The sequence below is a fragment of the Chelmon rostratus genome, chromosome 2 (assembly GCF_017976325.1).
Source record: "Chelmon rostratus isolate fCheRos1 chromosome 2, fCheRos1.pri, whole genome shotgun sequence".
NCBI classification, from domain to species: Eukaryota; Metazoa; Chordata; class Actinopteri; order Chaetodontiformes; family Chaetodontidae; genus Chelmon; species Chelmon rostratus.
Genome location: NC_055659.1, coordinates 28,700,642 through 28,822,537, shown reverse-complemented (window position 1 = coordinate 28,822,537; position 121,896 = coordinate 28,700,642). Strand labels below are relative to the sequence as shown.

Below are 121,896 nucleotides of genomic sequence, written 5' to 3'. Positions count from 1 at the left end.
ACCTCTATTGGATTTACCTTAATTTGAGGACCTGACACAAGAATCCAGTTAAATGTTGTGGCTGCTGAATGTGTCAGTAAACTACTCTTTGATGACTCTCTCATGAAAATGAAGTTATGTTCGAGCTCTGTCATGCATCCAGTGACTATCAGTTGTAGGTCTTTGGACCCATAGTGGCATGACAAGAGATTTAACTGAAGAATAGACCCAAACAATCAGACCAGGAAAAAACTGTTTATTTCTTTTGTTGAAACACAAAATCTTGTGCAATAAATCTGAGATGAACTTGTTTGTTTTGTCAGTTATGCTCACTTATGCAATCTGTAACTATAAAATTAGAAAATGAAAACAAAACAAACTTGAATATTGTGACACAGTAATAAATCAGCTTGCAACTTGACCAAATGAGCTGTTGCACATTTTTGTATCCTTGCCTTTCCTCCGTGTCACAGCACTACAGACTCATCCAGCATGTCAACCCACACAGGCCTGAACAGATGCATCGGAGCTGCAGCTCCATAAAGCGTTTTATGACCATTAATGGGCTGAGAATTGATAAGCAAGTCAGCATGAGCTGTAATTGTGGATTTATCTACAGAAATGTTCACATACACCCATTTCCTGTTCCCGTGAGTTCCTGTGCCTTTTCATAGCTGCTGACTCATCACAAAACCAGACTTAGAAAAGGGTCATGCCCCTCCAGCCAATGCCTGCTTCACCAGGGTGGCTTGATTGGCAGCAGGGATCAACTTAATGAGTATTTGGCAGCATGTGTGCATGATTCACACACACACACCCACACACACACACACAGAGAGAGACACAGGTGTTGTCTGGGAAGGTTACAGTGCAATTTATGAGTGAGAGAGTGTAGGAAGGTAGACATAGATTATGGTGAATTATGTGTGTAAGCACGTGTAAGCATAACGGAAGTCAGACGGCATTACCTTGGGGCAGAAGTAATCTCACTGGTTGGGTTGAATAGCAGAAGGAGCCCCAGTGTTTGTGTCAGAGATAGTCTCTAGGACGTTACCCACAGGTTTCTGGAGAGCCATTGTGCAGCTCAGTGTCAGTGGCTGTGGTTGTCGCCATCTTGGCAGTGCCTGAGTCCACCAAATTGGCTAATACAAAAATGTGCAAAGAGTTAGAGCGTGGGTGGTTTGACGGCAGGTCGAATGAAGCCTGGTTGCTGAAATCGAGTCGCTAGCTGTCACTCATATGCGTGTGCCATGCCCATATGCATGTGTTTTAAGTGAGTTCTAGAAAAAAAACCCTACAGTTGTCATGAACGGGGAAATTAGCTACAGAGATCAAAACGTTTGTTTTTTGCACCATTCTGTAAACACGTTTAGTTCTGCTAAACTGAGGGTTTATGGGGATTGACTGACTTTTGGAGCCAGTTTCAAGTGCTCATTCGAGGAATTGCAGTTTTTGGCACTTCAGTGTTGGCTTCATTTTTCAGGCCCAGAGGTTGCCGTTTGGTTTCTGTCAACACCCATGAAACCAAGACAAAAAAAGACATGAGGTAAACCCAGACCAACAGACATCGAGGACAGCTAGCTGGATTAAACTAGCCAATAGCTCCCTGGATAGTTCACTGACCTAACCTGCTAACCTTCACTATCGACAGTCAGGTTCATAAATAAACAAAACATGTCATTGCCATTTTTCTGTTCTAATCACATTCAGACTTCCCAGCAGGTCTGGAACTTGTTGTGAGCGTTGCAGACTTACAGGCGTGTGTCATGCTGCATTCACACCATATGCACAGGATGGGAGTGATGGGAGAAGCTCCAGTTTTTCCACCTTGAGAGTGCTCACGCATTAATCCCCAATGATTAACTCAGCTAATTTACATCAGTTTTCGTCAACATCAGAAGCCAGATACAAAGTGTGCTGCTCCTTTTTGATTACCATAATCCACTGCATTAGTGTTATTGGATTTTATCTGGCTGTAACTGCCTGCGATGGTGTCTTTGCAGCTGTTTTGCGACTGGTTTGTTCTTTTCTGTAATTCTTTTTACCGTGTGTGAGATACCTGAGCTGAAATTCAACAGTCAGATTTAGAATTACAAGTAGGGGGGTTACATGAGCATTTTTTCCAACTTGGCTACTTGTTAGTACAGTCTGCTCAGTATGACATGAACGCAGCATTGCTGTAGCTCACACTTGACCTACACAATTCTTGCAAAGTTGCCCATTGACCTTTAATGTAATGTTTGTAATGAAAAATATAAAATGTCACTGACAGCTCATTTTTTATTCATATTTTGACTTATTTTGAGTTTACACACATGGTTCTTTGTCTCTGCCCACTAATTTAACTCAGCCATTGGTATTATTTCTGCCTCCAGAGCAATTTTATCTGTGAAAAATATACAGTATATCTACAGCAGGTAAAACTCCAAATAGCACATGTTAACGTTCACCTAAAGCTCGATGATGAGCTTTCCTTCATCGTCACTACTGCTGGTGTCTTCTGTGTAGTCGTGGCAGCTTTGCACAGGCCTGACTCCACTGGCCAGACACTCGGCGGGCTGGTAGCCATGGAGCTGGCCAGCAAAGAAGAAAGACTGGTATTTGTTGGTAATGTCAGGTCTCCCAGTGTTACCGCTCTGGTCACCTGGGGCCTTATCCTTGGTGTCTTGATAATCATCAAGTTGTGGATATGTAAAAGGCTTCGACGGCAGCACAGTATCATGATGTAGCACGTTGGTGTTTGACACTTGGGGGTCCCCTGTCAACCCAGCAGCAGCTCTGCTGACTTGACCAGAATAAGAAACTTGGCTGGGGTGTGTGGAGGATGATGTTTTCACATCAGGCAAAAGACCTTTGTGACTTCCTGTTGTTGGCTTGGTGCAGCAGCTTACTGCTGTGATGTGGTGTCCCGCGATAGTATTTCCTTGTTGAACAGACAGCGAGATGCTGGTCTGCTTTTGGTCCTGGTGTGAAAATGTCGGAGTTGGCTGAGGCCTGGACTCAGTCCGTGAGAAGACGTTTAGCGTTTCTGTCGACTGGGCCTGTGCTCGGATAAGATGACTTGAATTTGATTCACGTGAGATCTGTGTGTCTTGCTTGTGGATGATGCTGCTTTCCCAGTGTTGTTGTGAGAAAGAGAAGTTGGTCATTTCCAGTGGGGGCTGTGGAGAATTGAAAAGGCTAGCCTGGCCGCTGCTGGCAGGTAAATTAAGTTGATGTGACATGCTTGGAGCTTGCTGCAGGCTCTGTTGAGTGCATTCAGACATTCCTGAGTGTGGCGGGGAAAGATGCTGTGAATGCTGCTCCAATAGGCAAGAGTTTTTGAAGGAATCCACTTTAGCCTTTCTGTCTTCTCCCTGTTAAAAGAAGAATATGAGGAGGAATATTACCATCATGCCATCACAATAATACAGTCACTTCCCTCCCTCCACTGGCGCTGAAGCCCTGACGTTTGAAATCATATTCAGTTCTGCCGTAAAACAGAATGATGCCAATGAAACTGCTGTGAGCTGCCTACTTCTGGTATTGTTATAATGGGTTGCTGATGTTTTGGCAGCTTTGGCAAAAGGCTCATAAACTTCATAATTTATACCTTATTTGCCACCGTGTGTGGCTCACTATTTGTTTTTAGCATATTTGTTAGGCTGTGAAAATCTGTTTTTTTAAACCACATTCTTCTCTGTTCACACATCTTGGGGATCACGTATTTATTGCTCTGCAAATATTTCAAGAGAAAACCACAAATTCTGGTTTGGGTGTCTCTCGTTGCTCAGTAAATGTTTCTACGAAATGAAAAACAAATCTGTGATGTAACAACCCATTATGCCTGAAACCTGCTTCCACATGATCCCCAGATCAGGACAGTCTCAATATAGGATCTGGTGGTGAGGGATTGCGAGCGCTAATTTAGAAAGAACATGTGCATTTTTAGCCTGTTTTGTGACATTTCTGTCTATTGACAGATTCTGTCTTTTCTCTATTGCCTGTGTGTAGCTTGGTGATGGTTTATGCATAACACGTACATGAGAAGAAACAGTTAGAAAGTTACTGGCTTTTAGGATGTTAGGCTGTACAGTGAATTGTATAGTAAACATACATCCAGTGAGCAGTTAATTCAGACCCACCTCTGGCTTTGTCATATCTTGGAAACACGTGTATCTGCAGTTAGACTCAGCTTTGTCCCGCTGTCCTGTCTCTTCGTCTGTCTCGACCCCTGTGTTCTTGCCCTCTTCCGCCACCCCTCCACCACCCTGCCTGCCGATGCACTTGCGGTTTGCCCCTCCAGCCTCCTGGCTGTCCGAGCTGCCTAGCTGAGCAGAGATCCCTCCATGTCCCCGTGTCTGTGGCTTCTTCTGGGCTGCGCATCCCACAAGGGAGTCTCCCTCTGTGAGTCCTGGGGGACGAAAAAAAGTTTTCTATAAGACAGTGAATCCACAATGTTCAAGCTTGTCAGTCAGTTTTTACTTGCCTGGAAACTAAGCTTATACATCTCGTGTAAAAACCTGAATGCTGAAACTACAGCTGGTGGTTACATTACCTTTGGATAAAAGCCCAACAAACTATGATCACAAAAAAGAATCAAACAATATCTATGTCAAAATAATGGCCCTTTACCAGCAGTCAAATTAAAGGAAATAATGTGGTCAGTTTTTCTGGTGGGATACATATTGTTGTGATATATATATATATATATATATATATATATATATATATATATATATATATATGCACCAATGTGGTCAGGTATAATATGCAGTGTAGAGTACATGCAGTTTTCTTGATGGAAAACAAATGGGCTTGCTTGACTTTCTAGAATTAGCATGTCTTTACTCTGGCAAACTCTTTCTGCTATAAGAACGCTCTCATGGACCAGTGCCACCCCTCCTCCTCGCCTGTCCTATTCCCTTAAAGTTTTCCCTTCAATGATCTCCATAATGTTACTAAAAACTAGTGGAGGGTGACCCTTACCCCTCAGCTGGGGTGGATAAAAAAATATTCTGCAGGGAAATTCGATGTAAAGCGAATGCATTTTCAGGAATGCCATGCGACTGAGCTGTCATGTGACTGAACTCTTTGCGGGACAACTAGAAACTTGGGATTTTCTCTCAGTTTAGCAGTGGATGAGTGCCAGCCCTTTAGTTTACCCTGTGCTCCCTGAAATGACCTCTCAGCTTTTGTTACTGACTGCAGGCCTCAGATCCTTGAATTCAAAGAGTAGGTAAACTGGCGCTGTGTGCTGTGATGGATCAGTCGAGGGTTTTTGGTGATTCTGCAGAACACAAAACCAGGTTCGGACAAGACTCCACATACATGCTGTGATATTGTTTATCACATACTGCCACCTTGTGGTGAAAACTGGTTTCTATCTTGAAATATGCTCAGATTAAACCTTCATTAAAACACAGTGTAGTATGCCCATAAGTATTAGAGCAGACACATTTTTTGTTGTGTTGTTTCTGCACTCCAGGACATTGGACTGGAATCGAACCTGTGATGTTAACATCCTCACTATGTATTCATATTAATCTTACTTCTTCTTTTTTTTTTTTTTAATCTTTGAGGGGATTTACAATTTCTTGGGGCCATGGGGCCAAAATTAAGTGTGGGCCCTGTTGACAGTGCTGCCTTTTCTCTGTACATTGTGTCCTCTCACTCTCAAGTAAACATTTCTATAGGAACGCACCAGCTCAGCACAATATAAAATTAATGAAGATATTAAAACTAATTTTTACACAGGGTAAGACAGGGCCTCAAGATTGCCACAATGGAGGACCTGTTTAAAGGTCCAAATTAACTCAAACTGTACACAGTGAACCTGGGGCTGTAGGGGCCCTTTTTGGCCTGGGGACGTGGCAAAACAGCCTTTCTGCCTTCGCTCTGCTCTTCAGCAGTGAAATACAAATCAGGTTTCTGACTTTTCACTGACTGGCCTTAAACCTGGTTGCCCTGTACCGTATGTTCAGGGTCATTGCGGTTGTCACAAAATTTGGGGGCTATAAAAACATGACCTGAAGTGTTCACCATCCCTTACAGTCAGGTATTTACCCTCACAGTTCATTTTAAATCCAATGTGCTGGAGTACAGAGACAAGTCAATGAAGACTTCACACACAGCACTGTATATTTCTCTGATCCTGTACAATATGAATACTCATATGATTAGAATAGTCTTAAATACCTGCAGCAGGGCTCTGCACACTTGTAAGCACAGCTGGGATTTCTCTGAGTCTTTCCACCTGGATGTTAGAAGACACTGAAGTAAACTGATCCAGTTGTTTTTCTGAGTGGGCTGAGCTGATTACGTCCTGTGATTCACTTAGAAGAGTCATCTCCTTTGAAGACGCAGAGTTGTCCATAAGGCTCACCATGCTGCCGCCCATGTTTGCATGTTTAGATGAATTCAGAGCCTCTGATGATGTAGATTCCACTAGATTACAGTAGATGGATGGTTGTGGGGTCAGCTGTCTTGGAGCTTTGCATTTATTGATGGAAAATAAGGAAACTGAGCCAGAGAGTTCAGAAGTATGTGCAGCACCAGAGGTCTGACCGAGCCCAACCTGCAGAGGGGGGTGGGTGTCTCCACTTTCTAACTTGTTGCTTTTGTATGTGGAGGCTTCACCCTTGTCTTTTGTTGTGCCTACATCACATGTGGTTCCTTGACTCTTCTGTTTGTGTTGGCTTTCATGTTCCAGTATTTCTCTTCTTGTGCTATTCTGATTTACTGTGCTTGGAGAAAGAGAGGTCACGCTGAGCTTGTGTTGGCCAGAGAGTGTATGAGAGACCAGTCCACCTTGGCTGACCCTCCTGTCTGACAAAAGCTGCTCCTCAGCAAAACGGTTAAGAGAAAGGGCATGTTCCTCCTCTGAAGTTTGACTCCTTCCTGATTTTGCACCTTTGAATGAAGCAGCAGTTGACATAACATCGGCCGTATCGCTCTGAGTCTCTGTGACCGTGTTTACACGACCATATTTGTGTGGGCGTTGCGACGAACCTAGTGCTTCATGAGGCTTAGATCCAGCAGACACTGTAGCCTGAGCGGACTTACTGCTTTCAGTCAGATAGAGATTTGGCTCTGCCTTCCCACATTGTACAGACAGTGGAGGATTTATTGTCTCCATGTTAAGTCTCGGCGTGGACTCACTTTTGTCCAACTCCTTTTGATGTCCCAGCTGCTGATGCTCCAGTCCATCACTGCTACTCCCTGTGGTGTCAGAGCTTTCAGCTTTATTCTGGATCACGTCTGAGGCCACTGCTTGCATATCACGTCTCTGTGAGACGGTGCTACCTGCTTGCCTCTCAATCTGGGGTTCAATGAGAGCCAGCTGCTCATCAGATATGATCTGGAGGCAGATCTGAAGGTCTGCTGTGTGAACATGAAACACGTTCTGAGCAGCTGGCTGCACCTGGTCAAATGGTATGATGTGACAAGGTACAATTGGGGTGTTTGAACTGGCATATGCTCTGCTTACAGGGCCCAACTGGTCTGCTGGTGAGAGTTGTGTGTGTGACAGAGGATGATTAGGGTTAGGTTGCTCTTGTGAGAAAGCTGTGATGGCTGCAGCAGATGTCTGATATCCGTTTGTTGTAGTAATGGTAGGTGTAGCAGTCAAATTCGCAACCACGGATCCAACAGGTCTGGGTAACTGCTTTGGTGCTGAGCACACTGCAGATTTTGAATGCTGTATTGAGGTGGTGCATAATCCTGCTTCATTATCTTGTAGGCAGGTTGTGGTTATTGTGGTTGCTGCAAATTGTCTGTGCACAACAGCTAGACTAGATGTTGCATTTTTATTGAGACCTGATATTTGGGTTGTGGCTGCACAAGTCGAGAGGAGCTGGCCTTGTGAGGAGCTGAAAGCATTCGTCTCCTTGATATCATAACTCTGCATCAACGGTGAGCTGACAGGATCACTACATATCTTTTCAGGAGTTGTGACTGGGGTTTGCTCAGTGTGAGGAGAGGACAGAGCAGAGGTGAAACTGCGGCTATCAGTTGTTGTCAGTTTATCCACAGCATGCGGAGAGGGATTTGAGTCCGTTTCAGCAGCATTAGGCAACTTGAGCTGATACTTGGGCAGGAAGGTGGTCTTGGCAGTGGAGGTGGTGGAAGTGGCTGCCGAGCTGCTAACAGGCGGTGTATTTGCATTGATCAAGCATGGTGGGAAGAGAGCTCCTTTAAGCTGAGTATGTTTTAGATTTTTTTGTAGGTTGATGTAAGTGAGATTTGTATCCTGCTGAGGTGCACTGCCAGTGACAGATGGACAGGGATGAGTCAGTGCGTTTGGGTCGGTCTCCATCTCAAAAGGGCAAATCGTTTTGTCGTCAGTTTTCTGCTTTTTCCGGTCCGAGGGAATATGGGCTCCACAGAGCTGCGAGCTGGAGTCAGTATGTTTTCCTTCATTAATCAATCTCCCATCCTCTGCTCTGCTCATGCTTTCTGTTTTGTGGCTAACCAGTGATCCAATTAAAGGTAATGGCAGTACTGACAGAGACAAATTTCTCCGGAGTGGAGTCTTGAGAGAGCTGCATGATGTATGAAGCTGGCTAGTTTTTAAATTCAAATCCACAGCAGAGACGAGGGATAGTTTGGCAGGAGAGCAGTCTGGATGACACACTGTTGCACTGCTGCTCGTGAAGTTCACTGTTGAGCCTGCTGTTGCCACTGTCTCCTTCTGAACTGCTGACAGCCTTTTTTGTAAGCCCTGAACGACCTCGTGCTCTGGGTTCGTCGAACATTTCCTGCCTTTGATAACACTGTCATCGCCGCCTTTCTCAGCACTGTAGAGCTTCTTAAATGTCCCCCCACCGTACATGTACCACTTGTTGTAGGCAAACTTCTGCGCTTTCTTCCTCCGGAACTTTCTGTTGCTTGGCTCTACACAAATGTCACCGCCATCCCCATCGCAGCTGAGACTACCGGTGCACGCCTCCTCCACAGATGAATTCATGAAGAGACCGTCTGTTGCGTGGTTGCAGTCTACGGCTGTCTGCCGGACCAGTGGGCGGTGGGTGGATGACTGCTGGTTCACAGGCTTGATCGCGAAACCTGTTGGATTGATCTGGCCAGAGCTTCCCCTCCGGACAAGTGTTACATAATCACTCTGATAGGAGGATTTTGGGCTGCTGCTCTCAGGCTGCAGGAGGGTAACGCTGAAAGGGAGGGAGTTGCTGCGGGTCAAGGGGGCATGCTCCATGGTGGTGGAGTGCTGAGTGGGCACAGAGCTGTAGAAGCCAGGCCTCCTGTTTCTTTGTAGCCCAACACTTGGAGTCTTACTGATCCTCATGTCAAAGTGAAAGGAATCCTTGTACGTGTACGGCATGGGGAGGTCGATACTACCCTGTTTTGACAGAACTGTCTTCCGTGGCCGTACGTTCTCCAGATGTTTGTCCTCCACAACAGCTGTATTCTCCGAAATCAGCTTAGATATACGCTCCTCCAGTATCTTGTGCTCCTGCTCCCTTGCCATGTCTTTGGGTTCATATCCAACTTGGCCTGGTTCTGACTGTGTTTGGGCACTGGTGGGTTCTTCAAGATGCTCTTTGGTGGATTCAGTGAGGGAATCCATACTGTGATCAGGTAAAATGCTGCCGGGGCTCGGGTAGTGGTCGCTGCTCTCACTGAAGCCTGAGTCAGTGCTCTCGTGACTCTGTGATTTTCCTCTGGCTACAGAGCTCTCCCACTGCTTGGAGAACAGAGTGGCTTCTTGTCTCTGAAGGGGAAGATGTCGACTAGCAGTCAGCGGAGATTTTTCATTTTCTGTCCTCTGTTTTTCCCCTTCTGTTGTTGTCCTTCCAGTCTCATTTGGGTCTTTGGTCTTATGATCCGCAGAGGTCAAATCATTCTGTTCACTGACAGATCCATGCGTCTTTGCCGAGTAGACCTTTGCAGCACTGGCTGGAGAGATGGCGATCTCAGCAGTAGACAATGTGGCGTCCTTTTCCACGCTGCCCGATGCCTCGCTGCGCTCATCCAGAGACAAACTGGAGGCATGAGTCTCTCTGGAGCTGGACATGCTGTCTAGGCTGCCCAGGCTGCTCTGCTCTGACTCGGACGAGAGGCGGGCATGAGCCTGAGTACGCTTATGTTTGTAGAGGTTGCTCTGAGTCTTGAAAGAAATTCCACAAGTAGTGCAGGGGTAAGGCCGCTCCCCGGTGTGGCAGCGGAGGTGTTTCTCCAGCACACTGGGCTTCATACAGTCCCGTCCACAGTGAGGACACACGTGCTTTCCTGACGACTTGGGTCTAGCTGCAGGAGAAGCAGCTGCCAGACTCAATCCCGGCTGAGACTGCAGCCCACCAGCAATATGGAGTGTCAGAAAGGGAAGCGTCTCCTTGGAGTAAAGCGGCGGCATAGCCAGATGGAGTGTGGCTGGCTCCCGGGCAGCTGCAGGAGGCTGGGAGTAAGGCTGCGCTGGTAGAGCAGGCACTGCGTGGATGTAAACAGCCGTCAGCGGGGCCTGGATGTCCATCCTTTTCTCTGTCTGTGCTGCAACGGAGTTGATGTGCACTGGAGCACTCGCCAATCCTGGCTTGCCAGTCTCCATGGTAACACTGCTGCTGTCGTGATGTACTAGTGCCAGGTCTCTAATTACCTGTAAGATAAGAACAGTTTGCATTAGACCTCTGCTTTGCCTCAGATCAAGTGGGGCAGATCTGTCTGTTTGAACAGTGATGCTTTTAGGTTTTAAAAATAAGACTTCATTCCTGGGCAATATTTTGCTATTGTACCAGTGGAACAGAGAAAATCAGCAGCAATGAATAAACATAATAAGCAGTTAATGATGACAGATATGCAGTACCCTTTAGGACAGATGGCTAATAAAGGAATTAATCCAGTTTGGATTTTGCATGGCTGTAAAATCCAGGGAGATGTGTTTTGCTGTGGTATCTCCTCTATATCTAGCTCAGTGATATCATTTTTATGATAAGCAATAATATCCATGGTTACAGAGCAAAGAGAAAGAAGAGGCATTTAAATTTCTCTGCTGCTAATTTCAAGAGCAGGTGGTGCAGGAATATAACTGTCAAGGAATGTTTTGTAGGCAGGCAGTGGACATATATGAGATGAGATGGAGAGAAAGGAATCTGCACAGCAGAGAGAAGCAGAGGCTGATGTAGCCGAGTGACTCACATCAGGGGAGGGATGAGGGAGTGAGATCAGATACTCATACAGTACAGCAGAGGCTTTTATCTCCCCAAATGAAATGTGTCCGCTGACATTAGCTTTTGCCTCTGTCACCAGTCTGCACCAATTAAACGGCATACTCTTGATGTTCGCAGAAGCATGTGGCAGCTTTGTCTCCCGACAGACTGTCATATTTGTGCAGTAATCTAATCAAAGTGTAAAGCCACCGAGATGAAAAGATAAACGGCCTCATATCAGGTCAACCAAATGTAATTTCCCATTGCTGTGATGCTGCTTTTACATGAATTGTGATTTTGCATAATTCACCCACAGAGTTGCGGTTGGCATGGATCACACTCTTTGTTGGTTGTACAGCATGAGCACGCCCACGTTAGATACTTTTTGTGGTGCTGTGAATTTACGAAAGTTTGTTTCTGTTCATTTTCGAGTGAGTTCTCCATTAAAAGGAGAAACCCTGCGCGACTGCATTTTAATTTTCAAACATTGTTGTCTCGGGATCCGCCCTCTTACTGTAATGTGCTTTCTCTTCCTTACAGCTATGTAAATAAGGCATATTGTTACACGTGCTGCAACTCCATGAAGTATATAATTATAGTGTGGACTTCCGAGGCATTAAGAAGGATTCTTTTCTGCAAGAACTTGTAGTCAGTTTTAAAATTGTGTACAAGTGTGTCCTGGGTGGAATGGGTTCAAAAACAGACCAAACTGTCCTGAAAAACAGCTTCTGCTTATAGTACGAGCAAGCATCCGCAAAAATGGATAGCATCAAAAAGCAAATGAAACGGAAGATTTTCCTGATTTCTTCTGTCATTACGAGAGAATGTTGACTCTTGTTTCATCTGGGATATTCTCGATTAATTTCATTTCCAATTCCATTGTTCTGACTTTGTGAAAGGAATGTTTGAAAAGAGGAAATATCTGATGGGCTTGCCATTATACCGTGTAGGTAAGAATAACACCACAAGAAACCAGAACGTGCCATGACTAGGCCAAAACCCAGGCGTAACAGTTAAGAAGAGAGAAGAAAACAGAAGAAGTCACTTACCTTCTTGCTTTGCACTTCAATCAGCAACAATTATCCATCTCAGAAAGTCCTCTATGCTGAACAGCCTCATCCTCAGTATACCTCCTCATTTCAGTCTGTTTTGGCATCCAGGCCGTTTGCTCCTCTCCAATCTGATTTTCTCGCACAGCTCTTTGACATGAACTGTTTCTTGTCATGAGGAAGCGGAACAAATGCAAATGAGAGAGAAGATGCACTATGAAAGTGGTGAGGCAGAGAGGAGGGGAGTGAGGGAAGGAGAAGGGCTGGCTGGGTGGGTGTGTGGCTGTCAAACAAAGACTTCCGGAGGCCAAGTTGAAAACATAGATTACACAGAGTGATCAGCAGGAGTGAGAGAGCGGAGAGGCCCTGAGTGTAGAAGGAAGGATTTAAAGCTAATACAAAGTGTTGTGCAGAAGTGAAAGCGACTGCTTGGCAGAGGAAGTGCGGTAGCAGAGGCGAGCTTACCTTCAACAGTCACGTTGGCAGACTTACTGACTTTACCATCAACAGTTTGAGGCAGTATCTGACTTCTGCCTCACTTATATACTCGTTCCCCCACCTACCTACTTCCTCCTACACGCTATATTTCATACACCCACGTAGACAAGGGTGCAGCAAAGCTAATGTTGATGTGGCCGCTCGGCTGCACGTGCACTGCTCTCACTCGCTCAGGCAGAGAACAAACTGGTGAGTTGTAAGTGGCTGCAGTGAATTTCCCACCTCCGACCATAGCTCCCACCACAATTTATTTCACTTTGCACAGGTGCACCAGTTCACGCTGCACATGCTTATACAGTCACACTGTGGCTGGTTTTAACCAGCAAAATTGTAGATTTAAGAAACAGAATACAGATTATTATGCTGTTTCAAAATCCTGAGTAATGACGTTTTCTTCAACTTGTCAAGGAGTAAACTTGTCAACAAAATGCATCACAAAGCACATCAAATGTTCTGTCATTGTACCATTTCCACTGAGTAACACCTACAGGTGAAATTTGGCCCTACAGTTATACAGCTATACATGACCAGCTTATTTGTTTGACCCAGTTATGAATGAACAGAACGTCGCTATTTTTTAAACGTCATGATGGCATAAATAGACAAATGCAACACAAACTTTTTCACAGTGACCCTTGCTGTTCCCATGGCCATTCCACCTAATGACCAACGTCAGTGCCAGAAACACAGTCACTATGTAGGCCTACCTTTCTAGACAGCATGAAGGAAGAGGAATATCCTGGATGGGATCTTTGGCTGAGTGCTGCCTTACACGTTGCAAGCAGCCTTGTGTGGAGTTAGTAAAACCATGCTGTTGGCATAAGTACACCAAAACTGAATTGGATTACATTTTTAAAACCTCAGTAACATTTGCATTCATTTGAAACAGTGAGTCTGGCCAGCTGACAGTGTATGAGCAAGCATTCACTCTCCTTTCAGCTCTCTTTTGGTCCCACCAAGCAGTGAAACTGAACCAAAACAGGCTGTAAAACCAAAACAATCAGCTAAAAGAAGTTAAAATGCTCCACAGAGTTGTGGGGAAATGCAGTCATGTTCTAATTCTCTGTACGTTTGTCAATACAAACGACCACTTACTTAATACATTAATGACTGATAACAGCCACAAAATGATTGATAACAGCCACCTCAGCTTTGTTCGGTTGTCTTAAATGTGAAAACTTATGTGGGACAAATGACAAAAATTTAATGAAAATAGTATTCCTGGTCTCAATAGCTCTGGTGGATGATGTTTTCAAAGCTCTGCTTTTTTTGAACGGTATGTCATCGTGTGGGATCGACCATGCAATTACCAGATGACATCTGCTGAAGGAAAACAAATAGTTTTATATCATTTCACTGCTTCAGACTCTAGCTGGTCTCCAAGGCAACTGCAGGCTGGTCCACTGAGTACATGCTTTGAGTTGACATGGTAACAAGACACCACCTACCACGGATGTTTTCTCCTGTCCTCATACAGCTCACAGTCCTGCAGGGTGGAAGCATAGTTTCAGGCATGTTTGCATGTTCTGAAGGACTGAGTCAGCTTTTTAAATCACACTGTGTGTATGGTCTACATGGATGTGTACAGATGTCTTCTCTAAAATAGTCAGCAGGCGCTTTATTTTGTTGATAGATGATATTTTGGCCATGTTACTCAGGTTACTAGGATACAGGACTTGAGTCAAGTTTTACAGCTGATGGTCAGCAGTAACCAGAGACCAATAAAATGTGCTGTGTTACTCATCCTGCTCTCCCAGTTGCTGAACCTCTGCATTGTTTTGTTGCAGTTATGTAGACATTTATCCATGTGGATACAGCTATTCATGTATTTTTAGCCATTGAATGGAATTATCACACATGTAGAGTAGAGCTAATGCTCACCTGATCCCAGTGGTTATAAACACAATGCTCAAAAAGCTAATGCCATCATGCAAGACCTACAGTTTGAGTACTTTTTCAGTCACTTGAGACAAATAGTTCCTCTCCTCCTCCCTAATTCTGTGAGCACTATTGAAGTGTGCAGGCGCCTCTGCACATTGAAATATACAAGTTCTTTCAAGTTATGGCCCCCGATTGAAGGTACCCAAAGGAAATATCCGGCTTGCTTCACTGGTGTTTGTGTAGACCCCTTTTCTGCTCTTTTGCACATTAATGACAAATGACAAACTGATGTATGTTTTGAACAGGCTAAGCCTCCATCTGCATGTATTACACTACATGTCTTTTTGGCCAGCATTTGAACTGATGAGCCACATTGCAGGAGGTGGCAACAGAGAGACTGTGTGTGGGTGGGTGCTGAATTGCTGGAGGCCTATATCCACTTACATGTTCACTTATGCCTTTTCAGTAGCTAAAGAATAGCAGTCTAATCCCCCACTTATGTTTCCACCACAACTACCAGCTCTCAAACACAGCATGTATATCATATACCAGTGTTAAACTGTAAACCTCCATTATCATCTCTGTTTTACTGGATCGCAGTCTCTGCCTGCTCTGTTCTGCATGTAGCTCAGCAAAATCTTTTTTCAAGCTTGCAACTGCAAAGCCAAGACTGTGATAATAGCGAAGACTGAGATCAAAACCAGGGCAGAAGCATAAAGCTTTTCTTTCTGTATGTACTGTACTTGATGCTGTACTTGTGCTCCCTCTGCTGGGCTATGAGTGTAGGCCGACATCGTGTCTGTGGTAAAATGAGGTTTATGCACATATGAAAGAAAATGATTTAGGTGATAGAATTGGGGTTGACTAACTGTTATTTTATATTATCTATTAATCCAGTGATTGTTGTTTTTAATTGTTTAGTCTGTAAAATGTTAGACACAGAACCCCAGGTGACTTATTCATATTGTTTTTTATTGACTGACCAACACTCCAAATCTAAAAGAAATTCATTAACATATGACATCAAACAGAGGGAAGGAGCAAATCTTCACAATTTAGATGTTTAGTGATATTTCTGGAGAGTGAAATGTTTAATTGCAGTGTTATAAAGACTGTTTGTCTATATCAGACACACTCTCTTTGTTGGAGTTAAAATGGAAAGAAAATATTAAATTGATTTGATAACTGCTTGATTTGATAGTGATTTTACACAGAATTATACGGATGCTGCTAAGAAACCAGAAACAGGATTTGGAGCGGCAGAGACTCAGAAGAGACTGCAGATGCAGGTGAAGCAGCTGGAGCAGCAGCTGCAGGAGAGGGACGCCCAGATCCTGGTCCTCACAGAGGAGAAAGAGCATCTCTCTGAAATGCTCGCAGCGGCCACAGACGGCGCTGAAGTTCTCAAGACCAACTTCACGAAGGAGCTGGCCGAAAGGGAACAGAGCTGGGAGACCAGACTCAGACAGCTGGAGGCCAGAAACAAACAGCTGGCAGAGAGGGAACAGAGCTGGGAGACCAGACTCAAAGGGCTCGAGGACAGAAACAAACGGCTGGCTGGCACCGCACAGCGCTGGCAGACCATCGCCCAACAGGTGGTGCAACTGGACAACCTCTGCGAGAAAAGGAAGGAGACAGAGACAACAACAGAAAGTCTTAAGACTGGATAGGAAATGGAAGAGAAAGAGCAGATGAAGGAAAGGAAGAAGAAAGAAAAAGAGGAGAGGAAGGAAAGGAAAAAGAGAGATCAAAATCAAATTAAAATCAATCCATAAAAATTAACTACAACTCAAAGAGAATTAAGTTAAATTCAATCATTAAAAATCTAATAATCAATCAATTTGATTAAAGGGCACGTGTCTGCGTCTGTGAATAAAGATATACGATAGAAAAACAACTGTAAGACATTATGGTGGTTGTAAAGAAGAAATGCTGGCCTCTGTCATCAAATATTGTTGTTTGAGTTCCTGTTGACTGAAACAACACTAAAATCCTGTTTGAACACGATGAACTTCAGCTCATTAAATATGTTTCCAAACGCTCAGTAACAGCAGCTGCTTTTGTACTGGTCAGTGGTGGAATGTAACTAAGAGCATTTAGTCAACACCGCTGTGAAGTACAAGTTTGAGGTTCTGTAAAAAGTGTCACTGGGTTTAATTACAATTTAGTCAACAAATAAAGGTATGTTAACAAATACTGTTCCCTCTTTGTGGTCAGAAAGGAGAGACGATAAGATGTTCATGGAACAAATATAAAATGAAGGACTGACAAACTTCTCAGACGTGTTGTGATGACGCCCCCTCCTGCTGCAGGTATTTGAACGGCCTCTGGCAGCAGAAAGAAGTGAGCTCTGTGTTTATGTTCCTCAGAAATGAAAAATGAGGCGAGTGGGTGCAGAGAGCAGGGGCTGCCACTGGGGGGCGACACATACTGACAGGTTTCCACCCGAGAGGCGCTTTTACACCGACACACTTATTAATCACATTTAACTCAGTTTTGTCTCAGTTTTCAACACGCTTAGCTGCTTTTTCTGGGTAAGCTAATGCCATACTGCCACTCAATTTGACGGGACAAAATAAACAGGAGGGAAAAACGACCGTAATACGTAAACTTTAGAAATGTTTAACCTGTTGTCTGACTAGTCTGACTGTCACTGAGATGTTTAAATGCAGTTTTGTCCAACCTAAAATCACTGGTCATCACTTCTGGTTTGAAGCCCTAATGGCTAAATGAATTTAAAATTGAATAAAACGAGGTTAGTGGTGAATAGCGTCTGTATGATTTTAAATGAATGCATCGCGATCACGTTGGCAGAGAACCGCGCATGCGCAGGTAATTCACACAGTGGTCGGGTCGAAGAAGCCGGAGACGTCTCATCAAGCGGGTTCGCCCGTTGCTGCGATATGTCAACGTGTCCGCCATATTGGATGAGGCCGATCTGCCCCCGTAAACTAATGTTACTGTTAGTTAATGTGTTAGTCAATGTGATGTTTTTTAATGTTTACTCCTTATATGTTTAGGACATAGTTAAGCACCAAACCAACCAACATGAGATTTACTGCTACCAATGTAGGTAACACTGTTATTGTGATGATAATATACATGAAATATTTATATTAAACTGTGTTCAGCACAAACGTTTAAATTTAATTAATTTTCGTTAATTATTTTGATATTCAGTGACTGATGAATATATATACAGTACATGCATATATGAACATATATACATACATACATACATATATCTATATAGGGGTATTGATGAACATAAATACATCTATACAACTGCTGTGTGTGTGTGTGTGTGTGTGTGTGTGTGTATAAGCTAAAACTTTGGAAAAGAATGGTCTTGCACAGCTATCTCCGTGTGTTGCCACTCTCCGACCGTTCGCTTTTGCCACATCCAATATGGCGGCGACGTCGACGTATGATTCAGCGCTCGCTCGATTCGCTTACGTATGTACGTAAATACGTAACGTAACGCACGTTTGGGTCTCGGAGCGCCATTGGAAGTTTGAAGAGGGTTCGATATTTTTATGTTTTACAATGAATAGAGATCAGTAATATTACTATCTTGTCTTTAAACTGCACATAGTGTTTTTGTTGCATAGTTCAGACGTGCAGCCAGTTCGGGCTTTTATCCGCGCTTAACCGACTGTTGTTTTTGCTCTGTCTGAACTCTAACAACAACGCTAACGTAATTAGCAGCAGTGCTAGGCACAACTTCCATTCATTCGTTGTATCTGATCAAACAGGGTCGTTAATATAGCCTCAGGTAACCGTGAGTGTTTGAAACTTAGCGTCATAAGTGATGGTCACGTTAGCAAACTAGCTTGCTGTTTCGGACGATAACGTACTACATTAGATAACGCCTTGTTAAACGTATTTAACTTACTAGCAGCTAATGTAGTATTAAGATTCATTGTTGACATCGTGTCTTTTGTTACAGCTAGCTAAATTATCATTATTGACGGCCCGCTCCTGGTCAGTCTGACCCACCATGTATCGTCCCAAACCAACTCTAAAGGACCGACAGCACCTGTACAAGCTCATCATAAGCCAGCTGCTCTATGATGGATACACCAATATCGCCAACAGTCTCATTAACGAGGTGAAACCACAGAGTGTAGTGTCGCCCTCCGAGCAGCTGATGCAGCTGGCAAAGATAGGTAAGAACTGCTATCTCCATGACAGCATGTTTAAGCTATGTGTGAGGGTTCAGGAGGTACTAATTGTACAATTTGCAACCTTTTTCAGGGATGGAGAATGATGACAGTGCAGTTCAGTATGCCATTGGGCGCTCAGATACAGTGGCACCTGGTGTGGGTATTGATCTGGAATTTGATGCAGATGTCCAGACCATGTCTCCAGAGGCATCAGAGTATGAGACATGCTATGTAACATCCCATAAGGGTCCATGCCGTGTGGCTTCATACAGTCGTGATGGGCAGCTCATTGCCACTGGCTCTGCTGATGCTTCCATTAAGATCCTGGATACTGAACGCATGCTGGCCAAGAGTGCCATGCCTATTGAGGTGAGGCAGATTTGAGACCAGAGTACAGTACACATTTTTCATCAAGCGGGCTTATGTTTATTGTTTGTCTGCCTTTTTTTTTTTTTTCATTTATTCAGGTGATGATGAACGAGACAGCGCAGCAAAACATGGAGAATCACCCTGTGATTCGAACACTGTATGACCATGTCGACGAAGTCACCTGCCTCGCCTTCCATCCGACTGAACAGATTCTAGCTTCTGGATCACGAGATTACACCCTCAAACTCTTTGACTACTCAAAGCCCTCTGCAAAAAGAGCATTTAAATATATACAGGTAGGTTTGAAAAAGAAACCAATTATCCAGTTGATAGTGGAAATACCAAGTTACATAGAAATTAGGGATGTTCCTAATGACTAGTTTCCATGATGTTCAAACTTAGACATGGCAACTAGTCTAAAAGTAGGAAAACAGTCAGAAAACAGTCAAAACTGAGCACAGTTTAATCTATAAGGGTAAACACTGTCTGAAAAAATGTTGCGTATAACATCAGAGCCATTTGAAACCAGTTCATTTTTAAATAACCAAATTGTATTTTAAATGCCACTGAAATGTGTGGCATTTTGTGTCGTGCATCAGGGTTTCTGGTCCATGTGTCCTGGCAGATTTCAGCGTCCCAGACAAGTGGGAGAAATTCCAGTAAAATTTGGTCTTTGCTCATGGACCCTCTTTGTTTGTGTCCAAGTGACTTTCGTGAACAACAGTTTTTGAAGTTGGTCCACTATTAAGGGAGACTACTTGTTTTTGCCACTAACAGGCTCAGATTGTTATTCTAAGTGTCTGACAACATTATGGAAAGAATCCCTACAGAGACTGACCTTCTTATTAAACAGTAAGATCCTTTTTGTTTAACCAGAAACCCTTTACAGAAATGTATCGTTGTAAAACATGCTTCATTCAAACTTGACATAAACAAAAGAAAACTCACCAAAACCTTGTTGGTTTGTCTTTCCACTGGTTTTGCTGAATTAAACCTGCAATTCAACAAATTAGATGTGAAAATATAGGGAGTGGAGCGAAAGGGAGGGTGAACATCAGTGGAGCAGCGGGAAAAATGGCACGTAGAGCCAGAATATTTTCACGTCATGACATTATGATTATTAGAGAGAGATTTAAATATGTCAGACTGGAATAGATCAAACAGTAATGCAAAATAACAGAAAAACTGCTGTGCATTGTAAACACATTATTGTGTAGTTTACACATATCCATTGATAAAATAGAAATAAGTTGAACTGACTAGTATATTTGGTGCTGACAGGCGAAGGTAGCAGCGTTCAGTCGACTAATTCCACATATCCCCACTAGAAATTAACTAAGATCATGTAAATAAGGCTTTAAAAATTGCGACATTTAAATTTTGGAAAAGTTTGTTGGCTATTATTGCTCTGTTATGATCCAATCCTCTCTTCATCTGTTTCGCTACAGGAAGCAGAAATGCTGCGTTCGATCTCCTTCCACCCTTCTGGTGACTTCCTTCTGGTGGGGACACAGCACCCCACCCTCCGCCTCTACGACGTTAATACCTTCCAGTGCTTTGTGTCCTGCAACCCGCTGGACCAGCACACAGACACCATCAGCGGCGTCAGCTACAACCCCACCGCCAACAGCTACGTCACCTGCAGCAAAGACGGCAGCATCAAGCTCTGGGACGGCGTCTCCAACCGATGCGTGACCACTTTCGAGAAGGCCCACGACGGAGCCGAAGTCTGCTCGGCCATCTTCTCTAAGAACTCCAAATACATCCTGTCCAGTGGCAAAGACTCTGTGGTCAAACTGTGGGAGATCTCTACAGGCCGGACACTGGTCAAGTACACAGGTAAGAAGCATGTGCAGGTTCATACAGCAGGGTTAGGGAGAAGTGTCATATGTTGGAATAGATTTGAACAGATTATGCCCTATATTTAACGTGCTAGGGCAAATGGGGACGCAGTGCTCAAAGTGACAGACCTTACCGAGTTCGATCTATTCCTTTCATCTGATTCAAAAAGCGTCTTAGTATATGGTTTGTAATCCAATTCAGAACTGACACATATATTTTTAAAGGCTGCAATACAAAGCTGGTTTGATGTGATTCAATTTGGCTTCATTTCTGTTCAATTCAACTTCCATTCAAATTGTACGTCAATTAAAAACAGTGCATTTTGATTAAAATTTGACAAAGAATAACAAGAATAAACGAGCAGATACACGAGGTAACTTTTTGGGCAGTCCAAAAACACACCATATTATCACTAACATACAGTTTGGGTATTATTCACCTCAATTCATCCATGTAAATTAGGTGTTTTCAACATTGCCTCGAGTGGACTGCTGCTTTCTTTAACAGCAAAAAACATGTTTGATGTTTAAAACAGCATTTAAGATGAAATATGAAACCCACACCGGGAAATTGTCACAGCAGCAAAACGAGGTACAAAATGAATGCAAAGAGTAGAAAAGTCATCTTAAAACATTACACATTGTGAGCATCTGCCAACAGCGTTTCCCTGCATTCAACAGCAGCGCAGCGCCGCTGCTATATAACAATCCCCCACATACAACAGACATGCTGTCTCTACTTTAAGCAGCTGGGGTCAGGGACTAGCGTGGATTATAAATCAAACACCCCCAGACATTGCCACCGTTTAGAGGTCTGTTATTAGTTATTGGTCATTTGACAGTGCAACGCAGCAGTAACGAAGGCCCCACTGCCTACCTATAACGAAGTTCAGCGAAGACATAGAGATGGGGTGGCCACTCCTCTTTGTCTTCATGGAAAGTCACAGATGCATTTTTAAAGTTCATGCATAGAACGTCTTTCAGAAGAGTTTGGTAAAGTGGTTGGTCAGAAAAAGAGGGTGATGAATGAAGGTCATGATGAAGTTGAGGCTTGTTAGATTAAATGAAAGAGATGGGGAGGTGGGTATTCTGCCTCCTCACAAATGCACTTGATGGAATGTAATCCAGTAGAATGCAGAGAGCAGTGTTAGCAGCATGGAAAACAAAGCCTAATTTGACGTTTTGGCCTCAAACTGTTGTCCAATCCTCACTAAGTTGACAATGTTTTGAGGCATTCGAGGGTTGATGTCTGTTGTGTTCATTCGCCTGTGAAGACTATATTGAACAGCAGTGCCCCCTAGCCAAGTAGTTAAGAAGTGCTTTTATTTCAACTATTGACAGGTTTGAAATCGTGTCAGAAAGTCAGAAGTTGAGTCTGGTCACAAATGATAGCATTATAATAAGGACTAAAATAGAATGTATTGATATTCTAGGTAAATATTATTCAGTGCAATAGCTGGTTCATTGTCTTGCTGGTTCTACATTGATTTCAGTAACAGTCGACATACATCGTGTCACCACCAGCCTAAATAGGTATAAGATTTACGGAGCAGGAAAAGTGTCAATTCTCAAAAGGTTTCAGTTTTGGTAGAAGGTGTGAGTGCAGGTGTACGTCTTCTCTGTTTTTCCTCACATCTTCTAACGCAGTACAGAGTGAGCGTTTCATCACACTGACCACATTATCAGGAACACGCCGAGTGTTGCAGCTTCCTCTGTTGTTATTCTTCAAATAATTGTTGCAAGAAAGCGTGTCAAGTTCAGTGAAAGAGGATTTTCTTCAGTAACAATGCCATGACACCTTTCCTTCTCTGGGTGAATGAACACTGGATTTTTCTTCTTTAGAAAAGAAGACAGTGATGTCATCATGTGTTGAACTCATTAGGCTTTCTAAGAAAGGTGGCAGAAGCACGACACTCTGGACGTAATGGTGATGTGAGAGGAGTCATGGGAAATTTCATTGATTGTAGATGTTTTTTCTTTTTTTTTTTCAAGAACTCTGAGGTTTTGATCCCTCACTATGGAAACCTGATTTCATCATGTTGCATGAAACACTTTGTTGATCATAGTTGCTTATTGAACATTGTACAGCAACAGCTGACAAGTTTGTATTAGATTAGTGACACATTGTCGTGTTGTTCTGTACATCAGCATGTTGGCTTGTTGGGGTTAAAGCTTTAAACACATCAGATGAACAGTGTACAATTAGAGCCCTTTTAATACCTATAACCACAGTTAGCTAACAACCTGACTCCTAGGCCATGACAAATATGGGAATGGACACAACAGATGATGATAAATTAAAGGTATTGTTTGTGATAAAGTAAACAACTTAAGAAATAACTACAAATATGGAGTATGTCAGTAGTAACATCAGTGTTGAAACACTGACATCACACTTGATATTGTCCCTGGTGATGCTCTGACAAGCCTGGACAACAACTCTCTGCTACATTTTGGGGACCTCTTACCTAAAGTATGGTCTTTCAACAAACAATCTCTGTCCAGTTGAGAGTTTTAGCACCATTTCAGACTGTCAGACATTGCAAAGCTGTGTCATACAGGCACAACTGTGGTCATTTAATTTATCACACAGACTGATTTTTTTTTTTTTTTTTGTAGCATGTGTGACACATGACAGGCGTTAAATGACAGACAAGGCAGATGAGCACTTCCTCACCTGTGTTCCTGCCCAGCTGACATTTCTTCAACACTTGAGTCTGTTTCAGGGCTCCACATTATTCAAAGGTTTCAGGTTATGATCCAAAGTGAATCCAGTCCAGTACCCACTGTGTTGATGCTGGTCTTGGATGCTACATGAAGTGTAGGCTAACATTACTATCTCTGTCCTGCTCTTCATCAGATTTGTCTGTAGTTACATTTGTCCATTTTATACCTGTAGTGCCAGGATTTACTAGCCTTGTCTTATATGTGGACCACCAGCTGGTGAGGATGCTGACTTTTTGCCTGGGACTTGCAACTTTAGCCTTCCGCTTTTTGCATGCTATCATGTATGTAACCATCAAATGCACGTATAAAACATCTTAACAGGGTTTTAGTATTACTAAGTATTCCCATGGCAAATCTGCAAACATTTTGATTGTTAATGCGTAGAAAATTCTGAGAAAGTGCAGGTGTGCGAGAAAGATAAGTTTGACAGTTAATTATAGATGAATATTTTGGCTTTTGGCTCTGATTTGATTTAAATTGCGTGGTGTTAGCAGTGCAGTGACCCCTCCGGGTGACATGTTTCTCCTGCGTGTTGCAGGCGCGGGGCTGAGCGGCCGGCAGATGCATCGCACGCAGGGCGTGTTCAACCACACGGAGGACTACGTCCTGCTGCCGGACGAGCGCACCATCAGCCTGTGCTGCTGGGACTCGCGCACGGCCGAGAGGAAAAACCTGCTGTCTCTGGGACACAACAACATCGTCCGCTGCATCGTCCACTCGCCCACCAACCCCGGCTTTATGACCTGCAGCGACGACTTCAGAGCCCGCTTCTGGTACCGCCGCACCACCACAGACTGAGACGCATCTCTGCCTCGTCCCCTTTGCCGCCAAACAGGATGCTGACCTCAGCGAACGCACCACTGTCATCCGTCGTGTCTTTCATTTTTATTATTACTTTTGAAACTGTGCAGTGGAATGTGTGGGGCTCTGCTTAAGAAAAGAAAGTCATTGCACCATCTCTCTAAAGAGTGAGGGCACTATTTTTCTAGATGTCTCTGTTTGACGACAACACTTGTGAACTCGTGAACTGACCTTTAGAACTTCTTTCATTGCTAGGAAACCTCAGTTGTAACTCGTCTCACATTTCTCAGTTGTATGTGTTAAGTGGCAGCAGAGTTGGTTTGTCGGCTTTTCCACTTTTATATTTTGTCGATGTCCTTGTTGTAATTCAGATTTTTATTAAACCATTAATAAGAACAAGCCTCTTCTGTGAATTTGAAGATGAAAAATCCCCTTAGAACTCATAACCACAGCTATGGCAATATCCTGTAGATATTTTAAGACCACAGTAGCTGCTGCAGAAAGTGAGCAACCTGCAGAGAGCACAAATCTGCAGTGGTACCACAACACACACACACACACACACTGCCATAGTCGTCATAGATATGAATGTACTTATTGATTCTGACTGTGGCTACATTCATAAACCAGTTACAAGTCCAAACTTGAAATGTTGGATTAACTTTCTGTTGGTGAAAAGTTCTTTTCTTGAAATACTGTGTTGTGTTTAGTGACATCCTCAAAGAAAAGAGCGAGAGAGAACAGAAGAACTTATCGAAGCTGGTGTCCGTCTCCACTTTAGCCTGCATCCTCAGACTGGAAGGTCACCCTGCCCCATCACTCCTCTGCGCTCCCCAACCCCCAACCCAGCTCCCCCAGACGCTGCTGTGTGTGTTGTCCAGACAACAACGAGTAAAGCCACAAGAATTTTCTGCTTCAAACACCCCTTGTAAACCTGCCACATATGGGGGGGCTATGTCAATTCCACAAAGAAAGAGAAAGCAAAATAAATGAGCAGAACAAAAATTCCCTCATTTGGTTGGAAACATATTAGTGACAAACCAAGCCGTACTTCTGCTTTACCAGAAAGACAGAGGAGGGAGTGTAGAATGGCACGAGGAGGGGCAGCTGTAGAGGAGGGGTGTCTCTGGCCAATGGTGCTGCAAGACAGCAGCTAATGTCATGGAGCTGGGTTTCTCCGCCCAGGTTGTAAAACAGCCCGGCTCTCAGTGACAGCTCAGACAATATGCTTGTGAGACACACAGGAGGAGTAAACCCCAAAGAGTTTTCACACACATTCATTGTTGAGATGGTTCACTGAAAACTGGCCCTCTGTGGACGGACCTATTTCTCTGCGTGGACACTGAACACAACTGCTTAACAAACATGGTGAGTGCTGCAGAATTACACATGTCAAATAACTTTTGTTATAACTCAAAACTCCAATTTCTCTTGTGAATGATTTCTAATGTCAGTTTTGAATGAATACTGTGATGTCTTTTACATCTGCTCTGTTGTGTACTGCTGCTCATGCAGAGGAATGTCCCCGTGGACCACCTGCTTGGATTTCACTTTAACTTGCGGTGTCAGCTACCACCTATTTCTACACACGGCCCCGCTGACCTGCTCTACTGTAGGCTGTAACCTGAGAGGGCCGATCCCGACACAGAGCTGAGAGTGAAACTTTATGAGCCTCATTAACACACGAGCCTTTAGAAGTGAGATTATCAACTCGGGCTGCCCAGAAACACATAATTGGAACATTAGGCGGATGTTTGACTTCTTAAAAGTTGCACTTTGCACTTGGGAATCTGTGTTTTTGGTTTATTTCAATTTCATGTTTGGGGAATCTGCTGAGTGAACCACTTTTGTCTGGTTTGGTTAAACACACTCACCTCACCAGGCATTCTCAGTTCTGCTTGATTCCTCTGTAATCTCACAGCTGGCCTGTCACTGATTGGATGGATGTTGCAGAAGTTTGATTACTGATAGTTGAGGAAGTTGTTTTTCTAAATATATATGTGCAGCTTAACTAAGAAATGATCACTGGATGTATCTGAACCATCTTTGTGGAGAAGAACATGCTGAAGGCCTCGCCGAGTAACTAAATGGCACTGCAAGCTTGCCAACAGCAGCTGGAGAAATGATTCAAATTAGTGTACCTTGAGAATGTGTGACTCTTCTTCTGCACTTTCTCCTCACCTTTTTTTTAAGTTGTTGTCATTTGATGATTCAAAGTACAGAATATCTCAGCATGCATGGCACTTTGTTACACTTTTCTCTCAGATTGGTGCCTCGCAGCCCAGACATTGTTTGGTGTGGGGGTCTTTGAGTGGAAAACGTCTAAAAAGCCTCCACATGACGAGCATGAGCAGAGTCTTCCCTGGTCCTATCTGTGGCACACAGCAGAGGGAAAGGATATGCATCATCCTGACATTTTCCCATGCGAAGCAGCAAATGAGCTCATCTTATTCATCGCTTCTTGAGAAAATGGACCGATTTGGTTGATGACTAACTCAGTTTAAGCAATCTCATTTCCGTTCTGCGAGGTTGTTTTGTATTGGAATTTGCTTCTTTTTTAGTTCATTGAGGGCTATTTTGGGATGCCTCGTGCGCTGCGTTGCTGCCTGTTTTTATCATCTGCGAGCAGGAGTCAGTGGACAGTCATGAGAGCTTACACGGCAGGAGGCGGCCGTGGAGGAGTGGCAGCAAGGATGCTTCACAGCCCACTCAAAGAAGCTGAAATTAAATTTTGGTGAGGGGTCTTATTCACCATCTGTCCTTTGTGTTATCTGGCCATGTGTTTAACTGCTGAGGGTTGTCAATCTACCCCATCATTCATCCTGGCAGCCAAAGAGTTCGAGCATATATGCCGACTGACTCGGACGCTAACTGAAAGTTGTTTCTTGGCATTGCTGTTTGGCGCTGTAAAGCAATGGTTTGTGTTTTTAAAGATGCTCCAGTGATTCTCGCTGCATCGTGTGGATCCCTTTGATCCCTGGCTTTTTACATCCATGTTTGCTGGGGAGCGTTCTCCTCTTCTTCACTTGAGCGTGGCACTTCACTCTTGGCCTTGAAGACAGCAGTGTGACGAATATCTCACCCACCTATTAGCTTCTCTTCTTCTCATGGTCTTCATCAGAGTTTGCTCAGTTGTCATTATGTCGTCACTTGTCATCACTGCCTTTGCTGTACTTTGATCACTTTGCTATTATTTGCAGGGATCAACTAATCAAAACATTGGCCCATAGCACCAGTGGTGGTCAGAGACCCCACAGGGTCCCTTTAAGGGATCTGTCCTTCCCTTCCTTCCCCTCAACAACAGTCTACAGGCTCATAGGAAAAGCCAAAATTCCCCTATTTTTAACGTTATTGTAGTACTGTCTCCAAAAGAAAGCAGTCATTTCCAACAGTTTAATGTATCACCTTTAAACTTACAACAGGTAAGAATACTTTTTTCTGTTTCTGCAGGAAGAAAGACCCAACAATGATCTGTACTGACACAAACCCGAGTTTATTCTGACCACAACAGTGGTCCAAATTGTTTCATACAATCTCAACCACCACACATGCTCTTAAACACTGTAGCAGCTACAAGTAAAGTGACTGCATGGTGAACACGTTCACTGTGACAAAAGGCAGAAAATGAGACTGAGGAAGTGTGAGTATAAATAAAACCCGAGTGTGAGGGGTGAGATAAGTTCCTGCCATGGAGCGGCGAGCCTGCAATCCGCCTGTTATCTGCTGCTGCTCACATTGTCCAGTCTGTCATCCACCTCCGAAAACAAACTGTCCTGTAGGTGAGGGAAACTAAAGAGAGTCGACCTCTTCCTTTAACTCAAACCTGTAGTCTGGCAGCCATAATCGCACACACTGAAAAGCAGCTGAATCAGCTATTCCTCGGCCAACTTTCATACTTCTCTAAAAATCTTCAAATAGCTGCACCACCGCTCAAATCTGCTACTCTGTTCAAAGTCTGCTGCAAAGTGGTCACAATCACTACCAGTGACCTCTGGAGCCTAAACTTAACTGCATGAATCAGGAATGTGACGTTGTCTCGCTAAAGCTTGAATAGAAACCCAAAATTTCATTCAATAAATGACTTATTGTACTCGCACATCAACGGGATTTGTTCATATGTAAAACAAACCAAACCAAAAAGAAGACTTTTGAAGCTGGACTATGAGAGTGAGTAGAATGATTACACCATAACGTCAGCTAGACAAAGCAGACACAGTGAAGCAGAATAGCCACTGAGTGTGTTCATTGACAGATGGTGTGTTTCACCACTTATGAACTTGAACGAGAGAATTTAAGTTATTTGCTCTTCAAAACCTTCACGGTCTGACTTTGAAGCCCAAGAAAGTCCTCTAGACTAACACATTAAAAAACAGGTTTCTACCAGTTTCCCATAAAACTCCTCCTCTACCTCATCTCTTCTTGTTCAATAGTGTGCTGAGTTCCTCTCACTTATCTTCACATTAACGGTGCATAAACATCTGCATCCCAAAAAGCACAAAATAATCTACTGGAGGTTATATTAGTTCACCCGTTTTTAAGCATATTCAGAGTACAGTGGCTGTTATTTTAGTGTTGTTTTGTTAGAAGGTCAACTGTCTATGTGGAAGTTTTCATCAGTTGTGTGTGTTTTTGTATGAGATTTTGACATAGTTCTCACCAGTTCCCATACAGGAAATACCAGGGCAGCTGTAAGCGAGGCAGTGTCACTGCCACAAAGCCTGAATTAGTCTCCACAGCCTCCTCTTGGATTTGTTTGGGTTGGAGAGAGCGTTGGCAAAGGTGATTTTCCATGGATCGCATCTGAAGATCATTTAAGATGATAAAATTGATCGACCGGGAACGAATTCCCAACATGTCAGAAAATGATTTACTGGGACACCGAATCTCTCCTTCAGTGTTTTTCCCTCTGTTTGTCCTTCTGTCTCTGTCTCTCCTCCTTGTCTCTCCCTCTGCCCCCATCTCTGTATCTAAGATACTGTGGGAAAGTCTAATATGTCATATTTACAGGCTGACTTCCTGTCCAAATTCAAGAAAAGAAATTATCTTAACTATGCGCTGTGCCTCATCTTGAACACTCTGCTCCCGCCGCTCTGTCTGGGAAAATGAGCATTTTTCTACATTTTAGACAGCTTTTAGTCACGCGTGACAGATTTGTTCAGTGGCACCGTGGGTGTTGTGCTGGACCTGGCATGTGTCTGAATGTATAATGGTTGAGGTGCTGACCTGACCCCGGGGTCGTGCCCAGGCTGTCAAGAGGCAAGAGGTCAAAGCGAATCAAGAGGGAGTCGTTCCCACACTGGGAACCACTTCCTGGACTGGTTCCTGTTCCAGAGACTGTCTAGGACTGGACGCTCTAATTATGTTGACTCAATAGGTGCTCTCGATGAGAAAAAAGTTTTCAATTACCCAACAGCATTATTCTTTCAAAATGGGAATTTCCTGGCTTTAGCACTTTGATTAATGCACGTCAATGGCTGCAGCATAGTAGTGTATAGTGATTAAACACCAGCAGTGATTAGTCTGAATTTAAATGCACTGAGAATAAACCACTCAAGCCACTTAAAAATCACTGAACTCACTAATAATTTTGATGATCAATCGATTGATCGTAGTGTATCACTGTGTAGCATTCACAGAAAGCAATAGAAAGTAGAAATAACACATTCTTTCTTTTATAAATGCAAATAAGATTCATGAGCAATAAAGTACACTCTGGTACTGGTATGGCTCGGAGCTTATGTCATTAATCTTAGCTCTCTGTAGGTGCAAATACTGTATAACACATGTTACTGAGTCACCTCTGCCTATTCTCCAGTTGTGCTACTGTTTCAGTATATTTGAGCATTTAGCATTATCCCATTATATTAAGTAGCAAACATTACATAGTTCTGCTTTGAGTCATTTATCAAGCAAAAGATGGCAAACATTTGTTGGTTCCAGTTTTCCATATGTGCACTTTTTCTGCATAACGCCATAAATTGAATTATCTTGGGGCTTTTGACCATAGGTTGAACAAAAAAGACATCAGCTTAGAGGTCTGTGAAGTTGTGATTGGCATGTTGTCCTGTTTTTCATCCAGTCAGTTGAAGCAATAATATTAATGAATACTGGAAATAATCAGCAGTAACAAATCTACCTAAGTGTGTAAGGGCAATACTATGATGTCATCAACTATGAATCTTGCATCTAGAAAATTGTCATCTCTCTTACTTAAAGCAAACAGTGACATGAGAACGATAATTTACTCTTCATCCAGCCTTGTATTGATTTGAAATAGCTGAGATGAGCTGCAGTGGCTTAATTTGGCCTGATGTGGCTGAACAGAAGCTCCTATCTGGAACTTTTAAAAGCATTTCTTGCGCTGCGTCTGACAGGCCGATGTTAATTTGTGAACAGGATGGAGCAGAGAGACGGGAGAGGCAGAGACAGCTGTGCAGTTAAAGTGCTGAGGGCCAGCTGTCAGAGAGGCTGATCTGCACAAGCAGGCGTGTGCAGGAATCCAAAAGAGCCACAGCTGAATCAGACTTTGTTACTGTACTCAGTGATCAACATGCAGACACAGAATCAAAGACACCAGTAAACACAGCGTGATGCGGTCACTTCTGCTCTTTACAAGTGACCTGAATGTGTCAGTTTCATGTGTTGAGTTGTGGTTTGAAAACAGTGTGAATAGATTTCGATAAAAAGAATTGTCGAGAATAATGAGGTCACACAATAGGCTGTGGTTTAAATGGCATTTCACTACAGGCACAAAAACTCAGCAGGCTTTTAACACACACACGCACATCTTATCATGACCTGAATGGATAAAATACGGTGTAACACAAGCAGAGCTTGCTAATGTCAGTGGCTAATGTCATCGTGGGATAGTGTTCACTAAAGACCCATCCCAAGGACAAAACACAGCAACATAAATCTTGGTGGTTCGGCCACTGACTGTCATCTGACCTATGTGTTTCACTTGCATGTCTGTAGCATGACCCAGAGGATTAAGCAGGGAGTTTGCTGAGGTTTGGTGTGTGTGTGTGTGTGTGAGTGTGTGTGCTGGGGGGGGGGCGTAGTCTGCTGTGGTCAGTGTGCTCCACAGGCCTGCATCACAACAGGTGCTGAGCGTGTTGGGCTCCGATGGTGAATGGGCTCTTTGTTGCAGAGGATTCACCCTCAGAGAGAGGGCAGAGCCAGCAGAACCCCCCAGCGCACGCTTATCAGCTGAGGATAGTGTCTGTGTGAGGGTGTGTGTGGTGTGTTTGTTTTGTCGAGGCTCTGTCTATGCCATTACCCCTCTGCTGTCTTGCACTTGCATCTTGGACCTCTCTTGATATGTGTCAGTGGTCGAATATAACCAAGTATCTTTACTCTAGAAATTAAGTGCAATTTTGAGGTGTATACTTGTATTTCACTATGTTTAAGATGGAGATACTGTTATTTTTACATGTGTTTGATAGTTATTGTTACTGGTTGCATACTTTGTAGGCTAAGGTGTTATATCCATATGATTATCTTGTAAAATGTGAAGCATGTGATAGATGAATGATTAAACAACCAAACAGTATATAAAGCAGCTCAGATTAGCTACAATAACACAAAAATTCTGTTTATGTTAATGCATCATTGAGAATAATCAAATAATGTAACATATAACAAGAGGCCATTGAGCAAAGTGAGTACTTTTTCCATTGCTGATCGTACTTTTGAATGCAGCACTTTAACCGGTAATGGCGTATTTCTACTATCACTCATCTATCACTCATTCTGCCAATTTAACAAATTTAAGAGAAACTTCATTATCACTATTGCAGTCTTAGTGTGCTCTGTTAGCATAGCATATGCTAATTATTACTAAACACACCGCACAACTGATGCTGAAGTGAATTCCATTAGTTTTGCAGGTATTTGGTCATATACCAAAGTGTTGGAAATCAGAGAATAGCTTAAGTTATTATAATTTATCCTCTGGAAAACATGAATGTGTGTAAAGTCATTTAGTCATTAAGATTTATCATCTAGGAACAATTAATGTACAGAATTTTGTTGACCTAAATATTCAGATATCTCAGTGTGGGCCAAAAGTGGTGGACCCTCTGACCAACAGACCTACTGACATTGCAGCAGTTAGGAGGAGTTAATAGATATAGAATGATATAGGAATAAGATAATAAGAGAATATATGTAAATAGATATATTATAAATATAAAATGAAAAAGAATACTGTGGTAGACTGGTGTACCATAGTATTGCTTTCTACCACCAGCTATTCACATGTTTCTCAGGAAAATTATTTAAAAGATAAATTGATGAGATAAGTGTGAACATCCATTTTTTCTATTTAGCTGCACCAGTCAAACCACAACCTGCTGGCTGTGAGTTTAGCTCTGCCCACTGTTGTTTTTTAGAGGCAAGTTTCATTACTCAGGGCTTGTCTCAGTCTAAACAGCACAAGCATTTACAATAAAGTGGTTAAAACTGAAGGAAAGGAAATTCAGTTAGTGTTTGTGGTCATTTTATGTAGCTAAATTAGATTTGTTGCATGCAGAACAGAGCAGGGCAGTTTATGAGCTGCATAGTAGGGAAACATGCAGAGGCCATGCATGCACTCATAATGATCAGTGATTATTCTTCAGTTTTGATTCAGGATATGTGGGTCAAATGTGGTGTCATTCACTCGATTCAATGTATTTTTCTGGCATGATTCAATATGATGTTCATAAGCCTGCAAGAGGAAGTTTTGAAGAAACTTTTATCCCTCTTTGGGAAGCACAAATAGGAAGTGAAAATACAATGCAAAGAAAGATGTCATTCAAAACAAAAAGAGCTGTGCTTAAATGTTTGTTGTTTCACAGTCACTCTAACAATAATATTGCAACCACTAGTTCTGTTAACTATGATTTATAAGATGACTGCAATTTTTCGGTGAATTTGATGACAGCTCATGCAACTTACGGCAACATTTTGCAAGGGGAAATGTTGTCATAGGCCTACAGCAGTAAAAAAAAAAAAAGAAAAGCTGGCAAATTCTTAGAGACTGCCTCCATGTCACATATCTTACTTTTGTCACTGAAAATGTGCCTCACACTGCCTTCAGGTATGCTCTACCTCCTAATCTTTTTTCCCATTCTGTTCTCCGCTCTTTATTGTAGAACAAACTTGCAAAGGCTCTGTATGACAACACTGCAGAGCGTGCAGATGAGCTGGCCTTCAGAAAAGGGGACATCGTCACAGTGTTGGATCAAAACGTGGCCGGCACCAGCGGATGGTGGAAGTGTTCTCTTTATGGACGGCGTGGCCTCGCCCCTGCTAATAGACTGCAGCTCTTGCCGCAAACTGGCACCACTGCAGGCTCCTTAAGCCATGCCACAGAAAGCCCTCAATCGATTGATGCTGATGACAGTGCGCAAAATATCTACCAGATCCCAAGTGTACCCCGACCCTCCAGCAGCTTAGCTTATGAACGCATGGACATGATCTACAAGGTCCCATCCACTCCTTTATCAGCTTCAAAGAGTCCAGTCCCATCAGCACTTAAGCACAGTGCAGAAGGACCTGAGGTAAACAGGGCACAAATCGTTTTTTTCTACAAATATGATTGAATTTCTGTAGAGAAAAGCAAAAACAGACTAAGATCTACTAAATGTAGACGTTAGTCTGTTAGTCTGAGGTCAAAGTTGGTCCTTTTCCTTGGGAAGTGTTCACTCTCATGATTAGAGAGGTAAGACTGTTGCAGAAATGCAAAGCTGTGAAACCCCTGCTGGCAAAAGAGCTTACAGATGGGGACCAGGGGCCTCTCCATGGGGACAAGCATGCAGCACCGGGGTCTTTATGGGCCTGTAAAAGACAAACAGACACAGACTTCAGACAATTTTAACTGCAAACAGCAGCCTATGCCGCCAGGGACCCCAGAAAGACCGGAGTGTCTGTATGGGTGCCGTTGCAGCAGAAGGTGGGGAGAAATATACCCACATGTTCGCCATTTCCTCTCCTGCTCCAGGGGAGTCCAGTTCCCTTCTGCAGTAGCCACCTAATATTCAATGAGCAGCATGGTTTCTGTTATAGAGCTGCGTTAATTGGCAAAGTGCAAGCAAAATGGGGTTCTCCAGTACTCTAAACAGCCTTCAGAGCAAACACTGTCCCCATAAATGTGTTGATGTAGAGGTCAGTGGGGTATATGCAGCTTTGATCAAAGAAATGCAAGTGTTTCCAGTCAACCTCAATATTACATCCTGTCTGTTTTGTCTGCAGCCTTCTTTCAGCATGGTGTCCCATCCAAAGGAGGTTTACGATGTCCCAAGCCAAGCCAGAAGAACTTCTCTTTTCACTGTGAGTTCCAGGAAACATACACAAGAAAATGCATCAACAGTAGTGATATTCTGCCACTTCAGTGGGTACAGCTCTGATGTCTTTACAGTAACTGTGATGTTCTATTTTCAGGTATCAACAACTCCAAGACATATGCCACGAACACACTCACTGCTTCCAATTTCAGAGCTGGAGAAAAGATTTGACTCTCCGGAGACTTCAAGGTGTAGCAGTCCAGGAGACGCTTACGTAAGTTTGAGACATTTGGAGGGATTAACGAAGCAAGGAACGTATGATGTGCTCACTTTAAAATGCAGTCTTTCTTTTACATTTTTTAAATATTCTTCGCCTACGTTAAAGGTTAAGTATGCTTGAAATGAGCTAAATCATACAGTGTGATGTCCAACTACATTTAAAGGCAAAAGGGTTTACACCTGTTCCATGTGGTAAGACTGGCAGACAAAGCCTGCGGTCGTAGCCTCCTCCTGGCTGCATTGCACTACGCTTTTTGCTTTGTGGTCTTGACGCAGTGAATTATACAAATGGAAATTGTGGTGCATGCGACATTCATGGTGTTGTACTCAGTTGTAGGTATGAAAAGTAATTGTGTGAGAGCTTGAGAGAGACATTCAAACCAGGACCCCCAATTCTGGCATTGGGAAGGTGTGGGGCAGGGGGTTCAATACTTTGTTTGAAACATATTGAGGCACTTACTTTCCACTGAGAATGAGTGTCTGCTTCATTCCTGAAGCCCTTTCAATTTTGCATAACTGTGATATTGACAACTTTGTTCTTGTGTACAGGTGTATGCAGTTCCACCACCTTTACCTCAGGACCCCAACTATGACATCCCTGTTCCTTCAGTCACAGAAGCTCAACAGAAAATGGTCGGTGGATACAACACCCTTCCCAACCCCCGCAAGCCCGAATGGATTTATGATGTACCAGTGGGTCCTGAGAAACAAAGTCCACCCCAAGGCTCCTACGATACCATGCCCTCCAAGGCCATTTGCAGGCAGCTTTATGACACTCTTCCAGCACATGCTTGGCCCATTCAAAGAGGCAGTCCAACTGCTTCGCTTTATGATATACCAAAACCCAGTTCTCTTGACATCCCAAGTCCACCCAAAGTGCTGCCAAGGGTCCCGATATATGGCAAGCCCCCAGCACAGAGGCTCACAGAGGAATTAGTTTATGCGATTCCACCCCAGGAGGAACCCCTCACCCGAGTTCTCACTGATCCTCCCAGTGATCACATACCCCTAGAGTGCAGGGGCGACTCTAGTAATGCTCATGAACTCAAAAGGGTACGTCTTCAGCGAATGAGGAACTTCCTGGCTTGCACATCTTTCCGTGACCTTCCAGGAAGTGGGGAGTCACTGGCGCAGGAGGACGACGAGCGAGGTAGAACTTTACCTCTCTCTGCAGCAGGCAGTCAAAGAATCAGCACAGCCTCTAGCTCCTCCACCAGCTCCTGTGACTCTTTGGCTCTGAGCTCCTCCTCTCCTGAACCTCTGCGGGAGGTGACACTGTGCCAGGACGAGGCCTGCCGCAGACTTCTGGACCTGCAGGAGTCCATTTGCAGGGCTGTACCGCTTCTCATGGAATTTGTCAGCAGCCACTGGAGGAGCAGAGAACATCTGGAGAAACACCTGAAGGAGATCAAAGAAGCAGCAGAGGGGATTGCATGTTCTCTGACGTCTTTTCTGAACTTTGCCCTCGATGTTAAGGGCAATGCCCGCCGTTTGACCGATGCTAACCTTCAGACAAGGCTCTATAAACAGCTGTCCATTGTAGAAGACTCAGGTGTGATCCTACAACAAACAGTAAGTGCTCTGAACATGGCTGGCTGGCCCCTCAACACACTCTGTCAGGACCCTGGGCAGGTCCAGACACCTGACCAGCTTGAGCGCTTTGTGATGGTGGCGCGCACTGTTCCAGAGGACGTGAAGCGCCTGGTGTCGATCATCAATGCCAATGGCAAGCTTCTGTTCAGAGCCCCTCAGAAAGATCAAGAGCCTCTCAACACCATAGGTCAGCCAGATACAAAGAAAAGTCCTGATGGAAGTGAACAAGGAGGGGACTTGGTGGAGGACGACAATGACTATGTAGAGCTACAGGTGAAAGCTTCTAATCATCTATCAGAAATAATACGTTACTATGTTACTATGGTAACTGAATGATGAAGTTTTAACTTATTGACTTACTAATGTGATTTGTGACTTTTGATACTGACTTTTCCTCAGACTAAGAATGACTTTGAGAAGCAGCAGAAGGAAGTGCAGAAGGAACCAAACGAAAATGTCACAGCAGTTCACAAGGCACAGGTGAGTATCTCCCATTAAAACAAGGGATTAGTCACTACTTAATGAGCAGGATGACATAAAAAACTGAAAGCTGGATAATATATCCATCTACAATGTAGCTATCCAGACGTTCCTTGCAGTCAGAAAAACACAGGAAACACAGTCATGTGGAAGACATGATATGTAGCTATCGTCACCTTCTTTGTTCTATTTCTCCGCTGCTCAGGCTGATAACAAGCGCCACTCCTCTGAGTCCAGCAGTGGCACAGAAGAACATCGACTATCCTCCCTGTCGGAGCATTGCCGGCTTTACTTTGGCGCTCTCCAGAAGGCCATCGGGGGATTTGTCAGCAGTCTTCAAGATGGCCAGCCACCGGAAAAATTCATCTCACAAAGTAAGCTGGTGATCATGGTGGGGCAGAGACTGGTGGACACCCTGTGCAGGGAAGCTCAACGTGGAGGGTCCAGTCAGAGCCTTCTGTGTAAGAGCAACCACCTGTGTGCTCTCCTGAAGCAGCTGGCTGTGGCCACCAAGAAGGCAGCACTGCACTTCCCGGATAGACAAGCTCTGCACGAGGCTCAAGAGTTTGCAAAAGAACTGGCCCAAAGAGCACAGCACTTTCGGATATCGCTTGACCTCTGAGAGCACGCACATCAAGCATATTGATTTGTTCGTACAGCAAAAGACGTTGCTTTATTTATCAGTTTCCTTTTTCATTCATTTCATATTCAACTACATTCAAGCTTCTTATCCAAAAAGATTATTGCTTTTTGCTGAATGTTGTTATCATGATGAATGCAGTTCCTGTTTAAAATGTTAATGATGTTAGAAGAAGTTGGTGCGATGAGCATCTATTTTTATTTTATTTGTACTCAAATAAAAGACTTCAACACAGTGGAGTTCGGAAATAAATTGCACATTTAGGATATTGTACTCAAGCCAATTTTATAATGCAATTTTGAATATAAAGTATAAAATATAATTTGTTTTATAGAATTTACAACAATTTTATATTCTCTGAATATTGTTAATTATGTGGATGTTTTAGGTATTTTATTACTTTATTGTGTATTCTCCAGGGTAGTAATTAGAGTCTTCTTTTTGTGAATATCTATGTAAATATTCTAAAAATTGTGTTATGCATTCCCAAACTTTTCTTGATAAAAGACTGAGTACAACACATGTTGAATTTTTATTGCTATTAAAATTAGAAACTGAAAACTTTTTACTTTGTTTTGTTATTGTCTATCAGAAGCATACATAAAGTACCTAGCAGTAGAAACGATATTGATTTTGCTGTCTATGCAAGATAATGTAAAATTAAAAAGGTCAATTTAACAGGCACTGAAAATACAATTCATCTTGTGAAACAGTTTATCTGATTATGCCATCACGGTATCTCAGTTTGAGCTTGGAGTATACAAATACATCATATAAAGTTATAAGAGTCAGAGCACTACAAGTTGGAAAAATGCGTGTGTTTATTAGGCAGGGAGGGTCAAGATCTCATTTGTTGCATTATGGGAAATGTAGGATATGTTTTTTTTTGGAGTTTTACCCATACTTGGGGACAAAAGGTCAGGAGATCTTGTCTTGAAATCTGTTTCTTGTGAGATTCTCAACTTATCACCCACTTCTGCCATCAGGATGCCAGCACTATGTGGGCCTTTCACTTTGAGGCTATTAGTATTATGAAAAATTGCATGAATATGTACATGTATCAATAGATTACAAATTCTTTTAAAAAAGAAGAAATCATTAAAATAATCAGGGTACAATGACAGCTGTTACAATCAAACAGACCTAGTGGTGTGCTCAAACTTTTTCGACTGGGGTGGCCCAAGAAGGGCACTGACTTATGCAGGTGGCACGAAGTATGTGTGCGCACACACACACACACACACATACGTCAGGATACTGTACCATTTCTCATATCTACTTTAGTTACTAACATTACAGTATTTTACAGATTTTTACATTCCTTCATTTTTTTACATTACACTACTTTCATTTAGCTGATTTATCCAAAGAAACCTACAATAAGTGCATTTAAAAAACTGAAAAAATAACTAGTCCTACAAGTATAAATAGTACAACAGAGTGGTACAATGCAAGTATAATATAAAGCTTACATTCTTTATTCTTCCTTTATTCTTCCTCAAACAGAAAATGCAAAAGTAGGCGACATACAAGAGAAAACAATGCACATTCAAAAATACTCAGAGACCAGTTGGTTTGAACTAAGATCCCCCCTCTCACTCATCAGTACCCCTGAAATATTCTGGACACGCCCCTGAACAGACCAGATGGTTGGTCCCTCTGATGACAATCCTGGCCACACAAGTTTGACTAGAGTTTCACATACAGGAATAGTGTTAAATATCAAAACAACACATGTTCTGAAGCTTACAGTGCAGAAACGTAGAACAAGAAACAACAAATACAAATGCAGTACAATACAATTATACATGCATTTTGGTGGCAGGAATATATTTTGCAAAAAAAAAACTGCAAATGGTGGATTGGCCCAAGGCTGGATTACCAACAGAGCAAAATGGGCCACTGAAAGTCTCAGGCTCACTGCGTGGCAAACAATTTTATCCAAAGCACTTTATAGTGTGCCTCTCATTCACCCACACACACGCACTGATGGCAGCGAGCTGTCATGCACGCTGCTGGCCTCACCATCAGGAGCAATTTGAGGTTCATTGTCTTGCCCATAAAAGGACATTTTGACACGTTGACAGAAGGGGGAGGGAGTCAAATTGCAAACCCTGTCATTAGCGTACAACTAACACACAACATCAACTGACATAATAAGGTCAATAATTAAAAATAGTTCTATAATCATATTAAAAATAATTCAGGTTGGTCTTGCTTTACTGCCTGATCTTGGGGCTATGTCTTGAAGAGGGCCCTGTTTCAAAGCCTAGATTTAAAGGCTTCTTGATTTTATCAGATATTATTCCTATGAGGTGCATATTCATTATTTTGCATTTAATCAAATTACAACACAGCAGCTCATTTCGTCCCTGTGTCCCCCACCAGGTTAATCTGGCCATGAAAGGACCCTAATGCCTCATTCCTGAGATAGTAGTGCTGTAAAATAAATGATTGTTGGTGGATCTTTTATAATTTTATATGCATGTTTACATTGTGATATACAATGCACATAGAGAAATATACAGAGCAGAAGCCAGTCACTCTATTGTCAGCAGGGCTTCAGAGGGCATGCACTCACATGGCTCTGCTTCATATGTGGATATCCGGCCCCTATTTCAGTACCTCATTCTAAAAGTCACAGACATGTGATGATGCATTTTGAAGAGCAGGCCCGGAAAACAAGATGGCATGAGTCTGGGTTTTAAATTCAATTTCAATTACTAGCAAATGGTATGCAGCACACACACTTCAGCAGGTTGATGGTAGGTTCCTGCATCACTGCTAGATCACCTTACCGCCTAAAATGTTGAGAAAACAAAGTTTGCAAAACATAAAGGGGAAGTAAACTGCTGAGTGACTGCCGCACACACATAAGCAGTTCCTGATTGCATGCTGCCCTCTAGCAGTAGTGTTAGGACATGACTTTATCCACATGTTAGTGAGGCTCAAGGAAATTGAGGTGATCTACTCAGCACATATGACATTTACTTCATGACTGATTGCTCATTTAATGAAATATAAATGTATATATTTCTACATCATAGTCACATTATTGAACAGTATGAAATGTAGGGCGTCTACTTCCCTATATTTTATAAAATTGCAGTTAAAAAAAAACAAAACGAGGAGGAATTTGTTTGTTCAAGTCAAAAAACTGGTTCCTGGAGGCTTTAAAAATGTCAACAGGAAAGCCTGTTGCATAACTTCCATGTAATGCAACATTATGAGGTGACAGCAGACACATTACTTCACTTATGAGGAGCAGTCTGCGGAGGGGGGAAACATGGGCTAACTCTGAAAATCCGTTGAACCACATGAATGATATTTGTTGCAGTTTATTTTGTTGTTTTTAAGTCTGTCGTTCGATTACATTATGTTCGCTTTAAGCCTTTGCGACAGCAGATGGGAAAACCAGCGACTTGCTGATTGGCTGGATCGCAGCTAAAGTCTGGAGAAAACCCTCAAACACAAAGATTCAAACTTGTCAAAATTATTAACATCCAGTTTAGCAGTTTAGCAAACAAACTAACACGTCAGAGGGTTTTAGCCCCTGAATTGCTGCGAATTTATATATATAAAAAGGTTTGCATGATGTTGCACTTTTGACTGCGCTCAAAACTGTGATACTATGACAGGTGTTTTTCTTTAAACGGTAAAAACACCTCCTTTGACACTTGATATTTCTTATAAATAAAAATAAACGTATAAAATAATGTGATACGATATGTGGTAATGTTTAATCATAAACACTACAAGAAAAAAGAAACGCCCTGCCATCATAAGACTTAGCTAAAGTTGAAATACTTTGACAAATTCATGTCCACGGACCTTATTGAGATTTTCTCTTGTCGTTAGGAAATAAAATACTGTTTCTCAACCGACCAAGCGGTGTTTCAGCGAAGGTTTTGGTTGCGGTTGTGTGAAACGCAAAGCGAACAAACAGAGCAAACGCAGGCGGCGGTGAACGCTCTTGACTCGTCGTGAGTCTCTGTACGTGCCGATGCGTCGTGACGTCACGTGTCCCCTCGTTCTCCCTCTCACTCCGGCAGACCTACAACCTCAGACATGGTTCCGTGAACCGACACATGGCAGCTAGCAGCCATGAACCAAAAAAACAACTCAGCGAAAACTGACCATGTCTAAGTAGCAGCATTATCTCGTTTCTTTCGAAATTATTCCAACTCCGGCAGAACCGCCGCTGCCAACCGGTTGCCAGTCACTGTCGGGGGGAGAGGCGCACTGCAACCCCCTTCGGATTAATTTCCTCCGATATTTCGCTTTTTTTTAACTGTCACTTTTAAGTTTCCGTCTCTTCAAGCAGACGCTCAACATGGGTGTTCAAGGTTTCCAAGAGTACATTGAAAAGCACTGCCCCAGCGCTGTGGTGCCGGTGGAGCTTCAGAAGCTGGCCCGGGGGAGTATGGTCGGAGGTGGTCGTCAGAGACCCCCTCAGACTCCGTTGAGACTGCTGGTGGACGCCGAGAACTGTCTCCACCGGCTGTACGGAGGCTTCTACACCGACTGGGTCAGCGGGGGCCAGTGGAACCACATGCTGGGCTACCTGGCCGCCCTCTCTAAGGCCTGCTTCCACGGCAACATTGAGCTCCTGGTCTGCTTCAATGGCGCCCTGGAGAAAGGCCGTCTTCACGAGTGGGTCAAGCGACAGGTGAACGAGAGGCAGACCGCCCAGCAGATCATTAGCCACGTCCAGAACAAGGGCACCCCGCCGCCCAAAGTCTGGTTCCTGCCTCCCGTGTGCATGGCGCACTGCATCCGACTGGCGCTCCTCAGGTTTCGCGTCGGGGTGAGTGAGAACTCGGCCTGGCAGTGCCTGTTGAGCCGCAGAGCCACTCCGGACCCACCGCCGGCAAACATTAGCAGGCTGCACTGTTAGCCAGCTAGCTGCCCACCATGCCATCACTGCCAGCTTCACCCATGATAAAAGCTGTTCCCCCCACCCGGCCAAGTTTGTCGGAGTGCCTCTAGGAGTGTTAGCTGTGGAGTCAGTGGCCTGCTTGTTCAAACTTCAGTCCTTCTCATGTTGTGACATTACCTCAGACTATGGATGCATGTGATCAACCCTGGACTGGGCTTTGATCGTTAATAAAAGGCCAGGTGTTTGCTTAGCCCGAGCAGAACAGAAACAACAGACCAGCTGAGCAGTCCCAGACTCTCAGACAGGATTAACAACGCTCAAACAGCAAGGCGCTTGAGTGAATGTTCATTTGCAACTGTATTGATAAACTGTTAATCATTAGCTCATTTTTGAAGCAAAAATGCCCCACTGCTCCCAGCCTGTCAGTGTGAACATTGGCTGCTTTTGTAAGCTTTCTATGATGAGAAGTTGACTGTCTCTGGGTCGCTTGGACATAAGAAGACATTTGAAATTGTCCCATTCAGCTCTGAAAAAATAGTGAAAGTCATCTCTCACTATTTTCTCTCCATATATGTATCTAGTGATCAAGAACACAATCAACACTGCAGTCGATACTGCAAATAAGTAGTTACGGCCCTAAATATTCCTTATAAAAGACAATACAAAATACAGGAATTGACACGTTTTAGCAGAGAGGAAATAGTTGTAATCATGCATAAACATCACAGCTGCATCTCAGTCAGCATGCAGTTTTTGTCTGACATGCAGCATCGTAGAGCTGTTATCACACATGTGACTACACTGAAGGATTTCTACACAGTTCTGCACAAGTTACATGGACACAGTAGGGATTGTCTGATCAGCTGTAATGGTATTGGGACAATCCTGACTGTATTCAGTGGACTTACAGCAGTCATGTAAATTTGGAACTGGATCAGGAATTGGGTTGAGGTATCTGAATCAGTACAAACCGAGTTGAAGTGTGTATCAGGATCTATAATTTTAACTCAATTAGAAGATATTATCATCCTGACAGCACTGTGATGTGTTCATTTCTAGACATGATGTCACTATTCATTTCTTAATGATGCTGTTTTGAGATCGGGTTCTATTGACACGTACTGTGGATATCATTTTAAATACGTAGCCAATTATTAGTGTCTCCCTCTCTGTGTTGAGTATGGCTTGTTCACTAAGCGCAGCTCAAACAAAACTCACCCAGTTTGTAATCCTGTTTCTGATGCCTTTCCTCGAGTGGCTAATACACCATGTCTGTGTAAGAGGTTTATTTTGAGGCTTTAGAATCTAAAGCGTAACTCTCGTCTTGGCCACTCCTCAGGTTGTCCAGAGCATCGAGGACCACCACCTGGAAGTGATAGCCTTATGCAGGGAGAACGGCTTCCACGGCCTGGTGGCCTATGACTCGGACTACGCTCTGTGCAACATCCCATACTACTTCAGCGCACACGCCCTCAAACTGAGCCGCAACGGCAAAAGCCTCACTACCAGCCAGTACCTGATGCACGAAGTGGCACGGCAGCTTGATCTCAACCCAAACCGTTTTATCATTTTTGCGTCACTTTTAGGTTGGTGTTATACTTCTTGGCTGAATAGAAATGGAACGGATAGCTCCGATCACTAACACGGTGATGCTGTCTTGTGTTTTGAAGGAAATCACATGCTGCCTGATGAAGACTTGGCTGCCTTTCACTGGAGCTTACTTGGTCCAGAGCATCCATTAGCATCTTTGAAGGTAAAGATTTGAATGATCATTTCTTGATATTTTTTATATTAGATTTTAATGATATTTCTTCACAGGACTGGAAATCCAGTGTAATAGTCAAGTGAAATTTATTCATATATCACATGAATACAATGTAAGCTCAATGGTCTTTACACACCATACATTTGAACAAAATAAAATCGGACATGAATACATATTTAAATAGATATTAAAAAGAAAAGATACTTAAGATACTTAGTGAATGACAGTAAGTTCAGCAAATACTGTAGTATATTGTCACAGGTGAGGGCATCTATACCGTGGGCCTCCTGAATGAAAGCATCTCATAGAAAACAACCGTTGTCATTTATTTTGTCTGTTTAGTCTGTTTACTCATGAGGAGTATTTATTCAACCTGTGAAAATAACTGTATAACATCTTCTGTGGCTGAGAAAATAATCCCTGGCGACTCTATAGGATGTATTGTGGGAAATGTAACTGTGGAGCATGTACATGTACACCACAGTAGCTAATTCATAGATCAGACCATTAAATCCAACCTGCAGTGACATGTACAGCTTTAAAGGCCCTGACAGCTTTTCCATCCTATGTTTCTTTCATAACATTAAATCATTATTTCTAGTTGAGCAACAGTAAATGTTGAAATTCAGGAAAAAACCTTCTTTTACTTCTTCTACTAGTTGACAGCTGGTTGAAAAAATAGCTTTTTAGTTTTTTGAAAACGTAGTAAAACCTGATGTGATCCCTGCTGGTAATTACATCAATTAAGAAGGCTTAAATTCACTGAACTTTAAAGCTCATTTCCATGTTTCTGTGCTGATTCAAGTCACAATGCTGGTACATGTCTATTTTCTGGAAAGGAAAGTACATGGTCATGCACATGTCAGTGGCTTTCATATAGTTGAAAGCAGCTTTGGGATCATCATTGCTTGTTTGGTGATAATTGATGGCTAAACATCCTCCAGCAAACAACAAACGGATCTGAAACTGTTCATGCATTTCTCTGGAGCTTAACCACCAGCTGCAGATAAACTGGATGCAGTGATGCGGCTAAACGTTCATACTAGCCGATGCGATGCAGCTTACAGAAGCAGGATGATCATGGATTGGTGAATGGTTTAGTGAAACGGTTGCATGACAGCAGTGTCAGGCGGTTTTAGGGCTCTGTGGAAATGGTTCAGCTGTTAACTTTTTAAATGACTAGCTGTGATTAAACAGAGAGCCATCTGGTTTCACATGTGCAGCCTACCCAGCATAGTGACACAGTACACTCAGTGGGACTTCATAGAGCACACACACTAGTTCTAGATGACTAAAATGAGTGTTTCCATGAGAGAAAGCTCACTTTATTGGTTGCTGTTGTCAGTATTAAATCTTGGACATGAAATGATCATCTTCAGTCAGGAATAATGGATTTTCATCAGCTTGATCCTGCAAATACTGTGACCCAAACTGCACCGTACATTACACAATGTTCATACTGATAAAATGATGATGAAATCAATAAGTTGTGTTCAAACTAAAGCTATAAAACTTTCATTTCAGCTGCTTTTGAGACGAGTCTGTCCTTGCAGCTGCTGTCACTTGGACAGTTAATCTCTTATTAATCTCTTGGTGGGTAAAGACTGAGACAATGAATTTATTGCTGTTTATTTTTTGTCATTTAGTCAACAACACCTGCCAAGCCAAGTGTAGCTTTGGATACTCTGGAAAGAAACTAGAAAGAAACCCAGCTCATTTGAAATTGTGGCTCGCTGACAGAAATGTGGCCAAAAGACTGAAAGACACAGTGAAATCCAAAAACATTATGTTCACAGCACCAACATAAACTGTCATTTTTATATAGCAAAATCCATTCACTAGTCTTATACAGCGCTGCATCTTGCTGGATTCACTAAACCACACCATTGTTTGAGTGATCCAGTCAATCTTCAGGAATTAATCTCAGCCCGTCTTGGAAATACATCACATTACTGAGGATAAAGACACACCAGCTTCTCTTTTACTGTGACTTTAAATGTGCTTTTCTTGTGAACAAAAAAAGTACATTCAGTGACTCTCACCAACATGCATGGAGTTGTGAAGTGGGAGGAGGTATTTTGGCCAGTCCCATTAATCTCTCCCATAGACAGTGTTGTGTGACTCACAGTTGGAGCGCTTCAGCTGCTCTGGGATGGACATGAAGCTCTCCTAGTTGAATTAGATCAACCATCGCAGTAGAAAATGTCTGGTTCTTTGATTAAAAAGTAGAAAGTAAAAACATTAAAAACTGTTCACTGCCACTCCCATGGTGCATTTTGTCAAGACACGCTTAAAGTTCTGTTACTGTGCTGCTGACGGCTGGTGGAAGCTTAAACGTGACTGAAAATGAACACACCTTTGAATTCTGGATCCATTTTGAATCAGTTCAGTCAGCATGGAGATGTGTTTCATTCTCTACCGCAATGATGATGCGCTGTGAATTCACTGCCGCTCTGATTCATGCATCTTCAGCGACTTGTTCTCCATGGCGATGGCAGCCAAGGGTATTGTAGTATTAAGCCTTTTTCAAGTGTTTATTCAGAGGCTGAGGAATGTGTGATGTAGATGGAAAGGTAGGTTGGTGGGGAGATTTCAAACAGCACCAGGATGATGCTGCTCACTGGCTGTTCTCTTTCAAACTCGAGTGCTCAGCCTGTTGTGGATTCTGCGTGTTACCTCTCCTCAGGTGCGTGCCCACCAGCTTGTGCTCCCACCCTGTGATGTTGTGATCAAAGCTGTGGCCGACTACGTCCGCGACATCCCAGACATCGCCGACCTGGAGGCCATTGCTAAGGACATCTTCAAGCATTCACAGGTATGAGAAGCCGAGCAGCGCCGACGTGTCCACTTGCTGTTGAGAACTGGACATTCGTTGTTACTTTAGAGACGATGGATATAACGCACACTGCTTCTTTATGAATGAATCTGTAGCGGTGTGGTTGTGTTTATCCAGAGTTTCCAGCACTGATTTCTCAGTTTGTTGCAGAACATTTCCATCAGTGATAATGACTTTAATGACTGTATTGTATGGATGGTGTTGGAGCACTAAATCAACCGTGACAGACTCCACTGTGGTCCCAAGCCTGAACAAATGATTTTCCATCCAGCTCTAAAAACAATGAAAGCCTTTGACATCTGCAAGATGATTTTCATTAGTCGTACATCTTTAGAATAAGATTAGAGAATTTTCTTAATAAGTGAATTAGAGGAATGCCATGACTTTAATTTTTCTTAATTTCAAGAAATCTTGAGCAGGGGGGTGCACTACGAGGCAGGGCACAGACAGAGCCAGGCTCTCTTTGTGTGAACTGGCTCGACAAAGCCTAAAACCAGTCAGAGATCATGGGTGTCAAGAGGGTGATGATCAAACCCAGGTTTTCTTCATCAGGCTCTGTGCACGCTCCCGTTAAAACGGGTGTTTAATGCGTCATTTGCCTCTTCGGTCGCGTGCTGCCTGCTTCAGTTACAATGAAGAGCTATGATGAAAATGATTACAGCATAAAGCAACACTGTGGCTGCGAAGAAGGCAAGAATTGAAACGCTAATTCTAACAAAAAAGTTACACAAATGTCTCAAAGGAGAAAATGACGTGATGACATTTTATATCCAAAAGGTCAAAGGTCAGCTTCACTGTGACATCATAATGTTCTGTTACAACACTTTTCTGCTCATTATTCAGCACCGTAACTCAGGAACAGAAGGCAGTCTGTGACCATATTACACATTTGGTCAGATGCCGGATTATTGACACTGATCTTGGGCGTCCACCTTGAAGCTGTGCTGCCTGTGTAGATCTCCTGTCCTGCCTGGTTGAACATGTGTGTGAAGCATCCACGTTTTACAGTTTTGCAATTTGTAGTTTCTTTGCAGCAGCATCCATATTTGAAGCATTGTCTACTGTCATGGCTACGACTTTGTGCTCCGTCAGAATGGCCTTTATTGGCCAAGAATGTGAACACATACATGGAATTTGACTCTTTCTCTGAATGAACTTACACAGTTGCACGTACAGTATAAACCAACATTATGATTCGCAGCAGTCCACCACGAGCTCATTGGTTCTGCTGATGTTGAGCTTCAGGTGATTGTTGTTGCTCCATGGGATGAAGCTCTATCAGTCCTCTGTGCTCCTCTGGAAAAATAGAGTGAATAATGATAACTTCCATTTTGCCAAAGAATGCACTTAATACCTATCACCTATTAAAAAGTCTTCACTTGGCTGGTTGGTGGAGGCATACAACCACACGGCGGTAATTCTAGGTTTTTATAAAGTTTAGTTTTTCGATTACCTGTGGACAGTTACTTAGTTGATAATTTTTTTTTGTGAATGTACAATAAGTGCACGACAAACAGAGTGCAGTTCTACGTTAACAAACGGAGACAACGCAGAGAGTAACATACAACTTAGTGAGCATTTGGGAAGCTCAGTTTGAAGAAGATGATTATGTGGGCACCGTGTCTTTCTTTGACGTAACCCGTCGTAATGGAGAGAAATGACTGACTGCTTCACAGAGCACCAAGGCTCTGATTAAACAGAGAGAGCTGTAGTTCAGTCTTTAATGAGGAGTTGAATGGGCAGAAGAGGAAATAGCAGCTCTGTCCACAGGTTGTCATCATTAACTGAGAAGTTACAAATCGTTCACTGACTTTTCTCTGACGGTGCTGTGTTTATATTCATCTCATTTGATGTTTTAGTCGTGCTCTGATGACAAAGTCATTCGCTTCAAGAAGGCAGTGGAGTACTACTCAGTGGCCAGCAAACCCCCTCACTTCCCTCCACACTTAGGTGAGTTTCTGTCTAACAAAACTGTCCTGTCCTGCGAGTACTTGTCTTGTCAAACACAGCTTTATGTAACTCCATTGTTTAAACATGGCTGCATTCTGGTGGCTAATGCTAGAGGCCTTGTGAACGTTAACACCTGTACTTTTCCTTCTATGACAAGTCAAAATGTGTGAATGTGAGAGAAATATCTTTACATTTCTGTTAAACACCCATGCTTTCACGCATTCACCCACACCCGTGCTTCATGAAATTGTTTTCAGGTTCATACTTTTGTTCAATAAACACATTATTTTTCTTGTACTGTCCATTGCTGCAGCACCTCTGTTCATCCGTTGTCAGAAATGTTGCATTTTAGTGCCTGTCACTTTGTTTCTGCAGCAGCTCTGCAGGTGTTTTTATCCAGCAGCCGCCATGCTGGAGGCGCGGCTGAGGGCAGTGACTTGAGACATTGCAACCTTGTTTAAAGACACAGTTTCTGAATACAGGCTGTGTGCATATCTCAGTGGATTGAGTGTTTTGATGCTTTCTCAGTGTTTAGTATGTAGCACCTAGACCTGCTTTATGATCTAAGAATATTCGGAAACCTCTTTCTACTATATGGGACTTTTAATTGCCAAGTACTTTGTAACAAATTGTTTACAGAATAATATAAGCAGCTCCATTTTGCTTCAGTTTGTGTCAAATAATTGTGAGTCCTTCATCTTTTTAGGCTGCTCCAAGCACTGGCACCGTAACCGTGTGAATAGAGGCAAACCAAAATCCAAGCATTGGCTGGCTTGACTGAGTTTTGGCAAATGGCAGCTAACTTGATGGCGGCTACCCGAACAAACCAGCTAACTAACTTAACTTGAATGCTTCGGTTTTGGACAAGTTTGCACTGAGGTGTTCATGACAGTCCATGTCGATGCTATTCAGGCATTCGGCCAGCTGTCTTCTCTGTGGGGAAATGTCAATAACAATCCTTCCTCTAGCACATGATCATGTTTTGGCAGTGTGCACGGAAAGAAGTGGCTTTTCACAGTGGGCTTCGTTGTGTGTGTCTTCATGAGCGAGCGAGACAGGAAAAGCAAATCAGTGCACTCTGTGCAACAATAAGATTTGACCCATTTTCAATAGTACAAACAATAGAAAATTAATATGTGGCAGTCAATGTTGATATCAAGGCGGGCCACCACAAATACAGCAATGAATTATTCTAAATTCTATCAGTCAGATATACAGATATCAGTCAGGATCAGCTTATAGCAGATGTATCAGCGTACATGTTGAGCGGTAAGTAACGAGACATGTCAAACTAGGTTTCAAGTCATTTTGACATAGTTTGTTTACCTGAGAGCACTGACCACTAGATTTTTACACTGCAAACAAACTCAGTATGGATCTTGTAGAAAAAAATCTAAGGGATCCATATCAAAATTGTTGTTTATGTTAAAAGAAAAAAAAAGGATTTTAAACTTCCAAATGTCACAGTTAGCACTGACCTCAAAGATCCAGTGTCGGACATTTCTATGCCTCCATGCCAGTGATGGTGATGTTTTCAGGTTGTCTGTCCGTCCGTCTGTTTGTGGTTACGTATGTATGTCTCAAATGCTGTGAGGGAACTGATAAGAATTTGGCGGTCAAAAAGTCTCAAACAACACTGACAGGCCCATGTTGTTCTCCAGCTCTGTGCAGCAGCCCCCACCTCTCTGAGTCCATATGCCGAAATGTTTTGTGTGTCTGTTTCACAGTCAGACCAAAACACATGGGAGTGCCTGCTGCAGTGCCATCTCAGAAAATGCTCAACATTCCACAGGTGCCGCTGCCTGTAAAGCCTGGGGTAAGACTGGGAAATGCACCGAGCTCCACAGTGAAATATCGCAGGTGGTTTAACTTCATGAGAATGACACACGTGTTTTCCCTCGCTCTGTCCAGGTCCAGCACTCATACCCAGAGTCTCTGGTAGAGCGCAGCCTGGCTCTGGACTCTCTGGAGAGAGGGCCCCCGGAGCAGAACAGCTGCAGCAACATTCCTCAAGAAGGGAAGCACACACCGCTGTATGAGAGGTCCTCTCCCATCAACTCGGGCCAGGCCGGCAGCCCCAACCACACAGAGTCCTCGACGTCCTCCTCCTCGGAGAATGAAGAGAGCTCAGGCACAACTGCCAAGTGAGTTCAGCACAACACTGCTATGATCTCCATTCATGGAGAAACTCCTCAGCTTCTGTCCTGCTGACAGGAACTCTGTCATACGTTCATCAAAATGTTCCTAAAGAAAAGTCTTTTGAGGTTCAGTGATTTTACTCCATATAATCTGCTTTTTTACAGCAGTTTCTATTTGTAATCACCACCCTTAGTGACAAAATATTATCCCTGCTTTTACTGTCAGTTTACATTTCAAGTGTATCAGGAGATGACTTCACATTGTTATTACTTGTTTCCCAGAAAACAAGCTTTGTCTTCTCATGTCCTCCTGGTATTTTGTACTGACATTGTTCCCTAAAATGTTGACACTTCTCTAACAGGCATTAAAGCTCTTAACAGAGATTTGAACTCGTTATAGTGGTTGTGGGGTAATTGGTACCTCTTGCAGAAAATGAGTTTAGCGTAAGATTCGTTAAAACTATTTTGCCGTACACAATGATTGTACTGAAGTGTTGTATCTAGTCTTTAATAGCAACTCTGCTTGTTATTGACTGCTCAGTAAGCAGCTTCTATTTTCAGATAGCACAGAGGCTTGATTTTAGTTTGGTTTCTGTAAACACAGAGCTCCAGATTTAATGCATGTTTGTTTATAACAACAAACTTGATTCAGGTCTCAACAGCAGAAGCACCTTGTGCCATAATACTAATGGTTATGATCGCAGTTCTACTGACATTTGGCAGCTCACGGGATCTGATGTCACTTTGTCGGTGCCTCATTTGTCACTAGTCTACAAAGTGTAGAAGCCAAGCGTTGCTGGTATCGAGAAGAATGGGAAGCTGGGGGCAGAAATGCCGCCGAGGTCACGAGGAGTTCAGGAGCTGAGTTAAACACATGACCCCTCCAGACACTTGTAAATGAAGATTTGTCTTGGCAGACACAAGTATCTGCAAAATGTGTTTACACTTAGTAACCCGAAATGGAAACCTTTATTGTGATTCATTCATTCAACAAGAGGAGGCTCTCTGTCAAAGTGCATGAATCATATTTAACTGTGTTAATGAGCTGGTCAGCACAACCTACTGATATCAGGCCCACTAAACACCTTCAAGACGAACTTGGAAAGGAGCCTCCAGCAGTCAGCCTTGTGCAGCTAAAGTCCTGATGTGTTCATGGTCAACTCCAGGAGAGGTCCAGTTTGAGTCAATATCAGTCATTTAGGCCAAAAACAAAAAAGTAATCCACAGATTTATCTTTGTACTCTTATAACACTGTTAAACTGATAATGGACAGTTTGAATAAAAAAAAGGATCAGAATCGATTTGCAGAATAAGAGATATTTTCACTTTTATTCCAAACATTCTTTTTTTTTAACAAAAGAAAAGTGCCTACATTACCCATGATGCCTTTTCACAGCTGACAGTTCAGTCAGAGATTTAGGCGTGTAATGCTAGACGCGTTTTTTCAGGTCGCAACAATCAAAGTAAACAGCATATTTATGCTGCGTCTGAGAGGCTGTCAAACTGCTGTTGCCTGTTGTTAGGAGCAAGAGACACTGTGCTTGTTGTTCATTTTATTCATGGTACAGTGCTAGCCAAAGGTGATCAGTAGTTTATTCTGCTAAACTGAATCATATGTTTGCTGTTTTTTAGTCATTTTAATGACCATAAGGGAGGATGGGAGAAAAACGGGCATACTTCACATTCTGAAAACACACCAGAGGGAGACCTGGAGGACCAAACAAAAGTAGGTGGAACCTCAGAACACGTAACACCTGATCAGACATGTCGCCAGGAAACCAAAGTGGAACCGCTCTCTGTTCTCAGGCTGACCTCTGTGTGACCTCGTCTGTGAGCCTGGGATCACAGGCCAGAGGTCTCCACAGCCTGAACGCCCAGATCCCCTCCCTGCTCTCCATGCCCACCAGGAACCACATGGACATCACCATCCCACCTCTCCCTGCCGTGGCCCCCGAGGTCCTGCGGGTGGCCGAGCACAGACACAAGAGGGGCCTTATGTACCCCTACATCTACCACGCTCTCACCAAGGTCAGATGGTTGGACTCATCCAGACTGATGGCTCATAGCTCTTAGTTTATTATTATTGTCTGTGTCTTTTATTTTAATTGTGTTCATGTAAAACTAAAGAAACATACATGTACTTACAAATGATGCTGGGCATACAGAGGCACCGTATTGTGTATGTTTGGATCATGAAAAGTCTGTGGTGACATTACCTGTAGGTAAGAGTGTGTCTTTGCAGGGAGAGATTAAGCTATCAGTCACCATTGAAGATGAAGCAAACAAAGACCTGCCTTCAGCAGTGCAGCTGTTTCGGCCTATCCGTCAGTATGTTTACGGAGTGCTCTTCAGCCTGGCCGAGGCCAGGAAGAAGGCTGAGCGACTTGCCATGAGGAAGAACTGCCTCCCTGAATGTGAGTGCTGTGGACAGAAAGTCCCTTTATGTCACTGTGTCTCATCCCGTACTGAGGGTTTTATCAAGTGTCTCAGAGTTCGTCCCAACTGGCCAAAGATTCTCTCTGATACATTTTTGGTCCTACTTTTAGGAGTAAAAGTCCTCTATCAGCTTTCTTAACTTAGGAAGTCAGTCATCATCGCTGCTGATATATGAGAGAGCTCCAGAGGTGTCCCTGCTTGTCACCAGGAGTTGGTGTTCAGGCAGAAACATTTTCAGGGAGGAGACGGATTCATTGAGATTGTTGGTGCTTTTACATGCACAGTCAGCGTTCTCCAGTAAGACTTGAGAGGAGAGCACAACTGTGACAGCAGCGTGAGGGAATGAAAGATGATCAAACAGAGCGATATGTAGTCGTATTAAAAATAATTTATAGGTCCAACTGAATCCGAATCAAAAACAAAGAATTCTCCAGAAGTCTTGTGGAATATGTGTCTCACTGTGCTATCAAAACAACAAGTCTTCTGTCACTGCCACAGTTAAAATAAGCAAGCTATGATTCAAAAAATCTGGTGGAAGTAGGAGAGAAATGTCATTACTGAACTTTACAGTATGTACAGATTATACAGTGACCAGGTTAGTACAATGCATGTAAACACACACAATTTCTCCACAAAAAGCACAGACTGCACAGCAACAGGTAATATGGAGATCAGAGCACTGATCCAGCTCCTCAGATGCTGGAGAGTCATTCATTTCTCCACCATTCAACATGAAGCTGTGGAAAAACAAGCTGCATGTATACATATCATTCAGTGATATTATCAATGGCAGAGGTATGATGTACACATTGTCCCTGCAGTGGGTAACAATAATGATATACAGCATCAACAAGCAGCCATGCCCTCACATTTTTGAAGTTGGAACCAGAGAAAGTTTGGCATCGTAGTTTGAAAAATGATGATTGTTTGTCAAAATAATTTCCAATTAATTTCATGTTCAATCATTAATCAACTTATGTTGCAGCTCAAGTTTTCTGACTCTCAATTTTACCACTGTTTAATACTCCAAAACACAACTGCCAGAAATACAACTCGTCATCATAGTTTCAATTTGCAGCCCACAGTGTTGCAACACAGCAGCATCACACTGTCTCTTCTGAGTGAATGTCCCACTCTGAGCGAGATTTGAGAACCTGGGATGCTTGATGAATACAAACCCTGATCTCTTTCAACTCTTACTCCCCAGACACACACGTCATGGTCAAAGAGTGGGCCGCCTACAAAGGCAAGTCTCCCAACACTCCAGAGCTGGTGGAGGCCCTGCCCTTCAGGGAGTGGACCTGTCCCAACCTGAAGAAGCTGTGGCTGGGGAAGGCCGTGGAGGACAAGAACCGCAGGATGAGAGCGTTCCTGGCCTGCATGCGCTCCGACACTCCGGCTATGTTGAACCCTGCCAGCGTCCCCACGCCGCTCTTGGTGCTCTGTTGTGTGCTGCGGTGAGTAGACTGATGACGTCCGGGACACAGATAGAGTATGTAGATGTCACTGCGTAGGTGAGAAGTGAGTCCAGTACGAGCTAAACTGAGAGTGACGGAGTGAATTTATTAAGACAGAGTTGATCAGTTCCTGGTATTTGTAACACTGTTAACCTTCTGTGTTTTGCTTCAGGTTTATGTTACATTGGCCAGGATTAAGAATTTTGCGTCGTAACGAACTTGACGCTTTCCTAGCCCAAGCACTTTCTCCTAAACTTTACGAGCCTGACCAGCTGCAGGAACTGAAGGTGAATTTGTAGTGTTTATTATATGAAGAGTGTCAGAGAAACGCACAGTCATGAATGTCCGAGCCATAATTCCCCATCCTGTCGATCACATGCTTGGTCTGTATTTAGCTGCCCTAAGTGTCACTTTGATTGATGAGAGAATTGGTTGACTCCTATTCAATGTAGTGTTGTTCTCTTTCTCTGGACACTCTTTATATTCTGAAGACAAAGCAACCTGCTCGACAAAACCCAGTTCTGAACGAGCATGTTGTTCCTGAAGCTGTAGCTTTGCAGTAAAAGAAGTATTTTTGTAGAGCTCTGAGTGAAGCAGAAGGGTCCTTGTGTCGTGTGGATGGTTTATCAACCCCTCGCCTCAGATCAAGTTGTAAAAAATGCTGGGGCTCTGTTCTCATTCGGCCTATGTTAATGTAAACCATCCACATGAGCTGTGCGCTTTGGTCCTTGTGGTCTGTCTATGTGTAGTTCTGTCAGCCTGTCTGCTCTCCGCTGTGCCAGAACATCTAGGTTGTGTCTGCTGGCTTTTTGTGTTGGCTGGATTAGGTTGTGTTCTGCTGTATTTTGGCAGCCGGAGGTGAATGGGCTGCTTAAGCTTGCTCTGTGCTTTGCTTTGCATTTCATTAATCTGAATGCTCAGTGGGGCTGTTAGGGGATCATACTGTCTTTTTCGTCTTGTCATTCAGACACTTTCTAAGTCTGGATGTTTCTCTTCTACAGATCGACAACCTGGACGCTCGAGGAGTCCAGCTGGCCGCTCTGTTCATGAGCGGAGTGGACATGGCTCTGTTTGCTAACGACGCGTGCGGACAGCCTATTCCCTGGGAGCACTGCTGTCCCTGGATGTACTTTGATGGCAAGCTGCTGCAGAGTAAACTCGTCAGGGCCAACAGGGAGAAGGCCCAGCTCATTGACCTCTGTGATGGTCAGGTAGCTTCATCCACACCACACACGAGTCAGCAGAACATGATCAGACTCCATACTTCGGTTTCTAGCTGTCCTGTATGGCAGTCAGACCCACCAAAATCTGTCCGAGAGGTCTGCCTCCTATGTTTGTCCTCATTGTTTTGATCCATTCACACAGACTGTTAGACGTTTCGATGGTCTCAATGCAGTGAATTGTAGAAACAGAGATAGGGTGCACTCAGTTGTTCACATGAAAGTGTCAGAAGTCGTTGAGTGGAGTTAAGTCTCGCCTTATTTTCACACCGCCGCACACCTTGCATTGACGATCAAGCACTTTTTGTGACCCAGACCAAGGCATTAGGACTTACTCGATGCTGTGATATTCACAGCATATGTATTTGCTGCTTTTCTCTGGTTATTGTCTTTGTTAGTTGAATATCTTTGAAGTTTTGACTGTTGGTTGGGAAATAGTTGTTTCAAATCATTTTTTTGCTTCTTTTTTTTGATGCATCATAGATTTACCCATGAACAAACAAATAAACAGACAGACAGACGTCAGGCAGACAATGAACCAGGGCCAGCCAGAACTGAACCAGGGATCGAGACAGCGATCACAGTACGATATATGTCTTCACCACCAGGATGCCCACAGCCCCTTTGACATTAGTATAAAACTCAATCCAGCAGGCTGATTTCAAACGAGGCAGATTTCCAAGTGTTGGAGCGTAAAGGTATCCTGTGGCGTTTTTGACTAACAGCAGCTCTGTTTTTCATAAACTTGAATGCAGACACATAAACATGCAAGTGATGCAACACATATTCCTGCAGATCTGTATGTCTGGTTGATATTTGGTGGCAGCGCTAAGAAATATAGAAAAGTATCAGCAAACGGTGAGGAAGAAGATGACTGCTGCTGCTGCTGCTGCTGCTGCTGATAATTAATTAATATTCAGAAAATCAGCTGTGGAAGTGTTGTTTGAAGAAGGAAATTCATTGAACAACTCACACACAGTGGATTGTAGGGCTGAATTGAATTATTTGCTTGCATCATCTTGGCCTACATTTCATTTTCAATCAATGAAAGTGACGCCGGTCCACCTGTCCTGGAAGCTTTTAATGTCCCAGACAAAGGGGGGGAATTCCAGTCACATATTATCTGCCTATGGACCCTGTTTTCCCATGTTTTTGCATTCAAGCAACTAACAGAGACAGTTTCTTTTCAAACTGACCCAGTATTGAGTGAGAACACAGCATCCACGGAAAAGGCTGCAGTGTAATCCTTCTGGACGTTCGCCCAGTCAGTATACGTCCACAAAAGTGCTTGTTCTCAGATATTTGATTGATTGTCAGGTTGTGATTGTTGTTTATCCTAAGTGTCTGACAACATTATGGAAAAGATACAGCGATACCATTTTGTTAAAGAACATGATCCTTTTTTTAAGCAGAAAGGCCTGTTGTATCGCTCATTTTATTATCAAAAATGTGCTTTATTCAGACTCGACAGAAACAAAAACCTTGGTGGTTTGTCTTTCACTCTTCCACCAATTACCACCAACTCTGCTTTGGTCGAAATAAACCTTTTAATTTACCGAATCCGGAAAAGAGCGAGAGGCGGACATCAGAGAAGCAGTGGGGAGAAACAGCGTGCAGCCAGAATATCTCCACATACAGCTTGAGAATTATTTCCACCGGACATTATAAGCAGAGAGGTTTAAATATGCAGGACTTAAACAGAGTTTCCTGGTTAAAGCACAGTAATTACTGGACAACAGAAACTCTGGTTGTGTGACTGTCTGTCGTGCAGTGCATTCAGTGCAGCAGCCCAGGTGAGAACTGGAGCTGCTTCTTTCACTATTGAATATTAATCACAGACAGACAATCAAATGTTTTGGGGTTTTTTTTGCAATTGAAATGTGTATTCATATTTAGAATAGCTGACAGCATTTTGGTGAAAAATAATGAATGTCAACATGATTTAGTTTGTTTAAAAGGAAACACCACATTCCACCTTTAAAACCATAAAGAAGCACATGGGTTCCCCCTCATTCAAAGACTGCTGTGCAGTTCTTTGTTCATGTCCTTTTGTCTCAGAGCTCATTAATCATCTCTACACTGGTACTTTACACCTCAAATGTCAATGAGAAGAAGTATCACGACCTTAATGATGTTTAAATCCCACAAAGATTTGATTAAACAACTATTATAGTGCTGGAACGTTTCCTTGTGCATCAGGGCCCTCCCGCAGTACAAACACAGCAGCTGAGCTAACATAACAGGCTGTTAGACTTACAGTAAAGTTACAGCAAACTTTATTTAGCATTATGTTTCTTCCTTATCTGTGTAGGAATAGATGTGATGCTCTGTTCCAAGCAATCAGTTTCAGAAAACAACAAGAAATCACGAATAATCAGCACTGATTCTGATTTTCCTCAAGGAAGTCTGTGTGGTAGGACGTTATGGGCGTTTTAATTAGAAATAAATAAAGTCAATGGCAAGTGTAGAACAAACAAAGCCTCATGTTGTCGGTTGCTGTGGCAACACAGAAACATAGCACACAGTGTAAAGGTATGAGAGTAACTTCACTTCACACAAACCAAAATGAAGAGTTTGTTCATGCAGTATCAGTAATCCTCATGTTAATACACAGATCCACTCAGTACTTCCTGTGCCTTTAAGTAAGGGAGACACTTAAATGCTGAAAATAGACTTATTTGATTAGACACTTTGTATTTTGCACTGGCTTACATGGAAAAAAACAAACAATTTTAATCAATATTACACTGAATTTCAATCATTTTTCCTCATACAGTTAAACAAATAAGTCTTTGCCGTACTCAGGAATAAAATGCACAGCCAATTGTGCAACTGCTTTTTCAGAGTAGGTGAAAATTGCAAAAAGAAGCACAAAAATTAGCCACAACCTCATACACGCAAAGGAGCAATTAATTTATGTGACATGAATACTGGGTTAATGTTGATTGTAGCAATGCGAGTATGAATGAACAGACTCAGTGTTTGTTTCAGGCGTTTGGTTTCTCTCTATTCAGGCTGAGCTGGTTGCCAAGGTGGAAAAGATGCGTCAGAGCATCCTGGAGGGTCTCAGCTTTACTCGGCCACCTCATCCTCCTCCATTCCCCCCGCCGCCACTTCCACCTCCTCACGGGATGCCTTTCTACCCCCCTTCTGGCTCCTACTACCCCCCACCTCCTATGATGCCTCCTCAGGGGAGGGGCAGAGGGATGCCTGGTGAGTACAGTACACTAACACTGACTTAGTAATTTCGCACATTTGTGAAAGATGTTGTATTTGTGTTCCCTGTGCTGGTCCTTGGGCAGGTAGCAAGATGTGAACTAAAACAGTTCAAGACACACAGGAGAAAGGTGTAGCACCACGGATGCACTTGCACAGATTAACAGCGTGTGTTTTTCCTCTCCCCACGAGGACTTCAAGGGATGTCATCGCAGGGTGGGAAGCTGGAGATAGCCGGCACTGTGGTGGGTCAGTGGGCTGGAACTCGACGCAGCCGAGGAAGAGGAGGCTTCCCTGTCCAGGTGGTGTCTGTTGGTGGACCAAATAGAGGGTGAGTACAGATGTTATGATTTGTCATCTATTTTTTCTGTTTCTGTTATTATTTAATTGTAAACCATGTGGAATTTCTGTTTCTGTCTTCTGTAGTCGTCCCAGAGGTGTGATATCCACGCCCGTCATTCGGACGTTTGGTCGGGGAGGCAGGTACCACGCTCGAGCCTTCAAGAGTCAGGGAGCGTACCTGGTAAGTCTAGTGAGGGATCAGTTCACATGGCCTTCACAATGCAGTCAGAAGTTACAGTTAATAAATCCACCCATGTGTCTGTTCCAAGCTACAGAGACAGAAATCAGAGAAATGATATACACACCTCACATTTGTTGATGTGAGGTGTGTATATATTGTTCATTTGTTGATGCACATTATACACCACTATACATGTGCTTCAACAGTGAGCTATTCATGCTTCCCTCCACTTGAATATCAATTAGTGAGTAAATGTCATTATCATATTGTTGAGCCTGTGAGTGCAAATGTCAACGTCGGAGCACAGGACTAAAAATATCAATTTCACAGTGTGAAATCAAGGTCAGAGATGTTTGTTGACCTTAGTTTTGACGTCACTATTAAAAATAGTCCTTTGAGTGGCAGCTTGTTAATGCAGGCATTTGCTTTTTCCACTAAGCAGAGAGATGGGTCCACGGTTAGAAATGTTGCCTTTTTTCTTGTTGGCATATCTTCAACAGATTCAGCTGCTTGTCAGTATACCATCAGCATTTGTTGCAGGTTTCCCCATAGACTCTAAATTAAGCCTGTCTGAATAAGTGTACAGGTCACTTTTACATAAAACCACAACTCTAATCTTGCATGGTTACGTTTCCATAACACTTCCAACAAGGTAAATACACACAGAGTTTTCTTCCGCCTTCTTAAAAACACATGTTCATTGTACAGCTACAATAATCATCACACCAGCACCTGCCTCCTAATATTCTCTGCTCAGATGAAATCTGAATATCCAACAAAATGCTTTCACACCGAATGGGAGTCCCAACTTGACGTGTTGTCATTCATGCTCGAGCGCTGTCGGACATTATAAAATAAGCAGCAGTGATGATCTGTGTAATAAATGATGAAACTGAACAGAAACTGTCAGAAGGGATTCACTGTGAGAACGTGCTCACAATGGACTTAAATTAGGGATTCAGTGGCAAAGTAACATTTTGTAATCCATCACTGAAGCAGCCAGCTGTCCTCATAATATGTCTTGTTTCCTTCACCTCACCACTTTAAGTGTAGTGCTATTCAGCAGCAGCACTGCTCCATCTTCTCACCAGGTGCCAAACATTACTCAAGCATTGTGGTTCTTAAACCACAACAAATATGCACGTACAACCAGCTCTGTCTGAATAGCATGAGCGCCATCACTGTGACAGATAGCAATGATGCAGAGTCCTTGTCTGAATGGGGCTAATTATTAGACCTCACTGTGACATTTCAAGACATCTCAAGTTCTTTTTTCATGATCTCAATCTGCAACTAAGCATTTGTAATATCTAAGTCATTGTGACGTACAAGTGGCCCAAAGATACTGCAGTTGTTGGTATGTGTGAAAAGCTCATCGATGTATCCAAATGGATCCATCTTCTGGGAAGCATGGTCATTCAGCAGCGGTCTGCCCTTTAGAGATTGAAATGGCAAAATTTCATGGGAATCCGGGAAGCGGGTTTGTAGAGGAAATGCATTGGGAATAATCTTCTGCAAATCACGAACATGCATTTCAAATTTCATGGCAGTCTGAACAATAGTTGATGCTTTGGACCAAATTAGTGTGAAGAGCAGACATGTTTAGACCCCGCTGCCCTGGAGGGACGCAAAGTGTGCTGATGACAACAAATAACGTTAAGCTTACAATATTGAAACACTTTGCAAAATGTCATTAAAACTGTAATTGACCGAGTCAAAAGACAGATGGCCCAGGCCACTATAAGAGAAATCCAAATTCCTCAGAAACTGGAAACCTGTGGGGGCTAATCATATCAGTTGTTATGTTTCACTGTGGACTGTATGTACTTCACTAAGATCAAAATACAGCTGTTGCTCTTTTCACTGTTTAATTACAGTGCGACAACAGAGTACATGATCATTGTTTGAGCTTTCAGCATGTGATGAGTGGGAACTAAACAGCAGCTCAGCAGGTCTTTGTGCTGTTTAAAACCCCTTTATTTTACTGCTAATTAGCTTCTAAATTGCTCTCCAGTCTTTTTGTGTGTTACCAGGACTTTCAGCCCACATCTGTATTTTCTCCGTGTTGCACATGATTTAAAGAGGAGCCCTCACTGTCACTGCTGCAGTGTAACAGTCTTTGGCATCAGTTTCAAATCCTTTTTGTCCGTCCTTTGTACCAGAGTAAGCCTGCTCATAAGCCTGCTCATACATGTGGACATGATGCAGCAAAGGAGAGAAAGAAGCCCAAGCCAGAGGAGAGGGAATCCTCCCCTGTACCGTGTGACGGCTCAACCACAGAGAACGGCGTGGAGGACAAAGAGCCGGACCAGCTGAATGGGGATAAAGAGGAATGCAGGGCTCTCATCCAACCTGAAAGTGCCTTTAGCAGTGACTCCAAGACGTGCAATTCTAATCCTCACTTAAATGCACTAAATGTAGACAGCGGCTGCTATAGAGATGAAGGTCTGGAGGCCGCCGTCTTAAAAAAAGAAGAGTAAGCCTATTTTTCTAGAGAGGGTGAAGGATGAAAGATGGAATGGGGTTAGGACATCTGGAAATTTTGAAAGCCTACAGTCGATGTACATTTTTCCTCTTGAGACAAAGTGAAGAGATGAAATTCAAATCCCTCTCAGTAAACACACGAGATACATGACACACTGCTAGTTTAACGAGTTGTTCACTCCCTCATCACCAAGGTTTCTCCATGGTTATGAGAATGATACTTTTCCTCTTCATTAGGATATTAAAGCTTCTAGAAGCTTTAATTCTAAAATCTTTTTGTTCTTATAGGTTGATAATCCTCCAGTACTTGGCACCATGTGTTCGTCATAGCACGGTTATCAATTTTGTGTTGTCACGGTAACTGCTTGATGAAAACTAAACGTGTAATGAGGAAGCAAAATGCAATGCATCCGCCTTGGTCAGCACTTTGGGTTTGGTTCATATTTAAGTCACTGTGTTCGTTAGTTCAGATGAGCTTTATATAATTTCAGTCGTTTAGGTGTAAGTAACATTTCAAGAAATGGCTCTAAAAATCAGATGCAAAAGCCTTGCCAAACTCTCATCTTGGTTTCTTGAATCAAATGTAGAGCTGTAGTATTACTGCTTCAACAAAAAAAAAAAAAAACAACCTTCTGCATGGTTCACAGTTTAAGAGGTGTGTAGTTATTATGCATGTTGTCCTTTTTCCTCCATCTTTACAAGTACAGTGCCCTTTGCAAATTAAAGAAATGGCTAACATCACTGATAGCCTATAAAAGGTGTTAACTGTTAGTAACAGATTTGTTCTGACCTCGATTTGTTTGTGATATTGACCTCTGCTGCATTTAATTACAAAAAAAAACGAAGTTATCTAGCCACTTTGGAATAATGTATTCACACTATATTGTTCTCTGTTGCTGTTTTCTGCATTAGTCAAATATCTGAAAAAATCCCATAAAAAGCTTTGATCAGAATCACCCCTTTTGTAGCCTGAAGCAATGTGCTCGACCTTCCAATTAAGACTTTAGCCGTCAGCCGGTAATCAGTTCTGAGATTTACTTTAGTGTTGTTTTTGCAGTCGTACTACTTTTACACCAGAATCATCATTTAACATTTCAGCTTAATTCTCCTCAATTTTCCTTCACATCTTTCATTAGTGATCAGAGAAACGGTGTATTCCCCCGGTCCCTCCCGCAAGAGCTAAATAGGTTACCTTCTATGTAAGTTGATCAGTTTCTTCCTAACTCATGGATTGTGAAAGAATGAACTGCTGTTGGATTTGATTGAATGTTGACGGATTGTGGCGTGGTGTATTTGAAGGCGACTTAGCTACAATGCTTAATAAAACTATATTCTTTTAGTACAAGTTGTTGTTTGTTTATTTATCCCTCATCATACTGTAACAGCTCACTGACTTTCTGCATATTTAAATCCCTGCATTCATTTTTAAAAGCAGAGAGAGCAAATCTCTAAATGCAGACAGGCAAAATTACGAAATGAATGGTTTTGCCTTCTGGACGTGGAACTTAAGCTTGAAACAGAAGAAATACAGAATCAAAATCTCAGGGGGTGGAGGGGGCTTGAAAGAGGACCTTTAGTTGAGACTGTTTTGTCAAACTACTACTTCAATGACAAGAATGAACTTTAACGCTTGATATAAATCTGCATCACACTGCATTAATTCATATGGCAGTCTAATATTAAACCAAAATGAATTAAATAATATTTTATTAAGGAAAAAAAATCAAAGGCAAAGATAATTGTCACTTTTGTCCAGTATGATGGTGCATTTACTGTACACAAGAGGAGGAGTAGCATCAAATGCGTGTGATGATCCTGAGAATAACAAAATATGACAATTTGTTCATGGTGATTGATCTCTTCACAATCCCAACACCAGCTTCTCCCAGAGCTTTCAGCCTTATTATACCTACTATGATGTGACATCACTGCATAAATAAACAAAAGACACTTTAGAGTCTGAAGTGGCTGGTGTGGGTGAACTTTGACCTGCGGCATCATTATGAGACCGGTCATCAATACAAACATACAGAGTTATGTGGATGGACCCACACAGACACAGAGCTGTAACACTGCCAGGACACTTATCAGCAAAAAGAAAATCTGTCAAATTGTTTTCATCAATCACATCAATATTGTTGTGTCTCTGCAAATGAATGAAATCATGCAAAATGATCAATTAGTCTCTAGTTCTTAGTAATGATCTAAAGATTTCTGACCATTACTGTGAAGCCAGAGATGTGACATCAATCTGCAGTAATGAATCCGGTGAAGTCTCAGTATCCTGAACTAATTAGATCCTCACCAGCAACATTTGTTATCTACGATAATGTAATGTGTAGTTTTACCTCCCCAGATGATGGGATGCGGAAATGTTATTTCTTCACACTGCCAACCAGGCATGTCATTACTGAGTCCGTACTATTTTACTGTCATTCCTTTTTCTGCCTACAGTCAAGCCTACAATCAGCCTTTTAAAAAAAAAAAAAAAGAAAAAAAAACACGTATAACGTATAATAACACGTATAATAATGTGTAATTGTAGGGTTTCCCTTAAATATTAAGAAAATAAAAAATTCTATCATGACAAAAATGACTAGAAAATAACTAATATTTTATTATGTTTAATAATATAATCTAACATATACATTAACAGATCTTTTTATTATTTTCTTAAATGTCATTATTGAATGTGGTTATATCACGTCTATAAAGTAATTATGCAATCGCTAAAGAACGCTGATATTATTTTTTGATTTGTATCATCAGCTAACAATCAGCTGTTTGAGTCTGATAATAAAAGGCTTTTATTTTGGTCGTACGTGCCGGATTGCTGAGGCTGCTGCATTCAAAAAAAAAAAAAAAAAAAAAGAAAAAAATCCGGATCGCTGTAATGTTGATTGATCCGGACATTCATTCATCTGATTTGAGCTCCGCCGATTTAAACCAGCTCCCTGACGTAACTTTCACATTTATTTATTTATTTATTTATTTCGCAACGACACCGAGGCTACATTTTCTTCTGGCTCCTAATATGACCGCCTCGGTGCCGTGCAGTCACCAGGGGGCATGCACATAGTAATAATAATAATAATAATGCATTTGAGGAAAGCCTGCCGCGACGAGCCTCCACCGTTTCCCCCACACGGCCGTGGTGTGATGGAGATGTGCGCTTAGCTTCATGTGTCCGGCGGGTCTGCCCCTGGCTTTTTTTCTGGGGAAGATCATATTGGATCATATTGTTTGCAGGACGTTGTTCCTCCTGCAGCCCCCCCAGTCTATCCCGACGTAGTTGTGAATTGAACATGGCGACTGTACCAGTATATTGCATCTGCAGATTACCTTACGACGTGACCCAGTTTATGATCGAGTGCGATGCTTGCAAGGACTGGTTCCACGGCAGGTAAGGCCAGATTTCTCACCGTGGTGTTTTTGTGGCGGCTTGCATTTGCGGAAAACAAACAAAAATGGCGAGGTCTCGGCGCGTTTGACAGCTTTGTGGCTCTTGGTCGCCCGTCTACATCTGAAGAGAGGCCGCTTGGAGAAGAAGAAGAAGGCGGAGTTAAATATAGCCGACCGGGGTTGTGACATTTTTTCGCGAATAACGCTAAACAGATTCTCCTTATAAAAAGTTACGGTGGTTTATAGAGTGCTTTCGCCGGGGCTTCGTCTATTAATTGCACTTAGTGGGCATTTCTCATCCCCGCATAGCCCCGAACTGAGGCGGCGCGGCGGTGCCGAGCGGGCGGCGGAGGCAGCGGGGGAAGCCGCGGCACTGGTTCCTCTCGCCTCGCCTGTCCGCGGCCGCTCTCAGGCCGACGCTTCGCCTACATTGTCTGTTCATGGCGGTGCATTACGGCCGCGGTCGCTCGCTTTCACCGACTCTTTTCATGGAGCGCGGCTGAAAATCACGACCCGAGCCCGAGCCCGATCAGCCTTCCTGCCTGGCAGCAGCCATGGCTGACAATAGCCCGTGTTGGATGCCCTTAAGCTTCAGCGGGGGGACAGAATAACATTTCCAGCCTTCACCGAGCTGGTTTGTCGCCACTTTGAGCCGCAGCCGGTCGCTGTTTTGTCTCGCTGCGTTTAAACGGGGACGTATCGTCCGCCGCCGCTCATCACTTTCCCCGCCGCTCATAAGCTGTACCGACCCGGGCTAAATCCCGCTATCACCGTGTCAGATTTCCCTCCTGTTGTCGGAGTTGTCGCTACACCACTCTGCCCCTGCGCCCGCCTTTGTTTTGGCGTGTTTCGCGCTGTTCGGCCGCGCTCTGGGTGTCTTTTTGGGAACAGATCAATTGTTAATCGCGTTTCGTTTGGTGAACGAGCCCTTCAGAGAGCCATGAACAGTATTTACGCGCCTGAACGTTAACCCTTTGATGCTCCCCCTGGCTGCCTGCGCTGGAGCCTGGTCACAGCGTGTGGAGGTGAATTCAGTGCTGCTGATAAGCCGTGACCTCCAGTCACGCATCAGTATGTGCCACACAGCCAGCAGACTGAATAGAGATCATTTTCCCCCAGAAAAGCATTAAATGTATACCCTGATGTTCTCATTGTGTGCACAGCTTACAGCAGCTTGATGCTGCTCGCTGCCATGTACACAAGGGAATTCTGAGTTCAAGCCTTAAAGGTTTATGTCCCCTGTTAGGTAGCTGTTTGTTAACAAAAAGCGTGTTAACAATGGGTTTCTTATGTATTCTTGCTTATTATAAAACCCAGTCACTCTGGGTCTTGTGCTGGATCTCCTTTAAGAGATAACTAAGGTCAATGAAATCAAATTCTAAATCTCAGAACCATAGTTTAACTAATGAAGGATCAAGTTCTTAATGTGACATAGTATGAAATGATATCAAAATAAGTGATTTATGAATGGCGCTATAGTAGCTGTGTAACTGAGGCTGAAGAAAGCAGTCATTTATGCACCTACATTATAATTTGTTCTTAGAGGAACTGGATCTGTTTTACTCCGCTCTGAGATGCAGTCACTGTAGAGAAAGTCATGGTATTTATCCTGCGTGTCATCGGCACAATCACGGTACGTAGTCTCACAGTATGACGGCGACATGAACAAACTGAACCGCAGTGAGGCGACCATTGAATACAGCGTGATGCACCTCAGGTCAGCGGTCCTCAGGTGTCGAAACTCTGCTGAGCTACAGATGCAGCATACTAGCCTTGCAGGTGGGGTCACACTTTATAGTACACTGCTCTGACTTGTAGTGCACATTCATGTGGCAAGTGAAGTTAACAACGGGTAATTATATTGTTACATAAAAGTACCAAGTGAATAGTTTATGTGGTGTGGGAATATGATGATCAGACTAGAAGACTAGTGTCAGTTTGCTGGTCTGAGGTGTGTTTACTTCCACTTCACAGCAGGGGATAACTGCTCGCCCGGCTCCGTCGCAGCTCAAACACATGCAACTTTTAAGCCGTCTGACTGTCACGCGAGAGTCATCTCGGTTTTGTCCACACACAGCGAGTCACAGCAGCGTTCGGGACAGGGCCTTTGAAACGCTGCTTGCAGTGATTGTGCCCAGCTGTTGTTGATCAGGAAGTAGTTCAAACTCTAGCTGCTTCCAAAGCCACAACGGCTTGTTTTTACTGTACATTTCTGTTTTATGTCTTGTTGTCCATCTTGCACATTCAGTAAGTCAGCTTCGGAGCTTTGTAAAGCTGCATTAGTCAATATGTTTTATATTTCCACTGTAACAAATGAATGTGTGGAAAGTGAAGGGGGTCACGTGCAACGAGCAACCCTGCAGCTCCACTGAGCTTTTTAGCCTCATTTAGCTCGCTGTTTGAATTTGATGACCTACGTATCTTCATCACAACTCGCAATCACAAAATCATTCCGGTTAGCCATAACAACTTCATGCTACAGTAGTGTGTGAAGACATGTCTCAGTACGCCTGGCAGTTAGTTTTATGGTTAATTTGCCCCCAGTGGTGAAAAAATGTTGAGAACGTTGAATGCTGCGAGAAGTTAGCAGCTAGCTTCGAGCTAGCTTCTTTGTTCTGAACACATTCACTGATGAAGATTTTGTCAAGAGTGTCTTTCTCAGCATTTTGCAGTGTTTTTTTGATGTCTGTAGCTGTATTTCTGAAATAGCGTGATGCCACATTCAGGGTTTCCACCGAGCCCGGCGGCCTGGTGTGTTTTAAACTGCAGTTTAGCAGATACAGTGTGTGGATAGCTCACCAGTGACATCTGTTGGTTAAAACCAGAACAGCCAGCAGGTCAGAGATCAGTGCTCGTTTCCCTCATGGTGTATACAATGATGCTCAACATTTGATGCTTCCGACTATCACAAGCTAGCGTTGCCAAGCAACCTTAGCTAGTACCCCAGACTTTCTTTGTGACATTAAGGGGTAACATCATGGAGGACGAAGCACAGTCGGCGCTCACGCTGTTAGAACGAGAGCAGCTGAGTATCAATAACGTTAATCTGACTTCAAGCAGTACTAAACACAGAGTCACTGGGTGGAATCCCAAATCAATGGTCAAACAGCGGTAGAGGGTTAGGCTATATAGTATATTACTAGATGAATATACTAAGATTATATAAGTATGCTAACATACAATCCAGAAGAAAAGAAGTTGAGACAGTGTATATAATATGAATAAACACAGAATCCCATCACAGTTTTACAAAGTGTTCCTGAGCCCATGTCGTCACATCCTGTATCCCATCATGCGATCTCAAAGTGGTGAACCTCGCTCCATCCTCGCTTGTGAACGACTGAGCCTTTCCAGGATGCTCCTGATTGATGCACCAATCAGCCTGTTTACCTGTGGAACATTCCAAACAGGTGTTTTTGGAGCGTTCCACAACTTTCCCAGCCTTTCGTTGCTCCTGTCCCAACTTGTATGGTGCAGCATCAAATTCAGAACAAGCATATGTTTACAAAAATCACTGAAGCTGAGGTCAAACATTAAATAGTTTAATATGCTCACTCCAGATCTCACAAGAGTGTGTTGCTTAGGCAGACAGATCTCGAAAAAAGTTTATTTTGTCGTTGCAGTGTCAGAGTATTTAGAAGATACGTGGCTTGTGAAAAACTGTTGTACTTTTATACTAATCCACTAATCTATAGTACTTTCTCATCCAGGTTGTAGATAGTGATGATCTGTTTTGAGGGTCATCACTTTACAATTTGGCCATGAACAACAGAAAGATTAAGCCAGCGCTGCTACACTGTGGTCATCACACTGCACCTGCACTGATGCACTACCTATGGTGACTTGATATTCTAACCATATCATAACTATAATTATCTGGAAGTTTTCAGAATTTGACAAATGAATTGCAAGCAATTTCCTGATAATTAGCCAACATGATTATTTACACAACAAGTACTTACAGCTCTGTGTTTGATCATTCCATCGCACACTTTCCCCAGAGCACCGATCTGCTCAGATCAGTCTGTCTTTCTTTAAATGGCTCTTTGTCAGAGTGAGAGCAGGTCTTACCGCTGACTTTCAGATTTGTCTTTCTTACTTAGATATCGTACCTGCCCTACAGCAATGTGCTGTCACTTATTGTATAGAAGCAGAGCTTGTCCTGCCCAGTAGGTAATGTCACATACCCAAATGTTCTAAAGTATATTCAGTTCTTATTAAGTATGCTTATATGTATTCAGAAATAGTATTTGGTAAGCGTGTTTACTTTACTTGTTTTATGAACTTCAGAATTTTGTTTTGCTCTACCTGCTGTGCATACAGTATGTATACTAAGTAAACGTCTTAAGTGTGTGTCTTTTTAAATAGGTGTGTACCGCTTCATGAAACATCAGCCCATACAATTAATTAACTGCACTGCAAAAAAATATTTGGAGCTGTAGCTTTTTGAATACTAACAAATGAATTATTGTTTAACTTTGGTAAAATCGTGATGGGCTCTGAATAGCTCTGCTGAACTGGAGCAAACCCGAGGAAGATCTTCAGCTCTCTATATTATCACTTCATAAAGTCGTAGTGGCTAACATGTTAACAAGGAGTACAGAGTTCTTACACCTGGAGGTTATCATCCCAATCAAGTCATGCTTGGGGGGTCCCAGATGCATCCTGGTGTAAAGTTTACAAAAACATCTGTAGTGGTGAAGTTTGCCAGTCAGTTGTCCCTCGCCCTTGACGCCCCTTTCTCTTGTAAAAGTGAGGCTTACAGTTTGAAAATGCTTCCAGTAAATCACCTCCTGTCCAAGCATGTTCAAGTATGTTTGTTAGTGTGGCATCTTCTTCATCTGAATGGACTCAGTACTGACCCTCGTGGCTGATCGATGAAAAACACTGGCTGCAGTCATGGTTGGCTCTGGTAATTGCTTAGGACCGCTGTTGCCGTGGGTGTTTCACCTCATTGGCCACAGGGGGAAGCCCGCTCTGACCACACTTGGCGCTGGGCAGGTAGTGTACAGTGTGTTGATCACAGCTTGCTTGTGGAAACCAGCTGCCTGCTGTTGGGGAACAAGGTTGATGAGAGCAGTGACGCTGAAGCAAACAGAAAATGCAGTGTAAATAAAAACAAAGAGCTAAAAGAGGCTAAAGAGTCACTGAGGTGCAACTGCTGGGTAAAGTGCACAGTTGACATCCATAGTGTCTTCTGTTGAGGAACAGCTGTTAAAAAGTGTTGAGCTAGCAAGTGTAGAATAAGCCTTAAGTCAACACTTCCTGCTGCTGCTTCAAAATAAAAGCCTTGCAGTGGTTCACAGGAAGTGCTGAGTGTGCAGTACTTCATTGCAGTTCTAATAGCAGAGAATAAAAGAGCCAATAAGCAAACAGTAAATGTAGGAAGAAGAGAGGAAGAGTGAAACTAACTAACTAACTACACAGGAGCTGCAAAACTACCTGAAGCTGAACATGCAATCGTACGCACCTTGTCTTAGTCGCTTGTATGAGCATACAATGAGCAGCTCTCTCTTTGGTCAGGTGACGTCAGCGACAGCATTAAACACATCTTCAGGATGATCACATTTTATACAGAAACAAAAGCTTCTTCCAGATTTATCCGTGGAGCACATAACTCTGATATCAACATCAAATAGATTCACGCCTCTGTCTTGCAAGACTTAACATTGCTTTTCAGTTTCCATTTAATATTCAGAAGACAAGTGTTGCCCCCAGAGGCAGGCCAAAATAAATAAATAAATGAAATGAATATTAAAATAAGTAAATAAATGTGTTCAAGACACATCACATTGCATTAAATTCAAGACTCATCATTCACAGATTTTTTACCGGCAAATCCACACATTTTATAAAAGAAGCAGATGCTGCTGTAAGAAGATACAAATCAAAGAAAAATCAGTTTTCACCAGTGCCGAATATAAAAAAACACCAATTGATTCCCAGATTTTTATTAAAAATCCACTCAAACTAAAGTAATAAGCCATAATTCTGTCATCATCAGCTCTGTAATACTCAGCATCAGTCAAACACAAACAGTTCAAATCACAAAGAACTGTTCATCTAAAAATGACCCCCCCTAAGGCAGATTCATGTCAGAGCTGCTTTCAGGCGAGGACAGAAAACAGGATCTTGACCTTTGACTTGGAACAGTCAGTGGACACACTGTTGAGGATGATGTAACACCTTTGAAGTATCACTGGAGAACAGCGCGTCAAATATGACATGTCCCAGAAATGGAGATGCATGTTAATTTTATTTTATTAAGATAAGATAAGATAAGATAATCCTTTATTAATCTCATAGTACAGTAATAAGAGGAATCACTTTAAAAAAAGCAAGATATGATAAAAAAGTAAACTGTATAATAAATAAAACACAATGATGGCTCGAGTTCCTGTTATTGCACATAGGAAATATGGATATTGCACAGGTTAGTATGCACATGAGTGAATCAGCAGTGTTGACTGTAATTGATTGTAATTTGGCTGATCACATGATCATATCAGCTATAATCATGGTACATATTTGGACCACGGGCTCCACTTGGGCCTTGTCCTACAGGGATCCTTCCTTCTGCAAATAGCTTCACTCTGCTCGGCACATATTCAGTGAAGCCTCAGACCTGCCTTTGCTCTCGCTATACGAGCCATTCCTTGCCATTGTTCTGCGCCGCTGCAGTCTGTGACTCACCTCTATGGACTATCCTGGCGATTAACACATTGATACTTGACATAGATAGATGCATATTTACATACATACACTCAGTTATCAGGGAACATTTGGCACAGAGTCATCAGCTCTCTTACACCTGACAGAGTTCTGGATTTAATTCATATCTACATTACACACTGACATGCTGGCAAACTAAATCAACTACTCTATGAACCTCTCCTGTCTGTAATTCCTGTTTGCCACAAGCACTTCTGAATCTGTCTTGACTTGAAGTCCACGCAGCCTGACTGCCGGTGGATTAGCTCTGGGCTTTCACCACTCTGACATCACAGTGATTTGGTTACAGCTACTGTATAAAAGAAAGTGTTAACGGTCACAGCCTAGCAGTAACTAGCCGTGTAGTTTTACTTTTCTTTGCTGGGGTTTTGAGAGATCTGAGATTTCTCTCACCACGCCAACACAATGGAGGTAAATTTGATGTCATGGCATTGAAAGTTTGACATTAAAAGAATCAAAAGCTGTACGTCTTTCCAGAATCACAGTCCAAAATGTTCTTTTAGCTTCAAGTAACAAGCTTCAGTAAAAATAACATGCTATGTGACATGATCTATTAGTCGTGTTGGACGTCACGGGGCCTGGCGAGGACGACTGAGAGCAGCTGAGTTTCGTACACAGGCTGTCTTAATATTATTGATCCTTTCTTTGTCTCGAGGACAGACACGTCTGATGTGTTGCTTTGATTAGCGGCAAATCATTCCCCTGACATGTCTGATTGATTTTATGTACAGCTGCCTCCATGTTAACCTTACTATTTGTGTGTAAGCAAGCAGAAACACCGTGTTTCCACACACAGTGTGCACAGTCATTGTTTGTGTTTATGTCAGTGTTATTATAGTGACCACGCTGGGCCATAGATATGTGGTTGCAGCTTTTGAGTAATGCAAGCCTCCCAAATCCAAAACACTTTCTGTTTTTACTTCTTGGGTGTTAATGATGGTGTCATTCTCTCCTTACTCGGCCCAGACACGGTTCCCCTGTCGGCAGTCGGCATCACAGGGACTCCTTGCTTAGTTTGTCAGCAAAAAGCTAAAACAGAATCAAACTTGGCATTAATTCCTGAAGAATTTCGTCTAAAGCATCAGCTAAGTCAAACGCTCATGTGTGCAAAATTGCGCTTTGTGTTTATTTGATTTGGCATCTGTGATTCGTGGAATTGTTGATGGCAGAAACAGGGGAATAACTGGCAGTGGAAGCCTCATAGCTACACATCTACATAGATAACTGTGAACACATCTCATTCTAGCAAGAAAGAAAATACAACAACAAGCCAGAACATATAGTATATAGTCTAGTGTAGTGTACATACTATATATGTTATAGCGTGTACTCACAGTTAAAGATATGTCATGTAGTAATCCAGAGATATGAGGTAACATATACATACAGTAGATCCATACGTAATAGATAGATTTACTGATTACTGTAATGTGCAGGAACAGTTTAGACCAACCGGCTCTGTCCATGACGTTTGGTTGTTTTTATTATTCATTCATTCATTCATGATGTCCATCTGTCGTGGCTCTTTTCTCAGTCTTCACGTCCTACACTGTGCTGTGATCAGACCTGTAGTGTGTGCTGTAGCCTGAACTTTAGTAATCACCGAGCAGCAGATATGTTAGTGAGTCTGTTAAAGGGCTACTCGGTTACAGTTGGAGGGTTTGTGAGAGACAGACTTTTTCAAAAATCACGATCCAAATCAAAGCAGCAGAGGCAGCGATGTCCTGACTTTTACTCTCGAGTTTGGATCAAGCTGAGATGATGCGTGGGTCCTACACTTCCCATAATGCATCCCGCAAGTGTTTTTTCTTTGGACGCATTTCAAACTGCTGTTCTTTCTGTTCAAGATGTGTAGTGTGAAAACCCAAACTGAGATGACATCATGACGTCATCAGTACATTTCCTCCACTTCAGAGAGCTCCGCCAGAGCCACAGAGGATATCATACAGCTGCTTTCCCACATCGAGTGGTGCTAACCATGACAAGTAAACAACAGTAAAAGTGATGGAATGCCCCTTTAAATAGCACTGTCTGCCTTTCTTTACCTCAGTGTGTGTCTCTGATGGTACCGGCTTTAATTATTGTCGCAGTATAAACAATAAAAAAGCGATTAGTTAAAAAACTAAATTCTGAATGTATTCAACAGGCGAGAGGCGTCCATAGAGTACACTAGCCATCGTCTGACCCTCTGTTGTGTGTTTCCTTACACAGCCAGAGAACTGTTTTGAATGGATGGAAGTAATGTGAGGAGCAGGGTGGGACGTGGTGGCTGCTGGATTTCAGACACAAAGTAATGGTTAACTATTGAGTGGCTGTGGAAGTTTAGCATTTATCTGTCAGTGAATTTCCCGCCCTGGTGAGGAGGCATTTCAGATCCGACGCCATAGACTGAAAAATCGCTGTTTATGTGAGCCAGCGGAGGCACTGCAAATAGTCTCCTCGACGTAACTGTGAACGTGTCGGCCACATGGGCTCATTGGAATCAATTTAAACAGTTGTGTTTTTACTTGTTTGAACTTGATGTTTGACGCTGTGATAGCTCTACAGTGAACTGGATTCACACATTACAAACAGTGCTGAAGAGTATATGGCAAAGCCTAATAATTAAGATCTTTAAAACATGATAAACACTCGTATTTATATGTTATCACATACAACGAGAAGTACAGAACCTTGTCTTACGATGTCCTGTCAGTCTGTAGAGGAGTCGTCAGCTCTCTTACGCCCCACAGAGGAAGGTCAGAGGTTGAAGGTAGTGTACAAGGAAAACACACAGTGATCAGAGAGCTCAGATGTGGTTCAGACCTGGTCCAGGCTTGAAAAATAAATCTGATTATCCTCATAAAATCACAGCAACACAACACAGCGACAATGTAGAGAAGTGAAAGTGGAGGTAACCTGATTCTGTGATGTGCATTTAGGTTCAGACAGAAACTTGTCAGCAGAATTAGTCTGGAGTTGTGCCACAGCTGTGTCTGAAACACAAGACCGGCCTCAAACCTGCACTTCAGCTGGTAAAAACATGTCTCAACCAAGTACATGTAGTTTAACGTACATGCAGACTTCTGATCTGAACCTCTCTGCCTCTGAAAGTTGAAGTGACCACACTGTCAGGCTCATCAATTCTTTGATACCGCAAAAAGCTGTCAGTGAAAGTGTCTAAACATGTTTGTCTGACTTGTTCTCCAAGCCACCGAGTTAAGGATGTCACGAACAGGCATTTCCACTATGTCCACACACCCACCCACTCTTGGATTTTCCTCTGGTGAAGGCGAGCAGGCAGTGTAGTAAAGCTGTGGAGTTCACAGGGGGAAAAAAGGAAACATTCAGGGAAACTCCCAGTTCATTTGAGTTTGGGAGCAGCGACTCCAAATGGGAGGAATTTGCTTGTGCAGAACACCATGACAGCTGCTGTTTGAGACAGTTGGCCGTTCACTGACTGGTTCTACCTCTTATCTGCAATGTTGCTCTCATTTTTTGCTGCACCTCTGAAGCCTCTGTACAACCTTGATGCCAAAGAAGTCGGGATGCTGTGTGAAACATAGATCAAACAGAAAGTGATAACTTTAACTTGATCCTTTTTGACATATACTCAGTGAAAGCAGTACAAAGAAGATATATTTAATGTTTTACCGAATGAGCATTGATTTTTATAAATATCTGCTTATTCTGAATTTGATGCGGCAACACATTTCATACAATTTGGGACATGAGCAACTTAAGACTGGGAAAGATGTGGAACGCTCCAAAAACACCTGTTTGGATCATTAAAACCAACATGACTGTAGAGAGGATATCGTCACATGGGCTCAGGAAAACTGTTGTCTGTAACACAGTTCATCACTGTATCTGCAGATACTCTACTGTGCAAAGTGAAAAGCAGAAATGAACAACATCCAGTAATGCTGCCTGCTTCTCTGGTCCCTGAGCTCACCTGAGATGGACTGACACATTTCAGTTGTCCACAGTTGTTTGTGGAAATCATGGATGCCGTGTCCTCTGGGCTAATGAGGAAAGACCATCCAGACTGTCACCAGGGCGAAGTTCAAGGCCAGCATCTGTGATGGTATGCAGGTGTGTTTGTGTGACCTCGTGAGGCAGCTGGATTGGCAAGATGATCTCGCCAGGCTTCAGTTTGCCGGTTTGGACCGGTCAGCGTCCCGTAAGGAAGCACTGGGAGCTTCGGGCGTTGTTTAGGTGTGATGACAGTGAGAGAAGTGAGTGTTTGTTTGAAACTGGAGAGTATTTCTTCATTGAAAGAAGAACAAAGAGCAGCGCTGAAGGCTTCTCTCCACAGAAAACATGTTCTCGCTCTTCACCCGACTGACTCCTGCTGCGTCATGTGGTTCGTTGATCTGATTGGTTGAAGTTAGACGGCGATGGGCAGATGCTTCATCCAATTACCTGCCGAGTCTTCTTTGAAAGTGCCTGCCCTTTTCCAAACAGTTACCAAGGACGACTTCCCAGATGGTTCTGTGAAACAAACCATCTGGCGCGTCAGGTTAGTGCTGGCGGCCACGGTGTGGGTAACTCACACATCTGTGAATGCACCGTCACCGCTGAACGGAACATACAGGTTTCTGAGCAACACATGCTGCCATCCAGACAGTGTGTTTTTAGGGATGTCCCTGCTTATTTTGCTTATTTCAGCAAGACAGTGCCGAGTGCCTGCACAGGTTAGAACGGCAGGGCTGCTAGGAAATGTGTGGCTAAGGATGCAAAATTCCAGGAATATTCAAGGTGGAAAAGTTCCATGGGAATTAAGAGGAATATACTGGAAATAATGGGAATAAAATGGAAATGTTGGGGTTATTTGCTCAGGGTGTATTTACCATATCATGTGCAGACTGAAACAAACCTTTTATCACAGAGTTGAAGTTTAATTAACTGAGTTGACTCATTTATAATAAATGAATGGAAATAGATCAATTAAAACTCTTCAGTTAGCATTCTGAAATGAGCTACATCCCACGTGTTAACAGCTGGATGGCAGAAACCAGCAGGTGTTAACACGTTATAACTGTGTACTTTGCTTTAGGTGACTATCTGTTGGTTAAATGAAATATCCTAAATCAAATATATTCACTGCAGTAATAACAAATAACTCATGTTTCAATAATCAACTTTTTTGCTTTCCCTGAATTTCTGTGTCACTTGTCTGAATACATTTCCAATCTGTTTGTTTGTGGTAGTTTTGCTGAACTTTCTTCTTGAAATCAGATACATATGAAGGATTGTCTTTGTCCTGTTCATATTCTCACTGCTTTTGTCCTCACAGTGCAGGACAGCAGGAAACCTGCCTGAAAACAGCTTTTAAACTGAGTCAGACTCACAGCTGGCAACGCTTTTTAAAAATAAAAAAAGAAAAGAAAATGAAAAAAACATCATCAAGTTCTGATTGAGTGCCTGTAGTCCTTTGGCTCAGACAGTGCAGTAGTGTTGGCAGTGGTGTGGGCTGCACATGTGATGGAGGAATGCTCTGTGCATGCAGAGGGTTGTAAGAATGCACTGCATGATTACAGTTCAATTAAATGACCAAAACATGCCAGAAGACCTAATACTTCTTTTTATGTGGATTTCCCCGCAAATAATTTCACATAAGGTACAATTTTTATATTGAAATTGTGCAAAAATGTCCAAAATTCCCAAGCTTAACTTCACTTTGAGATTTTCTGGACAAATCCTTACTTTACAAACCCTTTGCAACCCTGTGCACGGCCCATTCTGAAGCACAAAGTTTGACAGCAGAGATCCTGGACTGCTGAGCAACTGAAGTCGTATATCAAACAGGAATGGGAAAGAATTTCACTTTCAGAACTTCAACAGTTAGTCTCCTCAGTTCCCAGATGCTTACTGAGTGAAAGCTGTGTAACACAGAAGTAAACATGCCTTTTCTATTGAGTCAGTTTGAACTCTGAATATCTTGTCTTTAGTGTATTCAGTTGAATAAAGGTCGAAAAGGATTTGCAAATCATTGCATTCAGTTTTCATTTATGTTTTCCACACGTTTGGGATGTCTCTAAGTTTGGATGGTATTCACGCCTCTACCTGCATTCTGTTCCGTTGTAGTTGTGAATTTAATGCTTTCTCTTCACTCTCGGACCTTTCGCCTCAGTTTTCATCTCTCATGCAGTTTTTCTTTTATACATAAGAGGCTTGTGCACAAAAAGTATGCAGAATAAATTGTAGTAAAACTTTTAAAACGTTTCTGATGTCACTACAGAAGTGTAAAGTGTCAAATGCAGAAAGGATTATTACATGAAAGGCACAGTGGAGGCAAACTGCCTCGTGTTAATTCAACCAACACTTCCTTCCACAGCTGTCACGCTGCAAACCACAGCGCTAAAATACAGAGCGCTTCTGCATGTACAGTGTGTAGACGGGTATTTATAGACCGATGTACGTATTGTGCTGTCCTCCGCTGGCCCGTCCCTTTGTCCTGCCCTGTACTGTACACTGGGGGCTGATGCCATCATTCTGTGTGCCATGAATCATTTTAAAAGACTCTCCCACTGCTTCCCATGGTTCATGTTTCATTTTACTACCAGTTACAAACCCTTCAAGTTGCTCAAGGTCATGACATGTGTGTTTTAAATCACTGTAAAGTGAATATCTTTGCATTATGGACTGTTAGTCAGCCAAAACAAGCAGTTTGAAGACGTCTTCTTGAGTTTGAGGAAAGTTTGATGGCTGTTTTTCACTATTTTCTGACATTTCATTTACATACTGACTAATGGAGAAAATAATTATCATAAAAATAATTATTATTTGCAGCCCTGCAGTGATAACTTTGCAATTTTGACCAAAATAAAAGGCAAGTTGACTGTTATACTGCAGGGAAATAGAGAGAAACACACTCAGAAGCCTAACAAACTTATACATGCTTGGAAAAGGTTGCATTCCTAAATACTGAACAGTGTTTACTGTGTTGTTCCAGCTGTGTTGGGGTGGATGAAGATGACGCTCCAGATATTGACATATATCACTGTCCAAACTGCGAGAAGACTCACGGCAAATCCACATGTAAGTAGCACCCATCAGCAGGAGCTGCACTGCTCACTGGAACATCATTTCCGTTAACAAAGAAGAAGCCAAACCGCCTCAGTGATGTGATGACTGCCTTTGTCACACAATATAAAACTCTCAAAAATGATTTGCTCCAGTCATTTCCTGTCTGGGACTGCATTCCTGATGCTGATGAGTGTTTTGTTGTTTTCAGTGAAAAAGAAAAAGAACTGGAGCAAACATGACACGGGGCAAAGCACAGATATCAAAGCTGTTCAGAACGGCAGTCAGGTTTTCATCAAGGAGCTTCGCAGTCGGACATTTCCAAGGTAAAGCATTTTAAACACGTCCTGTTTCCTGTGCCATTACCGAACTGTACAACCGTCAGCACCAGAGATGGGCTGATAATGTGAGACAGTTAAACCTTATAAACGACTGAAATAGTCTGACTCAACACTCTCTAGTTGGGATCACATTTAATAAACTCCATGATAATGAAGTGAAATGTTTCCTCATATTGATTGGACCTCTTGAAATGTCACTCAGGACACTTCAGTATTATCCTCCTGTCAGTGGTGTTCCTCACTGTATTAATACGTCCACTAGGGGGCGCTGTCTTATTACTTTTCAAGCTCTGCCTCCAGCTCGATTTAGACGTTGCTGCCTCAGTCACCAGATCTGATCGAGTTCCCTCAGTTTGTTTGTGAACATGCTTCAGCACACCTTCCACACGCTGCTCCTTCACTCGCTCTGGTTGTGTGTGGCCTACAGTGCTGATGATGTAGTGGTGAAGCTCAGCGGCAGTCAGCTGACCATGGATTACCTGGAGGAGAACGGCTTCAACGAGCCAATCCTGGCCCAGAAGAAGGACGGCCTGGGCATGTCCATGCCTGCCCCCACCTTCTACATCAGTGATGTGGAAAACAATGTCGGTAAGGAAGTCAGAGGCTGGAAGCTCACTACTGATGCTGTTTCTTCTACCGCTACTACCTGCTGTTACTGCAGCTACTTATATAACTGCTACTACTACTACTACTACTTATACTGCTATTAAAATGATGTAATTATATATATTTATATATATATATGTGTGTGTCTACTATAATTCTGCTTCAGTTAATTCTATTACCCGACTACTCACAGTATTATTTGCAGTAATAATAGTACACTTGCCTTACTACAATAACCTTTACTACTTTACTATTACCCCAGTGCAACGATTGCTGCCATAAATACACAACTACTGTATCTAATGTTACTGTACTACTGTTATGATATCCAAGAGTATCTTGGATAGTAGACATGCAGATCAAAGCTACTTTAGGCAGTGATTTAGAAACAAGAGCATGAGCAATACAAGAGGGAACAACAACTAAGGACACAACATTTGTATTTACTTCCTGAGTGTCTGTGTTAAAAGTAAAGGCTATCCCATTAATTAATTCTATAACAAATATTTGTTTGCGTTGGTCACCTGCAGTGCATTTCATTTCCCCCTTTAAGAGAACACAAAACAAACAATGGACTATACTATTTGCTTTCCAGTAGGGGGCGCATGTGTTCTTTGGGGCTCAGTGATGAGATCACTTGTTACATATCAACAGTATACTGCTCCAGACATATTTTGTAAACCAGTTTCCTGTTTAAAGAAAATGTTTAGCTTGTAGGCGGTTAGTTTTCCTTCAGCTTGTTTTATCGTGTCTTCTGTGTCCTCTGTTATTGTCTCAGGTCCCGATGTCGGCGTGGACGTGGTTGACGTCACCAAACAGACCGACAGCAAGATGAAGCTCAAAGAGTTTGTCGATTATTACTACAGCACAAACAGAAAGAAAGTGTTAAATGTCATCAACCTGGAGTTCTCTGACACAAGGTACGCACTCTATATCTGATGGTGCCGTTTGACAGGAAGCATCTAAAGCGTGTTTTGGCTCATGACGTCTGGAAAACTCCTGGTACTCATTTCTGTGTGTGTTTTTCTGGGACAGGATGAACAGTATAGTGGAGAGTCCACAGATTGTGCGGCGGTTGTCTTGGGTAGAAAACTACTGGCCTGATGACGCTCTGCTCGGGAAGCCAAAAGTCACCAAATACTGTCTCATCTGTGTCAAAGACAGCTACACAGACTTCCACATCGAGTGCGGTGGCGCCTCCGTCTGGTACCACGTCCTAAAGGTCTGTCGCGCTCATGGTCAGATCAGTGTGTTGAGTCACAATTGGCCTGGTAACAAAAATAGGTGTGAGGCAGTCGGCGTCATCTGCCTCTGACAGGACGAGAAGCGCTGATTTCCTTACACTGTGAACGGATTCTCATCTCATGATGAATGTGACTGTGTTTGTGTTCGCAGGGAGAAAAGATCTTCTTCCTCATCAAGCCCACCTCTGCCAACCTGTCTCTGTACGAGCGCTGGAGATCGTCGTCCAATCACAGCGAAATGTTCTTTGCCGACCAGGTGGACAAGTGTTACAAATGTACTCTGAAGCAAGGGCAGACTCTGTTCATCCCATCAGGTCAGAGCTGCACTCAGGTCACGAACGTGGCTCAGCATGATTCAGACGAACACGTAATAGGAAACGATAGTGTTTCATTTGTGAGGGGAAAACTTTTCAAATTACAGCTTTTTGCTGTAAAATCCGCTGCAACCCTGCAGAACTAGCTGCATTCATCATAACTAACACTTATCAAGATGTTTCAACCGACAGAACTTTATTCACACCACGTGTGTATAAAATGGATATTTTCAATTTATTTTCTATGTGTAGGATCGACAAAATGAGCTGATTTCTGAATTTGGTAACTGATAAATAATTGAAGCAAAAATGCTAAACATGCTCTGATTTCTGCTCCTTTTTTATGGTAACATAAACACATTTTTTGGGATGCTCTGTATTCAATTTTCCTATAGATAATGAACAAAGGGTTAAAATAACATGCACGGTTTCACTTCTTTTTTTTTTCTTTAGACTCATGATATATAGATATGGATAAGGCACATTGTATACAATTTTATATCGTATGTTGTGATATATATTTTTCTGGAAGATGAATGGAGAGATACAAAAATCATATATATATAATATATATGTATATATATATGTGTTTGTGTATATATATATATATATATATAAATATAGGAGTACAGGGGTCTTAAAGGCAGAGTTACCACAGTATAAATGATATGGAATCTAAACTCTAGTGTAAATAATGTAGTGAAGGAGGAAAGGTGGATTACAGCTGAACAGTAAATTGCAGCAAGTAGTAGAAATGATTTTCCTTTAGTGCCTTCCTTTATGTAAATAATGACTGAATGGACATTTGTATTGTTTATAACCATGGGATATTTTTTTCCTCAGGTTGGATCAATGCAATACTGACTCCGGTCGACTGCCTGGCGTTCTCTGGACACTTTGTCCACAACCTGAGTGTGGAGATGCAGATGAGGTTTGGACAGCTGTCTCATTACACTCGTTCAGTCTTTGTGCTGCCTTGTCATCCTTGTGTTTGGTTGTTGGCCTTTTTTTGTTTTAATTGCTGTGATTCACCATGCCTCCTGCAGACAGCCATGTCCTAATTTGGGGGGATTTAGTTTGACTTGAAGGCATTGCGTATTGAATCTTGGCTGATCTTACACAGTACTTTCCGCTGGGTCCTCTTTTAGGACTTGGTATCGGCTCCAAATTCCAATCTATTTATTTATGAATTCTTCACATTTGGAAATACCTTGTAAATTGCATAGTTTGTTGCAATAAACCTGTTGGTAATGCATGACGATGTTTAGCTGAAACATCTTGGTTTATCCTCCTCAGAGCGTATGAAATTGAGAAGCGGCTAAAGGTCAAAACTCTCACCCCCTTCCCCAACTTTGAGACGGCGTGCTGGTATGTGGGACGACATCTCCTCGAGCGATTCAAAGGTAAACTCTTAAATCAGTTTGATGTACCCATAGATCTAATTTTTGCTCTAATATGCGGTATTTTAAAGTAAACTCACATCCTCATTTGACTCGCCATTTCTCCGGAAGAATGCATGAAAGCAGAGAAAACACAAACACTGTCAGAAAAGCCTTTTTTCCGAGCCTCGCGCTGACCGTTCGGCCGCATGTCTGCTGCACAGATGAGGAGCTGGATGCTCTAATATTATTTCAGTCATTAAATCGGTGACTCGCCGAGTTCACGGATGATTAGCTTCAAAAGGTTTGGCCCAGCTAGAATCACTTGCTCCATTACAAGCCTGTGTTTAAAGTCCCCTCAGCTGGCTTGGCCCAACTGTTTATGTTTCCACCATTTTCTGTGTATGTGTGTATTGTGTGTGGTGCACACTACTTCGAACCCACAGGGCCTTGCCATTAATATACCATTATTCTTTTTAACTTCAAGGTCGGCTCTTTCAGTGCAGGAAAAAGACTCACTTCACTGCTGCTGGTATTTTGCCTTGATGTTATTAATACTTTCCTGTTTTGGTTGTAAATCCAGTTGAGCTGATGGAGCTACTTCATATTCAGATGGTGCTTTTCTGCCATTCAACTGAAATTAAGGGGGAATCCACATTAAAGCTGAATTTGCAGAATTCCACATAAATCAGGGCTGTAGGTGTCACAGAAGGGTTTGGCGACCGGTTCTATTTTCACATCGTCCAATCATGGGGAATTAAAATTGTCGATAGGTGATCCGATCACCAGGAGGTGGGAGGAGTTACGTAACAGCACGCCAGTGAAATTTGTTTCTCAAATCAGATCATTAAGACGGACTGTCCGCACTGTTTTTTTGTAAGCAATTTTTGTGTCCAGACATCACCAACCTGAGTGGGTTGCTGTGGTAACAACAAAGGCGGCAGTAACGACGCACACTAGTGAAACGTCTTTCCAACAGGGAAGCATGAGAAATGCAGATCCATCGTCTCACTGTCCAAACAATACTCGCCCGTCATGCATTGCAGTATTGGAATATTGGATCATCGTTGTGTGTTGCTTTTCGAGTGACGCAAAAGACACTTCGAAATATTACTGGCATCGCGTGTGTGTGTCTGTGCTCAGTGCAACAATATCACAGCATATTATTATCTTATCTTTACAACCCAAATCATATCCATACCTTTAACTACTCTAATGGAGTTTTGCTGAACAGAGATGCAGGGTGTCAGATCCATGGAAAAGAGACAGAAAACTGTTTTTGCAATTAAGGATTTAAAATTCACTTGTCACCCGTGCAAGTTAACGGGGCTCAGCGGGCGGACCTGCTGCTCCACCAGAAACATCTTTAAAAGCACATTAGGGTGCAGATTCTAGAGATTATTTTATAACATCTTGGTTCTCATATTAAGTTAGTTAAAATCATCTTATTATAGAAAACAATCATGGATCATTCCTCCAATCGTCCTGCATACGATCTGATTGCCAACGTCACATCTTAATCTAGACTGATGAGTCTAAAATTACAACCAAAATACTCAAGTTAAGCATCTCATGAAGAGGTACCATCTACAAGGGTGCCACTAAATCATTGACTTTGTTTTTGGTTTATTTAAAGAACCATGTCAGAGTTTTGCAACAGAGCCTGATATATTAATATATGCAAATAAATTGGTTAACAAATAACAAACAATGTGAGTACAGAAGGATGCTTTAGGTAATGCAGAAACACTGTTACATGGTTTTTCCATTAGAAAGCCATCAACTGTACAGATTAGAATCACTCAAAAAAACTCTAAGAAAAAGATCCCCATCAAGTGTGTTTGTTTAAAAAAAGAAATATTGGCAGATACAGTTTGCTAGTTTTAACTATTAAACCACAAATTATGTTTTCTTTCCATTTTTTACAAGAAGTGTTTGACCACAGGGAATCTGTAGGCCACACTGGAGCTTGTCCATGCATGTACACTCTGGGCATGCAGCTCATTATTGGAGCTCCTAAAGCCCAACACATGAAGGACCACCACAGATTCAACATGTCAGAAACACTTAGGACGAATGAACACAGAGGTCAGGAGGTTTGCGCCTCGAGAACTTTAACCTGTCACATGGCTGTTGGATGCTCAGCTCTCTCATTTTGTCACCAGGACAGTCAGCCTGTTGACAGTCCCTGTTCTGTTCGCTGATGAGAGGCATACCTTCACACAAGCTCTCATTAGAAAACCACAGAGTGAAGTCTCAGCTCATCAGTTTGTTGAGTTCATCCTGTAAATCTCTGCTGCAAATGCATGTTTAAAAGTCAGGATTCACTCAGTGATAACATCTACACTTTCCTTTTTTTGTGCAGGTTTACATAAAGCAAATAAGCAACCAGCCCCATACCTGATACATGGTGCCAAAATCATCAATGGAGCCTTCAGAGCTTGGACTAAAAAACAGGTATGGACACACTAGTCTTTGTGTCTCAGTCATCCATGTAAGATGCTGTGAAAAGGATTGACAGTCGTGTTGGTCTTCCTCCTAACAGGCCCTCCTGGAGCATGAAGATGAGCTTCCAGAGAACATGAAGCCGTCGCAGCTCATTAAAGATCTCGCAAAAGAGATCAGACTGTCAGAGGTATTTGGATTTTATTTTGGCATAAACATTATATGATTTCCATGTAGTTTTACACTTTGGTGGCTCCAAGTGGCAGTTTCAGTTTTCACATCAAGACGGTGACGTTGCTCATGGGTTTCGGACTCAGAGTCTCCACCCAAAGATTTCTCAATCACTTCGTTTTGGTCAGTCCATGAACTTTCCTTTAGTGCCAACCTCAGGTCATCATGTCAACTTTGCACTCTAAATATTAATATAATAATCCAATGGAACAATACCATGACATTCTTGTTCCCCAGAGGATGAACCCCTTTCATTTTAATGATCACCCACAGGACAACAACAGCACTAGTTCAGTGGGTCTTTACTTGTGTTGGTGGGGTTTAATTGCTGATTATGAAATCATAGCTCTCTCCGTTTATTTCTAGAATGCAACCAAAGCCATTAAGAGTGAGCCCAGCATTAAGGTACCAGTGGAGGAACCACCATCCACCCACTCTGAGCCTGAAGAGCCCGTCTCTCCGGCCCACGTCCCCTCGCCCAGCAGAGAGAAGGCCAGAAAGAAAGCTTCCAAACCCCCGAAACCCCCCAAGCCTCCCAAACCTCCAAAGATGCCCAAGGCCCCCAAGCCTCCTAAGGTGCCGAAGGTCAAGGAAGGAGGAAAGAAAAAGGCAAAGAAGGCGAAAGAGTCATCACCGCCTCCTAAACCCTCCAGCTTCGCAGCTCTTGAGTCCCATGCAAAAGACATCTTGAGTAAAATGGACCAGCCAAAAAAGACGAAGGTAATGTTAGCGTTAGTAAGGATGCAGGATGGCAGAAGCAGCCCATAGTTACTCCTAAATGAACTGTTCTGTTAATAATTGTGTGTTTGTTCAAATGTGTCCATTTTGCAGGCTGTTAAGAACGTCCTGAGTATGTCGGAGAAGGAAATGTCAAAGCAGAACAACGTGGAGAAGTTTGAAATCAGAGAGCAGAATAAAAACAAGACTGAGGCAAAGTGGAAATATAAGGTAAGAAAGTTTCAGCTGTGAAGTTTTGTCATGATTTAAACTCAGGCCTGTTTGTTCCAGGCCAAAGCAAATGATATCACAACCCTTTAAAAGCTCAAATAAACCCAAGGCCTGGCATCCTTTAGAAAAGAAGACTCGAGCGGTTGTGAAGGTTACGAGCTGAGCAGCTGAACACGGAAAAAAAGGAGGATCATCCAAAAGTGATTTGCACACTTCACTTCAAAGCAATCAGCAAAAGTAATGATGTGGCCTTAGTCGCACATTTCGGGCCTGCAGCTCGTCAGAGCTGCTCCAGAAACACTCACCCTCCCACAGTTTACCTAATGGAATTACGCCACGTCCAGATCCACTGTGTTCCCATCTAAGTATTTACATATGCTCTCATCTTTTACAAAAAGTTTGTTGTATGGTTAGTGCTGAACAACAGGGGGAGGCTCTCTGGAGCAGAAGTGTAGTTTTGTTGAACAGAAGACTTTTAGGCTTTAGTTTCATGGAAAAGTCAATGCCAAACTGCTGTGGAATGTTTGCAGTCCCTCCAAGGATCTCCATCCAACTGCGCCTTCACATCAGGCCAAGCATTTGCAGATGGAGGAGAGACCCCGTTAGATGTTCACCAAGGTCACGCGAGACCACCTTCACTTGTGATCGCTATTGATTGATGTAAAAGTGCAGTGCAGTCAGGCCCGTACTGTATGTTACTGTCAATGAAAGACCATGCTTTGGAGAGTGTGAAATGTCAGCTTCAGGTTACACCACGTCGTCACATGCCTTTAATTTAGAGTCCAAATTGTTGAGGAGTGAATATTTGAAAGTGTATATTCTTGGATTTCAGTTAATTGCACGGTCTGCTCAGTGGTGATTTTTATGGCAGCCCTTTCGCATTCCTCTTAGTGCGTTTGGTTTACTTTAAATTAGGTCAGAAAATGTCATAAGTGAATAAGATCTGCGGCGATGACTATCATGAGGATCTTTTCAAATAGTAGTTTTTTATTTTCATCAAATTCCTCCCGTCCGCTATTTTACAAAATAGTGCTTACGTCTTACAAAGACTTGTTTTTAGACTGATAATACATTTTCTAGTTTCACTCGTGTCATTTTGGAGTCAAATAACAGATGTTAAAATCCAAACAAAGTGACATGGGCGTGTTAACTTGATATGTTGCATCTGTCAATGTGTGTGCTTGGGTTTCACTTAATTGCAGTAGCCATTAGATGACAGCTACAGTATTTTTCCCAACCCTGCTCCTCGCAAGGAGTCAACATACCGGAAGGGAAACGGGCACAATGTTATCATGCAGATTGTTTATTTTTATGTAAATCAAAAATCAATTGTTTGAAGCAGAAAGTGACCTCTACACAACCAGATGCACAGTTCTGATGCAAAGTTAGGACATCACCAGTATCAATTTTTCAGAGTTTAGAATAAATTCAATCCAGTGTTTGTTTTGAGTTCTTTAAATATGGTTATTAAATTGTTGTGACCCAGTGATGTACTGAGCAGGACATTTTACTGAAAAATAAAGCATTAAAAAACACTAACAGCAAATTAAACCACTTTAATTTGCTGTTAGTGTTAACGTCACTGCAAACTAAATTAGTGAAAACAACCATAAAAGACAACAAATGCAATAAAATGTTTTCTGAACTATAAACTCTGCAAACTTGACTATTAAATGAACTTTTCCAAACTATAATAAACATGAACGAGTGAATGAACGTGTTGCGTGTGCAAGCCTGTATTCTGAACATTAAAGGTGCAATAATTGATTTATTTGCCAGTGGGGGGCAGCAGAACAGGCCGTAAACACAACACTGACATATTATCACCTTATAAAAATTCTTGTGGCGAACATGTTGGCCAAAAAGCAAAAATGTGCCTATTTGCACATCTGGCAGAGGCGGAGCAGCATTAGCACTTATTTGGTTTCGTGTTTAGTGAATAAAAAGTTCATGATTAGCTCTGTTTTGATCTCCACCAACCCTTGAGAAAAGTAAAGAGCTAAAAGAGCATTTAAGGCTGTGCAGAGCTGAGGTAAACCACAGGGGTGGATGAGAATTCTCTGTGGTTCATCCCCTTCATATGACACTCAGTCATTTGATCCATTTTAATACAGAATATTGTAAGTGCAGCTTTGAGTGAATGTTTAAACATCGATCCGTCAGTCTTGTCACTAAAATGCATTTACCAATATGTTGGTGATAAGATAATTTGACAGTGTTTCCTTTTTTCTTTTCCAGAATAGTAAACCAGACTCCCTGCTGAAAATGGAGGAAGAGTGCAGATTTGACAGAACACCGCTGTCAGGCAATAAAGACAAATTCAGCTTTACTATGTCTCACAAGAAAATGCTCGGGTATGTATGGAATGGCTGTGATTGCCATGTAAACGTTTCATGAAGGGTCTTTGGGGAGGAGAGCATGTTAACCTCCTCATGTGGCGTATTATGATGATTATGGAGCCATGTGGCTATCAGCAGCATATCCATTAGAGCTAATTCAAGGACTTCTCACTGTGAGTGCCAGGCTCAGCCTCGTATCACTCCCTTATTGTCCTGCGGTTTCCCTTTCAGCTCCAAGACGCTGAAACCTCAGACCAACTCGAGTGTTTTTGGATCATTACAAAACCTGAAAGAGGACAAAACCAAGCCAGTGAAGGACGAGTATGAGTATGTCTCAGACGAGGGGGAGCTGAAGATTGACGAATTCCCCATCAGGCGGAAAAAGAACACCGTTAAGAGAGATCAGTCCTGTGAGTGTTTCAGTGTATTTAAGATGTCAGCTAGGGCTGGGTTTCAGACCTCAGCACCTTCAGGCAACTTATTTAAGTTTAGTGCATTTTTTATTTTTTGACTTACAGAAATTACGACTCTGAATCGACATAATTCTTCGATCATCATGAAAAACTGCTCCCAGCAGTAGCGACCACAGCTTCATGGTCGTTTGAAAACGGTGGTGGCAGTAGAGAGTGGTTGGGTTTGCACAAAGCTAAACAAACAAACCCTGGGTGAATAGAACGGCACTTCAGTTTAATATGTGGGGAGGTTAGAATATATTTAAATTCACCAAAATAAAATGCTGTTTTTTTTTTAAAAAAAGGTGTTGTTTTGTTATGAGTACTGAAGACCAGGTATTGCATTGGAGACCCAGCCCTACTGTCTGTTTTATGAAAACATATTTTGTGTTGTAGCTGTTGCTCAATGATGAATTGAACGAATGAATTTTTCCAGTTTTGTCAGACATCAGAGAGCCCATCCAGCCAGCCAAGAAACCAAAGTTCCAACCCTTGGTGACCAAGGTGGGTATCACATCACATCACCTTCCACTGATGACCTGAATGATAATCAAATGTTGTGACGCTGCACAGCTAAAGTTCGAGCCTTTGAAATCTGATTACACTACTGTATGTACGTGAGGACGCTGTTCAGCGGCTGATGGTTAATGAAACATTGGACATCCAGTCATGTTCCAGGGATTTCATGCACAACAACAGGCTGCAGGGTCGCTTTAAAGCTCAGAGGTTCAGAAGAACAAAGGTAAAACATTCAGCTCCTGCATGTCCAAGTGTTCTTGGGCAAGATGCTGAACCCTGAACTGCTCCTGATGGTGCTGGTGTGTGTGTGTGTGTGAATGGATGAGTGTGGCATGTGTTGTAAAGCGCTTTAGGTGGTAGACTGTAAAAGTGTTCTATAAAAGCAGACCATGTACATACTCTTATAGGTAAGTTCAGTCAGATCCAAGGCTGGATCATGAAAAGGCTAAAGCCAGACACTGCTGTGGGGATCCAGATCCTCTGAGGTCACAGAAGCCCCAGATTTATTGAGTGTCTCTTTATTTGGTAATAAGAGTATCAAGTGAAATGACTGAAGTCCTAAAGCAGGCCTGTATTATTACCTGTTTTGTCTACATGTGTCAAAATTGACATGGTGCATATTTCTGAATAAATACAAGTTAAACTAATTAACCACAAAGAGGCGGTCAGGAGGCGTCCACAGCTCATTTTTCACAGAGGCCTTCCCGGGGGGGTATTCTGGCCAAGGTCATGTAATAGACAAACTGCAGGAAATTAGAAATAAAAAGTTAATATACAAAGACGGAAATAGCTCAAATCCAGAGGAAACACTGGGAATGTCTCAACTTTGGACCACCATCTTATCTGCTGCGTCTCTCATGTCTCTCTCCATCTGTCCACTTTCTCCTAAATCAGAGCGTCGACTCCTCAGATGAAGAGACTCTGCACATAGACACGGAGGCCAAGCCTGAGGTCAAAAGCCGCAACTCTAAGGTGAAGAAAAAGGGCGGCAGCGCCGCAGGGATTCTCGACCTGCTGCAGGCGAGCAAGCAAGTGGGTGGGATTGACTACAGCACCAACAGGTAGACTGACCTCCCCTCACGTCATTATTTTCTGCTTCTTCTCTCTATTTCCTTCAACACCAATGGAAGCTTTCCATCTAAACACACTTGGGTTACAGTACATGCACAGCATTACTCTGTAAATGGCTCCCACTGGACCCTTTTTCCTTTCAGTAAATCCATTTTCGGACTCGCGCTCCTTAATGGAGGAACCCACCGACAAACAAATGGCCCGCTCAACGACAATTTAATTGGATGAAAAAGCTGAATTTTATAACTTCACTTCGAGCTGAAAAATCAACTAGTGACTGGAGCAACAATTTACACAGATTCTGTCAGCAGTTTGTGTAAAGTCAGTGTTTGTTTCACCCCGCCTTCATCTATCAAGCGCTGCGTGGCTCCAGGCTCTTCCTCGTGCCTTCTGCTGTTTGCTGTTTTGTTCAGCTCTTGATGGTCTATTTCCACCACATTGAAAGCTACAAATGAGGAATGAAAGAACGAAAGGAAACATCGGCCGAAATATGTTAATTTCTCAAATTGTTTTGCTGCTTTGAGCGGGGAACTCGGTGAGTGTGGGGAGTGGAGCCACGGTTCATTATGGCGGGGTTTGATAGTACCTTCGGTCATTGTTGCAGCTCAGCGGCTAATAGCTTAATAGGTGTGTGAATATATTTTCATAGCTGCTTCTTAATGTAATCACAGGTCCGCAGAGAGTATTTAGATTTGACCGTTTTCCTTTGCTCTTCCAGATTCAGTAGAACTTTGAACATTTTGCAGGTGTCAAACGATAATGATGCTTAATAGCGCGACTGGTGACATCTCGACTTTAAAACCTTTTCAGTTATTTCTCTCAGTCACTCTTCACCTCTGCCAGCGTGTTGACTGCTGTGTAATGGCTGTGTTGTTGTGTATTTTTTATTGACGTACTTACAGTCAGCCACCTGCATCTCCCAGCACACAGGAGGCCATTCAGGGCATGCTGTCCATGGCCAACCTGTCGTCTTCAGACAGCTTGCAGCAACCGTGGAGCAACAGCCAATCCAAAAACAATAGCCAGTCGAAGAGCAACTCGCACAGCGCGCAGGCCGGCAAGAAGGCCGGCGCCGGCGGCAACGACGGCAAGCGGCCCAGCAAGCGGCTCCCGAAGAAACCCAGGAAGAGCAGCAGTATTGAGAGTCTGGACTACGATGACGACCAGGATCACATGGACGCCTGTTTCAAGGACTCAGATTACGGTGAGGACTCGTCCCCCTTGTCCCTGTTTTATCTGCAGCTCAGCGAGGTCAGGCCGGTGTTACGGGGTTATTTTCTGAGCAAATGAGTGAGCAAAGAATTATCTGCCAGGCCTGATTCTCTGCTGCTAACAGGTGCTGTTAAAAACAGATTGACCCCTGATGGATCAACATGTAGGTCTTTAATTCTAAATTGGGCCTGGAACGTTTCATTAGGAGTAGATGATAGGGTTTTTGTTTATTTCTCGAGCGTCCTTTCCAAATCTGCCCTTTCGTGTTGCTCCAATTTGTGATTTTTTTTCCTCCTCTGAAATGTTTTCTTTGTAAAGCCCATCCAAGCACAGCTGTTCGGACCCTCCCGGCTTGTTAATAAGCCATTAACACAAGTTTGGAAATGTTATTTTGCATGCTTTTTGAACTTCTAATTAGTATCTAATTAGTTGTTCGTAGCACGAACATGCTCGCTCTGAAATCTTCAGGCCTGCGTGAAGCCTTTCTCACACACTGGTACTCTGTTTCCTCTTTTGTAAACAGGCCATTTTTTATCTTGATCATCCAATTATCAGTTATTAAAATGTCTAGATTGGAAGGGTTGTTCTGTGAGCAGGCTGAGAGAAGGAGGCATTCAACAGCTGTCTCGCAGCTGGCCTGCACGCTGTCGCTGGAAACTTCCACCATTCTACATGCACGGAAAGTAGAAATAAGTGCACTTAAGTCACATTCTGTGATTTACACGTGTCAGCGACTGACCGGTTTCCCTTTCTACAGGCATGACGTGTTAGTAATCTGTTGCATCTTTTGCTTTTAGTTTACCCTTCGTTGGAGTCTGAGGAGGATAATCCCATTTTCAAATCCAGATCGAAAAAACGGAAAAGCAGTGACGACACCCCGTACAGCCCGACAGGTAAACACTTGCAGCACTGATGAAGGTTTTGCAGTCTGCAGTTCTATGATGTGAATGTGTTGTGAACCCTGATATCGATGTGATCTTAGCCCGTGTAGGACCCTCGATTCCGCGTCAGGAGCGGCCGGCGAGAGACGGAGCCAGAGTGGCCTCCATAGAAACGGGACTGGCTGCAGCCGCAGCGAAGCTTTCTCATCAGGTACGCCATGACGGTGTTTTTCACAATGATAGTAATTATCTCTGTAAGTGTTGCTTAACGACTAACACGTGTGTCGACAGGAGGAGCAGCAGAAAACCAAGAAGAAGAAGAAAAGCACCAAAAAGAAGGCAATAGTAATCGAGGAGCCCCCGAAAATTTCTCAGGACAGTAGCTCACCGGAGCACAATCTGGACTCCCAAGACGGCAGCCTGACAGACCACGAGTTCAACACTGGGACGGTGAAGTCGCCGGGAGGACCGCAGCCCATGGCGCCGGGGGTTTTTCTCAGCCAGAGGCGACCGTCCATGTCCTCTCCCAACAACAGCACCAACTCCACGAGCACCAACAGCAGCAGCATGGCAAAGGGGGATCGTGTGGGGTCAGCAGACGCCAAAGGTGAGTCCAGATGAAAGCAGTGGCAGGCTGCTAGCCATCAGGTTTAGTAGAGATATTCATGTTCTCCGCATGATCAGTTGTGCTCACTTGCTTCTGCACATTACATGGCATGATCGGTTGTTAATCAAACATTAAATAACCTAAAATAACCAGTTTTAAAAGAGCATAAACTAATCTGTGAGAACTACGGACCTCTACTGGCAACAGAGAGGAATTACAACACAAACTGCTATTATAATGTTGAGTTTTGACCACTATCAAACAGTCCGCACGTAGGGCGGCGAAGGCGACCCCCAGCCACAAGTTTTATAAGTGGCCACAACAGTACACATGCTCTAACACTGAGCACCAGTTGGTGGCAGTAATGGGTCAGGAAACATAGCAATGCTGTTGAACGGAGGCAGGGAAGAAGAAGAGTCGGAGCTAGCAAACATGCAGGAAGGTTCCAGTAAATATTAATTAGCTTCATGAGGCAGCAGCGGTTTGATCTCTGATGTAAGTTATTACCGCAGCTCCTCTCACATCTGCTGTCTTCTCTCGTTCTTTTCACAGCGAAGCGGCTAAAGAAAGGCATGGCAACCGCCAAACAGAGACTTGGAAAGATTTTAAAGATCCATCGAAATGGAAAGCTCCTCCTGTAGCATGCAGCAGACTGCTGTAGGACTGGGAATTCATGAGCTGGGTCCCACCCCAACCTCACCCCCCCGTTCACTGAGTAAAGCCAACAATGGAGAAAAAAAAAGAAAATCATGCATTTTTCAATTTCTAAGAAGAACATCACTCAAATAGGTTTTTGCCTCTACTTATACTTTATAACTTTCAGATATTAAAGTGTACAGAACCTACTATAAATATTTTTTAAGAGAACATGTCTCATTTTACTACAGCTGTCAGTTTATCAGGGGTTGCTAAAACATGAAGTAGAAGTACATTGCAGTCATTCCAAGATTCTTGAAAGTATCCCTTGCATGTATTCAGTTGCATGTGCGCTTTGGGTCAGGGTTCGGGGATTTTAGACGTTAATTCTTACTACGTGGATGCAGCTTATCATTGCCACAGCGACGATGGATGGAGAACGCGCCTCCTTTCGTCCCCTCCGGCCGAGATTCTCCGCGTTTGGCAGCGGACAGTTCTCATCGGAGTCAACTGGAGCATTTATCTGTTAATGTTAACACTTACTTTTGCAGAGCACTATCAGCGGTGATATTTATTTATTTGTGTTGAGTCACAGATAAGAAGTGGGGGGCTTCTTGGAACAACTGTAAAGCACAAAGCGTATCAAACAGCAGCCGTGTCAGGATGTCTCTGGCAGGACTAAATGGAACAGAGGCCTGCTGAACAGGTGTGTGTGTGTGTGGACGAGGGGTTGTGACACCGTGTGGGTAATGATAAGCCTCATCCATGTCAGGTCTGCAGTTACATGGGGATACTTTCTCTCTTCTTTTGCTTTCTCAGGCAGCACCGACAACCTAGACTCATCTCTGCGTTTTTATGGCTTCACACAGTACAGTATATAGAATGTAGCTTGTACATAGCCTTTTAAATTACTACTTTTTGTATCCTTTCCCCTTAAGGCTTAATTCTACATTTTTACCGGTTTTGCTAATTATGAATAAATGAATAAAAATATATATATATGGATATACAGTATAGTCCTAACTTTTGTTTTGTTCTGTTTTTTTGTTTTTTTAATGGCAGAGACTCATTTTTAACTTTTTTTTTGTTTTCAAAGGTGTTGCCTGGAAAACAACTGAAGAAATAATACATTTTATTGTCATATGGCCTTACATACACAAAGCTAATTGTATTGTGATTCTGTTTGAACAAGAGACGAAGCTTTGAGGAAAAATGATACAAAAGGAAAAAAAAAAACACTTAAAGTTTCTATGACCAGCCTCTTGTTCGAGTTCTAGTATCCTGAAGGGTTTCGGAATTATTTTACTAGCACCTTGTGAAGTGTTTATGTGTCAGTGATGTAATTTATTAATGTTTGTAGCTTTTTTATACTTGTACAATTCTTAAAAGTTTTTTGTTTTTGAATATTTCATCAACTTGTGAATTTACCCTTAGCCGACAGTTTTTGTTTTTCCTTTGTTTTCTTTTGTTCTGGGATGTGTGTGTGTGTTTGGGGGGCATGACGAACACGTTACACTCGAGAATCGACATTAGCAAACATTTTTTATCTCCATCCTGTCTTCACTCAATGTCAATGTTATGACATCGTGTCATGATATCAGCATTTCCAATGTGACATGTTATTATTATTATTCTTATAATAATAATTATTATTATTGTTAATATTAAAATTATAAGCAACTGCGTCCACGCCTCCATCACACCGTTTTCTTTTGGTCAGGACATTTTGAACACAGTTTAATGTGCTATACTCTATAGCGGCAGTGTTTTAGTCACAGATGTAAACCACGTGTCCACCTCTCAGATACAGTATGAGATGCACTCCGATCAAATTCTGTCAGTGGGACATATTTTCAGGTTTTTATTTGTACAATATGTGTGTTGCTTTGTTGTGGTTTATTTTTGTATGTCCAACCTATTAAATGCATCCACTGTGCCAGGACAGTGAATGATACCTGTTGTAGCTGTCTTCCCTTACTGTTATTTACAGTACTAGTAAGTATTTTCAATCCTTTTTGACCTGAATCTATATTTTTCTGTATTTAGACGATTCTGTTTGAGATCATGGCTCACTTTTTTAAGACATCGAGAAATGGCAAATTCTGAGGAACAAACATATTGTTGTTGAATGATATGATTGTCAGCCTTGTTTACTTTTGCAATACAGTTACTGTGGAAAACCTACTTTGTAATGTGTTCCTCTCCCACTTGCAATGTGACGGCTTCTGTGGTGACGACTAAACATGTTTTTCCTGCTTCGCATTGTCATGCTTTGTAGTCGCATCGAACCCCGCATCACACTGATCACAGACCGATCGGGCTGTTTTTTTAACAAAAAGTTAGGCCGAGCTTTCATATCCTGGACTCGGTTTAGGAGGTTTCCTGCTGGAGCTTCAGCATCTGCTTTATACAAGTCATTAATTAAAACCAAGCCAAAGTCAACACCATTAAAAATGTATTAACATAAAAGTGCTGTCAAGCAGACTTTTTCGACTTGAGGATGCCTTTCACCCCCCTGAGCAGGTGCTGCAGTGTCTGAATACAACGTCAACAGAATTTCATGCAGGATCCGCTCAGTCAAGACAAAATCTCTCTGCTGTTTGGTTTTCTTAAATGTGTGGCCAGACAGCCGATGTTAGTATCAAACACGAGCAACAGCAAGTCTGCGCCACTAGATGGAGTCCAAAAATATCTGAATCTACCAACTGATGCACATTTTTAAATCAGATTAATATAATAATGTTCACTGAGGAGCAGTTTTATTAGTTTTGCATGATCTGCATATTTGGACAATTTTCCTCAAAGGTCGGACCATTCAATAAGCTTTTACTTTCTGATTTTATCCGGAGTTTTTTTTTTTTTTTATCTCAATTACATCCAGATTTTATCAATGTAATTACAACAAAGAAAGGAAAACTAGTTTTGAAGAGGGGATGTGACCATCAATGAGGAGATTATAAGAAAATTAGTTACAGCACATTTAAATTAGTATCTCCAACAAAAATAAGTCAATTAACTCTTACTTAGTGTAATTAAGCTGATTGCATAAATAGGGAAGTGATTTGAAGCCTTCATACATTATTCCCCATTGTTTTAATCCCGGCCTAATAACACATCTGGACACAATTGATTTCACTAAAATAAAACGTATGCAGTGATCTTCATGGGAATCTGCATTTCCCCACATTGATGTTTTACTTCATTTCTCGGCCCGATCTGTGTGTGCGAATGAGATCTGGGCCTGCAGTGAAGCCGCACGGCTGTTAGAGGTCCTGACCCCGTTTCCACCCTGGTTAGCATCAAAGTGAGTTGTTATTGTTAGCTAATTGTTAACACAAGAACGTGAAGTGCTCCGACATCAGCAAATGAAACAATCACATAATTTGTCCTCTCAGGATCATTTTCACACACTGACATGAAACAAAGCTCACACCAGGATGAAGTGGGACTGACTTACATGGATTTACCATGAGCATTAAAGACGCAAATCTTAAATGGGAAGCCGAAGTAATAGTTAAAAATAACTTTTAAAGAATTAAATTAAAAAAAATGCAAAGGCTTCATATATGACAAAAAATGGTTTAAGTGACATTTCATTTTTTTTTTGAGATTATTAATCTCCAAAACTTTTGTATATTTTATTGCCTAATATGAGCAATTAGAAAGATTATTTGGACAAAGTGTGAGTGTAACATGCAAAAGTAAACTCACAGTTAAGAGCAAGCAAAAAAATGTCCATCTCACTGAGTTTTTCTGTCTATATCGGAGGTCTAAAAAAGCCACATTTATTTAAAACAAGTGAGCAAAATGTGCAGGAAGAATATCACTTTTCAATACAAATGAATTTGTCTGAAGAATTTCTAGAAATGAGGCCCGTCGCTGCACTAGAGTGAAGAAAAGCTATGTGGATTTTTAGACCTGAAACAAGTTGAAGTGTAAAACATTAGGAACAGGTTCACTGGCAGATTTAAATGTAAGAAAAATAAAGAACATATATGAGTGAAACATATCTAAAGCTAATCAAAGTGTTGGTCTCTGAACACTTTCTTCCTCCTCGTTTCTGTGTCAGCTCCTCTGGTGCAGTTGGTCCCCTGGAAAGGGCAAGTGGGATCACAATTTAAATGTCAGTGTATTAAAAACAATGCCTGCAGAGTGTTACAGTCTAACTGCATTCATGGCCATGCTGCACTCGCTTAGTGATCACAGATGTGAATGGGCTGCCCTCAGTTGCTTTGAAAACCCTCCGGTCCTGTATCAGAGTCCCAAGTGGTCAAGAGAAACGTGCCATGTGAGAGATGTCTTAATTACACAGGAATGTCAGGTTAAGCTTTGTCTCTGTGTGGCCGTGCAATAACGCAGGTTGCTAAAAGAACTTTTTTCTCCCCCTCGTTGCTCTGCCTTTTATTCATCCCATTCTTCCGAGTTCAGGGCTGTCATTAGCAATAATGCGCAGTGATTCCTTCGCCAACAGATTGGTAAAGCTGTGGAGATCTGCAACTGTGTACGGCCCTGCAGCGATCCCCTCACAAAGAGTCTTGGGTTGCCTGTTTTTGTGGCGGTGATGAAAAGCGGCAGACTTGAAGCTCGTGTTTGTGTGCAGTTGTTTGGGGCTGCTCCCCTCCACGTGGATTAACTGCTCTGTCAGCCAACAGGAACTGCTCTGCTGGTGTTTCACCGGGAACTCTAAAGTGCAGAGAGACATTTGGCTTCAGCCGACACACAAACACACACACAGACACGCTTTGTCCGCAGAGTGGCAGTGAAATTACTCATAGAAGGATTTCTAATTTTGATTTATTGTGTTTTGTCAGGTTATTATCATGGTGTCTTGCGTTTGAGTCAGCAGGCAGGATTTCATGTTTCACTGTGACTTTTGTCTGGACAGGTGACTTTTACTGGGATCAAACTTGAGGGTTTTTTGCCAAAGGTTGGCCTGTTTAACCTCCAAGACGTGCTGCTGCTCCAACGAGTCTAAGGGTTCATTTTTTTTTCTAACATTTTCTATTTGAGGGCTTAAAGATCCTTCAGCAACGGAGTGAGAGGAAGCTAAAACTTAAAAACCGTTGTCAAACAAAACGCAGTGTTGCCTCGGCATAAAAATGAACGTCCGACAGCTTGAGAAGTGAAAGCAAATGCTGCCCAGATTCAAGACAAACACAGAGGCTCTGTTTTATGGTGGCATGTTTCCTTAACCTTTGGCAGGCCTGAAATTTTGGAACTGGAAAACAACTCTTCATCGTTAATTTTTGACGCCCATCAAGGAAACGACTGTCACGAGTGAAGTGCGAGCCCACCCAAATGAGAGTATTATTAATGTGAGCGTGATCAAGGCCTCGGTGGAGAGCTTCTTTTATTCGCTGGCTGCTCACAGGGACTGCTGCAGCAGTCACAGTCGAGCAGACATTATTTTTACTTAATGCATATATCAGTTACCACGTGATCATGATTAAATCTGACTAGAATATGACTTTACGGCATGTGTTTTACCATATAGAAACATTAAACCATAAAATGTATAATTTGCGTGAAAACTTTGTAAAAGTTGCAGAAACTATAAAGCAGAAATGAAAACAAACCCAAATTACAGCGACTGCGTTAGCGTAAAGTCACACAATGCGAGGTGAAACTGCACATGAAGCAAAGATGCTAATTTGCTAAGTGTTTCTCTAATTTCACAGTGTGACAGTGACCTCATGGCTTTGTTGTGCTGCATTCATGTCAAGTTAAAGGAATTGGAAATCTTCACGTTATTCCCACATAAATGCACGGTATGTAGTTTCTGCTGCCAGCGGTCTCTCAATCAAAACAATGACAACAACAAATCGTGAAGTGGCATGGCATCACCAACCAAAAACCATTACCCATGTAAATCTGACGTGACTGTCCAATACCCGGACAAAATAATGTATTAATGTTTTGTTCACATTATGTTTAGTCCCGTCCTCACTCTCTGACATATCATCTGGTATTTCCTGTGTTTCTCTGGAAGTTATAGCGACTAGAGGGGGTGAAGGAGATATGACCAAATGAATCGCACCGTTAGCTTGAATAAAATTACAGATTTCTCTTGGTTGGAGCATTGTTGTTGATAATGTGGATGCACAGCTTAACAAAGTATAGAACACAAGTCTGCTTGTTTTTAGAAACTATAATGTGGAAATGTTACGTATTACACCTTTAGAGTAAACACCTTTAATCGGAAAGTCAAGAGAGACGACAAAATGTTACAATACAATGTTTTCTATTTTGGCCCAAATACAAGAATTGCGGTGTTAATTAATTGATTAAATATTATTTTGTTATTTTAGCGCCTTAGCTGAATGCTATCTTAGCAAAGCAGCAATAACTGCAATCTCATCTTTTGACTACTGTGGAATTGAAAATGCACATTTAAATGTATTAACTAACTAATATCTATTTCAGAATAATTATCAGTATTACAAATGGGACCAATACAGAGGACATTTAATTTCTGTGAACCTTCTGAAACAAACTAGTTCAAAGGGAAAAGAAAGCAGAAATAACACATTTGTGACATTCTCTGCATTGTCCATCCTTCTTGTTTTCAGCATGTGTTTTGTAATACATATTTTTATAGCTGCAGCACATTAACATTTTTCCACAGAACCTAAATCACTCTTTCATTTCCTGTCCTTTTCTAATTAACAGACCTCAGGCATCTTTTTAATTTCACATTATTTGTATTTTAGTATCAAACTCCAACCGCTGGCTCAACCTCAGGACACATGTAGCTGCACACGGTAAATAAATGTGACCATTTCAGAGCTGAACACAGTTTTTGAGAGAGCGTGTTGACCCGAGGGAAAGAGAAAATGAGTGAGTGAAGTGTTTTACACTGTCATTGCACCAAGGCCTCCTGACATAAACATCTATGATGTGCACTTTGTGATAGATCTCTGTAAACAGAGAAGCTAAACAACAGATGCAACATATTTAACTCCGCAACACACAAATGCAAACATCTGTTAGCATGGTTGAGCAGTTATTTTTAGACGATTTTTGTTTATAAGAACCAGCTCAAGCAGCATTCAGCAGATTGGTAACAGTAAATCTCTTAGTACTGACATGGTTATTATCCTTAGTGGTAGTTTGAATTGTAGCAGTAACAGTGGTGATAGCGGTGATAAGAATATGGTGACATAAAAGTTCAGATTTATTATTGCACTGCAACAGGACAGTAGTAATGATATTTAAAGCCAAACCAATACATTGGTTGAGCTAAATTTAGCTCGTCACAGACGTATAACGATCTGCATGTCAGCCAGTCTCCATTATTAATAACTGGAAAAAAGCTTCCCTTCACTTTGTGTTACACAACCAACCACTGAGTACCTGTAAAAGAGGCATTAATCAATATGTAAGGATAAAAAGTAATTACTAACAGACTATTTTAACTGTTAAAAATTTGATCTGGTTCATTTAATGTTTATTATATTACAGTATTGTTTAGTTTGGAATATTTGATGGGCTGCATTTTTTAATCTGAGATGATTTTGTTGTATTTGTGTTGCTGTTTGCAGTTGTGGTTACTTTGTTAGATTTCCAGTGTGGTTAACTGCTCAAATATTGTGTGTCATAATGGTCTGAAATTTAAAAAACAAATTTAAAGGGTTCTTATCAAAATGTATTTTTTTTTCTATTTTATGTGTTCCAAATAACAAACAATTAATAAAAAAAAATGCTGGCCAGTAATTCATTGTAAAGTTGTAAACTTTCAAATATCAGTATTGGCGTAGAAAAATGAGTGGGGCTGTAATAACACCAGCCTGGACGCAGCAGTGGTATGTGTAGAGAGCATTATTGAGAAATGTTACTTGCATTGCTGTCATAACACTTATCATACTGGCTCTGATTTCATTGTGGATGACGTGGAAATAAATTACACTCAGCTGGCACTGGGAGTCTCCCAAGTACAATTACTCTGTTTACATGCAGTAGTAGGGGAGGGAAATTGCTTTTGAAAGCGCTCTTTAAGGTCATGGCTTTGTTGCTGTGCATAAGCCCAATGTTTACCCGAGTATTTTAAGGAAACTCAAAGCCGCGCCACGCATCAACAAGTGTCTTAAATGGCTGCACAAAGGGCCTGTTTTTAGCCCAACTGAAGCAAATGCTCACCTAATCCTCTGGAGAGGCTCCTGTGACGGGCCCCACCGTCAAAGGCCTCTTTAACAAGGTGCTGAAGTCACTTAAGCACAGAGTAAACAAACAAACAATCCAAATCATTCGCTGCATTTCCTGGACTCAGTTGCCTGAACGACTGCACGCACAGTGTATCTACTGGAGGATCGTCCAAAGCTGCTGTGTGGTCATCTGTGTGTAATTATTCATCATCCTACATGGGAATTCCAATGACGTGCTGTGCTGGTGCGGCAGCATTACCCGACTCTGAAACAAGTGGGGTTTATTTTTGAACCTCTGCTTTTTCTCCACGGCCAGATTGCCCAGAGAGATTGGCTTTCTCCGGGCTGTGTAACAGATACCATCTAAATCATTAGGGCTCATTCATTGCCATGTGCCACTCTGCAGCTCAGGTTGCTGCAACCCTGAGGTCAAGCGGCTGAGTGCTCCCTGACCTCCAGCACTTCCTCTGAATATTAACAGGGTAGTTATGCAGTCAAAAGCCCTGATATAGAACATTGGTTCATTTAGATAATAGCCAATCAGGCGGAGCGGTGAGTAGTGCAGTGATCTCCACAGGATGGCTGGGCCTTTATGTGGCTTACTGAGGGCATAATGACAGCAAACAGAGGAAGCGTAGGCCTCTCTGGCTGAAATTATGCGGTCACATGCCTGCTGGCTGTAATGCTTTCCTTTAGCCCAGCTAAGTTGGGCTCCTTACGGGGGACAAATCCAGCCAGGCTCCATTATGAAGATGAATGTTGTGCAGCTATCTTGCAGACACCGGGCTTTAATACAAGACAGAGTGGGCTTTAAAGGCCACCATGGTGAAAGAGGTATTTACCGTGCAAACTCTGCACATGACGGTAATCCAAATCATCAGTGATAAAATATTCGTTTGCGTGAACCCGCTGACTTGAAACTGGAAATTATTAGAGTGTGGTGAGAACCTTTTTCTTTCTTCAAATCTATGAGTTTGTGTACTTTATCAGTCCATCAGCAGCTGTGTATCTGTCCCGCATAAGCTCTGAACAGAAATGATCTAAACTGGAGAACACGCCAAAATCCCTCATGACAAATTGCAAGTAGCTGGTGTCAAATCTCTATGACAGGCCTGCTGTGTCAGAGAACACTGAGGCTTTGAAACTGCAATAAAGTGCAATCACTGACGTGTCTTTTAATGTGCTTTATTAAATAGTCACAGATGAAGAGAGACAGGAAAGGCAGGAGAGAGGGGAAAAGCAGCAAAGGGCACAGGCAAGAGCTGCCACGGCGGGGACCCCACCCTAATACATAACACGTGACAGAGCGCCCCCGTCTTTTAATATTTTTTGACTGTGACAATTAAGTTGGAAGTTACCGAGTTAAAGCACTCACGGTCTCATGTTGCCTTCGCGACTCCCACAGTATCAGTGACCCCAGATGACTGCTGAGCAGCCGCTGCGCTTTCGCAGCCACGCTATCAGGCCTTTAATCAGCCAAACATTGCTGTGTGCTTGTGGAGCTGAAATGGAGCGTGGCAGCCGCTGGAGGCTCTCAGAAAATGGACAGCAGCCACATTGTCACCCCTTTGTGCTTAATTGTCCATGTGCTGGAGGGGGCGGAGACGCGAGGGACGAGGCTGCAGCTATCATCAGTGGTGGGGAAACAGTTGATGAGAGGTGTCAGAGGGAAGACAAAGAGAGCAGAGAATAGTTAGAACTAACAAGTCAGCTAGCCTCAGATTTGTCTTTATTTTTACTTCATCAGCGGATTAAGAAAATCCGATGTGGTTCCAGTGCAGCTTTTCCTCTTTTAGGAATCGTCTAGGAATCAATGTTGTTACTGGAGCGAGACTGGGGTATTAAGAAAATACAATGCTTGAAAACTTGTGAAACAACTTTTGTTTTCATTGAAAACTGGGAAAATAATCTGGACTCTGTGAGCTGTTGAGACTGAGATATTACTGCAGTGTGGAGTCGCTGCAAGGTTCCAAAAGTGTTTTAAGACGCTTTCCACGAAGCTGAAGTTTGATGCTGTTGGTCACCGCTGAGAGGTTAACACCCGCCCTGGGTCTAAAATGTTCCACTGGTTTGGGTTCATGCACCAGCTCCAAGAAACCTGCTCGCATTAGACATCAAAACTACAGCAGAAAGCACTGGGAAGCAATCATTCTGCACCACGCTTCACGTAGGTTTCTAAGATAACGAGCTGTCTCCGCTGCCGTCAGACACTCCCACACAGAGCCTGAGGACTGCCATCCTAAGCTTGAATGCACCTCAATTACAGCCACATTCTCCTCAACCTCAGTGAGTAAATAAACACCCTGAAAGTAGTGGATAATCATCACAGCCACTTTTGTCTTATTGCAGAATCTAGATGACACACGGAATCTGCATGCAGGCGGCCCTCCACTATAAATAGTCGGCGGCAATCAAACAAAATAAATGAACTGTCAGTGCACAAGTGTTTACAAGCACGACAAAATTTTAAGTAATTATAAGTAAATTTGTTGCATTTCTAAGTAAGTGGTAGCAGATAGGCCTCCGACAGAGAGGCAGTGGTGTGTGACGGGCTGATTTAGAGCGGCGAGGCTGCTCGGCTCTGTGTAAACCCTCAACCCCAGCAACAAAAAACTCCGCTCCACATCCCACACCGACCACATCTCAATGGGGAGGAACGCTAACGACATCTGCAGGGCCATTACACACACTTAGCCGCACATCAAGGAACACTTGGCCGCTGCGCCATTCCTGCTACACTTCCCTCCAAATGGAAATTTGTTTGTCCGTTAATTATCTTTTCCCCTTTGGCCAATTTTAGACATCTTCATCTTTAGACGAGCTGTTTCTTTCTTCTGCCTCGTCTCCGCTGACCTGAATGCTTTTAAGTTGTTTACAGAAACAAGCAAATTCTGAGGGCCATGAAAAAATAAAGCACGTAATGGAAAATTGATAAGCATTACTTTATCCGATGCTCTTTTGAGAAGCCTGAAGAAAATGTAGCATTTGGGTGCCTTGATATGTTCCCCACATTACCATATTTGTGCACCATATGACATGATTTATAGACAATCATGTGATAACTTACATCTTTATGGCCTCATTCATGTGGGTTAGTGAGGAGGATTTGCTGAGCCCGCCTCACTGATTACAGAGCGAGCTGTGCCGCTAAAACAATGTGTGCTGCAGTCAGCGTGAGCACAGAGAAACTCTTTATAATCAAAGACTATTTTTAGCCGTTTTGAATCTTTCATTTAGAATAACTGTGGCATTTGTTCAAACTCTCTCTTTGCTGGAAATCTTAAACAAGACAGATAAACAGAAGGCCAGAGTCAGTGAGGCAGGGAACACATCATGCAGGCACTTGGATGGATGTGTCACCTGCACAAATTTGAACTGTTTAAGCAAAGAGTGTAAAGGTGGGACTTTCCACCACCATATGGCTGCGACCCCCCCCCCCCCCTTTTTGGAGTTACTCAATGGGACAATAAGCAAATGACAGATAAGGAATGATTTGCTAAAAGCAAAAACCTCAAAAATAAACAAACCATTACGCCGTACCATGGGAGAGCTGGGTTAGCGCTTCTAATTCAGGTGAATTGCAGACAAATTTCCCCCGGCTGGCACACTTACAGCTGTAATAATAAAGAGAGGGCTGCAGAGTGACTGGACTGCAGAGCGGCCTGCACAGCATCCGCACAGAGCCATAGTCTGCAGCAACACCTCACATGGCAGACCTCGCTGCAGAGAGAAAAGAGTGCATGCATTATTAACATGCATTTTACATTTACAAATATTAATAAGCTTTTTGCACACATTTTTTTTTTCATTTTACATGAAACACTTCACATATGTAAATCTTGTGAAACGTGTGTAAACAACGTAGGCACTGTTCTCTTCCCATACCTGATGTGTATGTGTGGGTGTGCTTCCGCAGGGGGAAAACATGGGACAAACCCAGACAGAAAGACAAAGCGGGGTGAATTTGTCAGTGTTTTCTTTGCCATGAGCGGCGTGTTTATTTTTTGTTTCTTCGGTTTCAAAGTGTGGGCACCAAACTGCAACGGAAACACGAATGATTAAAATTAAAGTGCTTTGATTGAATGCTGTTTTTCCAGCCTGTGGCACAAACATTTGCAGTTTTGTCCTTTTATAGGGATTTTAATGACCTGTTGGGAACACTTGTCCCGAAATGATGTGTTACAGGAAATAAACTTCAGAGAGATTCGCCTCACCGTTGCCCTGAGTCAGATTATGTAAAGCAGATTTAATGGGTTTGATGCTTACCACAGTTAGCATTTTGAAGCTTTGAACGCTCAAAAAAAGCAACAACCAGCAGCTCTCAGTTACGACTAAGATGAATGTGAACGGTATGCAAAGTGGGAGTTCTGCAAAGAAGCCAAAAAGCATCCAGGAGTAGACTAAGGACATGTTCCCTTTGGATCCCCATCAGTCGGCCACACTCAGATATTTTCACCGTGGCACAGTTGGGGTCTCATCAGCGGGCTCAGACCGGCGTGTGTGCGAGCGCGAAGGGCAGACCAATGACACGGTCCTGAGCGCTTGATTGCAGGCATCTTGAAAAGATCTGGCCGGCTCGGGCTCACCACAGGTCCCCTTTCAGTGGGCTGTCATTACAGCCGAGGTGAGCTCTCACACGCCGACCCACACACACGCTGACACACACACATGCTCAGGGGGCCGCGGGATGAATGAGCGCACTGAGGCCTGGGCCTGATCAAGCGAGCGGCGGCCGGGAGTTGGTGTAAGGAAATCCTCTGGTGGGACTATCAGAGCACATTAGACTGAGCAGGCCCCGGCTCTGGAACACGCAGCTGCAGGGAGAGCACACTGAGGCAGTATTTCAGCAGCCGCTTAACGCTGCCGCTTTAAGCCCAATATAAATATGTTAGCCAAATTGGAAAAAGAGGCCTCATTTACCTATTTCACAAATATTCTATATAACGAGGATTAATTACTTATGCAGCCGTTAATCATCAAATGGCAATGTGAGGCAGAGGCAAATACGGTGAGGAAAAGACCCACCGCCTTCATCTGGAGCTGACAGGGCGGATAAAGCTGCCTTTTGATTCAGCGTCGCACAGCCAGATTTACTGTCACCCAGACGATAAGACGTCTGCATCGTTTCAGATCCGTTTCATCGGTGTGCGTCTGACAGGTGTGCTGCTCCTCTCACATAGACGAACACATGCAATCAGAGACTGTTTGTAAACAGTCTGTCCTTTCTCAAAAGTGCCTCAAAGATTTGCTCAAGGAAGTGAAATTGCTGCAAAACGACCTCATTTGGCACCAGGCTTCAACTTGAATGCTTGAGTGAGCGTAATTGCTGGGAAGGAGTGGGGGGGCTGCTTTGGGTTTGCTATCTCTGGGCATACCTTCCCCTAATAACAACTGCGACTGAAAGCAAACCCGCTCTGTGTTTGCTCCTAGAGGTGATTAGCCGGAGAAGTTAGGATTTCAGATGGCCCTAATTGGGCTGCTCCATTTACGTTAGCTTGAGATTTATCATTGAATTTGTGATTCATTTTAAATGGATTATCCCCACGCATTCCCTTTCAGAGCAATTGTGCTTAAGTGGAGCATGCACAGCAACAGATTGGTTTGGAAAATTGGTTTCATTATTGGAATTATTTGCCATTTGCACAACAAGCGAGAGTGTAATCGGCCTCTTCTTGTTGTCAGTGGGGGAAATGAGGATGTTACCGTTGGTCTGCCTTCAAGTATGATGTATGTGCTGCAGCTAATACCAGCAGCGCAGCGGAGACTGAAGGCCGAGCTTTTGTGAAGGGCTTGTGAAGAGGTGACCTGTTGAGTTGTTCCCGGCTTGTATCGCTCATGTCGGTGGAGTGGTTTGATCTGTAGGCTGTGTGTGTGTGTGTGTGTGTGTGTGTGGAGCAGACGTGATCCGGCCAGGCGCAGAGCTTCATGTCGGGTGTCAGGCAGACCGAGCCATAGCTGTCAACGGCGATGCTTTATGGGGGCATTTCCTCCGCCGCTCTGACATGAGCTGTCACCTCGGTGTGGTAGACACTTCCATCTGCCCGCTAACGGCCACTGCTGTCAGTTCACACACACACACACACACACACACACACACACACATGTTTGTTTTACTCTCTTGCAAGGGCACACACACACACACACACACACACACACGCTCACATACACACATAGAACACCCACTATCAGATATCCCCTACACACACTCCTGTTGTCTCACTGCCAAGAAAACAATCAGGATGGACCGGATTAGAAATATCTAAGTTGCTGACAGCTTTTCATTGGAATAACTTAACGACTCGGCTCTGAAGTCTGAGACATTTTTCATCACACACCACTTTTAAGTGGTAGTGTGTGTTGTCTTTGCTGCTGTGCGCAGTACATTTGGCTTTCACTATATTTGAAGGCCAAACACGGATACTATTAGACTGAAGTTTCTTGTGGCTGATATCTTGTGCTGATTTTTCAAAGCCTTTAGGCCATGAGAACGTTTACATATTAAAAACCAACGGTTTTTCTTAAAATGCTGTTATTAAGCAGCAAGCAGCCACCACCAAGGGACATCTGAACTCAGTCTAATGACGAGCTTTAGCCATGTTAGCAGCATGGCAGCATTTTATCTGACTGACTTAATATCCAAACAACGTTCTCCACAGCAAGCTAGATGAGTCTTACTTTTCATTTTCCATCACCTATTAGACAGGAAAAATATGACTGGATACCTATCAGCTATTCTGATTTAATATTAATGTGATAGCCACTTAGCATGCTAAACATCGCCATGCTAGCATGCTAAAATAGGCTTCGTCAAGTTTTTAGCGTATTTGCCTTTTTGTCACTTCAACTATATTAAAAGCAGTTAGCATTAAATAATGTTTCCTAAAGAAAGAAGTATAAAAATGACACATACAAGACAAAACAGTGTATGGGTGCATTAAAACCTAGCTAAGTGCAATAAAATATCTGAGTATGTTCAAATCAAGGTATCAGAGCAAATAACTAATATGTTACATCTAAATATTAGTCCACCATACTAACAATACACAAGTTAACATGGCCTGCATTAGAAACATGCTAAAAGTTACTTGCCAAATGTTTAATATGTTCATACCAACAAACTACCATTGTACATATTACACTAAGATGTTAGCATAAGATGATGACGTATGATTACATGCTAAATGCTGCATGGCTAACATCAGCGTGTTGACAAGTGCAGCCTGACGTTAGCATAACAGTTGACTGTAGAGTTTACTAGCATGTCAAATGCTAGCAAGACTACAGGCTTGCTTGTTTATAGAGAACAGCTCCTTTAACACCTTTAAAGTCAGCTACAATGTCAAATATGTCAGGCAGAGCTGTAGGAAAATGCACAGGACATCTCACAGTTTATTAATTAACATATTTTTTGTACGTCTTGTAGCCCACATCAGTTTAAAAGACTACTTAATGGTGCAGCTTTTTGCTGTATATCAGCAGAACGATGTGATCATGGACATGTGATGATATATGCTCCGTGCTTTAAAGAAGAGTGTTGAGTAGCAGTCAAGAAACACAAGAATATCAGTCTGTACAACTTCTTGCTACAAGGGTCACCTCCATCTTTGGAAAGATCGCGGCGTAGCCGAACAAAGGGAGCGGATGATTCATGCAGTCAGCGCGGGGTTCGGCGAGGGCGTCAGACGGATGGTGTGAGCAGGCGGCGGGACCACCCCTCGGGAGCAGCGGGACATGCTGTTTGCTAGCCGTGATGAATTGGCTGCATGCTTGAACCCAAAGGTTGGCAAATTAACAGTTAATTAGCGGTTGATAAATGACAGATCGACACAAGCCCTCCACCGCCGTAGTCCTCTCCCGCTATCTCACTTAGGCAAGTGTTTATGTGCTGGTAACAAGTGTCGGAGCAGACTGTTATGTCTGCATTTTGTCACACGGTGCGATTGCTCTCAGATGTGCCCCCCCGTTCCCTTCACAACCAACCACCCACCAATCTACCCCCATTACCCCACCCTTTTTCAGTCCTGCCCCGGTTTACCTCTGGTCCTGCTCCAACAGCCCGGCCCTCCTTCACCTCTCTGGACTCCTGTATCAGTTTTTTACCTAGCCACGTAAACAACAACCAGAAAAACGTACAACTCTCACAATTTAAAAAATCCTGTCAGCAACCAATGAAAAGACATCAACATGCCCCTCTCCACTAGGACTCATTCTGGCCATGATAATTGCATTTTTGCTGCTGGATCATGTTCCGGCCATGACTGAAGGAAGCAATAATTTCAGGCCTAATGATGTAAATTGGAGGCAGGTCCTGTGTGCTTGACATGTATGTAATGAATGCAGAGGAAGACATATTTAACCCAACAATACCGCCTGACATTGGCAATGGGCTGCAAATGGCCTCGTATTTAGAAGAGCCATGGCAGAAGTGAATAAGTACAAAGACCTATTAATGGTAGTAGTCCAAGAATTCATCTCCCTTTAAACTTCTCCTTGTGTATTTTTCCTTTCACAAAGAATTTATATGAACAAGAAGGCTTTTCTTACTTGACCTTCTAAAAAACAGAAAAAGAAATACTGGATATTTTGTTATTAAGTGCAAATTAGTGTCAGTTCTGCAGTATAAAATCTGTTTCCTCCCCTGACATTTTCTTTACTGAAGGGCGGGAAGGTAATTTCCAAATAAAAGTGAGCGAAATTACACAGTAACAGCGCATTCACCTCACCACATGTTACCCTTCTACGTAAATGGCATTTGATTGAGTGGTTCTGAGGGGAGAAGACAGTTTTGTGAAAAATGTCCTGAACTGCGTTTGAGTCATTCATGTTTCAGCAGCAGCGGGGGAGGCAGAGGAAACAGCAGCATGTATGTACATTCATTACTGCGGACTTGGCATGGGAGGAGAAATAATGTGTTTCAGCTCAGTGACCGACTGCCAGAACAAAGTACATACAGTCCTGGAGCTGCACAGCTACACCGCTGGTCCTGGAAGGGCTGTGGCTATTTGCTGAAACGTCCGAGCAGGAGTTTTGTGTGACAAAATCACCACAGGATGTGAATTCATGTGTCTTTGACCGCTTGTTTTTAAAAGATTGAGAAAACAGTTAGTAGGAAATTGAAGCGGTCACACCTGAATTCAGCAAAATGTGATTCATTTCGCCCTCTGTTCATTTTCTTCGTGGATCGAGGCTGATCGGGGATATAGCCTTCATCGCCTGAGAATTAGCGCCGGTGAGAAAGCTGAAAAACAAGCCTTCCAGTGAGCAGACCCGGGTGGTGATCTTTATCAGGATCCCTGATATCACTCAACCCCGCTGGCACACGGACCCGCTCGTGTCCTGGGTGGAAAATGCCGGCCTGAGAGGGCCACCGCTATATTTGCTCCAGCTGCTCTGGCTGCAGGCAGCTGGTTGTGCTGCAGCTCGCCGTGGACGGCCCATCGCTCTCGGGGAGAGAACACAAAGCCTGTCATTAACACGCCGAGCGACACTGCCAGAGACTCCCAAGCCAAGCATCCAAATGTTTGTATCCCCTTTCCCATCTGAACGGAAACAATTTGGCTTCGTACTAACAGCGCAGTACGTCTCGACTCCAAAAGCTTGTGTGTTCACAATTCTGGGTGCCATTTTGGTTGTGGGGTGCTCAGAGCCAGCATGAGTCACATCGCTAATGTCAGGAGCACTACTCTCATTATTTCATGGCGAGTTTGACACACGGCTAATATTCGGATGGCAGGAGTTGAGATGAGCAGGCTGAGGAATATGGAGTGAAAATATGCGAGTGGGAGGTCTGCTGGTAGTGTGTGTGTGTGTGTTTGTGGTTATGTGTGTGTGAGAGCAGGGGAGGGGCATCTGGAGTCTGCCAAACAGTTCCTGACAGAACAGTGCCTCTCTCGGCCATTTCCTTCAAACAGCAATCAGGCCGAATCAAAGCAGCTGCTCTGTTCTTCAATACTCCAATTGCGCTAATCAACTCCGTTTAGCAGCCCCCCACCCGGCGAGCGGCTGCGCCACACGGCCTGCTGAACATGCACACTCACGCGCGCACACACACACACATACACAGACTGGGTGCTGTGGGCTTAGGCCACCATTCAAAAGTCCAGTCAGATATAATAACACTTATTTTATTAGGCCTGCTGGAGCCCGGCCAGCACCATTTAACAGTCTTACACATGTTGAAATGAATGCAGGCGTGGAAATGGCGAGCTGAAGGGCTGTTAAAGACTCCTACAAATCATCCGCTCATTTCTGGCTCCGAGCGGCCCGAAAGAACAACGTTAAAACGAGGCAAAATGCGATAATGCGGCAGGAGAGGGAAATGCCACATTATTCTCCTGGATCTGTTACTCTGCAGCAGCTGTTGTGTCTATTGTATATGACAATTCCAGTCTAAACAACATGGCACTAATCCGCCAATTTCCATTCACTCAGATGACAACAATTCAGGTTAATCTTGTATGTTGAAAGCTACGCAGCCGTGATCCAAACAAACGTCTGGGGCAGGCTTTGCCTCGCCTACCCCTGGATGCTCTGATAAAGAAAACAATGCTAATTGTTCAGACTTGCACGGCGATTTCAGCTCTGAGTAAGCCTGCAAATTCATTTTGTGACTTCAGCCCCGCTCGCTGTGATCACCGTTACATAAATCCTAACATTTAACAACACAAAGCGGAGGAAGTAAAAGCATACAGAAAGTGTTTCAATGTGGTCTGGCTGCGTAGCCTTGGCCCTGGGAGAGACTTCCTCTGTGAAGTATTTAATGTTGGAAGCGTTCTCTCTCCAAACACAGAGCACCTGGGACAACAGCGGCCGTTCCAGAGCCGGTGTTAATCAGCGGCAATGCAGCCTGGCAATCAGCAGTACCCACAAGAATACAATTAATATGGTATGCTGGCTCTCCATGCAGCCATGCCGCCTCACTTATGAAAACGAAAAATTACAGTGTTAAATTGCTCTAAACATTTGGGAGAAGCTGCGTGGTACATCCAGAGAAAATCGTCCTGATTGCTAGAAGGATTTCAAAGTCGTCGCATGGAAACTAGATGAAAGAAGGAAAACAAAACCCCAAGCGGCTTTAAAAGCATTCTTTGCTCCGCTGCAGTCAATTATTTTCTTCTGTTTCACTCAGACAAAACATGTCCTGTGGAATTTGTTCAGTGTCACTCGACATTGCTTGAGAGGGTTTTTCAGGCAGAGGTATCCCTGAGCGATCGTGACCATCAGTAATGAGTCCGATGACAGCGCCTCAGAGTTTATCTTTCCCAGAAGAACTGCGAGAATATGACGTGCAGGGATGGTCCATTTCATTTAAGCTGCGAAGGAAGATGTTGGCAGCAAGTTACAGGATAATTCAGGTTTATTAACATAGAACTTATTTTCATATGTTTTGGATTTATCAATCACGGCAACGTACTCACCGAAGTAATTACTGAGATGTAAAACAGCAGACATCGCTACGAAGAAGCGATTTCAGGATAAATAAAGGAATTTACTTGAACGTAGTCTGACAATGGACAAAGTGATTTATGATTTATGAAATATTGTGGCACATTAAGTCGTCATGGCTAACTTGCCAGCAAGCTGTTGCCTATTTTCACATCCAGCAGACACATGGAAACATTAGCATTCATTTGGAGTTGTGTTTCAGGCTAATATAATTCCAATATTCACTCTCTTTTTTATCTCTGTTTTGGTCCCTTTCCAAAAAATGGCTCTTTAGCTGCTAAATGCTCCGCTCTGTTCACCAGCTAGATGCTAACTTTGGCTGCTGCCCGGTGCTCCAGGTAGCGTGCAGTGGGCCTATCAGAGCTGCTGGAGACGAGGCGATGACAGAGACGAGACTGAACCAAAACATTAAAACGACGAGCTGAAAGATGCTAAAAGGTAGAGCTGACGGGAACTACATAGGTGACGCTCCTGTGCGGGGTCATCACTGCAAGCAACACTTCACAATACACGTGTTAATTAGAGCCAACATAGAAAGTACTGATTAATGCAGCTTTAAGGAGAGCTGGTGGAGTAACAGCTCCCACGTGTCGATCACTTCAGTAGGAGCCCCAACATTAAATATTCCCTCTGTTTACCTGAGCATCATTACTGTTTGAAACCAATTTAATTGGCCGTTATATTATGAAGAGAAATGAAGCGTAACATGACCTCGTAACCTGCCAAACTGCAGGCAATACCGCTGAGAGAGCACTTCTCGACACTGTTATATCCAAAAGGCTGCAGACTAATAGCCTGCCTGAAAAAAGTGCACCCTTGCAGCGTCTGAGAGTGGTCAGTCGTGTCATTAAGTTAATGCTCGTCCACAGTTTGGTCTAAACACAGGGACTTTTATGGAATTATCCTAATTAGTGTGACCATTAGCCTTAATGGGGAGTAATGGCCAGTTAGATGTTATTTGGTAAAACAACATGCCAGAGGCTGGAGGTGTTTTATTACAGCTCTATATTAAGCTCATTTCTGGAAGGTAAAGAATGTTTCCAGATCGCAGGCAAAATTGGCCGGGCGTTAATTCAGTTTCCACATCTAGCAGAGCGGAGACCACCCACCAGGAAAATAACACGCGGCAAGATGCTCGCTGTATGCTAATAATTGGCCTGCAATGACAGCTTCACTCTGCTCTACGTTTGACCGACTTGATTCATAAACTTGTTTGCAGCCTTGTGAGATCTTCCTGAGAAACGCTCTTCTCTCATACACCATTCCTGAATCTGTCAGTCTGGTCTGGAGAACTCCTCGGGTTATTCTTTCAAAAAGCATTGCAGGTAGTCGGCAACGTTTATGCGGTTATTCACAGCTATGCATGATTAGATGCCCTTTAAAAGTCTTCTGCTTCCAACTGCGGTTATGTGATCTGATGATTTAAGGAGATTACAAAAGAGGGTCTGTTTGTAACTACGGAGCACATTCAGGGAAAAATCAGGACTGCATTGTTTTCACATTACACCACTCAGCTTTGCAGGAGTAATAAGACAAATCACACGTCAGAGGAAAACATCACATTGGAGACGTTGGAGGTTCTTTTTAAGTTGCAGTCTCAGTGACAAAATGTTTAAAGTTTAGTTCATCGGCCATTTGAAGAATTAAGCCTGGGAACACAATAACCTCTGGCACTGCTCACATGGCGGGGACTACAGTCTGCTCTTTTTTACAATGTTGATTCTCTTGAACAGTTCTAATTGCTGTGTTTGTACTGCATTCCCTGTGGGATGCTGCACAGGCTGAAGCCACATATGAAATATTTTGCACACTGCAGGGCTGCTAACATCACAAATAGGCAACTTGGTCAAGAAAAAAATCACATTAAAAGTCAACTTAACCCTGGTGGCTGAAGTTCTGGTTCCTCTTCAAATGACTTCCAGATCAGGCAGTAATCACCATTTCCAGGGGAATTCCTTCACACCAGAGCTTCTGTAAACATCGCCAATAACGAGTTAATTGCTTTACAGGGTGAATGATAACCAGCTATTTAGCAGCGTGAACTCCGAAGTGTGAAATGTGGATACAGTGTCGCCACATACGGCGTGTCAGAGATTTATGACACATTTACAAACTAGTTCAATTCCAGCGTCGGTGTTTGAACTTCGCCACGGGCCATTTGCTTCCCACAAGCACCATCATTCTTGAGCTGACTGTGTATTGTCTGTCTTTATGAATCACATCCAGTGAATAGGACTTGTTCCTCCCCTTGGATAAGGGGAGGAACAAGTGACAGGTTTATCCCCTTGGATAAACCTGTCACATCGGTGATGAATGGGCATAGAATCACATTTCAATCACAAATCTGTCACTAACATACTTCATTTTGTTTGTCATGGAGGTCAGAGGGTAAACAATGTATTGAACTGCCATTGATCTTACACACATCAACTAATACAACATCTTCAGAGGGGTGTGAGGGTTTTTTAGTCTTGATCCACAAACACATGTGGTGTCGTGTGTGTGGTGGTAATATTTTGTGGCTGGTCTTAAACACTATAAAATACAAAAAAAATTCCAAGTTAACTTTTATCCCTCGCAATAAGTTTAGTTTTCCCTCACAACAACTCCGCTCCACGGGAACAGTTTGCATGTTGGTCCAGTCCAGTTATAACACAGTGCCTGATGCTGCATTTATGGCTCATTGCTCCTTTCAGACAGCTCTGTTAGTGCTCAGACTATGGCTGCAGCTATGGTTGAATCTATGGATGTGGCTACAGTAGCTACAATGTGACTCCTTACTGCTCCGGCTAGCATTAGCCAAGAAAGTGTCTTTCAAGGTAAAACGTGAACCAAAAAATTTCAGTAAAAAAAAAACCAACAAATCTCACCAGAACCTTTCTGGGTCTCTTTATGTGAAAATGGCATAAAAGAAAAAAGAATTAAAGAAGAAGAAGAAGAAGAAAAGAATTAGAAGCTAAGAAGAAGCTAAAAATAGTTCAATCAGTTTTCTAACACGTGTAATCACTTTAATGTCCACCAGCATCATACATAATCAAATTTTACACAACATACAGTGATTGGCTGTTTCTTACAGAAATGCATCTTGGGAGTTGTAGTTTACACCTCCACTTAGGTTTACCTTTAAATTACATCAACCAGATACATGGAAACCAGATATTTAGCTATCATTAATTTTGTTATTCACTCATGTGCACCTACGACACATCAAAACATCTTCCATGAAAAAGAAATGTCTGCAGTCGCTGCTTGTGGCCACAAAGTCAGCTGAAGTTACAGAGCTGCGTTCTTGCTTCAAATGAAGAAACAAATTGTAAAGTATGTGCACAATACACATGAAAAGGATGTGAGCTATCAATAACATGAGCAAAATACCTAAACTCTGCACTTTAAAGTGGCAGCAAGAATGAGCGTCTTTCATTCCAGATAATGTCTGTTTGCTGCACACAGCAGACTCATTTTCATCAGCCCAGCAGGTCTGCGGTGATTTAATCAAAGAGACAGAACAAGAAGAGCGTCCATAACCTGACATCATAACTTCACCGAGGTTGATGGGGCAAATTTTCAAAATTCACTCAAACCGAGGATCAATATAAAACGTCAGGAATGACATCACTCTGAAAACATGTTGAGTCTAACAAACGTCTCATCAGGCCTTGGCGATGTGGAATGCCCCGGCTCAAACTCCGCCCAGCCCCACTCAACAAACCCTCAGATACAATGACTTCAGGTCTTGGATGTACGATTTGAGACAAGCCGCTGCCCGTTCGACATGTGCTGGCTTATCAGTATCAATCTTTCTGCCTTTTTAAACATATGGCCAAAAGTCAACTGTAGAATCATGTGGATGATTTGAGTCAGACATGAAGCTGTGTGATTGTCAGGCTGGTTAATTTAGCGTGACTACAGTTTCTGTAGCCGCTGCAGTGTTTGTTCTTCACACTCTGAGACAAGAGGTGCACTTCAGAGCCTCTGTGGGTCTTTTGGCTCGATCCTATAGGAAAATCCTCATCATCGGGAAGAAGAAGAAGATGCCCTTTTGAGTCAGAGCAACCTCATCTTCAGGCGCTTATACTCACAGATTCGAACCCGTTGTCATCGGTGTGGATAAACAGATTAGGAACATGATAATGGGCAGGTTTTTGGTTATTTGCTGCAGCTGAGTGCCAGAAAACAAACAGCTGAATAGATAAGAATTAGATGATAAATGGTTGTTGACCCTTAAATGTCCTGAAAGCGTTGCTTCTGATCTTGTAACAATAAATATTCTGTAGCCCCAGTCTGTCCTCTCACATAGCTGCTCACAGCAACATTAGTTAGTTTGATAAGCAAAGAAAAAAGATGTCGTACATAAACAAGGTTTATTCTTCTTGAGTGGCACTAAACATGATAGAAGACGGCAGCAGAGCTGCTGCAGGGCAACAGTTTTCTGTTCAATAGAAAATCGTGTGACCCAGTTGTTCATGGTAAAATCTTTAGAAAAGGGGCTTTAAGATTAAATATAAGAAAGATTGAAGGGTGATTTACACAAACAACCATGGTTTCTAACTTCACTCTATGTAGCCATGCAGAAAGTTTTGCTTTTATTTGTTGAGGTTTTAAAAATATCTGTCACTGGGATTCCTGCCTCCACTGTAATACAGTAGAGGTGCATGGGATTTAGTTTGTAGTGCTCACACAGCTGCTGCATGGCTCCATGTTAATAATCAGCTCAAAAAGATTCAGCGTAGTGTTTGGACAGATCCAAGTTGGCAACTAAAGTAAATACAGAAGTGAAGCTTCTTTTGATTTTATTACTCGAATGTTTTTCATAAGATCAGAATCTAATTAGATACCTCTTTGTGAGTGCAACGTTTGCCCGTGTCAGACCTGTCTGCAGATGTTGATCACTCATTACCTCTTCTTCTGACTGTCAGTTCTGGAGTCAGTTTAGCCTTCAGCTCCATTATCAGGCTTATTATGCTGCCTTTCAAAAAGGTAGCCGCGGTCTCGGCAAATACATTCGATTTTCATATCAAGATAACAAGATGATTAATTTGTGATCGTGAGATGACAGCAAGAAAAGTCATGCAAGCAAAGTTTGCCAGCTGAAACTGAACCCTGCTGACTGCCAACATACTTCACACGTATGTCAGATTCATCATAAAGATATATTCCCTCGCTCTGTCAAACTGACACCACAACATGATCTCCTCCCAGTGCACAACCGATCTGTTTGTGTGTTAAAGAATAGACAGAAAGCTGAGAGGGATTTTTAAATGTGGATGTTGTAGAACAAAATCAAATTTCAGTCAATTTTTTGTACTTCATGCTAATTGAATTATATTATTATTGTTAGAAAATAATTAAAAAATGGCATAATTTGAATGCTTCCTCAGGTGGACAGATGATGGACAGAAATGTTCAGAAATAATAATTCACAAAAGTTCATACGTTGATGCATGAAACTCTGACGTGTAGCCACATCCTGATGTCCGGCCTGCATTGAGAAGTTCATTGTTGAAGCTTGACATGAAGCATGGACTCTGTGCTCACCACACTCCCTCTGCCAGCTTTCATGACAATATCTCATCCATGTTTTCTACCTGGCTACGACTGCACAGGACTGTCCTCACAAGACAAATCTTTCGATTGTTTAAATGCCTAAAACGACCTCTGTTTTATGTTTTACTGTAAGGGGCCTTAGATTCTTGATGTGCCAGGAACAAAGGTGGAAGTAGTGTGGTGTTATTGGCTCCGCAAAACCACTTAAGGTGTGCTCAGACAGAATGCAGTGCAAAGCTTACTTGGTGCAAATGACTAGAATTTAATTCCATGCTTGGAAATTCTTGTTCATCCCGAGGCTTTATTATTCATCTTCATGACGAAACAGAGGTGAGAGAAAAAAGGCTGAGCGAGGACAACAGACAGGAAGGAATGGATTCCCTGGTGAGTTGTGAGATCAATCCAACACTAGCTTGTACTCCATCTTAATTCTCCTTGTGCTCAGGTCAGCCGTTGACACGATAATGTCTTCATCAGCCGTCTGAAGAACCACTGTATCAGTGATGCGGGGCTGGATTGGTTAATCTCCTCCCTGTAATGCTTGGAGATACCTCCTGCCTTTGTGCTCTTTTATTTTGTGGGGTCCCCCATGGATATAGTTTGGGTCCCCTCTGGTTTAAAGTTGGATTTCCAAAAACTCCCTGCAGTTGAATTAAGTCAGATGGAATTATAAGTACCCCCTGTGGCCTTGTCTAATAATGCTCAGAAAGAGACCTGCAGCCATACGTGTTATTTCTGATCCAGAATTGTCTTTTGATGCTCAGGTGACTAAGGTGGTGCAGTCCTGTTTGCTCACCTGAGACTGCTAACCAAAACCAGCTCATTCCTTTCATCTGCAGACTTAGAAAAGGTCGTCCATGCTTCCGTCTCTTCCGGACTTGACTATTGCAACACACTTTGTTCTGGTATCAGCAGGTGAAACATCCAAAGACTGCTGTTGATACAAAAGGCTGCTGCCAGGATTTCAAATCTATGAAGATAAACGACCACATCACACAGTCCTGGCTGCCCGTCGCTGCTTACCTGTGAGCTTTAGGATTATTTTTTATTTTCCTGCTCGTTTTTAAAGCCCTGAACAATCTGGCTGTTGTTTATCTGTTATTTGCTATTTTTTGTTCACTTAATTTGTTGTAATTATTGAAATTGTTTTACTTTTTTATATCTATCTATTATAAAGTTCTGGATCTTACTGACTTCTATTATATGTTTTAATGTAAAGCACTTGATACCTTTGTTTTTGAAAGCTGCATTATAAAAGAATAACAATAACACTGATAAAATATGTGCGGAAATGTCTGTCAGTGCTCGTCCAGTAGTTTTAGTGAGAGCTGCGTCTGGATCCTGACACTGAAGTCTTTAATGCCAGCTCATGTTTTAACACAGTGTGGACGTGGTTTGTGAGCTGAATCCACATCACAAGGACCCTGTGTGGAACCCTCATATTTCAGAGTGTAGCTGGCGTGAGGACATTTGTTTTCATTTTTGTGGGCAAGTGTAGGAGAATTAATGTCTGCACAGTGATAATGTAAGTATTTTACCCGCACCGAAAGCATTTGAGACACAAAATTACAAAACATGCCATAAATCTGTATCCCATGCATTCTAGAAACCAAAGTATTTCTATGGAATATACTTCTCAAGAAGAAGCAACAAGCTACAGTGTAAAGAACAGCTGAGAAGCCATTTATTTTCACGGAGTATCTCCATATTTGACCTTAAACAACAGCGAGATCAAATGAAAAATATAACTGAGAGCTTTGCTAAAAGATAAAGAGAAGTATGA

At 42.7% G+C, this 121,896-nt stretch overlaps 5 protein-coding genes across 10 annotated transcripts; 4 read left to right on the top strand and 1 right to left on the bottom strand.

Annotated features, from left to right (window-relative positions):
- Positions 1-221: 221 nt before the first annotated feature.
- Positions 222-12,327, bottom strand: znf831 (zinc finger protein 831). Its single transcript, XM_041953754.1, has 4 exons — positions 12,170-12,327; positions 6,157-10,570; positions 4,104-4,372; positions 222-3,335 (listed from the first exon to the last, which is right to left on the bottom strand). The coding sequence occupies exons 2-4, from the start codon at positions 10,520-10,522 to the stop codon at positions 2,430-2,432; spliced, it is 5,541 nt and encodes a 1,846-aa protein (XP_041809688.1). The 5' UTR covers positions 10,523-10,570; positions 12,170-12,327; the 3' UTR covers positions 222-2,429.
- Positions 7,857-24,840, top strand: cstf1 (cleavage stimulation factor, 3' pre-RNA, subunit 1). 3 transcript variants are annotated; one of them, XM_041953786.1, is made up of 6 exons: positions 7,857-7,872; positions 18,498-18,717; positions 18,806-19,083; positions 19,182-19,379; positions 20,532-20,922; positions 24,190-24,840. In XM_041953786.1, exons 2-6 carry the CDS (start codon positions 18,549-18,551, stop codon positions 24,447-24,449), a joined length of 1,296 nt encoding a protein of 431 aa, XP_041809720.1. In that variant the 5' UTR covers positions 7,857-7,872; positions 18,498-18,548; the 3' UTR covers positions 24,450-24,840. The 3 variants fall into 3 exon arrangements, with proteins under 3 accessions (XP_041809720.1, XP_041809702.1, XP_041809711.1); XM_041953768.1 differs by lacking the exon at positions 7,857-7,872 and adding an exon at positions 18,027-18,071; XM_041953777.1 differs by lacking the exon at positions 7,857-7,872 and adding an exon at positions 18,078-18,323.
- Positions 24,841-25,683: 843 nt separating this feature from the next.
- On the top strand, positions 25,684-38,277 carry cass4 (Cas scaffold protein family member 4). The gene is made up of 7 exons (XM_041955894.1): positions 25,684-25,820; positions 33,590-33,997; positions 34,689-34,766; positions 34,878-34,994; positions 35,549-36,865; positions 36,992-37,072; positions 37,278-38,277. The coding sequence occupies exons 1-7, from the start codon at positions 25,818-25,820 to the stop codon at positions 37,692-37,694; spliced, it is 2,421 nt and encodes an 806-aa protein (XP_041811828.1). The 5' UTR covers positions 25,684-25,817; the 3' UTR covers positions 37,695-38,277.
- Positions 38,278-41,767: 3,490 nt separating this feature from the next.
- Positions 41,768-63,920, top strand: LOC121611809 (constitutive coactivator of PPAR-gamma-like protein 1). Of its 3 annotated transcripts, none has more exons than XM_041944519.1 (17): positions 41,768-42,519; positions 43,931-44,177; positions 44,262-44,344; positions 47,043-47,171; positions 49,052-49,142; positions 50,870-50,958; positions 51,054-51,286; positions 52,913-53,006; positions 53,087-53,308; positions 53,523-53,694; positions 54,924-55,173; positions 55,346-55,460; positions 56,175-56,384; positions 59,408-59,606; positions 59,811-59,940; positions 60,036-60,132; positions 62,295-63,920. In XM_041944519.1, the coding sequence occupies exons 1-17, from the start codon at positions 42,046-42,048 to the stop codon at positions 62,610-62,612; spliced, it is 3,153 nt and encodes a 1,050-aa protein (XP_041800453.1). In that variant the 5' UTR covers positions 41,768-42,045; the 3' UTR covers positions 62,613-63,920. The 3 variants fall into 3 exon arrangements, with proteins under 3 accessions (XP_041800453.1, XP_041800445.1, XP_041800461.1); XM_041944511.1 differs by having other exon boundaries at positions 59,802-59,940; XM_041944527.1 differs by lacking the exons at positions 55,346-55,460; positions 59,408-59,606; positions 59,811-59,940; positions 60,036-60,132; positions 62,295-63,920 and having other exon boundaries at positions 56,175-56,367.
- A 1,733-nt stretch (positions 63,921-65,653) lies between these two features.
- phf2 (PHD finger protein 2) lies at positions 65,654-96,240 on the top strand. 2 transcript variants are annotated; one of them, XM_041944498.1, is made up of 22 exons: positions 65,654-66,019; positions 79,688-79,773; positions 79,970-80,084; positions 80,527-80,687; positions 81,484-81,625; positions 81,741-81,927; positions 82,101-82,263; positions 83,107-83,194; positions 83,560-83,666; positions 86,008-86,099; positions 86,188-86,277; positions 86,685-87,038; positions 87,150-87,266; positions 89,505-89,620; positions 89,837-90,015; positions 90,494-90,561; positions 91,471-91,637; positions 92,571-92,851; positions 93,657-93,752; positions 93,842-93,951; positions 94,032-94,347; positions 94,900-96,240. In XM_041944498.1, exons 1-22 carry the CDS (start codon positions 65,922-65,924, stop codon positions 94,986-94,988), a joined length of 3,222 nt encoding a protein of 1,073 aa, XP_041800432.1. In that variant the 5' UTR covers positions 65,654-65,921; the 3' UTR covers positions 94,989-96,240. The 2 variants fall into 2 exon arrangements, with proteins under 2 accessions (XP_041800432.1, XP_041800424.1); XM_041944490.1 differs by having other exon boundaries at positions 65,656-66,019; positions 92,550-92,851.
- The last annotated feature ends 25,656 nt before the right edge of the window (positions 96,241-121,896 follow it).

Excerpts from the sequence above, each read along its gene's own strand:
- znf831 (XM_041953754.1), bottom strand. The coding sequence starts at position 10,522 with ATGGAGACTGGCAAGCCAGGATTGGCGAGTGCTCCAGTGCACATCAAC. Across the intron at positions 4,373-6,156 it reads TGTGCAGAGCCCTGCTGCAG|GACTCACAGAGGGAGACTCC; the intron begins GTATTTAAGACT and ends TTCGTCCCCCAG. Across the intron at positions 3,336-4,103 it reads AAGATATGACAAAGCCAGAG|GGAGAAGACAGAAAGGCTAA; the intron begins GTGGGTCTGAAT and ends TTCTTTTAACAG.
- cstf1 (XM_041953786.1), top strand. The coding sequence starts at position 18,549 with ATGTATCGTCCCAAACCAACTCTAAAGGACCGACAGCACCTGTACAAG. Across the intron at positions 18,718-18,805 it reads GATGCAGCTGGCAAAGATAG|GGATGGAGAATGATGACAGT; the intron begins GTAAGAACTGCT and ends AACCTTTTTCAG. Across the intron at positions 19,380-20,531 it reads GAGCATTTAAATATATACAG|GAAGCAGAAATGCTGCGTTC; the intron begins GTAGGTTTGAAA and ends GTTTCGCTACAG.
- cass4 (XM_041955894.1), top strand. Across the intron at positions 34,767-34,877 it reads GAAGAACTTCTCTTTTCACT|GTATCAACAACTCCAAGACA; the intron begins GTGAGTTCCAGG and ends TTCTATTTTCAG. Across the intron at positions 37,073-37,277 it reads CAGCAGTTCACAAGGCACAG|GCTGATAACAAGCGCCACTC; the intron begins GTGAGTATCTCC and ends TCCGCTGCTCAG.
- LOC121611809 (XM_041944511.1), top strand. The coding sequence starts at position 42,046 with ATGGGTGTTCAAGGTTTCCAAGAGTACATTGAAAAGCACTGCCCCAGC. Across the intron at positions 53,309-53,522 it reads TCTACCACGCTCTCACCAAG|GGAGAGATTAAGCTATCAGT; the intron begins GTCAGATGGTTG and ends GTGTCTTTGCAG. Across the intron at positions 55,174-55,345 it reads GTGCTCTGTTGTGTGCTGCG|GTTTATGTTACATTGGCCAG; the intron begins GTGAGTAGACTG and ends GTTTTGCTTCAG.
- phf2 (XM_041944490.1), top strand. The coding sequence starts at position 65,922 with ATGGCGACTGTACCAGTATATTGCATCTGCAGATTACCTTACGACGTG. Across the intron at positions 66,020-79,687 it reads AAGGACTGGTTCCACGGCAG|CTGTGTTGGGGTGGATGAAG; the intron begins GTAAGGCCAGAT and ends GTGTTGTTCCAG. Across the intron at positions 90,016-90,493 it reads CGTTAAGAGAGATCAGTCCT|TTTTGTCAGACATCAGAGAG; the intron begins GTGAGTGTTTCA and ends GAATTTTTCCAG.